General features: G+C 50.5%; 2 protein-coding genes and 1 pseudogene across 5 annotated transcripts; all 3 read left to right on the plus strand.

The window, feature by feature from the left end:
* The first annotated feature begins 24,333 nt into the window (after positions 1-24,333).
* Positions 24,334-26,599, plus strand: LOC143398560 (zinc finger BED domain-containing protein 4-like; annotated as a pseudogene).
* Positions 26,600-28,211: 1,612 nt separating this feature from the next.
* On the plus strand, positions 28,212-59,629 carry Hmgxb4 (HMG-box containing 4). 4 transcript variants are annotated; one of them, XM_076855095.2, is made up of 11 exons: positions 28,212-28,280; positions 32,714-32,812; positions 33,437-33,585; positions 33,816-33,894; positions 34,667-35,622; positions 48,529-48,610; positions 49,543-49,607; positions 50,806-50,911; positions 51,571-51,740; positions 56,744-56,866; positions 57,336-59,629. In XM_076855095.2, exons 2-11 carry the CDS (start codon positions 32,782-32,784, stop codon positions 57,378-57,380), a joined length of 1,806 nt encoding a protein of 601 aa, XP_076711210.2. In that variant the 5' UTR covers positions 28,212-28,280; positions 32,714-32,781; the 3' UTR covers positions 57,381-59,629. The 4 variants fall into 4 exon arrangements, with proteins under 4 accessions (XP_076711210.2, XP_076711211.2, XP_076711213.2 ...); XM_076855096.2 differs by having other exon boundaries at positions 48,538-48,610; XM_076855098.2 differs by lacking the exon at positions 32,714-32,812 and having other exon boundaries at positions 28,227-28,280.
* A 2,780-nt stretch (positions 59,630-62,409) lies between these two features.
* On the plus strand, positions 62,410-92,122 carry Tom1 (target of myb1 membrane trafficking protein). The gene is made up of 15 exons (XM_076855099.2): positions 62,410-62,537; positions 74,404-74,488; positions 76,791-76,869; positions 77,729-77,878; positions 78,171-78,305; positions 78,414-78,560; positions 79,509-79,625; positions 81,926-82,059; positions 83,379-83,412; positions 83,725-83,818; positions 84,825-84,945; positions 88,071-88,146; positions 90,004-90,063; positions 91,235-91,274; positions 91,349-92,122. Exons 1-15 carry the CDS (start codon positions 62,486-62,488, stop codon positions 91,498-91,500), a joined length of 1,476 nt encoding a protein of 491 aa, XP_076711214.1. The 5' UTR covers positions 62,410-62,485; the 3' UTR covers positions 91,501-92,122.
* Positions 92,123-111,263: the final 19,141 nt, after the last annotated feature.

Consider the following 111,263-nt stretch of genomic DNA (forward strand, 5'->3'; position numbering starts at 1 on the left):
AATTAAATGTTTGCCACAGAAAGTCAAAGAACTAAGCGTGGGGACTTTGAGAGAGTGGGTGGGTGGGTGGGTGCCTCAGGAGCCCCTTCCCCTCTTAGACCAAGCTGCTTCCCGGAGCATTTCCACATCACCCAACCCTGGGAGCAGCCCCCTTCCCCAGCCTCTCTGCCCGGCCATGGGTGAGGTTTCCAGAAGCCCTGACTCAGCCTGGGAGTGCCACAGGAGGAGTTCCCAGAGAAGGGACTCAGGACAAGCACGGTCCTTGGCGTACATGATGGAAGAGGATTTCAGCCGTGCCAGTCGGAGTCACAGGTAGGTTTATTTAGGAAGGCAGAGACAGGTTCAAGGGGGCACGCGGGCCACCTGCAGAGCAAGAAGCGACCCCTGGCTGGGTCTGTGGTGTGGATATCTGTAGAGGGACAGTCACGGAGGCTGGACTAGAGGAGGAGTCAGGGCAGAGTGACACAATGTTGGGCCAGTTCTCCCTGCCCTTGCCGTCACCCTCAGGTCACGTCACTTTTTGCAGGCAAGGATGCCGTATGCCGTGGACATGGGCCCCGGGGGGGGGGGGGGGGGGGCAGGGACTAGGATGCTGGGGGTTGCTTGTTCTGCCTTTCAAAGGTTCGTGGGCACTTCTCTTTTGAGGCTGCATATCCTTCTCCTCAGTAGGACACACCCACCTCAGCCAAGCCCTGGCTTTGGTTCTGACTCACATGGAACCTTTCTCTGGGATGTTGAGCCAGAGAAACCGGATCTGTGTCCCCTTCCGGTAGGAAACTGAGCTCTGTAAGAACAGTGTCTGCACAAGGGTCCCCACAACAAGGGTGGAGTCAGCCCAGAGAATGAAGCCCGGGTACCACGACGCAAAGATGAGGTGGGGAGAGGGAACTTGCAAACATCAAGACCCCTTCCCATTGTCCCTGAATCCCAGCTGTGCCTTCCCATGCCACAGGATCGTTTGAACCAAAGCATCCCCGTTTGTTCAAAAGAATTTTAATGAATATGAAAGCTATCAAAATCGAGTCACCCGAGTCTTCATTAGCCAAATAAGTACATCAGGCTGGTGGGCCATGAAGGGAGTGTCCTCCCGCACGATCACCTCATTATAACTAAAGACTCTGCTGGAACCACAGTCTTGCATGGAGACCACCACATTTTCTGTCCTGCACAGAAAATGACCTCTGTGGGAACATCTTCCAGCATCTGTCTGTTCACCTTTTGGTTGCAAAAGGCAAATCTTGTATGAAAAGGTCTGCTATGGACCAGGGCTCCCTCTGCCACACCCGAGCTGCAGCTCTCTTGGGCAGGACTTGGGAAAGAAAAGGAAGAGTCCAAGGTACTCGGCTTTGGTATTATAGGAAAGAGGGAAGGACATGTTTCTGCAGCAGTAAACCCCAAAACTCTCCACAAGCATTTATTTGCCCACGAGGGTAGCAGAAGCATCCTGATGAGATGAGTTGGATTAATGATCCCAATCCTTCACTCTCTCCCCATGGACAGGCAATAGAAGCACATGTCCTCTGCCTCGAGACTCTGCAGGGCATCCCTCTGGAGTTGACGTTTCCCCAAGTGACTTGTGTGGCCAGTAGAAATGTGCAGACAAGAAACAAGAAAACACTTGCAATGTACTTGATGATTTGACCTGGGTTTTTTTGTGCTCTGTCATTGGCCTGAAAAGAGATTGTCCTAGGTAGCTACACCCAGAATAGACTTGAGAAGCAACTGGTGACTGGAGCCATGCAAGAGGAAGTAAACACTTGCTGCTTCCCGCCCATGAGTTGGGGGATTGTTTGTTACTGAGCATTATTTCAACAAACAACTGACTGATACAGGAGGCATAGGTGGTTCCCAACTTAACCATTATTCAACTTAGTAGGCTTTTCGGCTTTATGATTATGCCAAAGTGATACACATTCTATAGAACCTGTACTTCAAATTTTAAATTTCCCTCTTTTCCCAGGCTAGCAAATGCAGGACCATATCCCCTGGTGATGCTGGGCAGAACAGCAAGCAGAGCCGCAGCTCACAGTCAGCCACAGGACCACGAGGGAAAACAACCAATACTCTTTGTGTTGCTAAGCTACAGTTTTAGTAGGTCATGTGTATTCAACACACTTTCCACTTACAGCATCCTCAACTTAACATTGGGTTTACCGGGATGGGACCCCATGATAAATGGAGGAACATCTGGACTCGCTACACATTCTGTGCTGTGCTAGATGTTCAGTACGTGGCTTCTAATTTAATCCTCACAATTACCCTGAGAAGCAGGTATTAGATCCCCATTCTACAGTTAAGGTGGTGGAAGCTCACAGAGGTTATTTTCCAAGCTAACGTTGCAGGTAATGACAGACCCGAGTTGACACCTGGCTCATTGTGTAGTGTGCACCAGCCTCTTAGGCCCCTTGGGCATTTCCCTCAGCTGAGTTAGGGGGGAATCGACACGTTCTGCCAGATCCCCGGATGAGAAGGGACATCAGTTATTATCAGACACATTACAATAGGGAACAGTGGAGACCGGCAGTGACCAGAGCCCTCAGCCAGAGGGAGAGGACGTTCCTCCAGGCTCCTGCCAGGCAGAGGGGAGGGGCCCAAGACAGCCCAACGTGTGGGAAGGTCATCTGTGCCCCATGGACAGGCAGTGAGTCCGGCAGGTCCTGAGGGCAGCCTGCCTAGTGCCATTCCTCCCCCTTCCTTGTTCATAAAGCGTGAATATTATTGAAGAGCCCGAGCGGGCAGCCTCGGGACACAAACCATAATGAGTCCAAGCTAGTTTGACTTCCCTTTGTCAGGTCCCAGGTCCAGGTACGGGCATTTGGCCCGGTTCCAGAAGACGAGATGACCAGGGAGTGTGATGGGTGCCCTCCTCCTCAGAGCCTGGTCACTGTGCTCAGGACTTGGTGCCTGAAGCAGAGGCCTAATAGAAGCCGTCCCCTGACACACTGGCAATGACAGAGCAGAAGGTCAAGGCCAAGGCCCAGGATGCCATCACTAAACCAGTCATCAGATGGCACCGTGACTGATTTCCTGGGACACAAACGGTTTTCTGTTACCTGCAGGGACGCACATCTTCACTGGTTACCCACTGTGTATGAGTGACCATGCACACAGCAGCTTAAACCAGGACACATAGGTATCATTTTTTAATCTCTCACTTTCTATAGGTCAAGGAGGCAGATCCTTGACCTTGGTTTTCCACAAGGTGGGGTCCAGGTGCCCCCCAGGCCTGAGCTCTCCTCTAAAGGTTGTGGCAGGATCCAGCTCTTTGGAGGCTCTTGAATGGAGGGCCCCATGGCTGCTCCCTTGGGAAACTCAAAAATGTGGCAGCTGACTTCATCAAAGCCGGTGAAGGAGAGAATCCACTAGCATGGTAGGGTGCTTAGGCAACCTGGGTGCAGAGGCATAATGTCCCTTCACATTTGCTGTGTTCTTTTGGTTAAAAGCAAGTACCAAGGGCTGGGGATATAGCTCAGTTGGTAGAGTGTTTTCCTCACATGCACAAGGTCCTGGGTTCAATCCCAGGCTCCCCCCCCAAAAAAAAGCAAGTACTAAGTCCTGCTCCCTCCAGCAGAGCGGCATTAGTCAAAGACATGGCCCCCAGGAGAAAGGAACACCAGGAGCCATGACACAGTCACTGACACATCTCTCAGGCTAATTCTCCAGAGTAAGGTGTTCCCACCACCCTGTTGGGATGGAACCACCCAACTCCTAAAAAATACTTTTGAGATACCTGGGAATTTTTTTTTTATTATAAACTATATATGAGATGAAAGGAGAAATAGTGTGTCAATAGTATGATTAGATAAGAAAATGACCTTTTTTATTTGAGAGACACAAAGTATGTTGAGGTAAAAGACCAGTAGGTCTGAGGCTTGCTTTAAAACACTTCAAGAGGGCTGGGGATGTGGCTCAAGCGGTAGCGGGCTTGCCTGGCATGCGTGCGGCCCGGGTTCGATCCTCAGCACCACATACAAACAAAGATGTTATATCCGCCAAAAACTGAAAAATAAATATTAAAAAAAAATTCTCTCACTCTCTCTTTAAAAAAAAATACTTATAAAAAAAGAAAAAAACACTTCAGGAAAAAGAGACGGGAGGAACCACACCAACCCTGGTAAGCTGAGTCCGAGCAACGAGTCCGTCTGTTGGACTCTCTCTCCCATCTCTCAACTTTGTTCTATATTCACATTTTTTTATGATGATTTTTTAAAAAGTCTGGTTATCCCTTTCTGATCTCCTTAAAGCCAATAATTCCCCATTAAGCATATGGAATGAAGAGAAATTTATTGAGAACACAAAAAGTAGCTCTGAGCTGGTGACAGACCTGTCTCTACCATCTGTCCCTGCTGCCATTCTGTCACTTCTCCTGCACACATGCTCTGTTATGGCTTGGATGAGACATCGTCCCCCAGAGGCTCATGCATGAAACAATGCAAGGAAGTTTAGAGGTGAATTGACGGGGTTAACCTAATCAATGGCTTAATCCCCTTGAGTGGATTAGCAGGATGATACTGAAGGCAGGTGGGTGTGGCTGGAGGAGGTGGGTCATGGGGGATGAGCCTTTGGGGTTTGTATTTTGTGCCTGGTGAGCAGAACACTCTCTCTCTCTGCTTCCTGATTGCCATGTGCTATGCTGCTCTCCTCCTCAGTTGAGAGCCACAGCCGAGTCGGAATGGCGCCTGGCATTTTACCAGAAGGAGTGGTTGAGAGGTGACGCCAGAGAGCCATTAAGATGATGATAATTAAGTTAAGCTGTGTATAATTGCTGGGACTGGATGATGCTGGATTGAACAGGCTGTGTATTCAGTTGTATATGGACCCCTGCTGTCCCGCAATAGGGAGGCTCCTGCTGCCTCTGGCGCCCGCTACTCACGGAGTTCCCCTGGAGTTCCCGTTGAGTTCTCCAGCAGAGCCCGGTGGAGGGTGGAGAGAGTTCCCGGGGAGAGGGGAGAGTTCGGGCAATAAAGTAGTTCCTGTTTGAACCTACAAGTGCCTGGTGTTGGCTCGGTTATTTTGTGCCCAGCCAGACTGCGGCACTCCTCTGTGCCCTTCCGCCAGGATGCTCCGCCTCACCCCAGGTCCAGAGCTAATGGAGTCCACCATCTACGAACGGAGACCTCTGAAACCATGACCAGCAAATAAACTTTTCCTCCTCTACTTTGTTCTTGTCAGGTATTTTGGTGACCGTGATGAAAACTGACTGAAACACACTCTGACCCTGTTGTACATACGCACTCTTATTCCCCCCCCCCCCCCCCCCCCCGTGACAGACCTGGTTTCCATCCATGCTCACCCCAAGCTTTTGCATTTTCTGTGTCTTTTCTTCCAAGTCCTTTCTCAATACCGTCCACCTGCTCTACCTCCAAAACCCAGTTCAAGTGTCAGTTCTCAGTAAAGACTTCCCGACTCCACATGCTAAGCAGGCTGGCCCTCCCTCCCTGGGACACCCTCTGTGTCTTACGAAGATGATTTTTATAGGGTGACTCTTGCTGGGCTGCAATTATTTATCTTTATGACGTTTTCTCCACTGGGCTGAGGTTCTTGAGAAAAGAGGTTTCCCATCCATTCAGTGTCACAATGTTAATGTAAGGCTTGGCACATGTGCTAAATAAATGTTTGATGAATGAATAAACGAATTTTAAAAAAATAAACCCCGGCAACAATATTTATGCACCCAATTTCAATCTAAGACTCACATAACGAGATGCCCTGGGGAACATTCAGCTGACTACAGAATTTCTGTAATCCCGCCACTGCCTCCCCGGTCACCTGAGTCTCCGTCAGCCCAAACATGGGATCACTGCAAACCCAACACAGGAAAGACTCCCGGACACTGATATCAACACAACACATCAAGTTCAATGATCTGGCCGGGCTCAGAAATAAACACCAGAGACCAACCCTAAAAAGGTGTTTCCCAAATTGTCTTAGGATCCATCTGAGAGAGAACAGCTGTGTGGGCAGTGCCAACGTGGGCAGGTGGCACTCAGACCAATGAGGTCACCTTCTAGGGAGGCAGATTTGGGCTCGATATCAAGAATTGTCTGAAGAGCTAAAGTGGGCTGGGGTGGAGCTCGGTGGTAGAGCACTGATCTAGCAAGTGTGAGATCCTGGGTTCTACTGCCTGCACTGCAAAACGAATCATCTTTAAAAGTCAGAGTTGGAGCCAGGCACAGGCCTATAATCCCAGCAGCTCAGGAGGCTGAGGCAGGAAGATGGCGAGTTCAAAGCCAGCCTCAGCTATGGCGGCAGGGTGCTAAGCAACTCAGTGAGATCCTGTCTCTAAATAAAATACACAAAAGGGCTGGGGATCTGGCCTCTGAGTTCAATGCCCGGTAGCAAAAACAAAAAGTTCGAGCTATAAAATATTGAAAGGGAAGCCTCCTAGAGGTTGGAATTCGACATTCACAGATTATTTATTGGGCACCTACTGGACACCTAGTCAATGGATAGACCTGATCTTACTGCTCTTTGCCAACCCTGTGTCTTAAAGGTTGGTGGAAGCCCAACCCTGGGAAGTTTACCAGCACCATTTTTTCAACAGCTCAGATGATCATTAACATTTTTAAGTCATAAAGTATTTTAATTAAGTCATGTGCTTTTTTTTTTTTTAAAGATATAGCACAATTGTACACTGAAGCCCAGCATAAATGTAATCCGTACGTGCCCAGAAAACCTAGATTTTTACATGGCTTGCTTTATGGCAGGGGTCTGGAACTGAGTCCACAGTGTCCCTGAGGTATGCCTGCCCAGGAGAGGCCACAGCCCCCTGCAGGTGACATGTTGGGTCAGCCAGAACAAAGCCTGCTATTTCCAAGAGTACTGTAGAGGGGTCCTCACAGTCTAGAACCCCAGACACCAGCCAGATTTCCTCTAAAGTTCCTTCCAAAGTTGCATCTATTTTTCTTGTCCTGATGATCCTTTCCAAGGTGACAAGTCCACGTAGGACTCGGATCCCGGAGGTCTTCAGGGGAGGGTGGAGAAGATACTGCATACCCACAACCAAGGGACATGAACTTGAGGAAGCAAGGAGCATGTGTCTGAGTCTAGTGATGCTTTCTCAGTGGTCAAAACTCAACCAGGTATGCACATGAGGTATGCACCGCAGCTTGCCCTGTATCTACTGAATTCCCATAAGGCTGCACACACGGTGGCCCCCGCCTATGATCCTGGGGGCTCAGGAGGCTGAGGCAGGAGGATCGTGAGTTCAAAGCCTGCCGCAGCAACTTAGCAAGGCCCTAAGCAACTCAGCGAGACCCTGTCTCCAAATAAAATATTAAAAAGGGCTGGGGATGTGGCTCAGCGGTTAAGCACCCCTGGATTCAATTCCTGGTACCAAAAATAAATAAATAGATTTCAATGATGGGAGGGAAAATTATGGAAAAAAAAAAAAAACCAGAATCATGTGTCTCTGGTCTGCCATTTATTCACAGATCTTGGCAGAGAGGAGAGACAGTGCAAATTTGGAAAAGAAAGTAATTTAACTACGTTTGGGGGGCAGGGCCAGAGAGATCTGCCAGCCGGGAGGATGGAGCAGGGAACCCCGAGTCTGGGGAAGAAACTAAAAGCCTGTGAATCAAGATAAAGGAATTTTAATTTTTTCTACTCCTTCCACATAAATTCCCTGCATCATTCTTAAAAGGACACAATAAAAGTTTTAATTGCCTTTTCAATTAGTTTTGAATCATGGACAGATATTTCTTGGCTTGGCTTGGCTTGGGACTCGTGTTGAGCCTGGGTGTGAACTGACCTACAATTTAGACAGGCAGTGATTTTTTTTAACATCGTGTCAATTAGCAGTTGTCAATTAGCAATGACATTGTCCAGAGCCAGCCTAACTCCCTCCCAACGACCATGACAGACTACTGCCATTCTGCACCCCCAGCGGTCATCCCTGGCATGGACACTTCTGTGATCCGCTCGCAGTCTGGGCTCGTTGGCTTGTCTGGGTTTCCTTTTTGGGTTTTATTCACATATTGCTGAGGAAGGAGGCAGGCTGTACAGACCTGAAGAAGGACTCACCAGAAGGCCGGGGTCCAGTTCTGATGGGCTGGTGGCACATACCGCATCTCGTGATTCGAAAGGTTCCAACAGATCTTGCAGCGTGGGTTGTCCCAGGTACAGAAGTGGGAGTCCCAGACTGATTCACTTACAGAGGTTAGAATTTCTGCACACAACTGGGCACTGACCTCTCCTGAGCCTCTGGGATAGGCACCTGCTCTGCTCACAGGAAACTGAGAAATGTCCCTGCCCTCACGTTTGCCTTCTTCAGTGGGAGCCAAAACCTGCTCCATTGTTTCGCCAACTAACCACAGTCTTCAACATTTTCTGTCACTTCAAAACAATGTATGCCTGAATTAATCTATGCAAAAGTCCCAAGAGGTAACCATTATTGATTGGTTTTATAGATCCTGATGTCACATCGCTAGGAAGGAAGGACGGACTGGCGCTAGATCCAGTTGCCCAACAATTCTGAGAATAAATGTCTGCACCCCCCCACCAGACCCAAATTCATATTTTGGAGCTCCAACCCCCAAGGTGACTAAATTTAGACATGGGACCTTTAGGAAAGTAATGAAGGATAAATGAAGGTGGACTTATGTCCTTGTAAGAAAAGGAAGAGATACCAGAGATCTCAAACTCTCTCTGCATGTGTACAGGGGAAGGGCTGTGTCAGGACATGGCAAAGTCATCTACAAGCCAGAAAAAAAAGCCCCACCAGAAACTGAATCACTTGAAAACTTCATCTAGGACTTCCAGCCTCCAGAACTATAGAAAATACCTGTCTGTTGTTTAAGCCACCTGGCCTATGGTATTTTGTTATGCAGCTGAAGCTGACTAATACAAACTCCAACACCCTCCCCAATACACCCTCTGTTTGAACCTTTGCCTATTTTACCTCCTTTGCACATAAATCCCTTGCCTGACTTAAATGTACAGTTTCATGCAAATCTCTAAACAGCATCATCTTTTTCACAAAAGTATCTTTGACTTTCTCTTACATCGAGCCCAGTACAAATGTCAGTAATAATGATGACAATAAACAGTATTTACCAAGCACTTACTGTAGTCTGCTCTGAATGCCAATGTACAATCTATAATGTAAGCATTCTGCCACCCATTTTATACTATGTCATTTAATCCTCACATCCACTCTCAGGTAGATTCCATTTTCTCTCCCCATTTTACAGATAAAGAAACTGAGGTTGAGCATCTTGTCCAGGTAAGTGGCGGGCTAGATTCCAACATTCGCAGTCAGACTCCAGAGCCCTATGACCTCGCCCATCTCATTACATGTCCCACTCCGTTGTCTGTTTCTCCCTCATCACACTTCTAGGTGTGATTCGTTTGAATGTCTCTGTGCCTCCAATACCTAGAGCAAAGCCTGGTGCATCTTGAGCCTGCAAAGGTTTGGGGAATGAATGGATGGATGGATGGATGGATGGTGTGGACACCTCACACTGGTAGCCACCTGTCACAGTGATCAGAAAACATGCAGTCGCTTTGCCTGTGGATACTAACAAAGAACCCCAGTGTGGGATAATGACAGTTACAGCGGGCACTGTCTGTCTTCGTGTGCCAGTCTGAGTGAACAGGTAACTCACGCTGAGATTTACTTAAAAGGCATTTAGCTCAGCTCACACGTCTGCCGGCGAGCCTATTACTTGCAGAAATCTATTCCACGCATTTCCATTTTGATTGCCAGCACGGAGAGACAGTGGTGGGTTGGTAGGATCCTTCCCCCCCCCCACCCCACCCCCGGCTTCACCAGTTGAGTTACTGTCTGCTTTTGTGGAATAAATTGCTAAAAATTGAGTTACCAGCGCTCTAAAGTGGGGAAATATATTCTTGGCTCTACACGGGCAGCTGACAATGTTATGGAAATCCACCAAGTGTGTGTCGAGGTTGATGTGAATGCTGATGGGCTGAGATGGGTGTGGGAGGAAGGGGGGGGGTGTGGCCTGGGCCAAGGCACTCTCCCAACACCTTTATGGGCCTCAGGGAGTTTTAGGGGTTGAACCCAAGGATCGGGGTAAACAGGAGGTGCTGGTTGCTGGAGGAATAAAACTTGGGCAATAAAACAGCCCCCAGAGCCCAGGTAAGATGGTGCTAGGGACCCTGGCAGTGCCCCATGGGGCCACCCCAAGATTCCAGGTGCCTTGCTTCAAAGTCTCCCAGGGCCAGTCCTTGGCCAGTGGCAAGTGCCGTGGAAATTCGCAAGCAAGCGCGCGCGCACACACACACACACACACACACACTCTCACACACACACACACACACACACACACACACACACACACACACGGGCTCCCGAATTGGGAGGAACCCTGAATCCAAAAGGAATCCCCCTGCACCAGGGTCTCACCCCAGCTGGCAGCTGCCCCACCCCTCCCCTCCCTCCTCCTCCTTCCTTCTCAGCTCTCTCTGCCTCCCCCAGGGAGCTCCGCCCTAAGAAACCGCTTGTCTGTGAGCCTTCACCCCAGGGCGGCCCCAGGAGGGGACCCTGGCCAGCGGCTGAAGGGGTGTGTGTGAAAAGACGAGGGGATTTGGGAGAGACGTGAAACCAGAATTTGAGATGCAACTAGATTCTCTGCCTCACCAATCCCTTTCTGGGTTCCTGTCTTGCAAATTTGGAGAGTAAAATCCACAGACAATAACGGGAGGCGAGAGTGAACCGAGTAGGATTCATTTAAGAGAGAAGAAAATCGAGCGAACCTTGCAAGGCCAGAGACTTGGATGGAAAGTTTGTCCACCTAGAGGTGCCGACAAGGGCGCTAGGCAGGGCCTCTGGGTAGGACAGGAACCGAATGCGTGCTAAGCACTAACAGGAGAGTCCCAAGGCTTCTGGCCTGGCCTGTGACCTTCTGATTGGCTGTGCCCTCCTTCAGCCCTTGAGCTTGAACTTTGGCTCAGGTCCTGCCTCCACCGTCCCACCAGTGCAGGACGAAGGAGACGCCTGGGACCTCCAAATGTTTCTACAGTTGAACCTCATGGAATGGGCTTTACATTTGAAAAAAAAAAATTCTTAACTGGGGCCCATCGCCGTGTGGGCCTGGCCTCCCTGTGGGCCTGGCCTCCCTGTGGGCCTGGCCTCCCTGTGGGCCTGGCCTCCCTGTGGGCCTGGCGGCGACTGCCTATCCTTACTCAGTGGAGCAGCAGCACCCGGGGCACTAGGATGGGTTCAAGCAGCTGGGGAATCTGCAGAAAATCCATCCAGTGCCTGGCAGAGAGAGCTAGCCCCAAATTCACGCTAGGCCATACCTGTGATGACATCGACGACACTGATGATGTCAACCCATATGTAAAAATGTTCTTGACCCTTTTTTCTTCCTCCCTCCAGGCCCCACTACCAAAGCTCCACGACCCCTGGGGGAGCCAGACAGCAGCTCTGGGTGAAAGAGAGAAAGGGCTGTCCCCTTCCCAAAGCCAACACTCACCAGGCACGTCGGCTCCCAGCCTGCCACTCCAGCCCAGGGGTCCAGGCCATCATGAAGACCCTCAAGCAAAGAGGTGCTGGGCTCCCGGAAGCTGTTTGCATGTCCCACCCTGCCATCTGGTCATGGCCCTGGGTGACCTGAGCAGCAAGAAGCTGTGGGCTACCCTGACAGTGGTGGGGCCAAGGACTGGCAGGGCCCCTACGGGAGCTGCACTGTCACATCCAAGAGCAGGACAGGCAGGTTTCCACGGGACCGGTGAGGACCCACGCGGGGGGTGGGGGGTGGGGGGCCTTTTGCCGGTTTCTCTCAGCCTTCCCCACCCACCCACCTAGTGCAGGTTCCTGGTGACGAAGGACAGTCAATGGTCAGGCAATGGGGTCAGGGACTCAATTAAGTTTTGTTTTGTTTTGTTTTTTAAAGAGAGAGTGGGGGAGAGAGAGAGAGAGAGAGAGAGAGAGAGAGAGAATTTTTTAATATTTATTTTTTAGTTCTCGGTGGACACAACATCTTTGTTTGTACGTGGTGCTGAGGATCGAACCCCGGGCCACACGCATGCCAGGCGAGCGTGCTACCGCTTGAGCCACATCCCCAGCCCCCAATTAAGATTTTTTTAAATTGTTTTTGTAAGGGTCCGGCGAAGCGTCGGAGGGAGAGACCACAAGAGACCGGCTCCATGCAATTGGCAGAAGGGGTTTTATTGATTCAGCATGCTGAGGCTCCAGGCTCACTCAGGAAGATAGAGCAGCCCACAGCCCAGAGCAGAGGTCAGGCAGAGCTTAAGTACACTTTTTGGAGAGGGCGGAGGGCTTTGCATACATCAGAACAAATCATCATGAGGCGCGGGAAAATTGAACAACAACTCTGAGACCTGATTAGTACATTCATTGGCGGGAACAGATTGGACAGGGGTGATTGGTCACTTCTAAGCGGGGTGCACATTCAAACTGATTGGTTTTGGGACTTGCAATGTCTACGTGCCATTCTACACAGAGTCCCAAGTTATTAGACAACCAGAGGAGCCAGTGAGAAGGTTTACTGGGCAGTTCGGGTATTGTCCTAACAGCTACCGGGATTACAGGTTCCGGGGGTAGCAGAGGAATTGTAACAATACTTGGTCTTTCACTTTTTAACCCAAGCCTTGCAGTTAGAAACTTCACAATGTCCGGTCTTTTACACTTTAACTCAGGCTCTGCGGCTTAGAAACAGCTTAAAAATTTTACCCCTACATTTTTTAGCTGCAGATGGACTCAGTACCTTTGCTTAGTTTATTTGTATGTGGTGCTGAGGACCAAACCCAGTGCTTCACAGGTGCTAGGCGAGCTCTACCACTGAGCTGCAACCTGGGGGCCCAATATTTTTTTTTTTTTTTTCAAATGTAAAGACCACTCCCTGAGGTTAACCTGTAGAAACATTCCAAACATTCCAGCCAAGGCCTTTGTCCTGGAGCAACAGGAAAAATGGAAAGTGAGGGCAGATGCAAATAGAAATTCCCAGAAATTTCAGACTCAAATGCTGAAGGACAGAGGGTAGCAGACCAAGCCAGTCACCTGAACACTTCTCCAATACCGATTAGCATGAATTTTGATCAATGCCCCCATTTGGAAATTCTATAAGTCCTTAGACTAGTACGTTTAGGTGGGGAAAAAAAAAAAAAAACTTGCTATCAGCTACCCTCTCTCCCTTTTTTTGTCTCAAATAAATCCTACTTTGTTCACTCTTGCCTTCTGTTATTGTCTGTGGATTTTAGTCTCCAAATTTGCAAGACAGGAACCCAGAAAGAAATAGATGGAGAATCTAGTTTCTTCTCAAACTCCGGGTTCAGAATCAAAGTCCTTGGTAACAAAGGACCAGCAAGCTGCAGAACCAACCTGCAGTAGTGAGATAAGGTAGAGCATATGTGCCCCACCTGCTCCAGAAGATTCTCTACCTTCCTCAAAGACTAACTATTGAGCACCAGACACAGAGCTCATTGACCTCTCTGGACCACCTTAGGGGCAAATGGTCACTGTCCCTAAGTGTCTGAGGCTTGGAGAAACTACAGGTTTGCTCAGGACATTTTGGGCAATGCCAAGTAGACCCTAAATTCAAACAGAGGCAAGTTTTGTTTGGAGCATCTCATTCTTCCACTGGTAGATAGACAAATGATGCATCCAAACAATAGAATACCACTCAGTGATAAAAGGGACAAAAGACTACTCATGAACAATGGCGAAGTGAAAGGAGGAAGACATGAAAGACCACATTCTTTCTATAGGATTCTGTTTGTGTGAAATTCTAGAAAAGGCAAAACAGCATCAGAAAGCTGATCAGTATTTGCCAGTGACCGGGGAGGCACCGGGCAGGAAGAGACCCCAGGGGAGTGATGGAATGTTCTGGTATCATCACGGCAGCAGTGAGGTCAAAACTCAGAACTGCCCACTTTAAATGGCCAATCACACTGCACGTATATTATGCCTCGTTAAGCTAAAAAAACATTAGAGGCCTTGATCTGCAGGTGCCAGGGACATGTGATTGTGGAAAGGGGGCGGGAGCTCAGAGGAAGCCCCTAGGTTGCAGAGAGACCTGGAAGTCCTCCCAGACAGCCTGTGAGTCAGGGGGATCCGGGAGGAGTGCACAGAGCAAGGAGGCAGACAGGGGCGGGTGTAGCCCGCAGAGCCCCCAAAATGCATGGGACAAGCTCAGGAAGGAAACTGCAAGAGACCCATCAAAGCAGGGAAAGGACAGTCAGAAGCCAGGCCCCAGGAGAGGGCAGAGGGCCACTGTGTGAGCCCTTGACATTCAAAGCACCCTCCTTTGTGTCCACCATGGTCATCCAGCACTGTCCCTGGTTCCTGAAACCCAGGAAGCATGCACCATTGAGGACCCCCTCCTTTCCCAAGGCCACCCTGAAGCCAGGGCTGGAGGAGAGTGCAGAAGCAGGGAAAGGAAGTGACCCAGTGGCAGGGTTGAGAAAGGGGAGAGGGGACCAGGAAGGGAAGCCAGAGACAAGGTTGGACCGGAGAGGGAGGGCCTTAGAGACTCTCTAGCCCAACCTGCCCCCACCTTTAAGGCTGGGAACCTGAAACCCAGAGGGGAGATAAAAATCGTGACAGTGGCAGGAGGGGAAGGGACAGTCCTGTCTCCGTTGTTTCATTCATTCAACAAACATTTGCAGACAGCTGACTGGGATTTACATAGCACAATCAAGGCCTAAGAGGGCCGAGTCCAGGCTTTCCAGGGCCCCTAACTCAGAGGAGGGGATAGCCAGGCCTGCTGGAAACCCACCTAAGTGCCACATTGCTAGGGACCATCAAGGTTCCAGCTCCTAACACTTAATGAAATATTACAGAAGCAGGGGTGAATGCAGATTCGGGGACCCCAAAGCTTATTCGGGAAATCCTTCTGTGAAAAAAGAACACAAAATTACAAATGCAAAATTGGGCACCAAAGGAGTCTGTGCAGGCGAGGGGCCAAGTTCAAGTTCTTCAGCTCTTTCAGCAACATCTCCTTTCCAAGACCAAAATGTGCTCCCTAACTGGGCCAGCAGCGCCCTCTAGCGGCTTCAGGGAGGAAGGCGGCACCCACCGGTCGTCCAGAGGCCAGCTCGGGGCCTCGGGGAAGCCCCCATTCTGCAGGCGAGGCCCTCCCAATCCGAATCGTGGCTTAATTATTAGAAATCCAGAGGTCAGCGTGCAGATGCAGTTACTTGTAGTTTGTTTTGGAGTGAATAACTGTGAGCTCCAGTTTCCCCACCTGTAAATAAGTTGTATCTTCATAGGATGAAATAAATGCCCAGCCCTGAGGATGGTTCCAAGGATGAGATACCACGACTCACAGCCAAGTGCCTTCTGCAAAGGGCGCTTTAATATGCTGGTTTTTAAGGATCACTTATGGGCGGGGACATCTTTTTCTGCTTCTGAATCAACTCATCTGAAGGCCGTCCCCTTACTACAGACAGATGGGACAGACAGGAAGCACCACCCAGCGCCTTATGTTATGCAGGGGAGAGGGGGGCGGGGCGTCCATCTCGTGCCTTTCTCTGACCCTTGGAGGCTGAAGGAGGAGTTTATCAACCTTGCTGCTCCCTGCACCTCTCTAACTCAGGGAACATCAAGGGTTTTAGAAAAAGTCACTGCATAAATGAATGACGTGAGATCAACCGAACTAAATGAGCATTTTCTTGTTTTCCCCTCCTACCGTGATCTGGTGGCCTCCTTGAGAAAAGTTGCAGAATAACAAAGAATTTTCAGGTGGTCAAATTCCCACACGGGCAGGTTCCCACATAAGCTTTGTGTTTATCTCTGTCTGACTCCCGGGACATAACCTGAGTGTGTTGGCATCAACCTCTGAACCATGGCCAGTTCAGAAGTGACCCTTACCTTGTCCCCAAATCTTTGGTACCAATTTTCTTAAAGACATTCTCTTATATCATCACATTTCAAGGATCCAAATCAGTGTTATGCTTTAGATGTGAGATGTCCCCCAGAGTGAGACACTGCAAGAGAGTTTAGAGGTGAGAGGTTGGATTATGAGAGCCAAAGGCCTAATGGGTGCTCTAAGCCCCCAATGGGGATTAACTGGGTGGTGACTATGCAGGTGGGGCATAGCTGGAGGAGGCGGGTCGTTGGAGGCACACCCCTGGAGGTCTCGCTCTTTCACTCTCCGCTCCCGGATGCTCTGTCCCCTGCTGCTGCTCCCTGATGTCCTGACTCACCTGGAGCCCTGAGCCATGGAGCCCGCTGCCTGGGGACTGACACCTCTGAAACCGTGAGTGCCAAATAAATGTTTCCCTCTCTAAAATTGTTCTTGTCAAGTCTTTTGGTAGCAGCAGTGAAAAAGCTGACTAAAACAGAAAATTAACAAAAGTAGAATAATATTCTTGGGGCTGGGATTGTGGCTCTGCAAGAGAGCGCTCACCTAGCACATGCAAGGCCCTGGGTTCAATCCTCAGCACCACATGAAAATAAATAAGTAAAATAAAGGTACTGTGTCCAATTACAACTAAAAAATAAATATTTAAAAATAATAATAATACTAATATTTTGGGGGCTGGGGATATAGCTCAGTTGGTAGAGTGTTTGCCTTGCATGCACAAGGCCCTGGGTTTGATCCCCAGCACCACAATAAATAAATTAAATAATAATAATATTCTTATTGACCTTACGAATCTTAGTTAGATTTCACCATTGTCCCCCTTTTATTCTGTATAAAAGAATATCCAAGACCAGCTGCGCACTGTGGCGCACACCTGTAATCCCAGCGGCTCAGGAGGCTAGGGCAGGAAGATCATGAGTTCAAAGCCAGCTTCAGCAATTTAGCAAGGCCCTAAACAATTTAGCAAGACTTTGTTGCAAAATAAAAAGTTAAAAGAGCCAGGCGCTGTGGCGCACGCCTATAATCCCAGCAGCTCGTGAGGCTGAGGCTGGAGGATTGCGAGTTCAAAGCCAGCCTCAGCAAAATTGAGTGCTAAGCAACTCCGTGAGATACTAAATAAAATACAGAATAGGGCTGGAGAGATGGCTTAGTGGTCAGGTGCCACCCCCCTCCCCAGTTCAATCCCAAGGGCCAAAAATAAAATAAAAAGGGTGGGGGATGTGGCTCTGTGGTTAAGCACCCCTGGGTTAAATTCCAAGAATATCCAAGACCATGTGTTGCAATCAAAGACGACTCTCTGCCTTTATTGATCTCCAACAGTTTCTTGGGTGTGTGTGTGCGTGGGCGCGGTGCATGCCTCACGACGAACACCTTTCAGGGTGAATGTTAGTTACATAGTAGGATGTCTTTCATTTCAGGTTTGCCTCATGTTTCCTCAAAATTAGATTCAGATTGAGCACTGTGGGTAAAACACCAGAGGAGCGATGTCTTCTACCATTATTTGTTTTTAGGCTCAATTTGTCCTAGACTTGAGCAGCAAGAAAGACTGGGAGAGGAGTAGGTGTGAAGAGGCAGGGAACTAAGTGATTTTTTAAAAAAATTTTCTTAGTTATACATGGGCACAATATCTTTATTTTGTTTATTTATTTCTATGTGGTGCTGAGGATGGAACCCAGTGCCTCACACATGCAAGACAAGCACTCTAATTTCTTAATGTCTCAGGAACTTGGGGGTCCTAAGCAGACACCTAGAATGTGGAGACCTGCAGGAGATGAACAGGGTGTCGGCTGACAGTCATTTTACCGCTTCCTTTTTACTTATGTATTTGTAGCTGCGTTTTACATATGAGAAGCTCTTCCGGAAGGGAACTTGGATCCCTTCCTTGTGAAGTGTAAAGAAATTAATATACATCTTGTGGACTGGAATAATCTCCACTAAACCTGACTGCCAGAACAGATGGACACCGGGGCTGGGGATATGGCTCAGTTGGTAGAGGGCTTGCCTCACAGGCGCAAGGCTCTGGGTTCAATTCCCCAGCACCACAAAAGAAAAAAGAAAAGACAGACTGATGAGGGCGTTCACCCTGGGGCGGGGAGCTGGAAGTTAAGCCGGGAGTGGGGAGTGACATCGTATTGCCAACACAGAGACTATTTCCATCTCCCCAGGACCCCCTTGTTTTCCTTTATAGCCCCACCCACTTCCCCCCGACCCAACTCTAACTTTTGCTGGCAACCCCTCACGTGTCCTCCTTTTCCATGATTTTGCCATCTCCAGAGTGTGATTTCAGTGGAGTGGCCCATTCCCTCATCTCTGGGGGTTGGCCCTTCCCTCTGGGGATCTGCCCAGATTGTTGGATCTGAACTCATTTCTGTTTCTCTCTGAACAGTTTTCCGTCTCAACTGCTGCACGCAGACACGCCATAAATGTGTGGGTACCAGTTTTGTGTGAACATAAATCTTCATTTTCATGAGATAAATACCCAGGAGTACAAATGCCATGCCGTTGGATAGTTGCCTGTTTATTTCTTTTTAAGAAGCTGCCAGACTTCTCCTGAGGGGCGGTGCCGCTTCCATCCCCACCCGAGATCAAGTTTCTCCACATCTTCACCAGCACTGGGTGCCCTCGCTGTGTTTTGATTTTAGCTCCGTTCTGAGAGGTGTGTCGTGATGTCTCCTGGCGGCTTTGACTTGTGTTTCTCCAGAGGCTAATGATGCAGAACATCCTTTTATGTGCTTGTCTGCCGTCTCTACCTCCTCTTGGGTGACAGGGTTCTTCATTTCTTTTGCCCATTCGCTCTTTGGATTGTTGGTGGTCGGCTTACTTGGTTTTTCACTATGGAGCTTTTTCAAGTGTTGAGCATGGTATTGATACACGTAGTGAGAAGCCAGCGGATCAAGCCAATTAACTCTCACCTAGTTTTATTTCAGGTTTATTTCACTCAGCCTCAGGTCCCAGGGCGAGTCCTGCTTCCCCTCGTGTTGAAGGTTGAGCATTAGAGAAGCAGCGGGGGGCAAGCCTGTAAAGCAGGGTCTATTAAAAGGGGTTCACTTAGACTTCTCCCGGGAGGGAGAAGGGGCCAAAGCTGTACCCTGGTATTCCCAGAAGCGAGGTGCTCTGCCCTTTTTAAGTGTCCTAGGCTCCCTTGTCCTCCTGCCCTCGCCCCCTGTCTTTCTCCTTCCTGCCTACAGGACGAGGAAACGCTGGGTGGGCTGGCCCACAGGGGGGCTGAAGGGGAAGGGCAGGAGGGAGCAGCCCAGGACACATTAATCAACACCCTACTGCTTCCTGTAGGGAGGGGCAATTCCTGGGACAGGTGACCTTAGCCACGGGTTGGAGCAGGGGGAGGTTTTGGATAAGGATGGAGGTGGGGCTCTGAAGGAATTAGCATTTCAATGCCTCGGGGACAGTCTCCCACTAGCCACACTCACTCAAAATTGGCCTCCTGGATCCCACCTGACTCTTATCTATACTGACTGTCTGTCTAATTCTGGCTTCACCTGGACATTCCCCACTCCCTGTTTTTAAGGTTAGACAATAGCCACATACTCCACAATTATTTAATCCACTTATTTGTTGATGGGCCCCGTGGGCGGTGAGCACATCTTAGTTGCTAGGAATAGTTGCAGGGAACAGGGGCTTGGATACCTCGGAGGGGCTGACTCCCTTTCCTGTGGGTGTGTATCCAAAGGTGTTGCTGCCTACGTGGTAGTTCTGTATTAATTTCTTTAGGAGCCTCGATATTGTTTTCTTTTCTTTTTCTTTTTTTTTTTTTTTTTTTTTTTGGTACCGGGATTGAACTCAGGGACAGTCAACCATTGAGCCATATCCCCAGCCCTGTTTTGTATTTTATTTAGAGATGGGGCCTCACGGGTTCGATCCTCAGCACCACATGAAAATAAATAAGTAAAATAAAGGTACTGTGTCCAATTACAACTAAAAAATAAATATTTAAAAATAATAATAGTATCTCTGTAGTATGCTCTTTTAAGGTCTTCAGGGAATAGTCCGAGAAGGGCAATGGCTGGGTCAAATGGTGGTTCCATTCCCAGCTTTCCCAGGAATCTCCATACTGCTTTCCAAATTGGCAGCACCAGTTTGCAGTCCCACCAGCAATGTACCAGAGTACCCTTTTCCCCACATCCTCGCCAGCACTTGTTGTTGTTTGACTTCATAATGGCTGCCAACCTTACTGGAGTGAGATGGTATCTTAGGGTGGTTTTGATTTGCATTTCTCTGACTGCTAGAGATGGTGAGCATTTTTTCATGTACTTGTTGATTGATTGTATGTCCTCCTCTGAGAAGTGTCTGTTCAGGTCTTTGGCCCATTTATTGATTGGGTTACTTGTTATATTATTGTCTAATTTTTTGAGTTCTTTGTATACTCTGGATATTAGAGCTCTATCTGAAGTGTGAGGAGTAAAAATTTGTTCCCATGATGTAGGCTCCCTATTTACCTCTCTTATTGTTTCTCTTGCTGAGAAAAAACTTTTCAGTTTAAGTAAGTCCCATTTGTTGATTCTTGTTATTAACTCTTGTGCTATGGGTGTCCTATTAAGGAATTTGGAGCCCGACCCCAAAATATGTAGATCGGAGCCAACTTTTTATTCTATCAGACGCAGAGTCTCTGATTTGATATCTAATTCCTTGATCCACTTTGAGTTAACTTTTGTGCATGGCGAGAGGAGGGGATTCAGTTTCATTTTGTTGCATATGGATTTCCAGTTTTCCCAGCACCATTTGTTGAAGATGCTATCCTTCCTCCATTACATGCTTTTAGCTCCTTTATCAAATATAAGATAGTTGTAGCTTTGTGGATTAGTCTCTGTGTCCTCTATTCTGTACCATTGGTCCACTCGCCTGTTGGTACCAGTACCATGTTGTTTTTGTTACAATTGCTCTGTAATATAGTTTGAAATCTGGTATCGCTATACCGCCTGATTCACACTTCCTGCTTAGAATTGCTTTTGCTATTCTGGGTCTTTTACTTTTCCATATGAATTTCCTGACTGCTTTCTCTATTTCTACAAGAAATGCCATTGGGATTTTGATTGGCATTGCATTAAATCTATAGAGAACTTTTGGTAATATCGCCATTTTGATGATGTTAGTTCTGCCTATCCATCTTCTAAGATCTTCTTCTATTTCTCTCTTTAGGGTTCTGTAGTTTTCATTGTATAAGTCTTTCACCTCTTTTGTTAGGTTGATTCCCAAGTATTTTATTTTTTTTGAAGATATTGTGAATGGAGTGTTTTTCCTCATTTCCGATTCAGAAGTTTTGTCGCTGATATACAGAAATGCCTTTGATTTATGCGTGTTGATTTTATATCCTGCCACTTTGCTGAATTCATTTATTAGTTCTAGTAGTTTTTTTGTAGACCCTTTTGGGTCTTCTAGGTATAGAATCATGTCATCCGCAAACAGTGATAATTTAAGTTCTTCTTTTCCTATTTTTATGCCTTTAATTTCTTTCGTCTGTCTAATTGCTCTGGCCAGTGTTTCGAGAACTATATTGAATAGAAGTGGTGATAGAGGGCATCCCTGTCTTGTTCCTGATTTTAGAGGGAATGCCTTCAATTTTTCTCCATTCAGAATGATGCTAGCCTGAGGCTTAGCATAGATAGCTTTTACAATGTCGAGGAAAGTTCCTGTTATCCCTAGTTTTTCTAATGTTTTGAACATAAAGGGATGCTGTACTTTGTCGAATGCTTTTTCTGCATCTATCGAGATGATCATATGGCTCGCTGGCGCCACCTCTCAACCACTCCTTCTGGCAAAATGCTAGGCGTCATCCCGACTAGGCTGTGGCTCTCAACAATTACTTTTTCTCCATTTTTGATCCTCACCTAAAGTAATGTCTTTTTTTAAATGATTATTATATTCTGCCTCCCAACCCAACTAGAATATTATTAGTTCCAGGGAGTCAAAGACTAGATTCTGCTCACTGTTCTATCTATCTCCAGTACCTGTGCCTGGTGTATGCTGTGTTTTCAATCAGGATTTGTTCAGTGAATGAATGAATGAATGAATGAATGAAGGGTGTGTAGTGATCCAAGTCTAGGAGCAAGGCAACAGTATTCTGTGACCCAGGGAGTAGGCTGCGGAGCTGTGTGGCATTTAAGATGAACAAGAATCTGATATGCCCCATCCCCTGTGAGATGAAAGAAGTAAGGCACAGACGCATTTAGCCGCCATCAGGTTCAAGCTGGTGGTACACAGGTGGACAGCTGCTCTTTTGCAGATTGTGCCTGATTTCCCTGGGTCTGCCCCGACCCTGCTTTTGCGGGTGACATGTGAGATGACTCAGTCACAGTGTACCCCACATTCTCGCTCCTGGTTATTATTTCCTGTCTGGACACATGACCCAGTTCAGGCAATAAAAGTCATTGTCTCTTGACTTTTGCCAAAGCAAAGGGGGAAAAGAAACTCCCACCCCAGGGACACTGTTAATAGTAAAGGTAAAGCCTGGTGCTGTAGGGGTCACCACCTGAGTCTAAGCATAAAGCCAACTCAGAGGAAAGCACCCCAGAGAGAGATCGGCTACTAACTTGAGTGCCTCTCTGGATCTAGCCATGCCTGGAGGCGCCAGGTATTTCAATACCATAAGCCAATAAATTCCCCTTTTCTAGTGAACTATTTTCAGTTGGGTTTCTGTCAATTACAACTGCAAACAACCTGACCAATAGATACATACAGAGTAATAAAGAACAAAGAGGAAATGCAGTCCTAAGGCTCTTAAACCCTCCAAGGGAAGCCTACATCAGACAAGCTGTCCCAGATGTGCCATTTTCACCCTTTGGTGAAAAACCTTGCCTTTTTTTGTTGTTGTTGTTACTAGGGATTGTACCAAGGGGCACTTAACAACCGAGCCACATTCCCCAGCACTTTTTTTTTTTTTTTTTTTTTTAAAGAGAGAGTGAGAGAGAGAGAGAGAGAATTTTAATATTTATTTATTTTTTTTTAGTATTTGGCGGACACAACATCTTTGTTTGTATGTGGTGCTGAGGATCGAACCCGGACCGCACACATGCCAGGCGAGCGTGCTACCGCTTGAGCCACATCCCCAGCCCCTCCCCAGCACTTTTTATGTTTTATTTTGAGACAGGTTTTTGCTAAGTTGCTTATGGCCTCACTAAGTTGCTGAGGCTGGCTTTCAATCCTCCTGCCTCAGCCTCCCAAGCCACTGGGATTACGGGATCAGGGCATTGCCTGGCCATGGCCTGTGTTTTGGTTGAACAGGACGAGGATTGAGGAGACTCAGGTCATGATATCAGTTTTAATTATTATTTGCATTTACCTTTTGGGGAATAAACTCAGCAACCCTGTCACAGGAGTTTTAACATATCAACATCTGACAGTGGAAAGAGCAGCAATTAAACAAATTCAGTGTTCCACTCAGTGCAGAGGCGGGTATGTTAGAGTCTGTAAACAAGTCAGGATGGCGCCTGGCATTTTGCAGAGGGAGTTGTTTGTGAAGTAACGCCAGCGAGCCATTAAGTGTGGAGATTCCTTATTGGTTGACTGCTGTATCTAGTTTATGTTAATTAGATAAGCTGTGTGGAATGTATAAATGCCGCTCCTGTCCTACAATAAACGGCTCCCACTCCTGCTGTATCAATGTACACAAGTTGTTCGTCACCCCCGGGTTATTTTGCCCAGCCAAACGGGCAGCGGCACGGGTAGAGCAGGATAAAGCAAAAACAGGATGGAGTCCAGAGTCCAATAATCTGGCTTCTAATCCTCAACTGATCACTCACTACCAGTGAGGCCTGAAACCAGCCACCTTGCTCCTCTTGGTCTCGCGATTACATCCTCTCCAAATACTCATCTAGTTCTGGAATGGAAAGTCTTTTCGGAGAGGATTTCTTAATATTTGATGGGGCCTAAATCCCAGAAAAACATACAAGTGATTTTGCATAGTTTCATGGGGTTCTCTCATCTCTAAAAGCAAATCTGTATCTCTAACCCTGCTCTACAGTAACCAGGACACCAAGCTTCTGCTTGGACTCTTCCTGTAATGGAGAGCTCACAAGGTAGTCCATTATACTAGTGCTAGGAAAATAAAGTCTTCATATTAAAACAAGCTCTGTACACTATAATGCTTAACCATTGGTCCACTTTCTTCACAGTAAATAAGAAAATTCAAAAGTCCCTAATGAATGGGTGTGACGTTCCCGTCCCTGTCCCCAGGGCACAGACCATGCCGTGGAGATCCTTGGCAGGCCTAGAGTTTGCAGAGTGAGAAATGGGAAGTGGACCTCTGGAAGCATGAATACAGACATGCAGGAGGGCTGTGTGTGCTGTCGAGGTGGTGGGGAGCCTGTCTAAAAGACTTGCAGCCAGTCTCCCCTGTGCCACGGCCAGGCACGCAGCAGCAGAGCCCAGCACAGAGCACTCACAGGAGCAGCCCAGAGTCCCAACGGCTGTGACAGAGTGACAGCTGTGACAGGGTGACGGGTGATGCTGGGCCAGCGCACAGGGGCACTCAGACCAGCTCTCTGTTGACACTAGCATGAGGAAGGAGCTGGGGTAGTTATGGTCGGCCATGGAGGACAACCAGGACTCTCATCCCAGAGGGGACAGTGATCGTGTTTCTGATCAAATAAGTTTTAAAATAGAGGAGGAAGAAGGTGATCCAGTTCCCAGCCGCTGTTTGGAAGGAGTGGACTTTCAGGGTGAGTAGGAGGGCAGGAGGCACACAGTGGGGAGGAGCAGGCTGAGGCCGGGCAGGGGGCAGCTGCTTTCCCGTCCAGTGGGGATGGCTGCGGGGCCCTGCTCTCCCAGTCCAGCAGCCCGCTGTGCAGCGTGGCCATGGAGGCCCTGGTCCAGAGCCTTCTCTCCCGCCACCACATCAGCTCCAGGAAGAAGTCGCCAGCGTGGAAGCATTTCTTCATCCCCCCCACCCCACTGGGCCGCACCAAGGCAATATGTGGGTACTGCATGGAGGAGTTCAGCAGGGGCAAGACGGAGAAGAACCCGAGCACCAGCGGCCTCTTGAGGCACCTGCGGCGGACGCACCCCACCAAGCTCGCGCAGGAGAACGGGAGTGTGTGCGCCAGCTCCTCCCTGCCCTGGCCCTCGCTCCTGCTTCCTCAGCAGCCCACGGACGTCGGGGACCTGGGCTCCGCACTCTCGCCCCCTCTCGCCGGTCAGACTTGCCCAGAAGATGGCAGCTACAATCCCGTCCCCTGACCGCATGCAGGAGGAGCCCGGGTCCATGGTCTCTTCTGAGGTCTGTGATGTGCCGGTCACTGAGAAGTACAGCAGAGAGGAGGCCCTGGCGGGGCCATCCTCCCACCTTGCCCCACTCCACTACTGCAGAGGGCGTGGCGGAGAGATGCCTTGCCTTCCCAGGAGCACGTCGGGGTCCAGGAGGAGGCATTTCTACCTGTCCCCGCTGGACAGCTCCAGGGCCGTCTGCGTGCACTGCATGAACGACTTCAGCAGGGGCAAGAACGGCAAGGACCTGGGCACCAGCTGCCTCATCCGGCACATGCAGAGAGCACACTGCTCCATCGTGCTGCAGGAAAACGGGGGCGGCTCGGGCACCCCGCCCCTGTACCCCACGCCCGCCACCCTGCTGCCCACCCTGCTGCGTCCAGACGGGGAGCCGGACTCCATGTCGTCCTCTCCAGGAAAGCTGGTCCAAGAGTGCCCCTGGGCCTCCTCGTCCCCAGACAGGCTGGCGGAGGACCTGGCTGGGGACCCACTCGGCTGGGACCTGTCCGGGCTGTAGTCCTTCGAGGACTGGGCGAGGCTTCTATGGGCGCCTCTCCTGAGGAGCAGCAGGTCAGTGGGTGGAGCCCGAGGAGGTGTGAGCCTGGCTGTCTTCCAGCAGAACAAGAAGGTCATGAAGAGGCTGAAGTCGGAGGTCTGGCACCACTTCTCCCTGGCCCCCTTGGACAGTCTGAAGGCCATGTGTCGGTACTGTGGCTGCGTCATCAGTCGGGGGAAGAAGGGGGATGTGGGCACCAGCTGTTTGATGCGGCATCTGTACAGACACCACCCTGAGGTGGTTGGGACCCAGAAGGGCTTTCTGGGTGCCAGTCTGGCGAACTCTCCGTATACCACTCTCCTCCAAGACGCCTGGCCTGCCCGCTGTGGTCAGGAGGAACCCCCAGGCTGTTTCCTGTCAGCAGCAAGAAGACCTCCAAGCTGTGGAACCACTTCTCCGTCTGCTCTGAGGACTCCACCAAGGTGGTGTGTCTGCACTGTGGCTGGACCATCAGCAGGGGCAAGAAGCCCACCAACCTGGGCACCAGCTGCCTCCTGAGGCACCTGCAGAGGTTCCACTGCCACGTGCTCAAGGCCGATGTCCACCCGGAGACCACCCTGTCCCACTCTCCAGACGTCCGGGGACCACTGAGCACAGAGTTGTCAGGCACGTCCTCCTTCAATGCCTCAGTGAGAAGTTCTATGACTCTCACCCAGTTGCCCAAAAAATCACCAGCCTGATAGCAGAGATGATCGCACTGGACCTCCAGCCCTACTCCCTCGTGGACAGCGCTGGCTTCAACAGGCTGCTGGGGTACCTGAGGCCCCAGTACCCCGTGTCCCCGCCCTCCTACTGCTGCAGCACGGCCATCCCGGGCATGTACGACAGCGTGAAGCAGATGGTCCTGTCCCAGCTGAGGGAGGCCGAGAGTGGCGTGGTCCACTTCACATCGGGAATCTGGACAGGCACCCAGAGCCGTGAGTACCTGACCCTCACTGCCCACTGGGTCACACGTGCCTTACTCCTGTTGGGCCAGGTGGCGGTACGTTGGGAGTCCATGGAAGCAGCCTGTCTCGTCGGTTGTGAAGTGGGGTGATGAGGTTTTAATTCATAACTGCAACGTTTTTTAAAAGGGGTCAGAAATGTGTTTTCCTAGAATGGAGACAAGATGTAAATAGTTTTATTCTGTAGGCTTTTTATTCAATTGTGTAAAAACCTTGAATCGGGTACTGTATTTTAGTTAAATGTTGCTTTAATTGCAACAACACAGCTTTTGTGGCTGTGAAATGAAACCTGTAAATAGGAGGTGGAGCTTAAGCCATCCTGACTGAGCAGTTTTAACTGCAGGTTCTAAAATGTGTCGAGGAGTGGAGAGAATATTCTGGAAGCTAACTGTTTACCACAGAGACAAAGAGTTTGAAAACAAAACTGTGCTTGGGTGATTCACGGAGTGTGCAGTTGCAGTGAGGGGTCACGGACAGGTTCCGTTTCAGGTCTTTGCATTCAGGGCTGCACGGTCCATTCATTCACTCAGAGGTCCCCGACTGTCCTGACTCCTTGAGATCGGAGTCCCATGTGTGTCCATGCTGGGGATTCAGCCGGTGCAGAGCGTGGCAGTGCAACAGGGGCCCGTTGACCGAGCGCCCCTGAGCAGTGGAGCTCTCTGTGCGCTGACCCAGGTGCTGGGACCACAGCCGGGCCCTCCAGGCAGTGGTGTCCAACAGGGGCGTCTGGCAGGCTACAGCGATGAGGCTAGATTTTTCTTTTTTTATAATAGGGAAGATTCAGCCATCACTGGGATATTTTAGAATCCCAGGACATCAGAGTGAAATTATAAGTTGTCATATTCTTTTAACAATATGTCTTCAAAGTGTTTGCTTTAACATCTGAAAAAGGTTCCTGTTCTATGTCACTTCAGACCATTGGGTGCTGTGGGTGAGGCGACCTGCTCCTCTGCCATGGCCCCCTAGGAAGCTGTCCTTCTGTTGAATACTGTACCTACGCTCACTCTCAATTCGAGTGGACTGTGCTTTCGTGTATTTATAAATGATGGATTCAGTTTCTGAAATTAAACTGTTTATTTGCGGTTTTAAAAAAAAAATTCAAGTTCTCTCATGACATCTCATCTCTCTGAAGACCATTTCTAAACTTTTAAGTGAAAATAATTTATGGCAGAGAAATGTAGATGAATAGGCAGGCAAATTATTTTACAGTGTGTCATTTCAAAGATATGTTCTTCCACCTCACCTCCCCAGCTTAATATCCAAATATGGATGCTAAATTACAAGTAAGTGGCACTGCTGTTAATCTGCATGGCTCTGGGTTTTGCAAGTCGGGGGATTATTGAATAAAAATACCTTGAAAGAAATACTATAGTCTTGCGAAAAGCATTGCATTAAGAGTCAGAAGACTTGAAGTTGTATCCTGACTCCCATTCCAAATCGCATCATGGGGCAAGTCACTTAACCTCTCTGAATCTACTTCTCTTATGCAAAATGCAACAAAACCGACCTCACGGGGATGCAGTGAGTTTTTAACGATATACTGTTCAGAAAGCTTCTAGTCCAAATCTGGCACTGAGCAAGTTCTCAATAAACACTTGAACTCTGCAAGCGCAGATTCATTCCATGCGCTCGGCGCTCTTTCCCCCCCATCTCCAGTCGGAGTCTGCGCTCTGAGCTCGACTGAGGCTCCCTGGCTGCTCGCGCTCTTCTCTCCTTCTCCAAGATGGCGGCGGTCGGCGGCGCTGAGGCGGGATCCGGGCGAGCCGAGTGAAGGTAGCGGCGAGCGGAGCCCCCACGAGGCCGGGCTGGGCCCCCACCCCGAGGTGGCATCGGTCCCGGCCCGGCGCCACCCGTCGCCCTGGGCCCGCGACACCGCCGCGGGGGCGCCCCAGGCCCGCCGCGGCCTAGCCCTGGCGCCGAGCCGGGGACTGGAGTAGCGGCCGCAGCCGCCCCCGGGAAGGGGCTGGAGCGGGCCGAAGGAGGAAGGCGGCCGCGAGCTGTTCAAACGAGGAAGGCGGGAAAGCTGCGGGGCCGGGAGGGGGCGTGCGGCCGCCCCGGGGGCCTGCGGGCCGCGGCCGCCCCTCCCCCTGCCTGCGGCTCCGCCCTCGGGGGCGCCCGGCGCGCGGGAACCGGGCCGGGCGGACGGGCTGCAGGGCGCGGGGTCCCAGCGCTCGGGGGAGAGGGGCCGGGACCGGGGCGGCGGGAGGGCCGGGTCCTGGGCCGGCGGGAGAGGCTGCGCGGAGCTCCTCTTCTCCTTTTCCCAGAGCTTTGTTGAACTAGCTGTTGCTGCACGGCTGCCGGGAGAATCCCATTGGATTGCGGTGGGGACCCCAAAAATGGTGGTCCTGGGGGTCAGTTTGCATAAACAACCTGGTACTGTGTGCATTCTTTGCGTGCGACCCAGTTTGTGCCTTCGTAGCGGGAATCTTCTCCATACAGGCCCTTTATCCCTCTGCAATTATTACTTGTAGCTTCGCTTTATTTTAAATCATGCAAAAGAGAAGAAACGTCTGTCTCCCTTCTCTGCCGGCTAAGGCGGTGGCAGGTTCTTTGGCCTCGTAGCAGAGTAAATAAAAACACTCAACCCAAAGTAAAGCCTGTTGATCGCACAAGGCTTGTCAAAATTTGTATTGCTGGTCTCATGGAAATGTGTCTTGTCAGCCGATCTGTGCGGTGGTCGTGGTTCCGCTGAATTGTGCTGCATTGAGAGGAGTCTATCCCCACCCCGGGCTGTGGGATCTGCGGCTTCCAGAGCTGGCAGGGGCTGTGAGTGCTGCATAGGTAGGTTCTTGGACAAGGGAGTGGCAAGAATCCGAGCCACGGGCCTTCCAGAGATTGGAGGAAACCATGAAAATGAGAAGACATCTGCTGCTTCTATCCTAGAACCAATGGCAACAACAAAAGTTTGTAAACTGGCAACAGCTGGATGTGCATCTGTCTTCCTTTACCTGCAGTGAGTTCCTGAAAGGAGTGTTGGAAGAAGAGAAAAAGGAGAACAATCTTGGACAAAGCGTTCATCCTGGACTAGACATGGATCTTAGGGTTTCACTTACTGCCCAGTTCACAAGGCTTAATTGGTTTCCTTTTTTTTCAGTTCTTATTTATAACCCGGGATGAAGCTTGGGGCTCAGATTATTTCAAAAAAATCACCTTCTGAAACTTTTTCAGTATTTACAGCTTGAATTTTCAAAATAACAAATACAGCATCTGATGACTTTAATTTTTTTCAAAAATACTTGGGTCATCCAGAAAGCCTATGCCTGAACGCAAGCTGAATTTTTATCTCCAAGTGGAAAAGCCGCTCCACCTTCCCTTTTCCACACTGAAGAAAAGTCCCAGAAGAGCCAGTTAACAATTTGCATGTTCCTGCGTGGGCTTTTTTAACAATGGCATGCTTCTTACTTCCATAAACAATATTAAATAATAAACTTTTACTTATGTTGTCATTTCTTAGCACACTGAGACAAACATAATTGTAGAACTGTTCCTGCCTCTTGAAATTGAAAATGTTAGATTTTAAACTCCAAAATCATGGAATTCAGGAGAATGTGTTTTAGCACCTCTTTTACATTTGCCAACGTTTAATGTAATTATGTTTTCTAACGTGAAAAGCAAACCTAATTTTTTTTTCACTAATCTTCATAATCTTCTCCCTACCCCTGAATTCTGAATTTATCTTGGATAATATTTAAGACCTGGAAGAAACATCAGGGGTTCATCCAATCTTGTATGAATGTTGCCTGAATTCTGCCTCTTTCATCCTGTTGCTTGAGACTTCTTTATCTGATATCATCTTTCTTTTATGACTCAGCAACCACAACTAACCCCTGAGCTGCAATAATACCCTGATTTAAAGAGCCTAGAAATTCTGGGCCAATCGGCCTTCCTAATCTGGGAGTACTGTAGTCCATGCTGTTTCTCAAGCTCTTGGCTGCCCCAGCCCATTAGTGAATTGGATTTGTGTTCAGGTCCCATTCATTTTTTTTCTACAGATATTTAATCCTATAATTATGAAGTGCTCTTTGGTATCTTTAAGAAGATTTAGGACTGGAGGTGTAGCTCAGTAGCAGAACACTTGCCTCTCAGGTATTAAGACCCTGGGTTCAATTCCCAGTACCAAAAAAAAAAAAAGGAAAAATTAAACTATATCAGGTGTAATTCTCACACACAATGTCCATACCAGCTTGTTTTCTGTGTTGGCCTGCCTCTGAGGGACAGTTGCTAATTTCTGTTCCTTTTTGCACCTGTTTTTTTTTTTTTCCTATAGTGCACTAGTTTTTCAGAGCAGTCAGGTGTGAGACAGGAGGGCTTTTTCATACCTATGAAGTCTTCCTTATACTGTCTGCAGAGACACTTGCTCCTGTTCCGACCACATGGCTCAACTCTGTTCTGAGTTTTCATTGCCAAGGGCAGGCCTGCTTGTAAGTCTCAGAACCTGCCTTTGCTTATGTTTAAAAGTGCATCTTGTTTTGACCACAGATTGATGTCTGTGTTTATGAGATTGAAGAAGTGTTTTTTGGTTTACCATTATTTCTCAAACGTTCTTTGCCAAACCCATTAGACATGAAAAGCATTTAACTGGAGGTCTCAAGCTGTTTTGATTCTTTGGTATCGTCAGCCTCTGAAAACCAAAGTGGCCTGTGTATTTTCTGATAAACTCTATGTTGTAATGCCAGTGAGATGATGTTCCATTCCAATAGATATAATCCCCTGTGACCCACCTTCACCCATTTTGGAGTCAGCACCATTTGGGTGGGAAGGAGAGGATAGTGATTCCATTCAAGAAAAATTAGTATTTAAATGCAGGAACATGAAAACTGGCTGTTATCTATCCATGAGGCCTAACCTTATATCCCCTTCAATCCCCTGAAAAAGCCTTTTGAGCAAGCAGTTTCCCAGTTTGCCTTTGACCAGTTGGTTTCTTTACTTCACTCCAGTGTCTCTTACTCACAAGTTCGATCTTCAGTTCACTTCCCAGGGAGTGGAGAAGTACTTTTTGTACTTCTTTTCTTGATCTTGTAAATCATTCTTGGCAATATCTTTTTTCTTCCGTTTTCAATTTAGGCTTACCTTTGTGTTGCATTTTATCTAAGTGTACAAATAAGTCTTTTTTATGTTAATTTATGAAAGTTTCCCTTGTTAATCCAATTCATCTTTTCATACTTATTATTTGTACTTACCTGAAGGAATTACTACTGTGTCACTGAAGGATACTTCACTATTTCTAATCCCATTTATAACGATGAAAGTAAAATAAAATGAAAATAAATGACCAATCAGGTCAACTTTTAAGCATTTGACTAACTGTATGAGAACGTTTTCAAACTATTTAACACTTTATTCTATTTATCCTGCAAAGACTTTTCCTGAAAGACTTGACACTGCTTGTCCTAAAGTCCTTGAAGGACTTGACCATCCAGTGCCGTGTACCCCCTTGTCATCTTCAAAGTCAAATGCACATCTAAACTTGAATGCCAAAAGAAGTTCTAAAAATTCAATATGATATATAGAACATTTAAATTATATTAATTCTTCTAATCAATAAAAATCTTAAAATCATACAGATTTCATCACCTGTAGACAAATGAAAGTGCTCCATGTTTTTCACCTAGCCTTTAAGAAAGGCTTGTTAGGGTGAAAACTCACATGACTCACTACTATGAGAAGTGTGGCTACTTTTATATTTCTATAAACCAAAAAATTAAAAGTCTTTAATATCTGTATACTGTTACTATTTCTGTTTAAGTTGCAATAAATTTTACTGGTTCTCCAATCCACTTGGTAGGATTTTGTGGTCTTCAAGCATTTGGTGTAATCTGTCTTCCTCTGCATCTTGCTTTACCTGTGCATCTTGTAACCATGATTGAACCTACCCCTCTGACTTCATGTCAGTTTCTGCCCTGTCTCTATGTTGTTGGTCCTGTTGGCATTTCAGAAATCTCATTAATTTTGGAATTGATTTTTATCCAGGAAGTATTTTATATACTTCTCCAAATGACAACTATGACTCAAATCTAATTAAGTTTAACACACCTCCTACAATTTCAACCCCAGTATAATTACAACCAGAATGAGGAGGTGACAAGACACTCCTTTATTTCTTGCTGCCCTTCCAGTCGGCCCTTGGATCGCTACGCATTCCACCTGGAAGGTTGCCTCTCCACAGATTTCGCATTACAGGAGGGTTTTCCTTCTTTATTTCTCAGACCTGGTCCTGTAGACGGGAAGGAGCCTGGACACAGTGACACATTCTCAAAGGCCCTGCAGGACCGCCATGGCTTATGATGACTCCATGAAGAAAGAAGGTATGACCCCTTTACCTGAGAAGCGTTCCAAAGGGGGTATCCTCTTCAGTGCTCGCGGCCCAAGGATGTAGAAACCAGCACTGGACATCACAGCCTAGACTCCCAAGTGATGGTCCAGAGCACTGTTATGACCTCAGCCTCCACGCCCTCCCCAGACTGGGCCCATGGAAATGAAAACCAGGACAGGGGTTCCAACATGAGAGTCTGAAATATGAGCCTTGGTTTGTTGGGGTGATCCCCTGCAGCACTCTTGGTCCTGCCAGCTCCAGTGCAGGAGTCTGGGGATAGGAATCACACATTGGACGCCCACAGAGCAGCGCAGCACAGGAATCATTACTTTCAGCCTTACCTCTGCAAGTCTGTCTACCTGTCAAATCACAACTAAGAAACTATGTCTGAGGATGCACTTTGGGTCTTGCATAGCATGGAAACATTGTTTCTTCAGGTTTGATTCTTGTGTTTGCAGCCAGGTCATCAAGAAATATTCTTTTCCCTCTGGGTTTAGCCCTATATTCTAGTGAACTTATTGAAACATAATTGTAATTTAGAAATGGAGGCACTGTTACATTTGGTTGCTACTTACTTGTCATTCTCACTTCCTTTTCCAAATTAACCTTTGCTCAGATTGCTTTGATGGTGACCACAGCTTTGAGGACATAGGACTTGCAGCTGGCCGAAGCCAACGAGAAAAGAAACGTTCTTACAAAGATTTCTTAAGGGAAGAGGAAGAAATTGCTGCTCAGGTCAGGAATTCTTCCAAGAAGAAGTTTAAGGTAAGTTCTAAACATTTAAGTTAGAAAAGTTTTTACACTTATTTTCCTAATATTTGAAAATGAAAGTGTGTTCTTAAAACTTTAGGAAAGAAAAATAAACATTGTTGACATGTATTTATTTTCCATGCTTTACTTTGTTTTCCAAAGTCAAAAACCGTCAAAGAACGAGTGTTGTTCCAAACTGCCTTCCTCATCTCTTATTATTGGCCAATTCTTCCTTCTAATTGCAGGATAGTGAGCTTTACTTCTTGGGGACGGACACACACAAGAAGAAGCGGAAGCACTCCTCTGATGACTACTACTATGCAGGTATGGATGGGCAGGGCGACAGGCGGGACAAGCACATCACTGGTTCTTGGAGTCGGGGTAGGGGAAAAGGTCCAGATGTTGCTGACTCAGTGGCCTATTTAACAGGACAGTGGTTCTTGTTCTGAGTGCCGATAAACCAGTGTGAAGGAGGAGAGAGGTGGAGGGCTGGTATTTTGGAGGATTCAGCATAGAAGAACAGTCTTCATTTGTGATATACCAGGTACCAGGTTCCTTCTCCCCCGTCATCCACTTATCTTGCACCATGTTATCTAGCCTCCCTTTTGCCACATGTGGTCCTTGGGCCCTCTGGCCTGCAACTGTGGGTCTTTTCTCAACCAGTATGTCCATTCACAAAACCAGTTAGTTTTCTTGGCTATGCTATGCACATAGCTGATGGGACTAATGTTTTACCTTAATGAGTTTCTCCTGAGCACAGAATCAAATGATACTTTACCTGCAATCTAATGTAAATCGTAACTACCCCTAATCCACAGCTATAGTCGGTTCTTCTGGGTTTGCTCTCTGGTTGCTTGTGGAAGACTCAGTGAAGGGAAACAACTTTAGTGACAAGGATGGTCTCAAGGGTTGAAGACAGACTACCAAACCAGGAGGCACATGGGCGTCATCGCTGAACATTAGGAATCAAAGGGTGTCCCTTCAAATCACTCCTGTTAGCCTCTTCCTGATACTAGTCGGGTGTTTTGGTGAGAGAGGAAACTTGATGGATGTTGCTGCCTGTCCTATTGACAGTACTTCTCTTAATTATTTCCAGACATTTCGTCTCTGGAATCGTCACAGAAGAAAAAGAAGAAGTCCAGCCCACAACCTGCCGATACAGCTATGGACCTGTTGAAAGCCATCACTTCCCCACTGGCGACAGGCTCCAAGCCCTCCAAAAAGGCTGGGGAGAAGTCCTCCAGCTCCTCAAGCCATTCAGAAAGCAAAAAAGAACACCACCGGAAGAAAGGCAGCGGAAGTGGCGGCGAGCTCTCCCTGGAGGACGGCAGCTCCCACAAATCCAAAAAAATGAAGCCCCTCTATGTAAACACAGAGACACTGACCCTCCGTGAGCCTGATGGCTTGAAGATGAAACTTATTCTCTCACCAAAGGAGAAGGGAAGCAGCTCAGTTGATGAGGAGTCTTTTCAGTACCCCCCTCAACAAGCGACTCTGAAAAAATCCTCCAAGAAGTCAGCTCGGGATGAGCAAGGTGCTTTACTCCTAGGACACGAGTTACAGAGCTTTCTGAAAACGGCCCGGAAGAAGCACAAGTCATCCTCAGACCCACATTCGTCTCCTGGCCCTGAAGGCTGCGGGCCTGATGCCTCCCAGGCCCCCGAACCCCACAGTGCTAACCTTGATCTTTCAGGGCTTGAACCTATTCTGGTGGAATCAGACTCATCCTCTGGTGGGGAGCTAGAAGCTGGCGAGTTAGTGATAGATGATTCCTACCGGGAAATCAAGAAGAAAAAGAAGTCAAAGAAGAGCAAAAAGAAGAAGGACAAGGAGAAGCACAAAGAGAGGAGGCACTCAAAGTCCAAGAGAAGTTCGGGACTGTCTGCTGCAGCAGTGGGAGAGGTCACAATGACACCCGGCCCTCCCCCCAGCGTCCCACACGCTGGAGCCGCCGCCCCTGCCCCACCGCCTCCCAGCTTCCACACAGATGGGCACAGTGAGAAAAAAAAGAAGAAAGAAGAGAAGGATAGAGAAAGAGAAAGGGGGGAAAAGGTAACATGTTTTTTGAAGGGGGGACAGTGGGTAGGGGATGAGACAAGTTCTTCACATAGGAAGTGGACTTGGAGTTCCGCAGCCGGGGTGCACCTAGGCAAGCACAGCGGGTCAGGGCATCGTGGAATGATACCAGTGGCCAAGTCTATCTGGTATGCAAAGAAGAACCGATCCCAATTTGAATTACTAATGGTTCTCCTTAGCAGAGTTGTCCTCCCTTCGTGCCAGTCTGGGCTTAGAACGCTGTGGCTTCTCCTGGCCACTCCTCCGAATTCATGGGAAGAGCTGAGCCAGCCTCTTTCCTTTCCCTTAGCAGCAATTGTCGGGACACAGAAAGGTGTCCTCTGAGTTCATTTTAAAACTTTTTTTTTTTTTTTAAAGAGAGAGAGAGATTTTTTTTTTTTTTAATATTTATTTTTCAGTTTTCGGCGGACACAACATCTTTATTTTATTTTATGTGGTGCTGAGGATCGAACCCAGCACCCTGCACATGCCAGGCAAGCGCATTACCACTTGAGCCACATCCCCAGCCCCAACTTTTTTTTTTTTAAATGTCCTTTCAAAATTAGTAGAACAGTGACCAGTTAAGTTACAACAATTGGATTTTAGGGTTTGATGGCTATGTTGCTAAAGGTTTTCTTTTAAAAATGAGCTTTTTGTCCCTGTTATGGAGTGATATATAGAAATTTACAAACTGATAAAACAAAGCAAAGAAGTCTTATTCTGGAAATAAATATATTAAGAATTTGAGAATGGAAATTTCATTTCTATCTATGAGGTACAAGTTATTTTCCCCACTTACAAGATGCCTTTTAAGATAAAGGAGAGAGAGAGAATGTGTACACACTTCAGAGTGGGGAGAACAAAACTAACCTCTGAGCCAAGATTCAATGTGAACCTAAAAATCTGTATATTTAAATGCTAAGGCAGGTTTTATCCATCTGTCTGTCTGAAAGTTGCTTCATGAAGTACAGAGTGTATATTCTGTACGATTCTGTTGTGCCTAAGACTTTCCATTCTAGTGATATATGACAGTGCCATAAGCTAATCTCACAGTGCTGAATATGGAGGTGCAGGGTCGTCAGAGAAAGCTAGAAGAAAAGAAAGGGTGTGGGTGGGAGGGAACACACAGAGGCAGAGAGGTGTTTAGGAACCAGCCTAGAAAAATACCTGACCCCCAGGCCTGTGTTTCCATCCACCTGGTAGATATCTCCGTGTGGATGCCTTGGGTACCTCAAACCCCTGTATTGCTAATTGAGTTTGTCAACCAGGCCCCAAACCCCTGTCTCCTCCATTTCCTTCTATATGCCCTGTGTCCTGCCAAACAACCCAAACTTCAATCTGTGTACTTAGATTTTTCTCAATATTTTATTATGAAATATTTTTCAAACAGTAAGAATTGAAAGATTGTATGATGAACACCATATACCTCCTTTGAGGATCTCCAATTCATATTTTGCTTTCTGCTTTATCATAGCTCCATCAACCAGTCCATCTTACCTTTTTTAATGTATTTCAAAGTAAGTTGTGGGTAGCGTACACTTTACCCTTAAGCACTTCAGCTTGACGTCAGTGTTTTCAGGGCTTTCTTTGTTCTCTGAAATTCACATAAAATGAGAGAGGTTAGGTGGACGTTTATTGAGTTTTGATAAATGCACAACCTGTGTGACCAGACTTCTGTCAGGATATAGACCTTACCATTGAGCCAGAGAGCTCCCTCCCACTCCCTTCCTGGCCAGTCCCCGCCCCCAGAGCCAGCTGGCACTCATTCGTCTTCTAACTTTATGGTTGGCTTTTGTTCTCCAGTCTTCCTCGATGACTTTTAAGCCTTTATTCATTGCCACTATCTTGGGCCTCATCCCTCCTTGTACTTGTGTGACAGATGGCTTCCTTTCCGCTGCTTCCCTTATGCAGTTCATCTTACACATTGGTTCCAGAGTTCTCTTAGGTACCCCTGCGATGACGAGTCCTCTGTGGGACCCTTACTACTGCATGGGAGGCTATGAGCTGTGAGAGCTCCAGCTCCGTGGCTGTCCTGCTCTCCTGCTCTCCGCTCTGCCTATGCCTGTCCAGCCTCTGGCCCTTTGTAGTAGTCAGTAAGCACTTGTTGGATAAATAAACATCAAGGTCCAGACCTTGGCAAGCTTTCATCATTGTCTGGATTTAGCCCTAAACCTACTTTTTCAGCTGCTTTCCCTCTTATTGGTTTATTTTATATACCATGTGTGGAAATCAAACTTTTTCTCATACATTGTCATTTCTTTTCTTTTCCTCATTTTTTCAGTGACCTTCCCCTTCTCACACATCCAAGCTCTGCCTTTCCTTCAAGACCTTAGCACATGCCACCTCTTCTAAGACATCCCAAACCCATGTCAGAATTCACTTGTGAACTCCTGGAACAACTTCCTTTCTTGTTGCACTTATTTTCTGCCTTATATTAGAGCTATCTTTGTAAGTATTCCCTCTGCCCTGTTAGACACCATAAGCTCCTTAATGATAAGCACTGTTTTAGTCAATGTCACTTTAACTCCTCCGTGTCCTTCATAAGCATTCGGTAAGTTTATGTCAGGCGCATGAATATATGGACGGAAACATGGTGTTGAAAAGGTCAGGGTGGGAGCAAACTGTGGAGAAGCTGTCATACCAAAATGAGGAACTTGGCGAGTTGTGGTTTATGAGCAAGCTTTAGATGTGATCCAAATGATAATTTAAAAATGAAATGATAGAACTGTACAAGATGGGTTAGACTGTGACAGCACTCAGGAGTTGCGATAGTCCAGAAGGTCTGCAGGGAAACCCTGAGGGAAAGTTGAAGAGACAGATTCAGAAAAGACTGAAGGAGAGTGGAAGAGATCAGGCTTGCATCAGGGAAGCTAGAAACAAATGAGTATGGGGGGGCAGCCCTTAACGCTTTGAACCTGGTGCTTTGGAAAACAGTAAGCTTCTCAGGGTTAGAGACTTGCCCTGCTGTAATGCCCTGGTGGTAGCAAGTGCTAAGAATTTTAGTTCTAAGCAAGAACCTTAACATGAATTAATATTTGATAGTAACTGTCTAAAATGTCAGAAATAGTCTAACTCTGAATCTAATATTTATTTAGTCAAAAAATATTTATGGTGCATATATCATGTTTTTTGGGGGCCTAACTTGTTAAGCATAAAATTTTCCTGTGATGCTTTTAAAGAGTATCCTTTTCCTAGGTTTGTTTCATATAAAAAAAAAAAATCTTAAAAGTTAGGAACAGAGTCCAACCAGAGAGAGAAGCGCTCAGGGATAGCGTTCCCCCAGCCTACAGTGAGCAGAGGCTGAAGAGCCACCCTAGAAGTGCTGATAAGGAGGACTAACGAGAAGAGAGAAGCTGAGGAGCAGAGCTGGTGTGGCAGGAGATAACATAGACTCAGGACAGCTGCAGAGCTGAGTGTTTGAGGGCAGGCTGTGGAGCCAGACCGCGTGGTCCAGACCCTGGCTGTGCGCTTGCGGTATTAGGATTGTACCCGGGAATACTTTACCACCGAGCTATACCCCAGCCCTTTTTATTTTATTTTGAGACAGGGTCTCACTAAGTTGCCGAGGCTGGCCTTGAACTTGGGATCCTGCTGCCTTGGCTTGTTGAGTATTTGGGAATACAGGGATGCGCCACAGCATCCAGCTGAAAGCAACTTCCAGTTCATGGAGAACTCATTGAGTATTGAGATTTGCCCTCTTGAAGAAAAGTGTGAAGGATTTTTTTTTTTTTTAATTTGAGAAGCAGAGTGTAATAAAGTGGTACAAAGCTTAGACTGGGATTCAGCAGACTTGAATTCTTATCTGTCTGGTACTTGGCAGCTGTGTTCCCTTGAGATTGCTCCCTCAATTCTCTGCTCATTAGTAAAATGGGTTTTTTTACGTTAAATAGTGTTACATGTAACACTTAGCATAGGGCATGACTCAGTAAATATTAGCTGCTGTTACAATTGCTGTTGCTTACTTCTCAAGTTCTGCGAAAACTTACAGTATGTGCAAAATTGTCTTTAAAATTTCTTTTTTAGCCACTCATTCCACATATTGGTTGACTAAGCTAGGAGACTGTTTTTATGCATCTAATAGCCCCTTCATCTAATAGCCCCTTGGTAATACCCCAAACTCTGCAAGATCTCACTTATTTAGGAAAACAAGTAAGAGCACAAAGAAAACAAGGACTCTAAAAAGCAAAAGCAGATATTATAAAATGATAGTCCCAAAATGCATCAGAGCTCATTGGAGAGCTTCATGGTCTCTGGGGGAGACTGTGACCCCTCTGACTCTATTCCTTTTTATATTGGGGAATTAGTAACCAGTGTACTTCACTTACAAGGGTGTGGAAAAAAATCAGGTTGAGGTGATAGCAATGCCCATACACTCTGACCTCTCCCCATGCAGTTCTGAGGCTTTGTATTCATCCAGTACAGATTTTTTCTGCACTTGGATAGTGTTAGGCACTTTCCAGATGCTAAGAGTACAAAAAGAAATAAGACACAGTATCTGTTGTCAAAGATCTTCAGGTCTGTTAAGAGAGATCAGAAAATATTCAGTATGTTGAACTGCAGCAGAGGCATGAGCAGAGGGCTGAGGAGGACAAGGAGCCTGCATGACAGGTTCCCTGGGACAGGCATCTTCGGAACCAAATCTTAAGGCCAAGTAGAAATTATCAGGTGGGAAAAGAAACAGGCACTTCAGTCAGCAGATGGAAAACATCTGTGTAGATGCGGAGACATGAATGGGCATAGAGTGATCATAGGAGTTGGCGCAGCAGGCAGGAAGAGCTGCTGTGAGGTGTGCCCAGGAAGTAGGGAAGAGCTGAGCAGGAGTCGGGAAATCATAGCCACGATGGCCGTACTGGGGCTCTTAAGTATGTTGTAGGTATTTTCATCCCATTTCACAGAAATAAGAGCAGAGAAGTGAAATCACCAGTCCCAGGATGCACACTGCTAAATACAGAACAGGAATTTGGACTCATTTTTCTAATTGCCAATCTGTGCTCTTTTCACTTGCAGAAAGAGTGTTGTAAGTTATATTCAGTGATGTATTATGAGAGATAGCAGAAGTATGGTATGCGTTTTAGAAAGATTTCCATTCACATTGGCTAAAATAAAAGCTTTAGTATAAAAATCTTACTCATTTAGTAGCATCTCCCTCAGCCAGATCATCATCTGAGTTAGAAGAACATCAGACCGTATGGTGTGTAAATGTTAAATCTTCATTAATAGAAGAAAGATAAATTTTATTAAGATTCATAAGCAGTGTTGTTTCTTCACACCTAAATGTTTTATCTTTCAAAACTGGGTCTTAGAATTCATGGAAGGATTTTCCCCAGATTCTCAGAGTTCTATCTATGATCCCAGAAAGTTAAGCAAAACTGCCTTAGAAAGAGCATTAAGAAGTTGCTTTTTGAAACATCTTGATACTGTTAATATATCTCATCAAACATTTATAAGGAGATTTTGGCTGTACAGTTACAACAAGAGTCACGTTTAGTAAGTAGTCAATGGGCTTGTTGCTGACAGTTTGCTACTAACCATAAAGTAAAGTATCCAAGTTTTCAAAATAGTAACATTTCATTATAGCACAGTTGTGTATTCCAGCTGTGATTGACATGTCATCTTTGTCTGTTTTCTTGCATGAGAAAGCCTAGACCACTCCAGTGGCCTTGCATTTGGAATCTTGTAGAAATGTGTTGTTTGTATAGCTATATGTCATCCACTATTTGTGTATTTTTGTCTGTGCCCTGGAAAACTTTTAACCCTTCACTTTGAAGTCTGAACTTGAGATCCACAGGTAGAGTTTTATCTTACGCAGTGGTTAGGTTCTAAGGTCATATTTTATGTAGTCAGAGTTTCCTTTGGAAATCCCTTGAGAGGGCTCCACTTTAAAGGCAGGAAAGTTCTCAGTCCACTAGAATGTTAGTCCAGTGCAGCTAGACTTTTCTGAATTCTCAGTACCACATGATGCCATTGGCATATGTTCAAGAACCATAGTTCTACTTTTTAAGAAAATTATGTTGCATCAAGAGTCACATTTACTAAGTAGTCAGTAAGCCACTTAGGTAGTGATTTCCACACACTGAGATCTACAGAAACTATCTAGGAAAAGCAAATCTATAAATTTGTATCTCCTGTCCGTATAGTAAAATGAATGACAGGTAGAATCACCCAGACGAATGGCCAGATATAAAAGTTACATGAGCTGTGTGTTTGTGTGTAATGCCACTCTGTTGTGTTATTGTGGGCCCAGTAAAGAAGGTTTAAAAGGAAGGATCCTTAATTAGTACACCTAAACATTTTGGGATATAAAGCTGCTATTAAGTTAATAAAGGAGATATAACACCCAAAACTCACTTCTATAACATTTCCAAACAACTTTACTAGAAGAATACTAAGAAATAAGATGTTTATTATCTAAATGAAAAAGATTTTAAATAAAGGGCTTGTCATTTTTCTCCTTGTCTCATATAGTTGAGATTGTTCCACCCTGTCCTCCTCTACCACAGTTCCTACTTGTAAAAGAGCTTACATTGGCTTTTTGGATGCCGTGACTTCTATTTTGACAACTATAGAAGGAATAAAAAAAGGGCTGGGGATGTGGCTCAAGCGGTAGCACGCGTTCGATCCTCAGCACCACATACAAAGAAAGATGATGTGTCCGCTGATAACTAAAATAAATAAATAAATAAATATTAAAATTCTCTCTCTCTTCCCCCTCATCTGTCTCTTCCGTTTCTCTTAAAAAAAAAAAAAGAAGGAATTAAAAAGAATTCATAATAATTCTCTGTTGTGTGTCATAACAAATTATGATAAGCTTAGTGGTTTAAAATAACATGTTGTTTCTTCCCAGTTTTGTAGATTTAAGTCCAGATGAGGTTCAGCCACTTCTTTCACTTAGGGACTCTGAGGGCCGAATCAAGATGTCAGCTTGGGCAGGTCCACATCTGAGGCTCAAAGCCTCTTCCAAGTTCATTCAGGTTGTCAGATGGATTCAGTTCCTTGCAGTTGTAGAATTCATGGAAACTTTGTTTTCTTCAAGTTCAACAGTTGCTTGTCTCTTTTTTGGTTTGGGTGGGGGTGGTGGGGAGCGGGTGTTGTTTTGTTTTGTTCCTGGGGATTGAAGCCAGGGACCTTCCACTGAGCTACATCTTTTTATGTATTTATTTATTTTGGGGGGTACTGGGAATTTAACCCAGGGCGCTTAACCACTGAGCCACATCCTCAGCCCTTTTTAATAGAGACAGGGTCTCACCAAGTTGCTTAGGGCCCCACTAAGTTGCTAAGGCTGACCTTAAACTTAGCATCCTCCTTCTTCAGCCTCTTGAGTTGCTGGGATTATAGGCATGTGCCTCTGCACTGGGCTCTACTTTGATTTTTTTTCCTTAATTCTCATTTAACATGGTTTCTATTATATGTGAAATTGTTTCAGGAAACTTCTAAGATTTTATTTTTGTAAAGCAAAATTTTTTTTGAGTTTTAAATTCACAGCAAAATTGAGAAGAAAGTAGAGCTCTCCCGTGTATCCCCTGCCCCACATGTGCAAGGCCTGCTTCATTATCAATCTGGGTTGCAGCTGATGAACCCAAACCTACATCAACAGGTTACCTCCACAGAAGTCCAGAGTGCACATGGGGTTCTCTGTGGTGTTGTCCTTCCTGAGTTTGACCAGTGTACCGTGCCGCACATCTGCTATTGGAGTCTCATACTGAGTGTCTTCCCTGCCCTGGATGTCTATTCCCCACCCCTCCCGCCCCCGCCATCTGCCTCCCGGAGCCACGAGACTTTCTGCTGCATGTTGGACTCATGTCCTCTGTGGCCTGGTGGCCTTCCTCCCTCTCCAGTATGCTCATCAGCGTCCTCCGTGACTTGTCAGGGCTTCAGAGCTGTTTCCTTCAGTGCTGAGTAGCATTGCATTGTGTGAGTACCACAGTTGATTCACTCACTGGCAGCAGAACATCTTGGTTGCTTTCAAGTGTTAGCAATTAATAATGCTTCTTAACTATCCATGTGCAGGTTTTTGTTTGAGATAAGTTTTCAGCTCATTTGGGCAAATATCAAGGAGTATGAATTGTATGACAAAAATGTTTCATTTCATAAGAAACCACTGAACTGTCTTTCAAAGTGCCTCAGCTCTTTTGCATTCCCACCAGGAGTGAGGGTTCCTGCTGCTTCACAGCCTCACCAGCATTTGGTAGCATTGGTATTCTGGATTTTGGCCATTCTAAAGAACATTTAAATGGTATCACAATCTGACTTTACCTTCTGTATTTATTTACTTATTTACTTGGTACCAGGGATTGAAGCCAGGGGCACAGCCCTTTTAGATTTTATTTTGAGACAGGTTCTCACTAAGTTGCTTAGGGCCTCTCTAAATTGCTGAGGCTGACTTTGAACGTGTGATCCTCCTGTTTCAGCCTCCCAAGCCACTGGGATTACAGGCGTGTGCCACTACACCTGGCTCATCTGTATATCTTTTTAATAAGGTAGTTCTTATAGTCTTTGATCCAGTTTTTATTGTGTTGTTTGTTTCTTATTATTGAATTTTAAGAATTCCTTGTGGGGGCTGGTAGAGTGCTTACCTAGCCCATGTGAGGCCCTGGGTTCAATCCCCAGCACTACCAAAAAAATTTTTTTTCTTTGTGTATAATGGTCTTTTATCCAATGTGTTTTTGGCTAGTATTTTCTCTCAGCCTGTGTATCGACTTTGGTTGTCTTGATAGTGTCTTTCAGAGTGGAAGTTTTTAATTTAATGAAGTTTTGCTCATCAGTTCTTCGTGTTGTTGTGGATTATGCCTTTAGTGTTACATCTGAAAAGTCTTTGCCAAGCAAAGGTCACCTAGATTTTCTCCTGTGTTACTTTCTAGGAGTTGTAGTTTTACATTTGTTTGTTTTCTGCCGTGCTGGGGATTGAACCCAGGAGCTTGCACATGCTGGGCAAGCTCTCTACCACTGAGCCACTTTTGATTTTTCTGTCCTCTGTGATATCCAGTTGTTCCAATGCTGTTTGTTGAAAAGATATCTCCCGTGTCTCTTCTCCATTGTGTTGTCTTTGCTCCTTTGCGAAACCAGTTGGCTGTATTTATGTGATCATCTCTAGGCTCTTTGTTATGTTCCATTGGTCTATTTATCTATTCTTTCACCAATACCACCTTGTAGCTTGATTATGGTGGTTTTATAGTAAATATTGAAAGTGGAGTGATGCCAGTCCTTCAACTTTGTTCTAATTCAACACTGTGTTAGCCATTCTGGGTCATTTGCCTCTCTACAGAAACTTTAGTTTGCTGATGTCTACAAAGTAACCTGCTAAACTATCTTACAGTTTTGAAGCATTCACTTGACAAGGTCAGATCCAGTCAGAATCATTTCTTTTTTTTTTTTTTTTTTTTTTTTTTTGATACCAGGGATTAAACCCAGGAAACCTAAGTTGCCGAGACTGGCTTTGAACTTGGATTTTTTCTGCCTCAGCCTCCCAAGTTGCTGGGATTATAGCCGTGCACCACTGTACCCAGCAGAATGATCTTTTTGATTAAGTCTCTTTAGCTCACCAGTACCTTAATTACATCTGCAAAATTCCCTTCGCCTGATAGTGAAACATGATCCTGGGATTAGTAACCTTCATATTCACCAGATTTGCCCATACACACCAGGGAGCCGAATCTTGGGAGCCATGGCTGTGTTCCCAATGTCCAGTACATAGTGGACTCTCGGTAAATATGTATTAATAAATGAATGCCAGAGTACTTTAATAGATAACATTTTTCTTTTACCTTTGAAATATTTATTTTTAGTCTCTGCCATTGGAATACTTTTAATATCACATATCAGAAAAGCTACCCACTTTCATGTGTTTTATTCAATATTAAATAATCAGTATATGCTGTAGCTGAGACGAGATAGTGGGCCTTAGACTTTAGATTTCCTGCGTTTCCAGTTTATGCTCTTAGCTTCCTGAGGTTATAATCTGGGCCTTAAAATTCATGCTCTTAACTATTTATTGTACCACCACCCTGAGTAAGTTATTCAGTAAATGCTAGTTTATTTTCTATATAATAGAATAAAGTAATTTATAAGAGGCATGAGGAAATCCCCTTCAGTAGGTAAATTGGGATCCAGTATACTGGCCAAAAATTGTGATTAATTTTATAAAAGTAGTTTTAAGTTTACGTTACAGCTATAGATAGCCTTGTGAATGGGGACATTAACATTGTAGAGTCTTGTATAATGTTTGGGAAAATGTTGTTAAAATGCCTTTCCTGCAAGTTTTCTGCTGTGGCCAAATGAGTTGTAGAGTCTCGTGCATACGGGCTCTCTAATGTTCTCGATGTTTGGTAGTGACTTTGATTCTACAGTTGGGAAAGACTTGGAGATGTACAGATTATTGTACTTCAGTAAATGTTTAAGCATAAGATAAGCCATTTTTTTAATTAGCATAAGATTTTGAAACTAAATTTTCCGTAAACATCCCACAATTTTCCAAGTAAACATAATCACATTCAATGCAATTGCTTTGGAAGGTATCTAGGAATGTTTCCATTCTACAAAATGATTTCAGAATTCCTTTTGGAATTAAAGACAGAGCCACCACACATGCTTTTCATTGAGAAAGTTATTTTGTGGAAACAATATTTGAGGATAGTTATTTTATGGAAATTACATTAAGAACTATATCAGGTAAACAGTATGTGATCAAGCTTTGTTCAAAACAAGATACAACTCTGAAGTTATGAGACAGGACTGTGGTATTTGTTGTTTTGGGGTCATAAATCTGACTCTAAAGGCAAACAGAAATTCCCATTAACTAACTAACTTACTTACTTTCTCTCTTTATTTTTTTAACCCAGGATTGAGCCAAGAGGCACTTAACTACTGAGCTACACCCCCAGCCTTTTTATTTTTAGAGACAGGGTTTCACTGAATTGCTTAGGGCCTCACTAAGTTGCTGAGGCTGACCTTCAACTTGTAATCCTCCTGCCTCAGACTCCGGAGTTGCTGGGATTACAGGTGTGCACCACCACGCCCAGCTCTAGCAACTTCCTTTCTTGGCATTACTGGTGATTAAATCCAAAGCCTTACACATGCTAGGCAAGCACTCCATCACTGAGCTACAGCCCCAGCCCCACCCCAAAGTAACTTTTGTTACTTTTGTGAAGTAACTGTAAGACTAAAAAGGGCACTCATAGGAAGAGAAGGAAGATTAGTCATTTTATTTTGATGCTTACAGTTGATTAAAGTCTGATTTTTTTGAAGAAAGCCATATTGAAAACATCTCAGTTTGTTAGATTATAAAGTGAGGGCTGGGGTTGTAGCTCAGTGTAGAGTGCTCGCCTCACAGGTGGAAGGCACTAGGTTTGATCCTCAGCACCACATAAAAATAAAATAAAGGTATTGTGTCCATCTACAACTAAAAACATATTTTAAAAAAATTATAAAGTGATAACTCTTTGTTTCAAATAGTAACATTTTTCAGGCTGGGGATATAGCTCAGTTGGTAGAGTGCTTGCCTTGCATGCACAAGGCCCTGGTTCAATCCCCAGTACCTTTAAAAAAAAAAAAAAAAAAAAAAAGCTTAAATAGTAACATTTTCTGTAAGGAAGCATTTTACCCACTGAGCATAGTAGTGCACACCTATAATCTCAGCAACTTAGCGAAACTGTCTCAGAATTTAAAAGGCTGAGGATGTGCTCGGAAGTAAAGCACCCCTGGGTTCAGTCTCCAGTACCCAAAAACAAACAAAGCATGTTTTCTTTCCCCACAATGCATGACCCTAAGTCAGGACTACTGTGGGCTCTAGTAGTCTTGGATGCTAGTTATTAAAACTATTTTTCTGAGTTTACTTTTTCTCATCCCCAAAATGAGAGATTTAGAATGACATCTAACCTAGTGTCCCTTTCTGTGTAGGAAAACTTAAATTTTTTCCCCCAGTCGATGGAAAGCTGTACAATGGACTATGTAGTAATATAATCATTTGTTTTCTATATGCCTTGTTGAACTGGCTTTGAAGGTTATTTGATTTTATCTCAAAAACCATACATTGCTTTTGGCATTGTCATGATACAGTGAGAAACAAACGTGCTTCAAGTGTACAGAGTAGTGGGTTGAAGCAAAAGAGGTTTGTTGGACAATAACTGCCAATACATTGTCTTTAGTATTTATTTACTTCTGACCTTGAACCACAGGAATATGGACAATAAAATAATGATAAACTTCAAATGATAGGAAAACAGGATCAGGAAAATTCAAGATTGGAAATCAACATTAGAGAAACAGAAAGAACATGGATTTGGCTCTTGGGTTTCTGGCCCCAGAGTTTAAAAGGAAATTAAGTGGTTCTGATTTTCAAAGGTAAGAAAAATAGACACCCCAGGAAAGGTGAGGATTGTCTTAGCCCTGAGTTCTAAAAGAACTCTGCAGTGTGTGTAGACAGAAGAGTGAAAGACTTTACAAACAGCATGGAGCTGCAACAACATGGAAAATCTAAAAGTAAGGGAGCCTGTGTTTTTACCTACTAAAGTAAAACTGAGACTCATCTCCTAAGTGAAAAGCAACAAAGGTTAAAAACTAATTATCTAGTTGGGCATTGTAGCACTTGCCTGTAATCCCAGCCACTCCGGAGGCTGAGGCAGGAAGATCACAAGTTCAAGACAACCTCAGCAATTTAGCAAGGCCTAGGAATTAGCAAGACCCTAGCTCAAAATAAAGCATAAAAAGGGGGCTGGCCCGGGCATAGTGGTGCATGCCTATAATCCCAGCAGCCTCATATATATCTTGTTTAGGAGTTCTGCTTAGTAATATGGAACTTTTCTGTGAATGAGAAAGTTTAGGTGCCCTTTCTACTTTGTTGCCCTAGACTGGATTTAAACTTGAATTCTAATCAAGTCTTGCCTCCTTCTGTTTTCTATGTGGCACTAGCCAAAAAAGAAGAACATGTCGGCCTATCAAGTGTTCTGTAAAGAATATCGTGTAACCATTGTGGCTGACCATCCAGGGATAGGTAAGAACATTTCTGATCTTTAGTTTTTTCACTTTGTCTCTGAATTAGTGCAGTTAATTGATCCAGTCAGCAGGCAACTTCTTCCCATAATGTTAGAGCACAAATCACATTTTTTTCCTCAGATCTGCAGATCACCTTAGATTTTGCCCTGTGCATAAAAGATAGGAGCTTTCTATACATATCTCTTAAACTGATAAAATGGGAAACTTTGTAAAATGAATGTTATAAAGTATAATACATATGTATATGCATAAATATACAGTTACTTCCAAGATTCTGTGTTGACCTTTTCCTTAAACTGTCCTTGCGTGTAGAGTTACAATGAGGTGACTTAGCTGTGCTGTTCCTGTTTGTGTTCATATTAGAAGCCAGTGAGCAGAGAACATCGGGCAGAGACCTCAGACAGGTCACTGACACCTACAAACCTCCCTGGTCTACTGTGTAAAGTAGCTGCTCTGCCCACTCCACTAGGTTGCTTTGAGGTGACCTGGGTAGGTCTCACAGAATAAACTTGCCATACGAAAGAAAGGATATTACACTTCTGGACTGCTCTAGGAAAATTCTTCTTGGCTTCTGATCTCAGAAATTTTGGTAGAAACGTAGCATCTTTGATCAAATTCTCTGTAGCATATTGCTTTAACCTAACTTGGTTGGTCTTCTATTGTGAAGTTCAATGAAAGGACGCCAAAAAGATGCCTGAGGAACAAATCCCTAGAGAGTAGATGTGGAGGGTTGGAGCCTGTCTCCTGGCCAGAGCACCCCCCTCCTACAGGAAAAGGCAGAAGAAAGGCGCGAGGGCCTGGGGCTCCTGAGGGAGCCAGCGTCACTTCAGTGGGATGCTGTTTTCGGTTTTGGCTCTCACCAGCCTTTTGTTTTGTTGAGTTGGCCCTAATTTGTATTGTTGTCTTTCTTTCTTTCAACTCTTCTGCCAGATTTTGGGGAACTTAGTAAAAAACTGGCTGAGGTGTGGAAACAATTGCCAGAAAAGGACAAACTGGTAGGTATACTTTCTTATAATTTTCTTTGCCTTTTGCCTTCCCAAATGGTATAGTTCTTCCAGACCATCCATCCACACATAGTGGGGGAAAAAAATCACAAATTAGGGGCTGGGGCTGGGGCTCAGCAGTAGAGCGCTTACCTAGCACATGTGAGGCCCTAGGTTGGATCCTCAGCACCACATAAAAAATAAACAAATAAAATAAGTTTTTTTTTTTTAAAAAAAACACAAATTAACAGAAAACGATTTAGCAGGCAAGGGGTACTGGCAGTGTTGCTGCCAAGTTACTCCAGGCAAGGAGTTAGCTAAAGGGAGCTGACTTTATTTGATTTTTTTTTTTTTTTCAAAAAAACTTTATAGTTGGCCGGCTGCACCTTGTAATCCCAGTGGCTTGGGAAGCTGGATGGGAGGATTACAAGTTCAAAGCCAGCCTCAGCAACTTGGCAAGGTCCTGAGCAACTCAGTGAGACCCTGTCTCTAAATAAAATACAAAAAAGGGATAGGATGTGACTCAGTGGTTAAGTACCCCTGAGATCAGTCCCCAGTACCAAAAAGCCCTTCACTATGAACACCTAATAGTCCTGTCTAAGAACTGAGGATCATCATCCTCAGACAATAAAATGATGGAACACACTTAGCCAGGTTCCAGGTCCCCATCCTCATCAAGCAGCTCAGAAGACAATGGTGAATTCATATCTTAATCATGCAGAGTCACTTTCCAATTGGGTGATCCAAAAATTGTATGGGAACAACTGCCGGTTAAAGTACAACTCATTTAAAAAAATAAAAATAAAAAAAAAATAAAGTACAACTCTTTAGATGAAACAGCTGGTTTTCACCCAGATAGATTAGCATTCGTTGCTGTTTTCCATGACATTTTTGTTTTACTATTGGTTTTGTCAACCATGAGGTTACAGGAAGTATTTAAACCACCTGGACACTATACAGAGCCACAGGTTTACAAGTTACTACTGAAATTTGACCATCAGCACTGAGGAACGTTTATGATTTCCAGGTAAACATCACTACAAACAACAGTCCAAAGGCAATTCAATGGCCCTTTAGCTTAAGAGTTAGCATTAACCCCTACCTGCCCTCCACTGTTCCTTTCTTCATTTTGTTCCACCATGACTGCTTTCTATTTCACTTTTTGTCCTTGTAATTTGTTTTAATCTATTGGACACTGATCTGGTTGCAGATTTGGAAACAAAAAGCTCAGTATCTGCAGCACAAACAGAACAAAGCAGAAGCTACAACTGTGAAAAGAAAAGCATCAAGCTCAGAAGGTTCCATGAAAGTCAAAGGTAGTTACCACTTCCCCTTCCTGCTGAAAATTCTTTTTTCTAAAGTGATGTAAATTTTGCTTCCTTTACTAGGAAATTGGGAAAGCAGCTGATATTAGAAGCAAAACTTTATACCCAGGTATTATTACGGAATAGTATAGGCAGAAGGGGAAAATAGATTCAGTTTTGTGTGTGTGTGTGTGTGGTGTGTGTGTGTATATATATATGCCCAGAAAGTAAGTATAGGCCTTATGTGCAATGAGCACTCTCTTGTCACTTATTCTTTGTTCTTTTGTTTTGTTTTGTTTTTAAATATTTATTTTTTAGTTGTAGTTGAACACAATACCTTTATTTATTTGTTTTTACGTGGTGCTGAGGATCGAACCCAGGGCCTGGCCATGTGCTAAGCAAGCGCTCTACGCTGAGCCACACCCCCACTCTCTTATTCTTTGTTTTTTTTCTACAATGCTTTATAAATATAAAACTATTTTTAACCCCCAAGTCAAACAAAATGTGATCTTGGGCTAGATTTAGTCCACAGGCCATAGTTTTGATAATAGTTGGTATAATTCATAAAAGGAAAAACCAAAAGTAATTTTTTTTTTGGTGTTCAAGACTTACTTTACAAATTTTATCTTATTTCACAAATTTTACCTCTCTTTAAATTCCTCTGTTCTCAGCTGCTTCTGTGGGAGTACTGTCACCCCAAAAGAAGTCCCCACCAGCCACCATGCTGTTACCAGCATCACCAGCCAAAGCCCCTGAGACAGAGCCCATTGATGTTGCAGCTCACCTTCAGCTGTTGGGAGAGTCTCTCAGCCTCATCGGACACCGCCTACAGGAGACAGAGGTGAGTGCAGCCGCCGGCAGCAGGACCCATGCTGGATGTGCAGTGCAGACCCACTCACTTCACACACACTCCCTGAGGTTATTCCCTGAGGTTAGATTGTGCCAGGCACTCAGGAAACAATGAAAAGAAGACACAAAAGTAACAGAAACTTGGAATCTACCTGTTGTTGCTATACTAATACCACCCAGTGGCACAAAAAGAAGTTAGAATACCCTTGAGCTAATTTTTATTCTTTAAAAATGTTATGTAAAAGATGAGTGCAAAATCCATTGCAGTTCAGATTGTTAGTACTTCTAGAGGAGTTTGAACTTTTCGGTGCATTTCCAGCAAAGTTCTGATTAGACAGACGACATTGTATGGGGGATAAAAAGTCCCTCTTCCTTGAGAATAAGTAGCAAATGGGGAAGTCAAGTTTCTAAAGCTCTTTGTTACAGTGCCCTTGAATTACAGTGCTGTGTGCTCAGGGGAGAAGTTTGTCCTTTTAAGCTTCAATTTCAAAATCGCTTAACCTGTGAGGCTGCCGTGCTCCATTTCTATGACCATATTCAATTTCTAACCACTGTGCCTGTTAGCCAACTCAGTAGCATAGTAGTTCATCTTTCAGTTCTCGTAAGGCATTTCAGCAAAGCAATCTAAGCTACTAAAGCCATTTTTAAGCTGAGAAATCAGTGCAGAAGTATAAATCTAATCACTTGCTTCTTTGTGGGAGTGGAATTATCATTCAGTAAATAAAATAAATGCCAAAGGCCACAAGAGATGAAGCTATCTGAGTTCTTTGGCTAATTTCTAAAAATTCAGCAGACATCAAAAGAACTTAAACACTCTTGTGGAGACTTATATATGTGAATGGTTGAAGGTATTTCCAGAATATATTCTCTGGTCCTTATTTATGTTTTTCATATTTAATCATTCTTATGTTTCCTAAAAAGTTAGAAGTAAAAGTGTTTTGTTTTAAGCACCTTTCATATTCCAGGTTTTCCCAGATAATTCCATTTAGTTTGGCAGATATTTCTTGAATACCTAGGCATTCTTCCAAAAACTTGGTATAGAAAATCTGAATGGCACAGTATGCCAATTATTAGGAAACTTACAATACAATTGGAAAGACAGAACATTTTTATAATCAACAAATTGAAACAGGAGTTGGGGATTTAGCTCAGTGGCAGAGTGCTTGCCTAACATGCACAAGACCCTGAGTTCAGTTGGCCCTATAAAACAAAAAAAGCAAGGAAAGGGAAAAAAAAAGGTTATAAATTGAAACAAACCAGCTTCTATGAAGAGTTACAATGAAAGTTATATACGTAGTACAGTAGTCCCTTGCCTGTGGAGGATATGTTCTAAGACCCCTGTAGATGCCAGAAACTGCAGAGAGTATCAAACCCTATATACCAGCACACTGATAACACAGTAGTCAGCCTGATAACTGAGGTGCCTAACAAGTGGGTAGCATATACAGTATGGATACTCTGAACAAATGGTCAGCTCACATCTGGGGCAGGACTGAGTGGAACAGAGATGTCATCATACTATTCAGAACGACATGGAATTGAAATTTTTAATTGTCTTGGGGTTCATTTGTTTTGGCTTTGCTTTTGCTTTTTTTCTCCCCCCCGCCAGTTCTGGAGAATCCAGGGTTTTATGCATGCTAGGTCTACCACTGAGCCATGTCTTTACCCCTGAGGATAACAAACTGTGGAAAGGGAAACCCTGTATATGGGGTAACTACTGTAACCAGAAAAGGAAAAGAACTTTGCAGATTCTTTAGTCTGCTTGTTTTTTTTTTATAATAGTTATATTGAGATGTAATTCGTATATCATAAATTTCATGCTTTTAAAATACAGAATTTAGTGGGTTTAGTACATTTTCAGAATTGCAAGCCATCACTGTTTTCCAACTCCAAAACATTTTCACTGCCTGCCTAAAAACCCCATACCCATTGGGAGTCATTCCCCATTCCCTCTCCAGTGGCTTTTCCCCAGAGTTTTATTACTTGAATATATTCTCACAATTTTGCAATTTCTATGAGCCACTTATACTATCATTTACTTTTTAGTTTAATCTGTCTATGCTTTTATAATGGTATCCTTGAAATCACAAGAATGATGCTGTAATTCTTTTCTAATGCACATCATAATGGATATGTAACTATCAAAATAATGTTCACTGAGCATTGTGGTGCACATCTCTAATCCCAGTGAGGCAGGAGGATCACAAGTTCAAGGCCAGCCTCAGTAACTTAGTGAGACTTTGTCTCAAAATAAAAAGGACTAGGGATGTAGCTCAGTACTGGGACACCCCTGGGTTCAATCCCCAGTATCTCAAAAGTAATAATAATTAATCTTCATCTATATGCCACCTAAAATTATATATCACAACTTTAAGGAACATTGATTTATATAGTTTGCTAATTTAAAGTCTGAATACCTAAAACCTCATGAAAGTTACTGAATATCACAAGTTGATACAATTGTTGGCAGTGGAGCTAGAGGGACAGCCCTGCTGGCCTTGCTTGCATCTCCCTTAGTGTCTGCCCTCCTGTGCTAGCTCAAGCAGGTAGGAGACTGGGGAGTCAGAGGAGGCAGGAGCAGCCTTGTGAAAGGGGGTGGCATTCAGAGTAAACCTTGATTGATAGGCAGGTTGTGTCCTACAGAGATCCTGGAGAGACATTCCAACCCAAAAACACTGCATCCCTCCATTGCTCAACCGCAGGGTCTTTTTGGAGAAGGATATGAGCCCCATTGAGGCTCTGAACCCCCATTCCCCACTTTAGCCAGATCTTTTAGCTGTTTTATATATTGGGGTTCCTAGAAGGTTTTATTTGAAAAAAAGAGTTGAAACAGTATGTTTTATCATTTTAGCAGTAAAACTGGATCATGCAGTGTTTACGGTAGAAAATAAAGGCCAGAAACCAAATTGCAGCAGGTCTTCATGGACACGGAGGTCTCCACTCTGCTACTCAGGAATCAGAGGTCCCCATTTAGCTTTCACTGAGAATATCTTCTTTTTTAAGTTATAAATAAAAATACTCCAGAACTGGGGAGAAGTTATAATAGTTTAGACATGACAAAAATTTTAATTTAATTCAACAGATGCTTATTGAGCTTACTCAGTTGCATGTGAGTGGACATGAGTTGTTGTGAGATCACCTCCAGCCTCTCCCAACTCCCTGTCTGTGGGACAGCAATAGTTATTAGGAGGACTTTAAAATGTGTAGGTTATGGTTCCTGCCCTCCAGGGACTTAGAATCCACTCAGGCTGAGCCATAAAATATTAGCTATAATTAACTACAGGGCACAGGTCAGGAGCAATGCGGCTGCCTGCTGACGCTGTCAGACTCTGAGTGCTGCTCAGCCGGCTTGGTTCAGAGCTTCATGTCGATTAGTTCGTTTAATTCACACTGTAGCTTGGGAGGTAGCATTGTTGTCCCCCAGTTTTACAAAAGAAACAGAAACTTAGGTCGAGTCCCTTTTTTAGAGTTCAGCCCCTAAGTATTGAATCAGAGCCTTGAATTTAAAGTGACTCTAAGGTGCAGGCTCTTAACCTCTTGGTGGACTGCACCCAGAAAGTAGAGAGAGGAGATGTCAGACAGGGGTTGAGGGAAAGGAAGAGTCAGCCGGGGATGAGGCCTTGGGACAGGGCAGCTGTGAGAAAGGTGATGACTTTGGCAGATAAATGGAAGCTGAGAGGAGGGTGGGTTCGGCTCTTGATGGTGTGTTGAAATTGAGGAATGGCCAACGGGAAGGACCCAGCAGGCAACCAGAAATGCCGCTCTGGAGATGAAGGTGTTGGCAGTAATAGTGTAACTTCTGGTGCTTTTTGAGTACTAATCAGCTACCAGATACCATCCCAGGTACTTCACATCCATTATCTCCACCCCATCTGCCAATAGCAGTCCATTCTGCAGGTGTAGCAACTGCCCAGGTACCAAAAACAATGAGAGGTAGGGCCAGGATCTTGACCCAGGCAGTCCAAATTCAGAGCCATTCTCTTCTATGCTGCCTCTTGAGATGATTTCATATCCTCACAGTGCTTCTGATGAAAGCAGATTATGCAAGAGCTGGGAAGTGGAATTTGCAGCCAGGAATCTTACCTCTTATCTTTCTGAGACATAATTATATGGATAATATGAATTAATTGAGATGTCATATTTTGAAATTAACCAAATGCACTCTTTTTTTTTTTTTTGTACCAGGGATTGAACCCGGGGGCACTTAAGCACTAAGCCACATCCCTTAACATTTTATTTAGAGACAGGGTCTCACTGAGTTGCTTAACGCCTCGCTTTTGCTGAGGCTGGCTTTGAACTCATAATCCTCCTGCCTTAGCCTCTGGAGCTGCTGGGATTACAGGTGTGTGCCAAGCACCCCCAAGTGTACTTTTTTTTTCTTTGAGAGTGAACAATTTAACCTAGAATGATATTACCTGCTATCAAAAGCCACATGGGGCTGGGATGTAGCTCAGTGCTAAAGTGCTTGCCTCACATGTGCAAAGCCATGGGTTCGATCCCCAGTGCCAAAAAAAGTAAAGACCAAAAACAAAACAAGCCCCCCCCCCCAACAAAAAGAAAGAGAGAAAAGGCTACATTTGTAGAGAAGTACATATATGCTTCTGTAAATGATATTGTGTGGGGCTGTAGGGTTTTCATAGTAATCATATTTGAGCTGTATTCATGGAGTTTATGACAGATCTCACAGATCTTCCCAGTACCTCTCTGGAGTAGGGAAGGCATTTTTCACTGTTCAGGAGAAGGGAATCAAGTGACTTTCCCAGGACACATAGAAGATAAGATGGATTAGGAATATAGAAAGAAAACCTGAAAATGTATAGTAAGAAGTATCCTTTTAAACTACATAGAGTAATTAAAAGAGAAATTTCCATTTGTGCTGTAGGTTTCATGTCATGTGATTAGAAGTGTCCAGGATTTTAAAAACCAGAAGGAAGTTAACCAGAAAATGGAGAGAACATCGAGTGTGTGATTTGAGTTAATGTCTTCTCCTTTCAGGGCATGGTGGCAGTGTCTGGCAGTTTGTCAGTGCTTCTGGATTCCATTATCTGTGCCCTTGGCCCCTTGGCATGTCTGACTACACAACTACCTGAATTGAATGGCTGTCCCAAACAAGTCTTGGTGAGTTTTCCTTAGACTTTTAGGGCCAGACCTCTAGGAGATCAGAGAGGCCCTGCCTTAACCGGTGCTGTCAGGTAGACTCCTAGGGCTTTCTGATTCATTGCGCACGGCCCGTGGAATGTGTTCTGTGTTACCAAATGCATGTTATGCTTAGTGAAACTAGAAAATATGCCATTTCCCAAACTGGTACGTTAGAGAGAGGAAGTCTAGCCCTTGAGGTGCTATAATTCCTGCATTTCCCATTTGCTCTACTATATACTGTGCAGGTATTTTCTCTCTTTTTCACTGGGATTAATGGGAGAAGTCAGCAGAAAAGCTCCTGCACAACAGCAGGATGCCATCATCATTCTTACCCTGTGTTCTCTGACTTCACTTTTTCTGTCTCATCTCTCTCCCTGAACAAAGAAACATATCTCAAGAAATCACAGTAAAATACCCTTCAACTGAACCTTTTTTCCTTGTTTTGCAGTCGAACACGCTAGACAACATTGCTTACATCATGCCTGGACTGTGACAGCGGAGACTCCTGGGGCAAAAGCCTCACCTACCCTTTGTGTATAGGTTTGTGTATATATGACTGTTCAAACCCCTTCGCTGGCCTCTGGGTGTAGGTTTTACATTTTTATATCTATACATATATATATACATATATATATCTGTATATATGTAATGTACAATATATACATAGGATTGTAACTACTTTGCTTTTAATAATTTTATGAAATGGCAAAGGTTTAGCCAAGAGGAATCTTTGGCATGAGTATGGGCTTGGGATCTTTCTTCTCTTGTGGTGGGTAAATCTGCCTTAAAAATCAGTGTATCTTGGGGCTGGGGGCTTGTTCTGGGGGCCAAGTGCATCTCCTTATGGATAGCTAAAATGTGATTTTTTTTTTTTCCAAACTCATTTGTACCTCCAGACCCATCACTGACCACTTGCCTTACCTAATAGTCAGACATATAATAAGAGAGATTATGGGAGGGTGCCTGCTGACCCGAAGTACAAAGACTTTCAATCTGAAGTGACGGAGGTGGGAGGTGATGAGCTCATTCCTACTGTGGCTATTAAAGTGGCTTAGATGGACTAAGCAGGGGGTTCATTCCAAGTCCTACCAGACAGTGTCCATGTCTCAAACTTTATCATAATCATTGGTACCATTGGCAGCCTCAGCAGGGGCCAAGGAGTTGTGCGATTCCTGGCAGCAAAAATACCTTGGAGAGGGTGATGCTGCTGGTGCCACCGTTGGACCTGCATGTATTCTCTCAGCTGACCAGAGAGTTTGGTTTGTAAAACCAAGAGCTGGTATCTTTCATTGGCAGCATTAGGTTGGCCACCAAGTCCTCAGAAATCCTGCATTTGCTTGGTGGTTATGGAAGGTAGACTTGGCCCAGCGTGGTTCTTGGGTTTATCTTAACAGTTCCCTTGGTGGGCAGATACACAGTGTTCTGCGTTCCACATGTAAGTGAATTGCAAAAAAGTACTCAATTTTCATGTAGGTTTATTTATGTGTGTGTGTGTGTGTGTGTGTGTGTGTGTGTGTGTGAATGTATATTTTAATTATGTGTATTTAACTCTTTAAAATTTCTTAGATTTTAATTTATCCTGTAAATTTATGTATATATAATTTAATAACAAAAGCCTCCACCAGCAACAGCATGTGGAAGATACAGATTTATTATTTCATCCTCCCTTCCTCTGGGCTGTTCCAAAAACTCTAAATCACCTATATTTCAAGGTATTGTACCTCAAAAAGGAATCATTATGTCAGGATTCTAATTCTCTATAAAGAACTTCATGGCCTTCAATAATGTTGAGAAAGTGAAATAAAAAGAAACATTACCATTCCCAGCTCCCCTTATTTCCAAAGACCTAGACCTGCTTCCCAGTTGCAAAGAAGACAGTTGGACACTTCAGGGTGGTTTCTGTTTGGTGTGAGATTCCCTGCCAAAACCAAGCTCTGAGGCAACTGTGCTTTCCTCCCCGGCCTAGACAGAGCAGGACAGCATCACAGTGACCTCTGGGGACAGTGCAGCCAGCAGGCGTCCCATTCATTCCTTCCTTTCTTCCACCAGTGTTACAGGGCTGTGCTTCCCAGAGGCATCTGACTGCCTAGTCCCTTTCTCAGCTCAGAGCAGTTTTAAGATTTAATCCAGGAAATAGAAAGAAACTGGAATGTTTAGGAACTGAATCAAGAGAAGCAGAAATCTTAGCTTGATTTCATGGGTCAGAACCTTGTGCCATGCCTCATCTGTCCCACGCAAGTTTCCTGTTCTGACACAGGATATCAGGGAGGGGCAGGGAGACATGGTAGGACAGAAAGAACTCACTCCTGCCACTGTCATTTGTATACATGAATGAAATCCCAATGAGGACCCACTTTTTTGTTTGTTTTCCTTCGAAACCCAGTCCTATTGTATTTGTATTTAAGATTTGTACACATTTGTATAATAATCTGTACCTTGTGGTATTTGGTACTATTAGAGGAAAAACTTTGGATTCAGGCCTTCTTGCAGTTTTTATATCATTGTTTTATTTTGTTTTTTAAATAAATTCTAGTGGTTTGATCCAAATCCCATTACAGTTGTATAAAGAAATAAAATTTTGTACTTATATTATTAAAAATCACATTTTTAATATTTGTAGTTCAGTCTCAGCTGTCTTTTCCCTATTTGTGCTAATCATAGTTGCTACAAAATTAAAACCTCTTTCACACACTACTATAATTTTCTTTTTAAAAAATTGGAATAGAGGTCAAGTTTCTAATCTCAACCATTTTCCTAAAATATATCTTACTGTGTTTTGTATAATTTTTATATTGTAGAGCTTCCGGTTCTCTTTTATAAACTTCAAAACCAGTAACTCTGATAGCTGTGACCGTATTTATTGGCAACGAAACTTTATACATTGGTTTTGGTCTAATTCAAGAAAAGATCCATCAGTCTTGGGTAAGGGTCATAACTGTATAATTTGCTAAATATGACACATTTCATGCTGTTTCAATACTGTCTGAGCTTAGTGATGTTGGCTAAGTCACTTAACCTTTATATAGACTTCCAAAGTCTCATCTGTAAAATAGAGTAATTTCATCTCCCTATCTCCAAGCCTCAGCCAGCCAGCCTGACATCAAAGTTTAGTAATACTACAAACATTGATAAAAAATCTGTGTGAACATAAGATGTTAAAAGTCACAAATAGGTCTTAGGGTATAGCTTAGCACTTGGCTATCACATGCAAGGTCCTGGGTTCAGTCCCCAGCGCTGCACATACAAGGAAATTTTTTAAATTTTAAAAGGCGACATCTTATGAAGAAGCAGCAATAAACAGACTGTCAAACAGGGAAGGACTGTGAGACTGACGTGCATATTTCATCTCCCCTCATCCTCTCAAAAGCCTTTGAATGTTATTCCCCTTTACTGTCTGTGAGGAGAAAAATGCAGAAAAGGACTTTTCACAAGTTTACATAGCTAGTAAATGGCAAAGTAAGAATAAGAACACTGGGGCTGGGTCTGTAGCTCAGCGGTAGAGCGCCTGCCTAGCATGTGTGAGGCACTGGGTTCGATCCTTAGCACCACATACAAATAAATGTAATAAAAAATAAAAAAGAATAAGAACGTTGGTACAGCTACCCCAAAACCTAGGCTCTTTCTACCCCAACCTACTTTCAAATTCAAATTTCTAAGGTCCTGATTATAGAGAAACAGATGGGATTTTATCCTTGTCCAGAAGTCCAGCAGGCTTTCACTCTTCTTCTTCTTATTCTGTTGACTTTAAGTTTTGGAGGCAGTGTATCTTGATTATTCTCCAAAGTACATAAAGGATATAGATTGCATTTATGTAGTATGTAGTATGTCAGTGTTAAGGTACTTAAAGATTTTTACCTTAATAAAGAAAATATTAATATAACAACACTAAAAGGAAAAATTTAAATTGAAACAGATTTTGGGGGGTTTGGGGGGCAGCAGAGTTGTACTAGAGATTTAATCCAGGGGCACTTTACCAATAGGGCTACATCTCCAGCCCTTTTTGTTGAGACAGAGTCTCTGTAAGTTGTTTAGGGCCTTGCTATGTAGTGGAAACTGGACTTGAATTTGCAATCCTGCCTCAGACCCTTATGCACTAGGATTACAGACATGTGCCACTGCACCCAGCTAAAACAGACTTTTTTCTGGATAAATTTGTTTCTTATCAGCACACTTTAAAAAAGTTTTGGTCAGGGTGCTGAGACTGTAGCTCAGTGAGTAGGGTGCTTGCCTCGCATGTGTGAGGCACTGGATTCAATCCTCGGCACCACATAAAAATAAATAGATGATCATCTACAACTAAATAAATATTATACTATACTTAACTTTTGTCATTTATATCCCTATCGACTGTTTTGATAAAACTGACATATTTCCTTTTCTGTATTAATAGCTATGTGGTATGCATGGAATCAATACAATTCTGCTTCCTATTTAGGCATATTTGGGTTTTTTTCTGATTTTCTGTCACGAAGAATAAACCTTACAGGAACTTCAAGCAAGTCCGTCCAGTATGGGGATATTAAGGTTATTAATGGAAGAATCCAAAATCTCATGTTCAGTATACTCCAAACAAGCAAGCAATATGCTTAAATAAAGACAGACATAGAAAGTAACTTATGAAATTCATCTTAAATGTACACATCCCCTTTTATAATCCAAATACCACTACTGAAAAGTTGACATATGCTAGTCATTGTGTTAGACAACTATAGGGATCCCAACAGACATAGTATCCCAGCCCTCATGGAGCTAGCCAGGTAGGGGGAAGGGCATTTGTCTACAAGTCTTATGAACATTATTGAAACACTTCAAAACAGTTTTATACAGAAAAAAAGGTCCCAAGGCAGCTCAAACAAATGATACATAAAACAAATCACAGAAGTGAAGAACAGTCCTAATTTAGGTTTTAAACTCCCTGATGTTTTAAGCAAAATTGGATCACTGTCTTTTTTTCTTCTTCAATTTTTCAAAAAAGCCTGTGACCTAAAAAAATAAAAGAAAATAAATTGGTTAAGAGTCCTTGATCTAATTCCAGTATCCAGAGAAAATAAGCTCGCTGTTTGGATCACAAGGTAAATTGGTGGCAGAGAGTGCCACCGCGCCCTTTCGTGACTCCATCTGTGGTCGCTAGCCTGTCAGTCTTCAGCAGAGGCAGGTGAAGCGACGCCCACTTGGAGCCGGGAAACCTGACCTCAGGCGGGAGCAGGCGAGCCCCATTCTCAGGTCAGGTGTGTAGTCTCCGCGAGGTCCCGGGCCTAGAGACAGTCTCCTTAACCTTCAGGTCAGTCTTCCAGAGGTGTTGACACCTTTAGGCCACGCCCCTAAAAGCCAGGTGAGCGCTCTAGAGGCGGGGCTTAGGGGCCCTGGCCCCAGCCCCGCCCCAGCCCTCCGAATGCGTGACGTCAGCCAACGCCGAGGGGCTGTGGCGAGGTCGTCGATCTCCGAGCGCCGTCAGGGCGGGGCCTGTGGCTCGGCGCCTGAGTCCCGCCCCCATCGGCACCTCCCCCCGGGCTGTCCGCCGTGTCACGTGACGGGTCGGCGGCGCTGGCGGTTGCTGTCAGCTGATTCCCGGGGTTGGTGGCAGCGGCAGCCGCGGCGATGGACTTTCTCCTGGGGAACCCGTTCAGCTCTCCGGTGGGACAGCGCATCGGTAAGTCCCTGGAGCCCCGCACAGCCCCTCCCCAGTGTTCCTCACTCGGCTTTGGTCCCCGGGGAGTCTCTAGGTCCCCAGTCTCGGCGCTGGGAGGCTAGGAGGGTGATAAGGCTGGCGTGTCGCCGTCCCGCCCACTTCCCCGCCCACCCTTGATTGACAATAGCGCGGACCACTAGGAAGCCGGGATAGGGATGGATGCTTGTGAGTGCCAATAGGAAAGGAGAGCGGACGGGTCCAGGCGGGCGCGGCTCAGCCAATGTGCGCGTGCTGGGGTCCCGAGCGGAGGGAGAAAGTTTTCGGGGTTAAAGGGACAGCGTGGTTGGGTAGGAGTTGGTTGGTGCACTGCTTCCCGCGCGTGATCTCCTGCGGGCCTCGCTGCCGGACTGTTGCGGGCTGCTTCCTGGGTCGCCGCGCTGCCGGGACGTGGATACCAGAGCGGGATCAGACGTCCCTTCTCGCTAGACCTGGGAGGCTAGGGCTTGGCGCCTGACTTGAGGGAGAACGGCCGGCGGGTCTCACAGACCCGAGGGTCAGGACGCGCGGGCCTCTTCTGCTACACCGAGCGACCCCGCTTCTAGAGCCCTTCGCTGGCGTGATCTCGGAAACCACGGGTCGGCCTCCCTGGCCCCCAAGTGGCTGTGCAGAGAGCACCTGCCCAGACGTGCGGTTTGCAGGAGCCCAGGGCTCCGGGCCCGCTTGCTCGGGACTGAGTGTCTTCGCGCCCTGTCACCAGGACACGGAGTTATGTGGCAGAGCCTCTGTGCTCAGGGCTTCTCGATAGTCGTTAGGGAGTAATGATCCCTGCCTCCTGGGACTTGTGCAGATTAAACTCGTTAATAACGTGAGGTCCAGAAGCAGTGCCCAGCACGCGGCCAGGGCTATGCGAAAGAAATTCTTAACAACTTTTATCTTTGTTACTGAGATACCACCGAGTGGGGATCGAGAATCCCTGGAGATCACCGGCAGTAGGTCTCTTAGGTGCCCATTTCTCAGCACAGGTCAAGGCCAAAGGGACACTAAAGAGTCAGTCTGGGTGTGGTCCTGTCTTGCATGAAGTAACCATGACGGCTCTGAAGTTCTCTCACCTTCTTGATGATTTTTAAACTTAAATCCATACTGGGAAAGTGGCATCTTAGATAAGCCCTTCTTTCCATACTTAATGTTTTACTGACTCATCCTTGTGGTAATGGCCACAGGATTATGTAATTGACACAGGAGTGAAATAATCTCAGATCTGCCGACCGTCCTACCCTCATGAGAAGAAAGCTTGTAGGACTGGCATCCCTGAGGACGGGGGTTCTAATGATACCACTAGGGTGAGAGGCACCTGACTACCCCTGCCTGGAATGTCTGCTCCGGTTTCCTCCCTGAGCAGCTCTACTCATCCTTCTCCCTGAGGCCTTCCCTGGGCCCTTCAGGTCCAGTCACTGCTTCCCGCTCTCCCAGGCTCCTGCCTCCCAGAATCCCTGAAGTGTGGCTGTCAGTGCGGAGCAGGCTAGTCCCAGATAGCGCCTGTGCAGCGCAAGTGTGTGGAAGCATGAGCTCTCCATCCTCACACGGAGACACTGCTGTCCTCTTGTGTCTGCACACGTCTGTCTCAGCTAGACTGGACTTCTTGAGAGCAGGAACCGCCCCCCACTTATCTAGCCGCCCAGCACCCAGCATGATGCTGGCACCAGGAGGGAAGAAAGTAGAAAAGTGACATTTTGAGAGTAAAGAGCATTCTGCCGGGGTCCTTGGTATTCATCTTCATGATGACCTTGTGAGCTTCTGCTGCTTCCCATTTCGCCAAAAGAAGTCTGAGCCAAGGAAGCCCTGCCAGGGTCTCACAGCTCCTGGGGCCAGAGTCCAACCCCAGCCTTGCTTTTGCGCCTCCTGCCATGGCCCCGCAGGTCCACACAAGGATCCCCCACAAAGGAGGACATGCCCATGGGTTTGCACACTCTTCCAGGGCACTTGCGCATGTCAGTTCTTAGGAGAACATCCCAGGGCAGCAGCCTATGGCCAGGAGAAGCCCAGCTCCTTAGTAATCGGTAAGGTAGACACAGCCATCTTCTTCGCAGGTACTATAAGTCTTCCTGGTATGTTTTATAGGCTGATGTCAGAAGTCAACCCAAGAATCCCATTTTTCATCTCTGACTGTCAGCTCACCCCTGGCACTTTAGGTCCAAATCCCAGCAGATTGATGACAGCCAGCTGCAGAGACTGAATACAGGCAGTCCCCAGGCACCACCCCAGCAGCCTGGGTGGTGGATGCTGGGTGGGAGGAGAGCAGAATGCAGAGCCTGGGACAGCCCTGGAGCTGAGGGAGAGGTGAAAAGTCAGAACTGTCGATGGTCTGCGAAGTCCTCACCAGGGGAGCCGCAGAAAGCAATCAGAAATGAGGAACCCCCCTTCAGGGGCCCTTTGGGGAGGCAGGACTAGAAGCCCAAGCGGCATTCAAGCCATGTTGTAAGGACAGGAGAGCAGGCTCCAGGTCCGGTCCTCCCATGCCTCGTTCCCTGGCCATTGCCCATCTCCTACCTGTGACATGAAGGCACCACCACTCATCCTGTCCTTCCCAGAGGCCTGGTGAGGAAGGACAATGCTAGAGGAAGAAGGAAACTGATGGCTCTTTAGACGAAAGACCTGATTGCACAGGCCCAGGGGGGCATTGCGACCTCACAGGCAGAGTTCAGCTCAAGGTGCAGCAAGCTAGTGAGCTCCCTATCCCGGAGGTGTGAAATCAGGGGCCGGAGAAGAAGGCCCTGCACAGAGGACTCCTCCTGGCTCACAGGGTGGATGCAACCAGGGTCTGCAAACTTTTTCCCTAAAGGGCCACATGGTAAATCCTCGTGAGGTATATGGTTGGTCTCTGTCACAGCTGCTCCACGTGGCCATGAGTGCATAGAAGCAGCCCTAGACAGCAGGGAATCACTGGCCTGGCTGTGCTCCAGTAAAACTTTATTTATGGCACTGGGATTTTAAGTTTGTGTAATTCTCACCTGTCATGAAATATTCTTTGGCTTTTATTTTACCCATTTAGAATCATGAAGACCATCTACAACTCTCAGGGCGTTCAAACATGCACTGGATTTGGACTCCAAGGTGGCTGAGCTCTCTGATCAGAGCAGCTGGCCGAGGAGAACAGTGGAAGGCAGTGCTCCTCAAAACGGGGTCCCAGAGCACCTAGGCTGGGAGTGCTAAGGCCCTCAGCCCTGCGAGTCAGAATCTGTACCCTTATCCACAGGGCCCCTGAGATGTCCTCTCATCTTAAAGCTTCTGTTTTCTGACCCATAAATGCAGGAGCCAGATTAGAGCCCAGGTCTCTATGTTGAGGCTGGTGATGGAAAGTCGGGTCAGGGCTTAGCACCAGCTGAAAGCATAGTAGTAAGGCCCAGGGTGAACTTGACTCAGGGACCCTCACTAGCTCTGTTAAGTGCTTGGCCAAACTGTTCTTCAGTTTCTCATCTGTAAAACGAGACTAATAATGGCACCTGCCAGAGGGGATTGCTATGTGCGGCCTTGTGGAGCCCTTGGCCTGGGGTCTGCGCACCGGAGGTGACCGTACCATGGTGATGCTCACTGTTGTCAATTCCTGGGCACAGAGTTAGTGTCAGAGCTAAGGTTCCAGTCCAGGGCCCTGACTCCAGTGCAGCCCTGTGTGGGTTTCTTTCTGGGTCTTTGTGTCCCTGAGGATTGAGCCCCAGGCCGGTGGCAGCCTCCCTTACCGAGAGGTCAGGTTTCAGCCTGTGGGGTGGAGTCTCACTTAGGAATTAAGGCCTCTCTGCCTGACTCTGGATGGAACTGGTAAATAGGTTTTATTCCCTCACTGAGCTCAGAGAAATAAGAGTAAAGTCCCGGAAAGGATTTCCACTCTTCTGGTTTTAGAAAAAGCAAAAACAAACACCTCAGTGTCTTCTCATTAGCTCGGGCCATGCCCCTGTGAGAAGCAGGGATTGGGGCAGGTTAGCTCCCCCTCCTCGCTGGCCAGTGCTCACCCAGCTTTAGTCCCACTCGAGATCCGTGGACCCACATGCCACCTTTATTTGGGTCCATCTTTGCTTTAATTGCCTCGCCTATTTTAATTTGATCTGTCCTGTGTAATTATATCCCCGTAGTCATGGCTTTGATGAGCTGGTTCCTGGTTTTTTCCTATCCCACATTAAAGTTAATGTCCGTCTATAAGTGTCTTGAGGTTTGCCCGGGAACTGGCCTACTGGGTTTCTGAGTGACACATTTTGGTGCCTTGGTCTTAGCAGCTGTATGTGGGCTCCAAGCTTAGCCTCTACCTCAGAGGAGCTGGGTTCAGGTGCCAGTCCCTCCCCTTCCCATCTGTGTACCTGAGGCAGATGACAGAACCTCATAGGGAAAGGACACGGGAAACTTGGCAATCAATAGAGCACCCAAAAAGTGCAGAGGGGAGCTCCTGAGGGGAAGCAGGGACCGGAGAGGACCAGCCAGGCCACAGGGACTGAGAATTGAGGGCAGACAGTGGTATCCACTGTTCAACTTGAATTTGGGTACAGTACAGCCACTGTGGTGGCTAACTTCACATGTCAACTTGCCTGGGCCATGGTACCCAAATATTTAGTGAAACATTCCACATGCTTCTGGAAAGATATTTTTAGATGAGATTAACATTGAAATCAGTAGACTTTGAAGCAGATTGCCCTCCATAATGTGGGTGAGCCTTGTCCAATCACTTGAAGGACTTAATAGAAAAAGACTGATTCCCAGAACAAGAGGGGATTCTGCAGGCAGATTGCCCTTGCATTTGAACTGCACCTGGCCCTGGCCTCTAGCCCCCCAGCCTATATTGCTTGCAAATTTTGGATCTGCCAAGTCTCCACAATCACATGAGCCAATTCCCTCAATCAATCAACATCCCCCCAGAGAGAGAGAGAGAGAGAGAGAGAGAGAGAGAGTGTGTGTGTGTGTGTGTGTGTGTGTGTTTGTGTGTAGGACCCTAATGCAAGCCCCTTCTCCACCCTCCAGCCTCTTGCACTGGGAGAGGGGAGCGGCCATCACGCCCTGGCCTGCTCAGCCTTCTCCCTCTTATGTGAGTGGTTTTTAAAAACTCCTTTGTCTAACTGACATTTTTTTCAGTTGGGTCCTATAGTTAGTTACACCAAGTTGAAAATTGTGGATTGCGAAAGTAATACCCTCTGCAAGGTATTTTAGGGTTCTCTAGTGGCCTGTGGTTAAAAAATGACAGGGAGAGGCGCCAGAGTTTTGAGGAAGGTCGGCTCAACAACTTAGGAAGCTGGTGGAACTTTCCAGGCTAGGTCTGGAAAGAACTCTCCATGTAGAAATAGCCTTCAAGACAAGATGCAGGCTGAAAAAAGAAGTTGGCCCCTGTATATAGGTAACTTCTTTCTTTAATTTTAAATTAATTTTTCTTTTTATTTATTTCTTTTTTAGTGGTGGGGTTTGAACCCAGGGCCTTGTACATGCTAGGCAAGTGCTCTACCACTAGCTATGAATATATAAAGTCTTTTTTATGGGAGTGCTTGAAACTTTCAAAAGATCATTCGTGGACAATATTTTTGTAGCAGATCACATTCATTTTGGCGTGTGCTTTGTGCTCAGTGGACAAAATGTGCTTAAAATGCACCCTCTCACCTCACATGCTCTGGAAGGCGAGTGCTCGGTTATTCTGCGGAAGGACTAATACACAGAGAGGCTGAGACATTCACCAAGGGCCACTCAGCTAGTAGGTGCTCAAGCCAGGATTGAAGTGGGATTTGTCTGGGTCCATACCACGTGCTTCTAACTCTTCCTCCTCACTGTTGCCCTTAGGATCAAAGGGCCTCTGGGGCTTCCCTTGGTGTAAACACGTGTCCATCCAGAATGAGTCTGATCAGTAACAGCTCCTCCTGGGTCCTGTCCCCTTACATTGGATCCACCCTGGCAACCAGAAGCTTAACCAACGGCACCAGCTTCCTGTGTCTATTACTAGGAGAGCCCAGGAGCCCCTGAGGGGTACCACCTGTGTCCGGGGGCCATCAGTAGCTGCAAGGGAGATTAGAAAAGCAAAATACCATGAGCCAGTGAGCATGTCTTTAAACGCAGTGAGGCCATTACAGTCAGTCCTTGCGGGGGAGCTAATAAGAGTGAGTCCAGCGTCCAGCACGTGCAGGTGAGGGCAGGGTGCAGGTTCCCAAGCTTCCTTTCCTGACTGCGCTTCCTGGTGGCCAGTGCAGCTAGTCTGTGTCCAGGGAGTCAGTCGGAAGGCCACCTCCAGAGTGGAGTGGTCCCAGTTCTGATGGTATTAATTTGGAGGACGATGGAAGAGAGACATGGAACTTTAAAAAATATTCCAGTTGAAAGAAAGACTAGAATTCCCACCCACCAGCTACCAAGGAATTGATGAGTGTCAAAAGGTGCAAGAACTTCATCTAAATAAATATTCTGGTGGGGGCTGGGGCTCAGGCTCAGTGGGAGAGCATTTGCCCAGCGTGTGTGAGGCACTGGGTTCCATTCTCAGCACCTCGTATATAACTAACTAAAATAAAGGTCCATTGACAACTAAATAAATAACAATAAAAATAAATAAATGTTCGAAAGGGGCATCATGCTGGCGAATCCCTCAGCCCGCTCAGCCGCTCGGGACACACGTGGTGCAGGTTTACAGGGTTACCTTGGGCCAGGGCCCTCCAGAGGAGAACTGGGCATCTTGGGAGGAACCCGCGGCCTTGTGGGAGAGACAGAGAGTCTTTCTAGGAGTCCACCAAGTGGCTGCCAGCTATGCCTGAGCAGCGTACTATGGGCCACCAGTACGAAGAGCTGGAGACCCACCTCGAGCTGGGCTAGGAGCCTGAGGGGGCGTGGGAAGTGGGGGCACATTCCTAGGACAGGGCAGGTTGGGTGCACAGGAGCCTGAGGGAGGCTGAGCAGGCCGGGCATGGCGGGAAGCCAAGCCACGGGAAGAGGCAGGAGGAAGGACCAGGCCCACCCAAACCTGGGCCTCGCCCCCTAACTTCAGGGAAGCCCTGTCACTTAGGTCCATGCCAGAGTGACCACAGCTGGCCTTCCGTGGTGGACATGGAGGAGGCGTGATCGGGGCCACTTTCAGCAGCAAGTACCAAGAAAGCCTCTGCCCTGTTCTAGCAAGAAGCCTGGGGCTCGGGGTTGGTGTGGCAGCTCACGGTGTCCTTAAACTCCCCGTCCCCACTCTGTCCTTGCCTGGAGGTTGGTGGGTGGAATGCAGTGGACGGTCCTGGGGGAGGTGGGGCGGGGTGACCCTCACATCACACTGCACCTGGGCAGCCTGGAGGCTCAGTCCCGCGCTCCCCACACGGGGACCCTCCCTCTGCGCCTCCTGAGAGTTGGGGGGAGGCGGCCTTCAAGGAGGGGAACGGGCGGAGTCCTGGAGCCCTTGGGCGGCTGAGCAGCAGACCTTTTCGTCCCAGCAGCTGGGGTGCAGGGTGGTGACACTGGCTCAGCAGGGGCCAGTCATTCTGTCATTGTTCACAGTGTTGTCAGGGCCAGGATGAGGCGTGACACAGTCTGCCGCGAGCTGACACAGGCCTTGGGGTGGGTGTGGCGGCTCATTTCCTCTGCGGCCTCCTGGGCCCTCCCACTGACTCAGCACCTGCCTGCCCTCCCTGTCCAGTGACTTCACCTCCCAGGGGACCACATCTGCACTGAGGGTGAGGCCACTTTGGTTTTACTCCCCCACGTCTCCGTGGGTCCTGGACACAGTTCTAGAGGCCCGTGACATGAACCTTGGGGATCCCTTGGGGAGACTCTGTGCAGCTCACAAACTGTGGCCATGGGCAAGCTACCAGCCCCCCGTGCCCTCAGCTTGGCATCTGTGTCTGTGGGTGTGCTGAGCACCTGTGTGTGTGTGTGTGTGTGTGTGTGTGAGAGAGAGAGAGAGAGGGAGAGAGAATGCACTGTTGGCACCTGCATGAAGGGTGACAGTCCGGATAGAGCCCGAGGTGAAGAAGAACAGGCCCCAGGAGGTGGGGAGCACAGTCCCTGAAGAGGTCAGGTCTGTGACCCTTGGGCAGCTGGGGGTCGTGGACGAGGTTTAAACAGAGGAGCTCTGGCTAGATTATATTCAAGAAAAAGAGCTTACAGGTGGCGGTCCCGCCTGGGCAGGTGATGGGCCTGATCCAGAACCAGCCCTGCCGGGAGAGGCGGGCAACTGTTGGAGTGGCCAGGTGGCAGGGAAGGCCAAGTGGCCGGTGGCTCCCTGTAGCTCCCACAGAGGCGGCCTCCTCCTGGGCAGCCCAGGATGTCTCCTGGGATTCTAGGCACAGCTCAGGAGGAGCAGGCCAGGACTGGGTGCCCAGCAACTGCCCGGAGTGAGGCGGGTGCCACATGACCGTGGTGTCTCCTCCCTCCTCTAGGCCTGTCACAGCCCTCCCTTGCCTGCGCCTTGCTGCCCTTTCCCTCCAGGCAGGCCGCTCCGCGTGGTGCCGCACGTGCAGTCGGGGCCACTGCTCGGCCTGACTGTCGTGAGGGGAGGGGTGTCACCCTCAAGCTAGGAAGATCACCTGGAGCCCCCTGAGCGGGATGTGTCTGCGCCAGCCCCACCACAGAGGGGACAGGCTGCCAGACCCACTCAAACCTGGGCCTCGCCCCCCCAACTTGACCCAAAATCCCGGGACCCAAAACCAGGGAGTGCCAGGCCGGGGCAGCAGCGAGCCGCCCAGTGGCGTGGGTTTGCAGGTCTGGCTCCCTTGGGTGCTGGGAGACAAGGGCCACCTGCTGCCCATCTGTCCTTGAAGCATTGCCAGCAGGTCAGGGTCAGGAGCCAGTTCATCAGTGTTCTTATTGCCCCTTCTTAAAATAGCTGGGTCACTGTCACCGTTAAAAATAAAAACATGACAGCCTCAGATTCCTGTGGGTTGGAATTCTGCCCTTGATTGGCACGCCTGCCTGCTGGTGCCAAAGTAGTCCACACGCCCAGTCCTGCCGTCCACGCCCAGGGCTCAGCTAAAGCTCTGAGGCTGGCTTTGAACTCGTGATCCTCCTGCCTCGGCCTCCTGAGCCTCCCGGCTAGAATCTCCATCTTTTTTTTTCAGTTGTCAGTGTACTTTATTTATTTATTTATCTATCTATCTGCAGTGCTGAGAATCGAACCCAGGGCCTCACGCATGCTAGGCAAGGGCTCTGCCACTGAGCCACACACCAGCCCCAGAATCTCCACCTTCTCAGTGGCTCTGCCCACTGGGGAGCGCCAGACTCGTGCCGGGACCCCTGCACCCCGCTGCCTCCTGGTGGGATTCCCCTCATCTGGGAATGTCCACTTCCCCTTCACAGTCGCTGTCTTTCCAAAATGACTCCAACACTTCCAAAACCTCAGTGCTCTGTCCCCAGAAGAAGAGAGGGGTCATCATTTTCAGGGTGTGCTGGGGGGTCTCGAGAGGCTTCAGCTGGGGGCACTGGAAGCAAAGGTCCAGGAAGGGCAGAGCGCTGACCGAGCAGAGCTCCCCGCCCCCAGCGAGAGACAGGCCAGCGACGCAGCGTTAGGCGTCCACAGCCCGCGCTGGAGGCCACCACCCGCCTCCAGGCTGGTGATGCTGCAGGTCACTGTGGAGGTTAAACCATCACCGTGGAAGGTCCTGGAGGTCAGGCTGACCAGGGAGCCGAGGAAGGTGGGGGCTGGGGAAGTGTGGGCGCTCGGGAGTTCCAGGATGCTCCCTCGGGCAGCCTGGAGAATGGGTGGGCTGGAGCCCACTGGAAGCAGGGAGAGGCGGAGGCAGCTGTCCACAGGTGGCGGCTTGGGGACAGCAGGAAGGGAACGGGTGTGACGGAAGGAGACTGGGAGCTGGCATTGGCCAGGCTACGTAAGCCTGGAGTTAGGGGTGACTCCAAGATTTCTGATCCATGGGACTAGAGGGCCACTGGGCATGGCCTGTGGGACACAAGCCCTCCCTTGACCCTGGCTCCCTGCAGGCCTCTAGTGGTCCCCCAGTCGGAGCCTGTTAAATCCCCTGTTTCAGTCAAATTTTTCACTGCTATGATTAAAAGACCCGACCAGAGCAATTTTTTTAAAACATTATTTTTTAGTTGTAGATGGACACGATATCTTTATTTTATTTATACCTGGATCGAACCCAGAGCCTCGCACGTGCTAGTCAAGCACTCTGCCACTGAGCCACACCCCAGCCCCAAGACGAGAACAACTTTAAAGGAGAAGTTAATTTGGGGGCTCATGGTTTCAGAGGTCTCAGTCCATAGACGGCAGGCTCACTCCTCTGGGTCTGAGGTGAGGCTGAACGTGATGGTGGAAGAGAGGGCAGAGGGAAGCAGCTCACGTGATGGTCAGGGAGCAGAGAGAGGGGTCTCCACTCACCAGAATCAAAGTATCTTCCCCAAAGCCAGCTGCCAGTGCCCACCTCCTCCAGCCACACCCCACCAGCCTCAGTCGCCACTCAGCCGTTCCTATCAGGGGATTAAGGCACTGATTGGGTTAAGGCTGTCACCACGCAGTCTTTGGTCCTCTGTACCTTCTTATGTTGTCTCACACGTGAGCTTCTGGGGGTCACCTCTCATCCAAACCAACCAACCCCCCAGCACACCCTGAACATAATGGCCACTCTCCTCTCCTGGGGACACAACACCATGGTTTGGGACGTGATAGTGTCATGTGTGAATGTCCACTGCCCCTCCTGCAGCAGGTGGGACCCTTTGCTCAAAGGGACACTCACTCAGCACCTTTGGATCCTCCATGTGGCTGTCAGTGTGTGAGTCCTCAAGGTGGCGAGTGTGGCACATAAAAGCCACCCTCAGTAAACACTTGTGGGAGGCACGAATCTGTCAGCGCTTTCAAAGGAGCCCTTCAGGGCTGGGGTGGTGGCTCAGTGGTAGATTGCTCGCCTAGCACGGTCGGGACCTGGGTTCGATCCTCAGCACCACATAAAAATAAAGGCATTGTGTTGTGTCCATCTACACCTAAAAAAATTTTTTTTTTTTTTAAAAAGGAGCCCTTCATCATCCCTGCCCCTGGCCACAGTCCAGGGGAGCTAATGCCCTTCCGCCCTTCCGCCTCTGCCACTTGACCATGTCCTGGGCCACTACCCATCTGTCTGGCTGCAGGACCCAAGGGTGGCACTGAGGTCAGTTTGGTTTCAAAACCAGAGTCTGGGAAGGCCCAGTTTGAAAGCAGGAGTGTGCCCAGCCCAGCATGGGCATGTCCTGAAAGATGAACCTGCCAGTGTCAGAGGTGCTCTCCTGGTCCTCAACAGACCTGGTTGAGAACGTTCTTGGGCCAGTCTTGGGCCCACAGGGCAGTGCCTCTGTGCATCTTGCCACCACTGTGTCCCAGTGCAGTTCTTCATTAGCCTGATCGGTGGGCAGAAACTGTGGCTTGAAAGGGGACAGGCCGGGTCACCTGTTGGTAGTGCCGTCCTCGATTCCTATATAAAGAAGGTCCCTGGGAGATTGCAGAGGAAGCTGGTCACAGTGAGTCCCTCTAGGAAGTGGGGGCTGGGGCAGGGACACAGAGATCTACTCTCCATTGTACGCTGATCTGGAAATTTCTACATTTTGAACCTCGTGAATAGTTCCCAACTCCAAAGACAATATATAGTCAAGAGGGGACTCTACAAAATCAGGAATACTGACCCTGTCACCATGTCAAAGAGAAGCAGTCTGAGACCAGGCCCCCTAGATTCCTGGCCCTGCTCATCTACTTGGCAGACTGTGGGCCACAGTTTCCTCTCTTCTGCCAAAGGGCAGGGGTGCCCCCAGCCCCAGGTGGCCACCACAAGAGTCAAGTGACAACTGGGCTAACGTATGTCAAGTTGGCCCATCTTAAGTGTCCAGAAGGGTCTGCCTCGTGTCCCCCCTCCCTCCTCACCCCATTCTTCACATTTGCCCACTCGGGCCTTCGCACACCTGTGACTTGTGGCTGCTTCCTCCCCAGAGAAGGCTACAGACGGCTCCCTGCAGGGCGAGGACTGGGCCCTCAACATGGAGATCTGCGACATCATCAATGAGACCGAGGAGGGGTAAGGACCCTCAGGCGGGAGGGCCAGCTACAGGAAGTCCACACCTGCTGGACCCACACCTGTATCCCTGCCAGCCCCGCCCAGCCCCTCACCATCCCAGCCACAAAGTCCCGCCCAGCTCATGACCCTGTTGTGGGAGGGGCTGCCAGGTCCTCTGAACCCACCTAGGTGACCATGTGGCATTTCAAACATTTTTGGACCATGATCCAGGCCAGTCCCTTTATTGGGGGCTGAGAGACATAAAGAGGTTCAAAGTCCCGTGTCACAGCAGGTCCCTGCATGCTGCCACCCACACCGCCTCTCCACACCGCAGCAGCTCCCTGGACGAGGCCAGCTGGAGGCTCCCAGGGCGAGGAGGAAGTGGCCTGGCGCCCTTCTGCATCCTGAGGGGTGGACTCTGCATCAGCGACAGCGGGCTCCCTCTGAGCAAGAGCGCACGCGGGCCACACGTTCACTTCCCTAAGATCTGGACACAGCAGGGCAGGTCCAAGCGGCGCTTGCCGTGCAGTCGGGCAGCGGGCGTGGTGTTCCCGTGCTGTGGAGCCCTGCCAGGGGACATGATGTGAGGGTCAGGGTCTCAGCTTCTCTCCTCTGACTAGTGTTTGCCAGCCAGCTGTGTGACGCGACCTTGGACAAGCCCCGTCACTCTCCAGGTCTTTGTCCTCCGTGGCAAAGCTCTTCTAGATCCTTCCAACGGTAGCCCAAGTCCCTGAGGGGAGCAGGAAGGGGTCACTGTCCTCAGGAAAGCCCTGCAGGGACAGGCGGGGAGGGGTGTGGTGGCCACAGGAAGGCAGCCAGGTATGTCCTGTGTTCAGCATGTTCCTCTCTGGTTTTTACTGGGGTGATCTAGTGACCCCTCAGCCAGCGCACAGAGCTTCTCAGCCAGGCGCACTCTGCATGGAGATGGGAGGAAGGCTGCAGGTACCAGGCCCCACAGTGGAGGCCCAGTCAGGAGAGGCAGAGGCTGCTGGGTCCTTCCAGTGTCCGTCTCCGTGGCTTGATGCTCACTTTGTCTCGAGGCTCGTCAAAGTGAAGTGGGGGGATGGTGGGCAGAGGGCAGGACCAGGAGAGAAGACAGGCAGAAGGACTCGGGGAGCCTCCGGAAAGGCTGGCACCCTGTGGATGTGATGCTGGAGGTCACTGCAGAGTCCTTAGAGACAGCAAGCTCCATCTCCTCCTGACCCCAGGACGTCAGCAGGCTCAGGGCCGGCCGTGAGCCAAGGCAGCCTGCCCTGGGCCTGCGTGTCATCCACCTGGCTCCCAGCAGGGTGCTGGACACCCAGGTGCACAGCACGCGCTAACTGCCCTTTCCTCCAGGCCATGCTGTGAGAAGCAGACAAGTCCCTCTGGAGCCTGGAGTGGCCCCCAGAACGGCACCTGTGCCAGTCAGCTTCCATCACTATAACAAAGTACCCAAGATAATCAGCTTATTAAGAGAAAACATTTATTTCGACTCACAGTTCTGGGGTTACTCTAGGCCTTGGCGAGGCAAGCCCATGGTGGCGGGAGTCCAGAGCCGAGCAGAACCGCTCACCTCGTGGCCTAAAAGCAAAAGAAGAGGGAGAAGGAGGCTAGGGACCCACCCCAGTGACCTGAAGATCTCCCACTAAGCCCACCTCTCAAAGCTTCTGCAGCTTCCCAATAGCACCCCCGGGACCAAGCCTTAATACATGGGCCTCTGGGGGTCATTCCACCCCCAGAGTGTAGCAGTGGCCACACAAGGGCCCAGGAAGGGCAGGAAGCTATCCAGGGTGCACTGCATGGAACTGCTGGGCCAGGTTCTGGGCCAGGCCCTCTCTCCCTCCTCCCTGCCCTGACCTGTCCACTGGCCCTGGCCCAGCTCACCCCACACCTGGTCTGCCCTGGAGGCCTTGCCCACACCTTCCCTCCTGCCCAGGACCTGTGCCAGGGTTCCAGGCTCCCTGGGTCACCCTTGATGGATCAGCACTGGCTGGCAGGTCCCTGCTTGGTCAGACTTGAAGGCCAGATGAACAGATAGAGGGCCGGCCAGGCCGGGGCATTAGAACACTGCCCGCAGGCCATTAGCCTCAGTGAGGAAGGTGCCGCGGGGCAGGGCGCGGTGCAGACCAGGCTCAGGTGCTGCAGGGGAGGCCTGTGGTTCTGCCTCTGGACAAGCACTCGCACCTCTCCCCAGAGGGAGCGTCCAGTAGGAGGCCTGGGCCCCGCACGGGGAGCCCTGCTGAGCAGCACATCTGGACACAGCTCAGGGAGAAGGAGCACTGGGGCCGTTCCATGAGGAGGGGGTCCTCTGCCTGAGCCTTTCTTGCTTCCTTCTGCTCAGCCCCAAAGATGCCTTCCGCGCAGTGAAGAAGAGAATCGTGGGGAACAAGAACTTCCACGAGGTGATGCTGGCTCTCACGGTGAGTGCCATCTGTCTGTCCATCCATCCTCCCCTCCATCAACTACACGACAGGACCACAGTCTGCTAAAGGCCAGTTCCCCTCTGGCCCAGCAGACGGTCCACCCTTGGGCTCCTCTTTGGAGGGCAAAGTGATGGTGATGTGGAGCAGACAGAGGCCACCTCACCCTCGAGCCACTGGCACCGAGAACCTGCAGGCGCTTAGGAAACCCAGCCCCGGGGGGGGTGTGTGGCAGGAAATTAGGTGTTGCCTGACTCTTTGCCACCCCAAAAAATGAACCCAGGGCAGTGCCAGGGGCTGAGAACAGGTTTGCCCACCATCCTGAGCCCGTCCAGGCCCCAGAATGGGTGGGCACAAGTGGGTGTCCTGGCTTCAGGGGGATTAGGCTGGGCATAGGAAGGAGCACGCTCTGTCCCAGCCTCCCCTCACAGCAGCACTGTCCCCAGGAGGGTCTGGCTGAGCGGACAAGTAAGGGCAACCCCACCAGGCGAGGGAGGGAACCCAGCACTGGTCCTCAGGACCAGTGTCCCCAGGTGTGGCAGCTCGGGTTCTGGTTTCACCTTGGAGAGCCGCCTCCCTTCTAGACAGTTCAGCTGAGGACCAGCATCAGGATTCAGGGGACACTGACCCGTGGAGGAGGGGCTGCAGCCAGCATGCCAGCCCCTGCGCATCCCCGCCCCGGAGACAGCTTGAGTACTGGTGTTGCCCCCCGTTTTCCACAATCCCGGGGCGTGGCGCACGTTAGGAAGTCCCCTCTCTTCTGCCCCTCCTCCCACCTGGGACACAGGAGGAGCCTGGAGGGAGTCTGGGCACTTCCTTTCCTCTAACTGGGGCACACCTGGGCACCTCTCGCCCTCAGGTCTTGGAAACCTGTGTGAAGAACTGTGGGCACCGCTTTCACGTGCTGGTGGCCAGCCAGGACTTCGTGGAGAGTGTGTTGGTGAGGACCATCCTGCCCAGGAACAACCCGCCCACCATCGTGCACGACAAGGTGCTGAGCCTCATCCAGGTGAGCCCTCGGGTGGGCCCGGGGCGGGGCCAGGAGAGTGGAGTGGGGGGGGTTCCTTCCCGAGTCCTGCTCGCCCCAGGCTGGGGGTGGGGGCCGGTACCAAGGCTTGGGGAGATGGTGTAGAAGTGGGTGTGGCGAGACTGGTCACTGTCCTTCGCTGGCTGCAGGCGGTAATGAGAGGACTGGCAAGTCAGGGAAAGGGCCTCTTTACCCTGCGGGGCGCCAGGTGGGTGGGCTCACAGGGAAGAAGGTGAGCAGTGGTTACTGGCCATGTCCCCTTGTCGCCTCTCAGTCCTGGGCTGACGCGTTCCGCAGCTCCCCGGATTTGACAGGTGTCGTCGCCGTCTATGAGGACCTGCGGAGAAAGGGCCTGGAGTTCCCCATGACCGACCTGGACATGCTGTCACCCATCCACACGCCCCAGAGGGTGAGGAGGATCCCCACTTTGAAATTCTGGGCAGGGCAGGCTCACCCCCAGGTCCTGCCGTGGCCTGGCCTTCCCGGGAGGCCCTGCTCAACTGTCTTTTGCCCCTAGACCGTGTTCAATTCAGAGACATCATCAGGACAGAATTCCCTGGGCTCTGACAGTGATCAGCGAGGGGAGCTGAGCCAGCACAGCACCCCTCTGCCCACCCCAGCCTTAGTGCCCAGCGATGCGCCCATCACACCAACCCCGGAGCAGGTAGGCAGACGAGCCCCCAGCAGCCCTTGGGTCCAGGCAGGTGTGGGGTGGAGCCCGTCAGTATCTGTGGTGCTACTGTTCCCGCTTTAGGGCAAGGTTCAGGGAGTGAACTCACTCACCAGAGGCACACAGCTTGAGGGAGGCAGCTCTGAGACCTGACATTTTCCAGACCACGCTGTCCAGGCAGCACCAGAGACGTACACAGCCCCTCAGCCTCGGGCTCCCCTTTTATTTGTGTGGTGCTGTGCTCGGTTGTGTGAGGAAGGGGTTCTGCAGGCAGGTCTCATGGAGGCGATCAGCGTACAAACCTCTGTGAGCCCAGGTCCTGCCACGGAAGACACCTCGCTCTGCACCTCAGGCTACTGTGACGCTGTCCCCCAAGCCCAAGCCCTTGGCTCCCTTTGGTCATTGAGACAACTGCTAAAGCTGAGTTTTAAGCTCAAGATGGTGGCACAGTGGGACACTGAAGCAGACCAAGGTCAAGAAAGAAATCCCAGTCCCCCAGGAAGGAGTGGGGGACAAAGTCCCCATCCTCCTAGGAGAGAGAGAGAGAAAGCCCCAGCTCTCCCTGGAGAGAGAGGGCCTGCAGCCTGTCCCCTCCCTGAGGAGCCCCCATCCCCAGGGCCTTGTTAGCTCCACCTTGGGCCCAGGAGAGGCTGGCGCACTGCTGCCACACGGCGCCTCTCTTCCCGCAGCCTGCACCTTTCCCTTTCTGCCTGCCAGACCTGGCTCCTGGGTTTGGAGATGGCAACGGTTGGTAACGCCCCTGTGCGGGGCCCTGGGGCTGGGGGACAAGCCCACCACAGGTCCTGAGGCTGGGCTGTGTCTCGGGAGCCAGCAGCGAGGCTGCCTGGGGAGGGGGCCAGCCAGGCAGGCCGCTCCTCGGTGTCACGCCCGGGCACCAGGGGCTGCAGACCCTGCTCCCTCACTCCCGGCCGTGGGTTTCAGATCGGGAAGCTGCGCAGCGAGCTGGAGATGGTGAGTGGGAACGTGAGGGTGATGTCGGAGATGCTGACGGAGCTGGTGCCCACCCAGGCGGAGCCTGCAGACCTGGAGCTGCTGCAGGTGAGCCAGGGCCCTGCCCAGGTGCCCCTTGCCCCTTTGCCCACCCACATTCCTTCCCAGACCACGCTGTAACCTTCCTGGCTTGCTGGGAACCTCCAGGTCACAGAGGAAATGTGACAGCAGGGGCTCTGGACTGCTCAGATGGGAACTCAGACCTCAGTTCTGTCCCTTCTGTTGGACCAAAGAACCCCTCTTGTCTTGGTTTCCTCTCTGTCAGGTGCCACAGTGGCCTTTCTGGTACAGGCTGGATGTGAGCCTTAAGTGAGGAATTGCATGGAGCCGCCAGCCCCGTGTCCACAGTCAGCACCCTGGTGGCCCTGGGATGAGCTGGAAGGTTTCAGCCACTGCTCAGGACGGGCGTCTTAGCGGGGTCATGTGGACTTTAAGATGAGATGGGTCTCGGGGGGCCCAGGCAGGTGGGAGCATTGAGGGTCACTGCTGCGTGGCCTGAGCCAGTGTGCCACTGGACAGAGGGCTGTGTCTGGGGAGAGGCCCCCTCCCTGTGGAAGTCAGTTCATAGGAGCACCAAAAAGGCTGAGGACCTCCAAGGCCCAGGAGTCAGCAGAATCTGTGAGGGGACAGAGCGCTCAGTGCTTGTCTGACCTGCGTCACTCTTTTCCCTGTGCCTAAGGAGCTGACTTGCTCAGGAGTCCTTCCCTGTGGGAGTGGGAGAGCGTTGGAGTTGGCTGGACACCTGGACTTGAGGGCTGGGTGAGGGGCCTGCATGCAGCTAGCTCATGTGTCCCCGGCCAAGGTAGCTATGAGTGGTCTAGGGGACTCAGGAGGGAGAAGCTGGCCAGGCAGACACACGTAACGGCTCCCACACGTTGGGGCCTGGCTCCTGTGTCCCAGGATCTGTGAGGACATTTTTTTTTAGTTGTAGATGGGCACAATACCTTTATTTTATTTTATTTTTAGTATGGTGCTGAGGGTAGAACCTAGGGCTCCACTCATGGGAGGCCGGCTCCACCACGGTGCTGCCTCCCAGCCCCTCTGCTTCCTGCCCACTGGTCTGGCCTGTCCCTGTCCGCTGCACACCTCCAGCCCCTGGGCCTGTGGACAGTGACTCAGCTTAATTAGGCCTGTTGTAGGCGACACAGGGCCTTCCTGGAGAAGCTCAGAAAAGAATTTTCTAGGCTGTATTAAATAGATAGCCCTGTGTTCTCTCAGAACGTACAACGGAAACCAGGCCACGGAGCGCTTGGTCACGGAGGGAAGAGCAGAGGCTCCAGATGTTGACGGCCACCTTAGATGCCGTTGCCTGTGCTAGTGCTGAGGAGGAGTCCCTGGAGGCCTGGCCGGGGAGGGTGGGTGTCGGGGTGCACAGGAGCCGAAACCAACACGCAAGCAGCCCTGGTCCTGCTGCCCCCAAGAGAAAGTGCGCATCAGCCACACCCCACGGCTCTCTGCACCCCCACTTCACGACCGAGGCCCCTGTTCACCTGGCGGCAGGTAAAACCTGGGCAGAGAACAGACAGTCTTGCAAGTCAAACCTACAAAGCTGGGGGCTTTCATTTCTTTATTTTCTTCAAGTAAGTTTAAACCAGACACTCGCAAGGAAAGTGGTGACGTGCCACCGAGTGCAGTGTGGGCGGGCCCTGGAACACTGGCCCCAGCATGCGGCCGAGTTGGCAGCCCCACCCAGTGTCACCACCTTGTTCTTACAGGTGTCCAACTGGGTGCCGGGCACAGGACCTCTCGCACTCTCTGCAATGCTGGAAATCTGAAATCATTCCAAGTTAAAAAATTAGTGAAGATAATGGGGCAAAGATTCATGATCAGCATATGTGGATAACGGCTAGAGTCAAATTGTATTTTTTCTACACCCAAAGAAGTGGTGACACTGTGTTCAGCCATCCTCTTGTGCCCCCAACAGTCTTGAGTTTTGTTTTAAGCAAAGATAGTGGGAGAAACTTCCTTCTGGACCCTGCACACATCAGGTTAAACCGGCAGCGTTTAGCGTGTTGGGATCGCCTGTGCTTTGGATTTCAAGGTATAGCCAGGCAAGGTGGCAAGTGCCGATAGTTCCAGCTCCTGGGGAGGCTGAGGCAGAAGGATCACTTGGACCCAGGCGTTCAGGGCAGCCTGGGTAAAATAGCAAGGCCCCGTCTCAAGACCAATTAATTTGATTAATTTTGGTATAGAAACCAGGAAGTGAAGTGTGCCTTCATGTTTGTAGAACCAAGAGCCGTCCCCTGGAAACCACTCCCTCCTGCCAGCCAGGCCAGGGCTGGTGCACTGTCCACGAGGGATGGCCTTGCTGGGCCGAGTGACCATGTGTCTCACTTCCGCCCCTGCAGGAGCTTCATCGGACGTGCCGGGCCATGCAGCAGAGGGTCCTGGAGCTCATCCCGCGCATCGCCAACGAGCAGCTGACCGAGGAGCTGCTCATCGTGAACGACAATCTCAACAACGTGTTCCTGCGCCACGAACGGTAGTGCCCCTCCCCAGGGCCTGAGAGCCGCCCTTCCACACCCTCAGCCCTTCCTGGAGCGGCCTGCGGCCTGCAAGGAGTCCCCCCGGGGGCTGGGCAGGCCGGGCAAGAGCATGGGCCCTGCAGCTGTGGTGGTCTAGCCTGTCCCTGCCCGCTGCGCACCTCCAGCCCCTGGGCCCGTGGACAATGATTTTCTAGGCTTTATTAAATAAGTAGTTCTCAGAATCCAAAGAAGAGCAAGACAGTGAAGCTGCCAGTAAACAGGCAGGATGGCCCCTGGGCAGCTCTGGGATCTGAGGTCAAGGTGGGGACACAGATTCCTGGACCATGTCCCAGGTGCCACCGTCAGCCCCAAACACTCATCAAGCTTCAGAAGCCCCAAGACTGGCTTAGCTCCATTGTCCCACCAGAGGGGAGGGGAAAAGGCCTCTCAGTGACAGGCCATCGGGATCACATGAGACTGGGGAGCACAGCTCTCCAAAAGAGCGTTCAGTTGCTGCTGTGGAAGAGGACAGGGCCGCAGGGCCCGAGAGGTGGTGGCCCTCCACTTGTCACATCTGTGGCAGCTGGTGGTGACTGAGTCCATTGGGCAGTGCCTGGAGGCCTCCACACACCTGCGCCTGGTGCCTGATGCCGGCCACCCAGCCTCCTCCAGCCCCATCTAACTTGAAATGGCCCCACGTCCCCGCCTGCCCGCCTCTCTGGCTCCAAGGCCCCGGGGAATGCAGGGCCTCTCCCACATTTCAGGCGGTGGGCTGTGCGGTGGCCCCTGACACCGGTCCCCAGGCCTCTCCCGTGCAGTGCTTTCTGTTCTCAGCTGCTTCTAGTCAGTGTCCTCTCCGCACCCCCAACCCCAGCTAGGAGGCAGGTGCCCAGACATTAGGCGAGGGGACAGGAGTTCAGAAGTGATGCCACTTCCCGTGTCCCCAAGCCACTCCCTCCACTCCAGCTCCTCAGCCCCTCGGTGGCTCCATAAGGCAGGCTCAGACCCCACGCCTTTCCCACACCATCCCAGCAAGCCCAGCGCACACAGGCATGTGAGAGGAGAAGACGGTATCACAGGACAGTGCCCCTGTCCCCTCCTCTGTTCTACCCATGCTTGTTGGCTGCTGGTCATGACTCAGGTGGCCTTATGGCTGCCATTTAAATTGGGACACTTTAGTAAATGGAGGAGGGGACCGGCTGACAGCACACACCGACTGTAGGCGCTCTCTGACGTGGACCCACTGAGTCGATTCTGAGACCTACGGTTTGCAGAGCTCCTCTGGAGCTGTGTCTGTCTGTCCGTCCCCTTGACTGGGGTCTTCTCTGTCTTGTAGATTTGAACGGTTCCGAACAGGACAAACTGCCAAGGTAAAAGTCGTGTTTGCTGCGACTGAGCGAGCGCGTTCATGGGAGGAGGAGGCCTCCCCCAGCACCCCAGGCAGGATGGAGCTGCCCCCGGGCTCCCAGGGAGGTCTCCTAACTCAGGGCCCTGCCCCTTCATGGCAAATAGAGCTCTGCCACCAGCTGGTGCCCAGGGCCTTCCCTGAGCAGGGCCCAAGTGGAGGGGAGAAGCCCCCTGACTCCCAGTCAGAGCCTCGGGGCCAAGAGTGCGGGCCAGCGCTTCAGGAGAAGGGAGCGGGGCTGCAGGCCGGGAGGACACTGGGGCCTCTCCTCCCCCAGGCCCCAAGTGAGGCTGAGCCGGCCGCTGACCTGATCGACATGGGCCCTGACCCTGTGGCCACCGGCAACCTCTCATCCCAGCTGGCAGGAATGAGTAAGTTCCGCGGGGGACTCAGCGAGAGCACCTCTCCATGGATGTCCTGGGCACTTCCGTTGTCACCAGCATCAGACGGTGTCCCTCCAAACCAGTCCCAAGCCAGCTCTTATGGCAAGGCTGGCACTCAGGACAAAACACTGGGGCTGCCCCAGGGGTCCCCCAGGCCCTGGGCCCTGCTTGTCAGAGACCCCACTGCTGTGTGAGTGTCCCTCTGCGCTGATGTCCCAGGGCCTAAATCATCTGGGTGCATTTAGGTGAGTGACTTGGACTCGCTGTGCCTCTCCTTGCTTCTTGGTGACCAGTAGGAGGGAGCTGGACCCTCCTCCTGGGTCAGGAGGATGGGACAAGCTCACAGCTGACGCAGGCTCAGGCCAGAGCCAGGCCTGGAGGGCACTCTGGGTTTGTGTGTGGTACTGCAGATGGAACCCAGGACTGTCACGTGCTAGGCACTTGCTCTGCCGCTGAGCTACACCCCAGCCCCACCACTCTTGGTAAATGGTGGCATCGTCATCACTGTCCCAGGGATTGTTTGTTTGTTTAATTTTATTCATTTATTTATATGCGATACTGAGAATCAAACCCAGTGCCTCACACATGCTAGGCAAGCGCCCTGCCACTGAGCCCCGCCCCAGCCATGGGGTTGGTTTGAATGCTCTTGACTTTCTGCTTCATGCCAAGCCCAGGAAGTCATTCAGACCCCACCCGAATCACCCAGAAACACTTGTTGGAAAAGCCAGTCTGCCCTGCCCCCACCTCCTCCCGCAGATGTAGGGGGCAGCCCCTCCCCTGTTTCCTGACCCTCGTTGCAGCTCCCAGGGAGTGATGTGCTGCACCTCGGACAGGAGCAGACTGCAGCCAGCCGTGGCCCGCTCCCCGCCCCACCTGCCCCTCCACCTGCCACCCACACCCCTGCCCTGCCGCTCCCCAGCACCACACCCCGGGCCTGGCAGGGAAGCACGGGGATAACAGGTGGATGCCTCCTGTGGCCTTTCTGTCCCTGTAGACCTGGGCTCCAGCAGCGTGAGGACTGGCCTGCAGTCTCTGGATGCCCCAGGCCACCTGGAGGACGAGTTTGACATGTTTGCGCTGACTCGGGGCAGCTCCCTGGCTGACCAACGGAAAGAGTGAGTGGCCCAGCCCTGCCCTGGTCCCCCGCAGGCAGGGCCTCTGTCAGGAGAGGGACTTTCAGGACCCCTGAACCTGGCGCGGTGGTGGGCACACGGGGAGGAGAGGCATGCGTCCATCAGTCAGGCATGGCCCCAGAGCCCTGTGGTCAAGGGACAGACTGTGCAGGCAGAGCCGGCCCAGAAGGGAAGCTTACAGACAGGGACCGCCTCTGCCTCAGTCTGACATCATCTGGTCAGAGGGCAACTGAGGCACCGAGGGACTGGGTCAGGCCAGGCAACTGATGTCTGGTGTCACTCGGTTGGGAGCCCAGGGCTGTCTGGTTCCAAAACTGTCCCCAGCCCCGTCCCCCAGAGGCCAGGGAAGTTCCCTAGTGAGCCCTCGGGGCTCTCAGGCCCAGCCGCCCTGCTCTCAGGGGAGCCCTGTGGCCCACTCGCCTGCCCGCCTTGGACAGAGGTGGGCTGCCCTTCCTGCCCGCGGTCCATTCTGGGGACCTGCTTTCAGCAGCCGAGGCTTCTCCCAGACTGGCCCCCCACGGGCTTGTCCGGGAAGCATTTCCCTTAGTGGCCTCTTCATCCCTTTGCTTATGACCACCCGGATTGAGCTGTGGGCAGCCAGGATTCTTACAGCCAAGGAAAGTTCTAGATTAAGATCCTCTGAGCTGCTGCTACTTGGCTTTGGGTACTCTGTGTTGATCCCCTGCCCACACCAGCAAATCCAGGTCCAGTCTGATGGCCACGGCCAGCAGGAGGGGCCCTTCCTCCCAGTTAGGATTCCACAACCTGGATCCAGGGTGTTCCCTGCCCTGCCCCCAACCAGAGCCAGCCCTGGGCCTCGAGCAGCTCTGTCTTTTGTGTTGTTTTGGTTTTGGTACTGGGTGAACCCAGGCCTCACACAGGCAAGGTGATCTCTCTATCGTTGAGCTACAGAGTAACATCCCTGGTCCCTTTTTAAAAAAATTTTTGAGACATCTTGCTAAGTTGTCAAGGCTGGCCTTGAACTTTCAGTCCTCTTGCCTCAGCCTCTGAGTAGCTGTAGCTGTCACTGGAGGTGCGTGTCGTCACCATGCCCCGCAGGCTGGCTTCACTTTGGTAGAGTGCACACACTCAAGCCCAGGTGCCCCAGGCCTGCAGCTCGCGGTTGCCATGGAGCTAGGGACGCTACTGAGGCTGCTGTGCAGGTGGAAGCTAATGGGTCAGGGGGGACTTGCCACTGTGGGGTGGCCCGTGCACACAGGCCCCAGGGACAGCCGCCCTGGCACACTGGAGAGTGTGTCTGAGTGTTCCGGTGCCAGCCTATCTGGAGGGTGCTCTCACTGGGCTGTTCCTCCAGGGCACAGGCCCTGGGGACAGGGAAGATGGCACCTGGAGCTTGCTCTGCAGGGGCAGTCTCCCCGGGAGAGTGGCCTGTGCTGCGGCTGCTGCTTGTGCTCTGGGAGCACTTGCAGGAGGGGTGGGCGTTATGGGCACAGAGCAGGGCGGGCAGCTCTGCAGAGGGCGCCCAAGGACAGACAAGGCGAGGGGCTGGGGGAAGGGGAGGAAGCACCCCGGCCTGGAGCTCTTAGATGAGTGTATTACCAAGTGGCCCCGTCTGTCCCCTGCCCAGCAGCCTCACTGGAACCATCTGAAGAGAGGCCCTCCTCCCTTCTGCGCTGGCCTGGGGCAGCCAACCTCTGCCCAGGAGGTCGAGGGCCGCTCTACAGTCTGTGCTGCCCTTTGCTGCTGCAGGGCCGGTCCCAGCACAGCTGAGCCTCGGGCTTCAGGCTACTCCTTGTGGGGGAGAGAGGGGCAGGGCGAGAAGGAATCAGGAAAGAACACAGAGTTCTTTGGAGTGAAGGGAAGCAGGGTTCTCTAGTCTCCCAGGCCGCGTGCCTCACCCAGCCCTTCCCACATGCACGTGGCATATCTTAGAGGTGGCATCCAGGCTGCTGCCCGCCCCCCACTAGCAGCTGCCTCTGGGTCAGGGTGTGTGATCCTTGGCATCGTGTCCTTATCAGCTCTTGCCAGATTTAGCCAAGGATGCTAAGGGAATGAGCACACCCCTAGGCCACGCTGGCCTCAAGGTTGGCTCTGGACGGCCCTGCAAATCGTCACTTACCAGGGACAGGATGAGCCAGCCCACAGTTGCACTCCACCAGCTGCTGCGCCTTCTGGGGGACGGTGTGTAGCAGTGCTTCTGGGACATGGGGGTCTGCCCAAGAAGCCCCCTTCAGCCGGGTGCAGGGACACACACCTGGGCTCCTAACAACTCAGGAGGCTGAAGCAAGAGGATCATGAGTTCAAAGCCAGCCTCAGCAACTTAGCAAGACCCTGTCTCTAAATTAAATATATAAAAAAAAAAAAAATGCCTGGGGATGTGGCTCAGTGGTTAAGCGCCCCTGGGCTCAATCCCCAGTTCCAAAAATAAAAAATAAAAATGGTTTTAATTTTTTTTAAAAAATAAGCCTCTTTCAAGCCACATCTATAATCCCAGTGACTTGGGAACCTGAGGCAGGAAAATCACAGGTTTGAGGCCAACCTGGACATTTTAGCCAGACCTTTCTCAAATTTTTTTTTAAAATTTAAAGAAAAGAGCTGGGGATGCAGCTCTGTGATAGAGCACCTCCAGGTTCCATCCCCAGCACCAAAAAAAAGAAAAAAAAAAAAAATGAAGCCCCTTTCAGTGAGACCTACCGCATTCCCAGGAAGGCACATTGGCACCGCACCCGTTCCATGTGGGGGCTCCAGTTCCCGAGTCCCCACCTCAGCAGAGCAGCAGTGCCCCTCACCGGGGCAGCCTGAGCCCTAACTGCGCCGGGCTTTCTCCTGGGCTGGGCCAGTGGCTCACTTCCTCCCCTGGAAGCTGGGCCAGCGCAGGCAGAGTCCGATCTCCTCACCGTTGTCCAGAGTGGGAACAACCACCCTCTCCACACCAGGGCAGGTCCCAGTGCCTGCCCTGGACGGCCCCACCACAGCAGCAGGGAGGCCTGGGAGGAGGAGCCCTCAGCCCACACCTGCCCTGTGGTCCTGCCCCTGCCCAGGCCCCACCCAAGTCCACACAGGGACTCCAAGTCCAGCTCATCTCCCGCCCAAGCCTGGTGTGGTCAGGGCAGCACCTGATGGCCACAAATGCCTCTGTGTTTCAGGGTCAAGTATGAAGCCCCGCAAGCAACAGATGGCCTGGCTGGAGCCCTGGACGCCCGGCAGCAGAGCACTGGAGGGGTAAGCAGAGGGCCAGTCCCACCGGGTACCTTCCCAAAGGCGGGCCTGCTATTTGCTGGGTTCTGGGCCCAGAGTCCACAGCCTTTCCCCCTCTGGCTCTCCAGTGGTCCTATGTGGCTAACGCAGTTATTCCCAGTGGACAGTTGAGGACACAGCTCCAGGCACAACCCTTGTACCTCTGCCTGTGCGTCCGGCAGTGTGAGAACCCCTTCCCGTAGGCCAGGGCAGGGCTCCCGGGAGCTGCTGGGAACAGCAGGAAGCTGGAGAAGCCAGGGCCAGGGGCGACACAGGGTCATGACCGCTTCCAAGGCCAGGTGGGGCCGAGCGGTGGGAGAGGAAATGTGAGGTGGCAGGGCCTGGGGGTGGCTGGGAGGACTGCTTTCTGCCCGAGGTGAGGTAGAAGTCACTGGAAGGTGCTGAGATCAGGAGGGACATTTATCTGACTTTGATTTTAAAAGGATTGAGAAGGGAACTGGACACCCTTTGGGCTGCGGAAGTCATCCAGCCTGTCCCCAGGCCAGCAGGAAAGGCAGGAGCCCAGCGACTCCTGGGGACTGGGCCCTCCCTTCTGTGTCTCAGCTTCTGAGCCATTCGCAAGTCACCCAGAGACACGCAGAGAGCAGGGGCGGCGGGACCCAGCAGGGAGTCCAGGGCCTCCGGTCTGTGCGGTGGCACCTGCCACCCCTCAGCACTTTTACACACCAAGGGGCTGTGGCTTAGGCCACTCCTGGCTTAGGCCACTCCTGGCTGGGCTGGCCACAACTCGGCACCGTCCTGCTCCCTCCGCTCTGGCTGTCGGGGTTCCCCAGGCAGCGCGGGCAGTGGAGCCCCTGCTGCTGGCAGCCAGCCCTGCCTTCTCTCTGTGTTCTGCTCCTCCCAGTGGGCCCTTGGGCTGGGGGACAGGGCTGGAGACTACGCTGGGCTTGGTTGGAGAGACTCACTCTCCCTCTCTCTGAAACTGGTCAAGCAGCAACTCACGGCCCCTGAACCCCGGCTCCGCACAGGCGCCATGTGAGCGCTCCGTGGGCCTCACCCCCCACCCCCATCCCCTCTTCCCCCACCCCATCACAGCCCCAGGGCGGTGCTCCTGCAGGTGAGGGCACGAGGCGCAAGGGTGCTCCGCAGGCTGCCAGGAGTCACGCTGCTCTGAGGACCAGCCAGCCTCCAAGTCTGTGCCCATGACCCGCAGCTGCAGAATAGATAGAGAAGGAAACCACTGCCCTGTGGCAGAGACCATATCCTTGAGGTCCAAACTGAAATGTCCCCGTCTAGAGTGCCACCCTCCACCCACTGCCTGGTCCACCCAGCACCTCACTTCTCCCAGGCCCTTCCGCTCCCCTCTGTCATCAGCTGAGTCTGTGCAGGTGCCAGGGGACAGGACCTGGTGGTGCCTAGCCACCGACCCTGTCCCTGCCCCCGCCTTGATGGCTAGAGAGAGACCTCTGCTCCCTCCCTGGGCCTCACTTCGGAGAATCTGTGGGCAGGGTAGTCCCTGCCCTGGGCCTTTGCAGGGTGCTTCCCCAGCCTGGAGCCCCACTGTGCCCTTGGCGTGTCAGAACTCGGGGGAGCGGCTCCCCCTGACCTGGCCTAATCCAGCTTCCAGTACCCCGTCCCCGTCCCCTGCTTGGTCTCCTGGTCGGGCACCCCTCCCCAGCTGGGCACAGGCAGGTGGTGGGTCCTGCGCTCTCAAAGGAGGGAATCCCAGGGTCTCTGCCTCAGCGGAAGTGCCCGTCTAAGGAAGCAGCAGCTCAGGCGGCATGGGGACGGCCACTGCCACCCAGCTGGTGGACCCTGGGGCTTCTGCCTGGTCACCCAGAGCACTGCCCCTCCCAGACTCACCCCTGCCTTTCCTTCCAGATCCCTGTCACCCAGGCCTGCCTCATGGAGGACATAGAGCAGTGGCTGTCTGCTGACGTGGTAAGTCTTGGCGGGGAATCCCATTTTTCTCCTGAAGACTGAACGGCCCCAAACGAACGTGCAACAACAGACCCCCCCCATTAAGTACGCCCAGTGCCGCACTAAAAAGGAAAGAAGGAGCGGCCACGAGACAGGGTAGAGGGCTGGGGACACGGCTCAGCTGGTGGAGCGCTTGCCTCACATGCACAAGGCCCTGGGTTCAATCCCAGCACCTCACACACTAAAAAGATGAGGGTAGAGTTGTCCCCCAGAGGGACCAGGGTGAACATCTGGTCCCCGTTCCTGGCCACCATCTGCCTCCCCCTGGCACGGCACCCTTCCAGGTTCTTGATCCTGGTGTGAGGCCCCAGGGGGTATCAGCCCCCCAGGGGAGACACGATCAGCTTGAGAGACCAACAAGGAACCGGCGGTGCCGGTCACCGTCCCTGCAGCACTCATGGAGACTTCAGCCACTGTCAGGGAGACAAGCTTGCCCCCTTGCATAGATAGAAGACTGTCGGGCAGCTACAGGGGCCCAGCCCAGGGCAATTCGCCACTCGTCTCTAATGGAGGCACCGGGGCAGGCGTCCACGCCCCCAAGCCCTGCGACCCTGCCCCTGGAGACCAGAAGGAGCAGGAGTGACCAGGGCTCCTACCCCAGTATCCATCACCCACCTCTCTGAGCACCAAGGACCAGACAAGAATCTGGAACTTCGGGCCAGAGACTGTTTCTGCCAGTGGAGAGACCAGGCCCATGCCCAAGTCAGCCAGGGGCGAGGACTCGGGGCCTCCTGTCTGGGGGCAGATGCCCCAGCCCCTCCTCAGCCCTCACCTCTAGCTCAGTGGCCCCACATCTGGGTGTCAGCCTTCCCTCCATGGGGCCAGATTGTCCACCCAGTTGGGCCCTAGGAGGGAAGGAACCAGCCCCCCCGAGGTCCCTGGCAGCACCAGTGCCGGACAGGCTGTGTGTAGCTCGCCAAGTTGGTCCCAGCCTCCCTGCTCCGAAGGAGAAACCAAAGCTCCAGGAAGTCGGGGACACCCAAGACCTGCAGCTCAGTGGAGTGGGGCCCCGGGCCCCGGTCCTGGGCTGGCCAGGGTCAGAGCCAGGTGTGTCACCCAGGCCAGTTCCACAGGGCCGTGCTGGATGGATGAGCCCCGGTGGCCCTCTGACCTCTGTCTCCTTCTTCTTCAGGGCAATAATGCCGAGGAGCCCACGGGCGTCACCAGTGAAGGTAGTACCCCCTCTCGCCCACCCCCGTCCCCCAGGGACCTGCCTCCCAGCCCACCCCTCTCTCTCTCCCACTAGAGTTTGACAAGTTCCTGGAAGAACGGGCCAAAGCTGCCGAGCGGCTGCCCAATCTCAGCCCCTCAGCCGAGGGCCCACCAGGACCCCCTCCTGGCGCAGTCCCTCGAAAGAAGACCCAGGAGAAGGACGAGGACATGCTGTTTGCCTTATGAGCCAGGGCTGGGCGCCCTCCACCCAGGGCCTGCTGCTCCCTGCCCTGGGCTCTCCCTCCCCCGTCAGTGCTGTGGCTGGGTACCCCTCTTTCCGTGAGGATAGAGCTAGGCCGTGCTACTCCGGGGAGGGGGACGGCGGGATGCACTGGGGACAGGGTTGGCTCTCCACTGAACCCCGGCTGCTCCGCCCCTTCCCCACACTAGCCACCGCAGCTGCTGGGAACTGGGGGGCTCCAGGCAGCTGCCTGGTTGCTTGGTGCCCCAGTGTGGCTCTCCTTTCCTGGGCGATCCCCATCCTGGTCCTGTCCCCAGAGGAGCCTTGGAGCCCACACTGCCCGCTGAGGCCTTACCCATTCCCAGTGCCTCGGGGGGCTCGGAGGCCTTGGCTGGCTGTGCAGGGCCAGGGCGGAGGCTGTGCTGAGCTGCTGTCTGAGTAGGTCACCCACCCTAGGGGCAAGGCCTCGCCAGCCCACAGCTGCAAGATGAGGCCTTGGCGCCCCGGGACCCCACGCCCTCACTACCTTCCCTTCCTCTCTGTCTCCCGGCAGCCCCATGCCCTGTTGGAAGATCCCTCGTACAGGGCGAGGTGCCTTTTGTACCCTCCAATAAAGAGAAAACCACCCTGCTGGCTGCGTCACTCTGAGCAGCAGAGCGCCTGGGTCTTGGGGCACCACCTTTTTGGGTCCAGACTCCACACCAGGCCCCCAGGAGGGCCTGCTGTGGGCTCTAGGCACCCTCTGGTCCAGCCCTGTTGGTGGTGGTCAGAAGAGCTGGCACCAGGGCCCGAGATTGACCCGCCTGCGGAGAGCAGCAGTGTCAGCACACCTAGGTCTGCGGGGCTGGGCTCCCGAGTGTGGCCAGGCTGTGTGGGCAGCTCCTGCTCCAGCTGCTGTCTGGGTGGCACCTGTGCTCTGAGGCGTGGCCTGGAGCTGGGCATGTGGCAGATCAGATGTGGCCCAGGCCTGCAGGCACAGCGGAGGCAAAGAAAGCGGCTTTGAGGCAGGCCCCACGGACCCCAGGCCCACCCTGTCCCCCATGCAGGCCTGCAGTGCTGCCCCCAGGACAACTCATGGTCCAGGCCAAGCTTCAGGGCTTGCAGATGAGCCAGGGCCCCGTCACACCTGGCCTGTCTTGGCCACTTCTCACGACATCCCTGTGGGGACCGTGCGTCGAACACCACTTGCAGTGGGGAGACTGAGGCTCCGGGAGGCAGCGCCAGCCGAGTTAGGCACTGACTGATGGGAGAGAGGGACCCTGGTCCCCTCACCCTGCAGCCCACCTGCCCTGCCCGCTCCCTACGGCCTGCTCCCTCAGTCTCTCCTCAGTGGAGCCTTTAGGGGAATGGTGATTTCATGAGGATCAAAACCAAAGCTGCCTCTTCTCTGTGGCCACCAGGAAGCTCAAGGAAACTTCCACGGGTGGCTCCAGGGCCCCCAGCCCCGCCAGGGGCTAAAACTGCAGTGGTTGGTTCCACCTGTGACCGGGTTCCCTGAACCCCGCTGTGCCCAGGTGTGGGCCTGGGGAGGAGGGAAGCTTGAGGACATGGTGCTCCTGCAGGACAGAGGCAATGAGGACACCCGACAGCTGTTCCGCTGTGAGATGAAGGACAGGGTCACTGGATGCCAGCACCAAGCCGGGAGCTGGGAGGCCGGCGGAGGTGGAGCCAGAGAGCTGGGGTGCAGACAGAAAGGGCCCCGTGGGGTCCCTGGGCTCCCGCTGGCTGAGACAGCCCTGGCTGCAGGGAGCTTTCCTCCTCCAGAGAGGAGGCTGCGGGGCTGGGCGGTGGTGAGGGAGGCCCTGGCAGGAGGCCATCAGAACGGCCAGGCTGAGTCCCCATCCTACAACAGCGAGATCGTGCCCCATGAGAAAGGAGCAGCTGCCTGGTGGGGCCTTGGGCGGCAGAGGGGCCTCCACCTGTGCCACGGGGTAGCATGAAGGAGTGTGACTGTCCCCTTGGTCCTGGTCACAACTGGAAGGCCACCGCAGGCCAGGGACATGATGCATCAGGGAGGGGCTGAGCTGCAGGTCTTGGGTGTCCCCGACTTCCTGGAGCTTTGGTTTCTCCTTCAGAGCAGGGAGGCTGGGACCAACTTGGCGAGCTACACACAGCCTGTCCGGCACTGGTGTGCTGCCCAGGGACCCTCGGTGGGGCTAGTTCCTTCCCTCCTAGGGCCCAACTGGGTGGACAATCTGGCCCCATGGAGGAAAGGCTGACACCCAGATGTGGGGCCACTGTGCTGGAGGTGAGGGCCAAGCCAGGCCCCTGAGGGCAGCCCAGGCTTGTAAGGAAGTGCTCACCTGAGCCACCCAGGAGCTCTTGCAGAACCTCCACCCTTGCCCTCCTTCCTGCCTTCTCTGGGCTGGCAGAGCCCCACCCTGGACCTGGACAGTGACCCCTCTACCTCCTGCCATGTCACTGTCCACGTCCTGACCTCTCCAGCTGTCACCCAACAGCAAATCCTAATGCAGCCTCTTCTGAGCTGTGTGTGGTCAGGTGAATGACTTACCTCTCTGCCTCAGTTTCCTCATGCATAAAATGGGCTAATAACAGTTGCTCCATCACGGGGGTCTGGAGGTTGACTGAGCGAACAGATAGCACAGCGCCCGGCCACAAAGAGTCATTCGCGTTGTCCATTCCAGCATGGCCCCTGCTCCGGACACCCGGTCCAGAGCACTGCCCCCTGGTCCTGGGTAATTTCAGGGACACCGGCTCATCTTCCCAGCTCTCCTATATGGTCTCTCCCTTCAGAGCCACCTCTCTGCCTTCTCCCCAGCAGGTGAGAACCAGAGAATGTGACTGCCCTCTTCCTCATCTAGGCTGCTCCAAGGGCGTCCAGCTGCCTTCATCCCAGCCACAGGAGCAGCCGGGGTGGGAGGGGGGGGGGCCTGCCATCGTGCAGTGGGGGCTCCAGGAAGCCCTGCCGCTCCAAGGTGGCCAGATGCTCTGACTGGGCGCTGCAAGCCCTGGCCCTAGTCGGGGTCAGTATCCCATAGTGACCACAAGATGGCAGCAGTGCTGCATGTATCCATCCTACCAGAACTCAGGGCTGGGACCACCACTCTATAATGACACTGGGAGGGGCAGGGTGGCTGCCAGCTGCAGCACTGCCCCACATAAACTCCTGGCCCTCCGCCGCACACACGCACACACATGCGTGTGTGCACACCTTACTGGTGGGGCTAATTTTTTCAGTCCTGGGATTGAATCCAGGGACACTTTACACTGAGCTACGTCCCCAGCTTTTTTTTGGGGGGAGAGGGGGGAGTGGACAGTGTCTTGCTAAGTTTCTGAGCCGTCCTTGAACTCGCCATCCTCCCGCCTCGGTCTCCTGAGTTGCTGGATTACAGGTGTGCCCCCCAGGCCCCGTGAGGCTGGATAACAATGGCGGAGGGCCGGGAGCTAGAGGCTGGAGGACCTGGCCCCACAGCCTGGTTCAGCTGTGACAGGACGAGGACTCCACCAACGGAAGCTTCAGGTCTCCCCACGCCTTCCCCACTCAGGGGCTGTGGGGAGGAGCTAGGGTGGGCAGGCGACAGGCGAGCTCCTTGGGACGGGGCTCTGGCTCTTCTGGGTGGGCACCGCGTCTCTGGGTGTGTGTGGCCATTGGCGCTCAGGACAGCAGCTCCAGCTGCATTCGGCCCGCGGATCCCCTCCCCTTTCCTCTTTCCACATCTGTGACGCCCTGGTCCAATGGCAGCAAACCCAATTCCCATTGTCCTTCCTCTGCTAACTCAGTCCCCAGTCTGTTACTGCCCCTGCCCAGCCCCTGCCGATGTCCTCCCGCCATCCTCCAGTGGCCCGTGGCCCCTGCTTGGACAGCCACTCCTCACCAGGCCCAGGCCCCATTCCACTCTGGGCCGCTGCAGCCCCCACCCCACCCCCCCACACCCCCCCCCCAGCAGTCCCTGCCTGGCCGCCCAGGGATGGGGGAGGAAGAGAGAGAAAGGGGAGGCTTCGTGTCAGCAGATGGTCAGGGTAAGCGCCTTGAAGTGATGTCCCCACCGTCCCCACAAACCACACAGGGGTTTGTCTGATTCTAGGATTTGCACCTCCAGACGACCCGCTCACCCCAGAAATCCCTGGTCAGTGTGTGCGGGGAGCGCCAGGCCGGGAGCGCTCACGGGGCTGAGCCTGCAGAAGTGGGTTCTGATTCTGCAGCCGAGGTCCAGGAGTCAGGTGTGAGGGTGCTTCCTGAGGCCTCTCAGCATCTTGCAGGTGGCCTTTGTCTCCCTGTGTCCTCGGTGGCCGCCCCTGTCCCCAATCTCTTCCTCTTTTTTTTTTTTTTTTTTTTTTTTGTGTGTGTGTGTGGTGCCGGGTTGGACCCAGGGCCTTGGGCATTTGAGGCAAGCTCTCTGCCAACTGAACGATGTCCCCAGCCGCCGCTTCCTCTTCTTAAAAAGACATCAGTCATACTGGATTAGGACCCAGCCAGTGACCTCATTTTACCTTAAGCACCTGTTCAAAGGTTCTGTCTCCACATAGAGTCCCAGGCTGAGGTCTGGGGACTCTGGGGACTAAGGCTTCGGCATATGAACCTGGGGGGACACACTCAGGCAACAGCAATCAGATGTACCGATGCCCTCCAGGCCTGGGGCCCGTCCTCCCAGGTACCAGCTCTGCAGGGGGCAGCACGTGTAGCACCAGCGTCCCCCCCAGTGGGGCCTTGTGGTGGCTGGGAGACCCCAGCTTGAACTAGCCTGGGCTTGGCCAGCAGAGGCGGGGAGCCCAGGCTGGCCTACACCCCAACTCCCCAGTGGGTTAGAGTCAAGCCAACGGGGCCCTTAGACGTTCAGAGGTCACTGGAATGTACCAGAGAGGGGACCAGCTGGGAAGAGAGGGTCCCTCGGCCCTCCCCACCCAGTCCCAGGAGGCTCCGTGTCCAGCCTGGCCTGAGGAAGAGGAGCCCAGCCTCAACCAAGACAGGGCAGAGCAGGGACAGAGGGTGAGACTCCGGCCAGAGCCTTGGTCAGCAGGTCCTGTGTGGAGGAATGCCCAGCCCACATGGCCACCCACCTACTGCTTGATCTGGGCCAAGCCCTTTCCCCTCTCTGGGTCTCAGTCTCCCCAGCTGCTAAGTGAGGGCTGTGACCCCAGGATCCTGAGGTCCCCTCGGCCTTTGCTACTCCATCCTGTCTCCAGATTCCACCACCCCCTCCAGAGAAGAACCCGACATCTACGGAGATGGGGATGCGGGGCCCTGGGTCTGTCCCCCTCCCCAGGACAGCAGGGGAGGGGGACACCTGTCAAGGGGCTCAATGGGACAAGCCTGGGAGGCAGGAGCCAGAGGGCCGCAGAGGAAGCGAAACCCAGGCTGGGGACCCTCCCCCCCACCCCGCCTCCAGAAAGGGGAAGCGGCAGGACCAGGAGGTGCCAGCTCCCTCGGCACCCACCCTCCCTGTGGCCCTCGGAAGGTAAGTCAGAAAGGCCACCAGGCTGTCACACCACTGAGGGGAGCTTCTGAGACATTTTCCTGCAAAGAGAGGGAACCTGGCTACTGGGTGGAGGGGTGGTCAGGGCGACGAGCATTTTACTCTAGGGTGAGGCTAGAAAAGGCACCGCGTGTGCTGCCTGCACAGTGTGGGGTGTGTGTGTGTGTGTGTGTGTTCAGGCACACAGACGTGCGCGGAGGCTACCCCATGCGCTGGGCCTCATGGTGCCATTTGGTCTGCAGCAGCTGCAGGGCAGAGGCAGTGCCCGGGCAGGGGCTGGGGCTGGGGCAGGGGCCGCTGTACCAGCCATAGAGATGGACGTGCCAAAGCAGGTCCCTTCTCAGGCCCAGAGAAGTGCAGAGACTTACCCAAGGCCACACAGGACAAGAATGAGAACCTGGGACTTGCCTGGAGCGCACCTGGCCAGATGTGGACACAGGGCAGCGGGGCATCTCCTCAGCACCCTCCCTTCTGCAGCTGTAGAAGGCTCAGCTGGACCCCAACTAACCCACAGGGTCACAAACCTGTCCTGAGGAGCTCCACCACCAGGGTTTCCCCGGGACTAGGCTGCAGATGCTTTTGTACAGGCACTTGGCAAGGGGTGGAGTAGTTCCTATCTCCCTTCCCGGGCGTCCGGGAGCAGACTGTGGGTGCTGCCCAGACATCTTTCCAGCCCATGTGCTCCAGTCACTCCACAGCCCTGTCCCGAAACTGTCCCCTCATCTTCCGATGGCACAGCCTATGGCCCCCTGGCTTGGAGCAGAAACCCCAACCGGAAAGCACAGGCGCTCAGGGGAGCGGCTCCCGGTGCCAGCCAGGGGCTCTGCTGTGCTGCTGCCCACCTCGGCCGTCATGCTCCTGGGACATTCTGTCAGTGACCCTTGGCCCAGCACTGGCCCCACGTGAACATGGCTTTGCTCTCCACTCTACAAACCAGTTTCCCGTGGGCCCCTGGGCGCTCAGGTGGCTTCCTGTTTCAGCCCTGCTTCTTCTGCCATCCCTGGTACTTGGTGATTTGGGCCTTTAGACACCCAGTGCCAAGTGACAAGTCCCGTTTCCCCTCTCCCCAGCCACTCTCCAACCAGGAGCCCACCCCCTGCCCACGGGGCTGGCACGTTGCAGCTTCTCAAAGACTCCAGACAGGAGGCTCCTGGGGTGGGATCCGCTTCGCTGGGCTTACGTGTCCCTTCCTCCCGTCCTTCCACCCATGGCCCATCTACCACCCTGCCATTTGTGGGTCCAACCCCTGTGCCTGCACGTCATCCTTTCTGTCCCCGAGCCTCCCGGGAGCCTGGAAGTGCTAGGGACGGGGCAGGAGGTAGGTATTACACCGGATGTGAGATTAAATTTGCGACTACCCAGGTCTCAAAATGCCCCGTGTGGGGACAACGCCTGTGATCCCAGCTACTCAGAGGCTGAGGCAGGAGGATCCCAAGTTCAAGCCAGCCTGGGCCACTTCGTGAGAACCTGTGTCAACATAAAATAGGGGGCTGGGGATGTGGTTCCGTGGCACAGCGACCGGCTTCCACCCCAGCCCTGAACAAAACAGAGAGAAGCTGGAGTTCTTCATGCTTGAGGGTGACAAGGACGTCAGCAGAATTTCCTGGGGCTCACCAGGGGCACAAGAGGGTGCAGGGCAGGTCCCAGGCCACAGAGGAAACAGCTGCGCTTCAGTCCAGTCCAGGTCTGCGATTGCCACAGACGGACAGTCGAGTAAGGCCAGGGAGGGACTCCAGGAGCGGGGGCGGCAAGATGGGCACCAGGCAGAGGGCAGGGGAAGACCAGAGGAGAGACAGGCGCTTCCCGGATGGCACCTGATCCCAGCCCTCCCTGTAACTCCAAGATCTTTAGCAAGTGTCCTGGTCACGCTTATTTGTCAAGAGCAGGGCTCTGGGGAAAGGAGAAGGGTGAAGTTTCACATCTGAGTCCGCCCAGGACTGAGCAGAAACACCCAGGAAGACGCCTGGGCACTGGGGCGGGGTCGGGTAGAAACGTTGGGCCCCAGATCTTCAGGAGGACTCCGGATTTTCACTGGCCCTAGAGTTAGGGGATTGACGTGTGGACACTGCCCACCCGGGACCACTTTCCGCAAGCAGCTAGAATAGATTTTAAAGGGCAAATCTAACCACTTTATAATACTGGCACCCCCAAGCTTCAACAAATACACTTAACTCCTCCATTGGCTCCCAAGTCTGAGACCCACTCCTGGCCTGGCTTCTAAGGCCCCTGGGATCTGGCCCCCTCACACCCAGGCCCATGGGCTCTTTCACACCTCAAAAGTCTCAGCACCAGACCACAGGGCCTTTGTACATGCCCTGTAGGACACCTCCAAGTTAACTCACTCATCCTTCAGGGCTCAGCTACAGTGTCATCTCCTCAGACAGCCGCTCTTTATCTCCTGATGGGTCATTCATCGGTCATGGGATTCACCTCCTGATGACACAGGCAAAGAGGAATGGAATAATCATAGAATGTTTTAGAGTCTATACCTTAGACCAAAAGTGACTCATTCCTGGCACTGGGCCCACCTTTCCTGGATCTACGTTTCCACCTGGATCCAGAGCCAGTTGGGGGTCTGCCATGCAGGGAAGAGGGACAGTCAACACGTTGGCCACATCACCAGGTACCAATCTCTCCAACGCGCTCACGATGGCGGAGGAGGAGAGAAGGGGCTGCTGTTTCTAGAAAGCTATAGCGCCAGCCGGGGCAAGAGCCAGCTCGCCCGTCTGGGCGCTGAACCCGCCCAGCCGTGAGCTGGAGGCCGGCGAGGTGCAGCGGGGCTTTCCAACTAGCTTGTTTGCAAGGCAGGTAAACTGCAGATCAAGTCACGTCCCCTGGACACTCAAAAACACAACCCACAGGCACAACGCCCCCTCATGAGCTGCGCGTCAGGCCGGGCCCCGTCTGCTGAGGGAGATCCAGGCCAGGAGGGTGCCTTCAGTCCTCCCTGCACATCCCAGAGAAGGGCGCTCACACCTCCCGGGGCCCACTTGACCTGGGCAGCCCAGCACCGACCCGCAAGTTAAGCCATAAACTCAGGTGGTCCCAGTGTTTGATGGGTTCGGAGGTTTAGTTTGAGATCATGAAAACATTTCAGAGGTTAACGAGACCCTGTCTGAAAAAATAAAAAGGACTGGGGCCCGGCACAGTGGTGCCCGCCTGTAATCCTGGGGAGGCTGAGGCAGGAGGGTCACAAGTTCAAGGCCAGCCTCAGCAACTTAGCCAAGCCCTAAGCAGCTTAGTGAGAACTTGACTAAATAAAAATAAATAAATAAAGAGGACTGGGGATGTGACTCAGTGGTCATTTATATATATATGTGTGTGTGTGTGAGTGTGTGTGTGTGTGTGTGAGTGAAACTGCCATCAGGCCGACTCTGGCTCGCCCACCCCAGCCCTCCCACCGGGGGCTTTCCTTCAACCTCCCCTCTCTGGCTCCGTTATGTGGCTCGGTGCTTCCAGCTTCAAATCCCAACTCTGTCCCCGGTAGGACTATGGTCACTGTCCCCTCCCCCACTGTGACCCCAGTGGGCCAAGCTCTGAGGATACAGCGAGGAGTAAGTCACAGCCCAGCCCTTGTTCTCTCAGACACAGGGACTCTCAGAGAAAAGCAGCCCTGGCTGATTGACTGATGGATTGATTGAACCTTCAGGTCTCCTGCCTCCAGGAAACCCAGCCCAGGTGCTGGACTTGGAGCCAGGACCCACCCTGAAGCCCTGGCTGGGGTGGATGACAGTGGCTCCTCCGCTCTGCACAAACAGACTGTCAGGTGCACACCGCAACCTCGGGAATGTCAGGTGACACAGGGCAGCAGGTGCCAGCGGAGAGGAGGCAGGAGTTGGGGTTAAACCCCACCCAGTCATACCTGAGATACCCAAAAAACAACCACACAGGAGTCACAGGCACACCCCGCAATCAGAGCCAGCCAGGCAGCAGGGGGGAGAGAGACCAGCTAAGCCAGAGGTCTCAGACTGGTGGCCCTGGGGCCAAGTCAGGTCTTACAGAGGGTTTTACTTTTAACCCAGTTTACTGTCAAGGTCTAAAAATAATACTAAACTGGGCACAGCGGCACATGCCTGTAATCCCAGCAGCTCCAGAGGCTGAGGCAGGAGGATCGCGAGTTCAAAGCCAGCCTCAACCAAAGCAAAGCACTAAGCAACTCAGTGAGACCCTGTCTCTAAATAAAATACAAAATAGGGCTGGGGTGTGGCTCAGTGGTAAACCACCCCTGGGCTCAATCACTGGCACCAAAATAATAATAATAATGATGTTGTTGTTGATGATGATGATGAAGGGGTATTCTTTGTGGCAATAATTGGAACAGTTGGGGGAGCTGAGGTCTGTCTCCCGCTTTGAGGCATTTGGTTCCAACTGGCCTCAGTCCCACCCCCCAGCTCCATCCTTCACTCAGGCTGCCTGTCAGCCCCTGGATGCCTCTGAGTTCGGGATCCTGATCCAATCCAACATCCCTGTGTCACGGGTGAGTTTGATGAGACCCGGAGAGGGCAAGTGACTTTCTCATGGTGGCACAGCTAGTAAGTAACTCATCTGGAACCAGAAAGATTTAAAATCTCCAGGGGGCCACTCAGCACTCACTCAAATTCCTCAAACAACCTCTGGGTGGCGCCACTGGTGGGCAGCACGGCATGCTCACCTGTGTGCAGAAGGGGCAGAGCGGCTGGGCAGCCAGAGGAGGGGCTCCCCCGTCACCAGGGTCCAGAACACAATCCACACCTTCCCAGGGTTCGTCCCAACTCATCTCTCCCCCAGCTGCCTCTAGATCGTAAATGGGGTACTCCTTGTGCCCAAAAGAGGCCAGGTCCCAGGGCACGGCCCACTGACTGAGCTGGGCAGGTTGAAAGGCGTCTGGGGAGGGGCAGGCGGGGAGAGAGGGGAGGCACCACCCCAGGTGAGGGACTTGGGGAAGGAGCCGCAATGGCGGGGCAGGGTCTTCAGGACCAGCCTCATGGTGGGCCTGCTCTCGGCAGGTGGCCTGCAGGGGGGGTGGACCACGGCTGGGGGACCCCAGAGCACCTGAAGAGAGCTGAGCAGGTGTGCACCCACAGGGACTCCCACCACTTGGCCTTGCCCAGTTCAGTTCTCTGGGTGGCTGGGGGGCAGGCTCTGATGCCATCCCTGTCCCACAAAAATAAGGCCCGAGGCAGATTCTCCGTTCACCTTCCCACAGTCACATAGCTGGAGAGTGGCCGAGCCGGAATGACCTGCACCGGCTGCTCCCAAGTCCCAGTGCTCAACACCAAACTGTTCGGGCAACATCTGATGCTATTATTGTTGTTGTTGTTGTTGTTATACCAGGGATTGAACCCAGGGAGCTCTACCACTGAGCCACATTCCCAGCTATTTTTATTTTATCTGAGCCAGGGCCTCAGTAAGTTGTTGAAGCTGGCCTTGAACTTTCGATCCTCCTGCCTCAGCCTCCAGAGCCAGTGCATTACAGTTGTGCTCCACGGTGCTTGATCATTATGGCCATTGTTGATCATTCAATATTACTGATTATTCAATATGGGAAGAGGAGCAGGGTCCCCAACTGAGCTCCTACTCTGCGCCACACACCGCCAAGCTCCTACACCCGTGTGCTCAGTGTACGAAATCACTGGGTCATTTTTATTGTTGTTGGGGTTTTTTTGTGTGTGTACAGAGAACTGAACCCAGGAGCACTTAACCACTGAGCCACACCCCCAGCCCTTTTTATATTTCATTTAGAGACAGGGTCTCACTGAGTTGCTTAGGGCCTCACTAAATTACTGAGGCTGGCTTTGAACTTGCAATTACACCCATGTTCTCATTTGAGTCTGGCTGATTGAGAGACGGTTGGTCCCATTTTCCTGATGAAGAAACGGAGGCCACACAGAACCCCTCACCCAGCTGTCTGATGCCAAAGACCAGATGCAACCCACCCTATGCCCCAGACCAGCTTCCCAGACTGATGCCCCCTCCGTAGAAAGCTGGGCTCAGCTGGAATTTCTTAAGGAGGCCCCTGGGACCCTTGTAGAGACGCTTTCCAAGAGCTGCCTGCTGGGGCAGGGCCCGGAACCAGAGTGTCCACAGACATAGTCACCAGAGAGCCAGTTTAACTAGCTCTGATTCAGAGAGTAGCATACGGGGCTCAGCCCAGCCCTCCAGCCTCGGTGACCCTCGTTAGTATCCTCTTCCTCTACTGTCCTGGAAACTGGCAGGGCCGGCAGGAGGTGAGGGTCCGGCCCTACCTCTGCCATGATCCCTACCCCCACTAGCAGGTCCCCTTTCCTCTCTGAGGCCTCAGTTTCCTCACCTGTACAGCAAGGAGTCAGTGGCCCGGATGCCCCTCGGATGGACTCACCCAGCCTTGCTGGGCCACCTGAACAGCAGCCAGGCTCTGGCCACCCGGTGCAGGGGCCATTCACAAGTTCCCAGGATGCACTGAGCCTCTGGACCTGTGCTGTCCCGGGTTCCTGAGGCCTGGACTCCTCCCGAGGCCAGGCCTTCCTCTGGTGTGGAACTCTGCTCAAGCTCACGCTACAGGCCATCGGACTCTTCCACCTCTGACCCCTGCCCAGGTGCTCCGCGGACAGGGAAAGAAGGCAGGTGGCAGGTCAGGGCACTTTTGTTGGCCAATAAGCATAAGCAAAACCCACAATTCCTTTTTACTAAACAATCACAAAGAGCTAGGCAGGTATTAATCATTTAACATGAATTCTTTCATTTATCTGTCACCCAAGCCTAGGAGGGGAATGTTATTATTAGCCCAATTTTATGGATAAGAAAACCGAAGCCCCGAGACACTAAATGACATTAAAGGTTTATGACTAATGGATTCAAAGCCAGGCCTGGAAATGTTTTTAAGCACCAGGCTTCATAAGGAAGGGGCGGTGGCATTATTTACATGAGCCCACTGGCCTTTGTTCAGGGAGAATCTCCCACTTCACACGAGGGCACCGTCTGTCTCTCATAATCAGCCGTGAGCCCAGGCAAGTGGGCATCTGGCATTTGGCGGCGTTGGGATGTATTGAAACTCCACCTCCAGCTCGTGGGTTTCCTGGGCTCCTTTACCAGGGGATTTAACATCACCATGTGGCATTCTTGCCTGGAATGTTTAGCCAGAATCTAACCTGGAGGAAAAGGACAGACACACAGCACAGGACATTTTCTTCTTCTCCTCCTCCTCCTCCTCCTCCTCCTCCTCCCCTTTCTTCTTCTTTTTTGGTGGGAGGATACCAGGGATTTAACTCAGGGACATTTGACCCCTGAGCCACCTCCCCAGCCCTATGTTGTATTTTATTTAGAGACAGGGTCTCACTGAGTTGCTTAGTGCCTCACCATTGCTGAGGCTGGCTTGGAACTCATGATCATCCTGCCTCAGGCTCCCAAGCCCCTAGGATTACAGACGTGTGCCACTGTGCTGAGAAAGGCCTCCTGGCTGAGAACACAGGACATTTTCAGACGACTAGCCCCTCTCTTCAAAATAATTTTTTTTTCCAGTACTAGGTGTTGAACCCAGGACCTTGTGCATGCTCACCAAGTGCTCTACCAGTGAACTATGCCCCTGGCCCTCTTTATTGTTTTCTTTCTTTCTTTCTTTCTTTCTTTAAGATAGGGTATTGCTGAATTGCCCAGGCTGACCTTGAACTTGAGATCCTCCAGCTTTACTATCATGGGCCACAACACCCAGCAAAACAATTCTTCCATGTAGAGAAGACTGCAGAAGGACCCAGCCTCAGATAGCAAGAACCTTCCCGCTGTGGGGGGGTGGGCAGGCCTCCTGGGAGCCAGCTGGGAGTCAGGCCTGTTCCAGATACCACAGAACAGAGAGTGGCTGGGTTGTGGCTCAGTGGGGAGCACTCACCTGGTGTACACCAGGCCCGGGTTCTATCCCTTAGCACTGCCGTGATGCCCCCAGGTGAAAGTGGCCTTGCCTTAGTAGGGAAGAGTCCTGATGTCTACAGTATGTCTCCAAATGGTTCCAGGGGAAAAAGTAAATAAGAGAGGAAGGCCAGCACGCAGTGAGCACGGTGGGTGATGGTGGTGTTCTTCCTGGCTTTTTGGTCATCTGAAAATCTTCACATGAAAAAGGGAGAAAGAGCTAGTAGAGACGAGTCTGGGTGAGCTGGTGTCTCAGGCTCGGCTCTCCAGCCATGGAGTCTAGGACACTGGAGGAACTGGCCAGTGCTCTGTGACAAAGCTGTCACACCAGGCGGCTTGGACAGCACCTCTCCTCATGGTGCTGAGGCTGGAAGCCAGAGGCCCAGGAGGCAGCAGGGCTGGTTCCCTCCAAGCCCTTCTCCTGGCTTGCACATGGCCATCTTCTCACGGCCACCCTCTGCGCCTGTCTGTCCTCCTCTCCTCCCATCAGGGTACCAGCCAGGTTGCACTGGGGGTCATGCCGAAGGCCTGGTTTCTCTTCCTCCATAAGGGCCTCCATACAGTCTCCACACAGTCTGAAGTGTGAGCCGTCAGGACTTCCACCTGTGAGCTTGAGGGACAGATTCTGCCTGGGACACTAAGGGGCAGAGGGGCCTTTCTCAGCCAAATCCAGTTACTCTTTTCTGCACAGACCAGAGGCTGGGAGGGAGAGGGCCAGTCAGGCAGCCCAGGGGCCACTCACGTGTTCCAAGCTCTGCAGTCCAGAGTTCGCAGGCCTGGGCAGGGCCTTGGCCCCCTCCTTGTCCATTTCTTGCTGTCTCCCCTGCTCACGCCCCATCCTGTCCTGGCTCTCAGCTGAACAGGGGGAAAAACCACTGGAAGGTTTAACAGGAGAGGCAGCCACTCAGGACAGTAACATCCCCCCACCCAGGATTTTTTTTTTTTTTTTTTGCAGTACTGGGGATTAAACCCAGGAACACTATAGCACTGCGCTACACCCACAGCCCTTTTAATTTTTTGAGACAGAGTCTTGCTGAATTGCAGAGGCTGGCTTTGAACTTGTGATCCTCCAGCCTCAGTCTCCAGAGTCCCTGGGTTTACAGGAAGCCCCAGCCACACTTCCAGCCCCCAGGATACTACCCCTTGAATGAATGAGTATGTTCACTCAATGGTTTTCTGTACAACATTTTTGAAATGATATCTACAAGGAGCTTTTAATAATTTGGGAAAACACTCAAGCAAAGCAAAAGAAAAAGTATACAAAATACACATTGCAATTGTAATGATATATAATCTCCATAGAAAAAGATGGTTAAAGTTTCTAATTCTAAGAAACACTCTAAAATTGGCCGTGGTGGTGGCACATACCTGTAATCCCAGTAACTCAGGAGGTTCCGGCAGGTGGATTCTAACTTTGAGGCTAACACTCAGCCACTGAGCAAAATCCTGTCTCAAAATAAAAAAATAAAAAGACCTGGGGGCCAGGCACAGTGGCGCTCACCTGTAATCTCAATGGCTGAGATTGAGTAGCATGTGGATTTCAAGTCCAAAACCAGCCTCAGCAATTCAGTGGGTCCCTAAGCAACTAAGCAAACCCTGTCTCTAAATAAAATACAAAAAGGGCTGAGGATGTGACTCAGTGGTTAAGCGCCCCTGGCTTCAATTCCTAGTACCAAAAAAGGGGGGTGGGGTTAGGGATAAAGTACCCCTGGGTTTAATCCCCAGTACCAAAAAAAAAAAAGTAAGAAAATAAAAAAGAAACACCCTAAAATGTTAAGTTGTCTGGGGCATGGGGGAGGGCAGGCTGAGGCAGGAGGGTCAGAGTTCAAAGCCAGCCTCAGCAACTTAGCAAGGCCCTAACCAACTCAGGGAGACCTTCTCTCTAAATAAAATATAAAAGAAGGCTGAGGATGTGGCACAGTGGTCAAGCGCCCCTGGGTTCAATCCCGGGTACCCCCCTCACACCAAATTTTTTTCATTTTTATTTTTGTACTTGCAGATGGACAGCCTGTCTTTATTTTGTTATTTATTTTAATGCGGTGGTAAGGATGGAACTCAGTGCCTCACACAAACGAGGTAAGAGCTCTGCCACTGACCTACAGACATAGTCCCCTCTCGTTTTTTTTTTTTTAAGTATTATTTTCTCAATTTTATTTAAAAGTCAAGGATAATGGATGGACCCCTGGAAGGTTAAGTGGAGGGAAATCGTCCTTATTGCTCAATTTATGGTGGGGACACTGGTGCACCCGAGGGACAGCCAGGTGTGCTGAACTGAGCTGGAGGCGACGGTCCGATTCACAGCACAGTCGCGGCGATGGGCGACTTGGTTGCGGCCCTTTGTTAAGGTGCCAGGTGACATCCACAGTGCTCTGCAGCCCAGCCAGCCTCTACCTGCCACGCGCCGCCAGAGCTCCGGGTGGAGGGAGGGCGGAGCCCGAGGCTGGGCTGGAGGGCGGAGCCGGGCTGGAGGGCGGAGCCCGGAGCTGGGATGGAGGGCGGAGCCGGGCTGGAGGGCGGAGCCCGGAGCTGGATGGAGGGCGGAGCCGGGTGGAGGTCGTAGGGCGGGGCCCGGGTGGAGGGCGGAGTCTCGCCGCTCTGGTTGCAGCGCGCGCCCCGGCGGCCGGGCTGAGTAATCCTTGGCGACCGGCGCTGCTCCTCCCATGAGTCACGTCCGCCGCGGCTTTCTGCTGAGTCACGGTCCCGAGGTCATTTTTCGCTGAGTCACGGTTCCTGCTGCTCAAAGCCTAATCCCTTGAGGCGAAGCCTCGCCACCTGGGGAGGTGTCGCGCGGATCGGGATCTGCGGGCCGGCGCGTCCTCCCAGCCCTGAGCCCGCAGAGCAGCTCAGCCCCGCGCCCTGCCCGCGCGCAGCCCTGGAGAAGTCAGCCGTCTCCCAGGCGCTGTGCCGGCGCTGCACACTTCAAATCCGGGCGCCGGTGGGGGCGTCGCAAACCCACTTAAAGGTGGGGCGCTGCTCAGACCCAGAGGCATCTGCAAAAAGCCGGCCTTTAATCCCAGAGGCTCGGGAGGCTGAGGCAGGAGGATCAAAGCCAGCCTCAGCAAAGACGAGGCACTAAGCAGTGAGACCCTGTTTCTAAATAAAATACAAAATAGGGCTGGGGACGTGACTCAGTGGTCGAGTGCCCCTGAGTTCAATCCTCGGTACATACATACATACATAAATGAAACTGGCCTGTGTATTTGTAAAACATAAAGGTCATGAAACAAAGGCCTCGAGATCACAGAGGCTGGGGCGACTACCTAACATGCCGAGTCGTGTGTTGGGCCCTGAGCTGAGAACCGGCTACAAAAGGTGTTAATTAGTGGCATTTTTACACAGTATAGACTTTATATTGAAGAAGTTTGGAATATGCCACTTGGGCATAAGGACTATTTGGGAATAAAGGCATTTTAAAAAATCTGGTGCCAGAAGGTACTCCCATTTCAGGTTTTCTTCCTAAGCAGGAGACCCAGTGGGGTAGTGGTACCTGCTTGTAATCCCAGTAATTTGGGAAGCTGAGCAGGAGGATCACAAGCTCGAGGCCAGCCTGGGCAATTTAGCAAGACCCTGCCTCAAATAAAAAATAAAAAGGACTGAGGATGTAGCTCAGTGGTAGAGCTCCACTAAAGATCAATCCCCTGCCGCAGTCTGGCTGGACACAAATCACGAGCCACTCAAGCAGGAACAAACTTTATTTCCGAACTCCCACGAACGCCACACACGCGGCCTTCTCCCTGGACACCACACACCAACCGGAAATCCCTCCTCGGCACTTCCCCAACCAACTCGAACTCCCCAGGAATCCCCGAGAGAACTGCAAAGTAGCCGGTGCCTGAGGCGGACAGCAGGGGTCTAATATACAATTGAATACACAGCTTAACATAACCATCATCATCTCTATGGCTTGCTGGTGTCACCTCTCAACCACTCCCTTCTGGAAAAAATGCCTGGCGTCATTCCGACTTGGCTATGGCTCTCAGCAATCCCCTAGTATTGTAACAATAACAGAAACAAAATTAGTGATAGAGAATAACATTTGTCAGATGTTAATGCCCCTTCACTCCCATAAGTGCAGAATCCTCCAAAAATTTTTAGTTAGGAAAAAAAGGTTCTAGCTGAATCATGAAAGGGGAACTGGCTGCCTCTGTGACCAAACATAACAGCTAAGCCTCCTGTGTACTTCCTCTGTGCCAGGCCCATTTCTAAGCTTCTTACACATGTTAAACTGATTTAATCCCACCACATCCCCTTCAGCCTATGCTGTCTTTGATCCTCATTTTGTCAAATGAGGAAATAGAAGCTTAGGGGGTTCAAGTACCCACAGCTGATAAGTCATGATCCCGGATTTGCCTGCAATCCTTTGCTTAGAGTTCATTGCATTAGCCAATCTAGAAGAGGAGTCCCGCCATTGGATGGAAACCATCTACAGTCAGCCTGCTTGCTGGCAAAAGTGTCCTGAGGGCCTGCACTTTCCAGACTGGCCGGCCACTGCCTTGCCTGGCTGTAGATCTCAGGCCCCGAGTCTGTGTGATAGAGGTTGGACAGTCTTTGGAAAAGGCATTCTCTTTCTGCACCCCTGACGCCCAGGCCCAGGGGCTCTTGGGCCACAGGTGTCATGAACATAATGTGCTTGAGATAGACCTTGAATACCAGGTGAGCAGTCTGACCTTAGGCAGGGAGGTTAACCCTGCTTGCCAAGCCTCATCCATCAGATATGTCGTGAATGTCTGCCTGGTGCCAGCTCTGGACCAAGGAATGGATCCACCATGGTCCTCCCTGCCTTCCAGGAGGTCAAATTTAGGAATGGGTGGGGGCAGCTTGGGGCACAGGTGACTGTGTGGAAGGTGAACAGAAGAACTGCAGGAAAGCCTGGGCCAAGTCTGTTTTGCAGCTTCGTGGAAGATAAAAATAACATAGGATCAACTGTGCATATTTAAAGTACACATTGTGGGGGCTGGGGTTGTGGCTCGTTGGTACAGCACTCGTCTAGCATGTGCGAGGCCCTGGGTTCGATCCTCAGCACCACATAAAAACCAATAAATAAAATAAAGGTATTGTTAGAGTCTGAAAACAAGTCTGGATGGCGCCTGGCATTTTGCCAGGGGGAGTGGTTTGTGAGGTGGAGCCATTAAGTGTGGAGATTTCTTATTGGTTGACTGCTATATCTAGTTTATATTAATTAAGATAAGCTGTGTGGAATGTATAAATACCGCTACTGTCCTACAATAAATGGCTCCTGCTCCTGCTGTATGGATCTAGACAAGTTGTTTGTCACCACCCCCCCACCCCCCCCACCCCACCCCACCCCCGCCCTGGTTATTTTGCTGCAGCCGGACTGCGGCAAGGTATAAAAAATTTATTTAAAAAATAAATAAAGTACACATTGTGATCAGTTTTAACATACTACATAATCAGCGAGCCTCACAATCAACATCATGAACTTGCTGGGAGCAACATCATGAACTGCTGGCATATGACTGTAATCCCAGCAGCTCCGGAGGCTGAGGCAGGAGGATCAAAGTCAGCCTCAACAACTTAGCAAGGCCCTAAACAACTTAGTGAGACCCTGTATGAAAATAAATTACATTAAAAAATGGGCTGGGGATGTGGCTCAGTGGTTAAGAGCCCCTAGGCCCAATCCCTGGTATCAAAAAAAAAAAAAAAAGAAAGAAAGAAAGAAAAGAAAAGAAAAAAGATTATGAACTTATTCATCACTCCCCAAAATTTTCTCATGGTTTCGGCAATCCCTGCCCTCTACAGATCACCACTGATCTGACTGGCTTATCTTACATTTTCTAGAATTCTATATAGTCCTGTATACAGGTTATATGCAATATTTTATAAATGAAATGATGTCATAAGCACCTTTTTGTTTTATGCAGTGTGATCATTTTGAGAGTCATTCATACATACTCCTCACTCCCAAATGTTTTCTCATGACCTTGAATTATAATGACCTTATTCCTGAATATCCATAATATATTTACACCAAAAATACGGCTGTGGTGACCATTCCTGAACAAGTGTTTGTGTGGACTACACTTTCATTTCTCCCAGATCAGTGCCTAGGAATAGAATCCCTGATTAGATGGGAGGTGAATGATTAACCTTTCAAGAAATTGCCAGCCAGGCCCTTGGCACAGACTATAATACCAGCAACTCGGGAGGCAGAGGCAGGAGAATTGCATTTTATAAAGCCAGCCTGGGCACTGAGGTCCTCCTGCCTCCACTTCCCAAACAGCTGGAATGACTGGTGTGGACCACCTGGCTGGGTGTCTCAAAAAATAAAAAGAGTTGGAGGTATAGCTCAGGAGTAGAGCACCCTGTGTCCAAACCCAAGTACTTTTTCCAAAAGAAAAAAAAAAAAAAGATTGCCAAACTGTTTTACACACTGACTGTACTCTAGGGACCTTTTCCCTGTACCTGCCTCTGGCTGGGGGCCTGGAAATTCAACTGACAGATGACAGGTGAACAGG

This window comes from Callospermophilus lateralis, chromosome 4 (assembly GCF_048772815.1).
Source record: "Callospermophilus lateralis isolate mCalLat2 chromosome 4, mCalLat2.hap1, whole genome shotgun sequence".
NCBI classification, from domain to species: domain Eukaryota; kingdom Metazoa; phylum Chordata; class Mammalia; order Rodentia; family Sciuridae; genus Callospermophilus; species Callospermophilus lateralis.

What these genes read in the sequence shown, in the direction of transcription:
- Hmgxb4 (XM_076855095.2), top strand. Translation starts at nt 32,782, where the DNA reads ATGGCTTATGATGACTCCATGAAGAAAGAAG. An exon ending in AAAGAGAAAGGGGGGAAAAG is followed by an intron (nt 35,623 to 48,528) that starts GTAACATGTTTT and finishes ATGTGGCACTAG; the next exon opens with CCAAAAAAGAAGAACATGTC. An exon ending in ACCGCCTACAGGAGACAGAG is followed by an intron (nt 51,741 to 56,743) that starts GTGAGTGCAGCC and finishes TTCTCCTTTCAG; the next exon opens with GGCATGGTGGCAGTGTCTGG.
- Tom1 (XM_076855099.2), top strand. Translation starts at nt 62,486, where the DNA reads ATGGACTTTCTCCTGGGGAACCCGTTCAGCTCTCCGGTGGGACAGCGC. An exon ending in TCCGGTGGGACAGCGCATCG is followed by an intron (nt 62,538 to 74,403) that starts GTAAGTCCCTGG and finishes CTTCCTCCCCAG; the next exon opens with AGAAGGCTACAGACGGCTCC. An exon ending in CCATCCACACGCCCCAGAGG is followed by an intron (nt 78,306 to 78,413) that starts GTGAGGAGGATC and finishes TTTTGCCCCTAG; the next exon opens with ACCGTGTTCAATTCAGAGAC.